Source organism: Talpa europaea (genome assembly GCF_964194135.1).
Source record: "Talpa europaea genome assembly, chromosome: 8".
In the NCBI taxonomy this organism is placed as follows: domain Eukaryota; kingdom Metazoa; phylum Chordata; class Mammalia; order Eulipotyphla; family Talpidae; genus Talpa; species Talpa europaea.
In genome coordinates this window covers 2,610,781-2,754,959 of record NC_140075.1, presented here as the reverse complement: position 1 = coordinate 2,754,959, position 144,179 = coordinate 2,610,781, and the positions used below count along the sequence as shown (strand labels likewise).

The window sequence follows — 144,179 nt, the reverse complement described above, 5'->3', positions numbered from 1 at the left end:
TATTTACAAGGGAAAAGGAAATAAGGAAAATGTACAACTCAGGAAGAAAATAGGGAAATAAAGTCTTTAATGCGTCCTACCCGATCTGCCGACCTGGAAACCCAAAGCCACTCTCAGAGCTGGCCGGACGCTGCGAGCTGGAGGAGAGCCAAAATGGGGGAACCCCCCCCCAAGCCCACGTGTCTGGTTTTATATCAACCTGGCTGCTTAACCCCACCCTCGGGTCCCAGCCACCTTCCCTTCTGTGGTGATGGGATTTGGAGTTCCCAATGTCTTTGGCTTTGGCCTGGGGTGGGGGTGTAGTCCACAAAGCCTGTATGGAATTAGCTTTAGGACATCCTTTTCCCCCTAACAACCCCAAGCACATGCTAAATACCACCACTGACCCACTCACACCTCTGCCTCAGAGTCTACAACCTGCCAGGTGCGAGCTCCCAAAGGAGAGCCCCGAGGCGACCCAGCAGGACAAGAGCCGGAATCGCTTCTGTTGGTCAATCTTTATTGGTTACGCTCACCCTTCACCCCAGTGATGCAGACCGTGGGGGACAGCAGGAAGCCACGTGTGAGGCAGCGCCAGACGGCGGGGAGTGCAGGGCTAGGCCCCAGCACAGAGTGCACCCCAGGGCCAGGGAGTCCCTCCCCCGACAGCAGTGTGGCCTTCACAACCCTGGGAACAGCTGCATGTACTGTCCTTTTTTTTTTTTTTTGCTTTAATAATAAAAGAGGAAAGGAAAATTGTGTATAATGTGTATGCTCTTCTTGTTATCTACATTATGTATAAAATATAGACTCTGTTTACTTTATAACACACATATTTCCCCTTGATAAATAACTTCAAAATATCTAGTATACATGCCTTGACCTTGTCTATATACGTTTGGTTTTCTACATACATACATATATATAAATACATACATATATTTACTCACGTCTGTAAAACACAATAAATACATCCTCAACAATGACAACTGAACAAATGCAATTTTGGTTTAAAAAAATGAAATATTTCTGTGAAAGTACCAGGCAGCAAACAGAAAGCCATAACTGCTAGAAACTTCTTCCTCCCCTGGGCTAGACACAGGGCAGAATTCTAAATATGTTTGGTTGCCTAAACAACAAAGAGGGGTCTAAGGAGTTTGTCGGGTCCCTGCTTTTGTTTCTTTTCCTGGGATTTGACTAGCGTTACAAGTAAGTCATTACATTCAGAAGGACACCAAGGTGTCCCGGTGATGCTTCAGGGACAGCAGAGACCCGCACAGGAAGGGAAACACAATGGCAACAGGCCACCGTGGGGCAGAGCCCGTCCTGCCTGACAGCCTAGCTAAGTGCAGAGCCATCACCTATAGCACAGTCTTGCTATTACTCTGCTTGCTGTGTAAACAGAAAGGGTGCAACAGATTCAAGAGTATTCAGTAGTGCAACACTTTAGTAGCCTGATTAAGAGCCAGATGCTCCAGTGGCCTGTCCAGGACTCCAGCACAGACAGACTGGAATGTGGGGAAGAGGAAGGTTCTGAGGCCGCTGCTTTGCACTGCTCACTGACTGGGGTCACTCAGTACAGTCCTGGCTTCATCTCAAGATCCAGTGAGACCACCGAGCCTATCGCCTGTTGCAGCTGCCCAGGAGGCTGTCACTGTTCTTGTAAGAAGTGCTGGAAGCCATTCAGGAGGGCCACTCCTGAAATTGGGAGCACTCCCTGTCTGTCCACTTTCCTGCCCAGGGGGAGGACGGCCCAATGGCTGCAAAGTCTGCAGCCACATTGTGAAGCAGCACACCTTTCTTTGTCTGCCCTCCACCCTGGCTTCAAAAGGGAACTGAAATGCAGGGTGAACTCTTGATCTTTTTTGTTTAATGAGCTCCCACTTCCACAGCCTCTGCAGTAGAAAAATGGAGGCAGTGGGTGGAGCAGAGTCCTCAGGCAGTGGAGCCCTAGGTCTGGATCTAGGATTGGGGTGGGGGCAACCTAAGGAGAGCTGGCCTCAGGAAATCCAAAAAGTAAACATCTGAATTGCTGTCCCTGCTCTCCCTACTATAAGACAAATCAGAGAGAACTGTTCACCTTACAATCACAATGGGAAAGTTTAAACAGCTAGTTTTTTTGGTAGAGTTGAGACATAATTGAGTTTCTAAAAACATTCAGTCAGCTACAATACAACAAAAACATTCTGTAGCTAAACATTCAGTTAGCTACACTACAGTCCTTAGCAGGTTTGAGTTCTAGCTGCAACTCATACACCAATCAGCCAGGACCTCAGCCAAGTCACTTCACCTCTGAGCCTCCCTCTTTCTATCAGAGAGCCCCCAAATCCTGGTATGAGCACAGTGTGACTTAAAATATGAGTGACTTGTGGTACCACTAAGAAGAAGTCCTGTAACCTTGACCATCATGTCACCTCCCTAGGATGTAAAATAAAGGAACTGAATATGCTGCCCGGAATCCAGGGCAAATGGATTCACTTTCTCCCCAGGATATCACTGGCCACAGCTGAAGCAACTCCTTCCCGGCCCAACCCACCAGAGTAAAGTCAATCACATCAGAAACCTAATTTATGGGCACAGACCACATTCAACAGCTTCTGCTATGAGACAAGATAGTTAAAAGCGGATAAAGGTATGAATTCAATATACAGCTAAAATCTAAGTCACAAATGAACTGTAAAAGCTCCACTCCCTGAGAAAAGGCATTTTCTCATGGGATACACCCAGACCACCGAGAACACATTTGACAGCCATTGGTAATAACCGGCCAAGGACATTTGAAAATCCTAAGTCTGAGGCTTGCTGCATCACCTACACTCAAAATCAACTAGGAAGTCAATTTTTAAAGGAGTTTAGTGATATTTCTGTTTCAGAAGGGAAAGAAAAATCAACTCCTACATGCAGCTCTCTAACTAAACTTCTGGAGGAATGTGAGTGTGGCTTCCTGCTCAATAGGTGGGTGTTGACAGAAGTGCTGAGAGCCCCATGCAGGTTGCAGAGAGCCCTTATCACAGCTGCTCCACAGGGCAGGAGGGCAGCCCCCTACAGAGTCCGCAGGGAGTGCTTTCCTGCCCCGGAGAAGTACAGAGTCACAAATCCTTCTACTAGGGAGGCAAACTGGTTTGATGGAGAGGAAAGGCTTTGGAGTCCATTTTGCTTAATAGCTGTGGACTTTGGGCAAGTTGTTCTTCCTTCAAGTCTCAATTTTCTCATGTATAAAATGGGACCAGCAATACCCACTACTGAGTGTGGTTTACAGATGAATGAAATCACAGATCTACAACACTGCACACAGTAGAAAAATCAAGAAATGTTGGTGCACAGGGGATTCCTCAATGGCTCTCTGCAGATAAAGTGTTTGGGGGAGTTCTCTTTATTTGCAGAGGGCCAAGGTTGCCCCTGAAGTGTCCAGATACACCTGACATAGGTAATGAAGGCCAGGCAGACTAAGGAATGTGGCTGGACTCTGCAACACCTCTCCCATCGTGGAGAGACTGACAGTGATTGCAGACTCTCCAGAAGAAAGCTTAGCGAATCCAAACTTTCCAAATAAGCCCAGTGCATTTCCAAACACAGGACACCAATGGATACCAGAATATCAGACTTACACCCTCTGTCAGGATTTGGAATTTGGGATCCCTGTGAAAGCAACCAGTGGCATCAGCCACATTTTCAGTACTAGAAGCAGACACACGTGGCAGAAAGTAAACCAGGGAACAGCAAAACTAGATGTGAAAACCAGAAAGTGCTGCCTCCATCCCACAGGTTCCTTGCTAAATCGTAAAGGCGAAAGGCGCCGGATTATCACCAGGACTTTGTCCCAGGTCAGTCAGTGGATTTGCCCAGACACCTAAGGGCACTACTATCCATCTGGGCTAAAACAAAGCCTTCCGCAGAGTGTCGTCGAGGGCTTAACATGACCATTTCCTATTGTGACTCCCAATCAAGGCTTTGCAAGTGGTAAGACTGGGACCAACGGAGCACTAACGTGCATCCCAGGCCCACTCACAGTGAGTTTTGTATTAAAAAGTCAACTATCTGGGGCTTTATTCCTCCCATTTCTTCATCTACCTACTACACGCGTTGCAGCAGATAAAACTGGAATAAACTTACTAAAATATTTTCATGCTTCTCTAAAAGTCTATTTTCTTTCTATCTACCCCAGCCTCAAATGAGAATTTTTGTTTTAGACATGGAGCTCAGAGGCCTCGTGGGAGAAACCTCCCAAGTATCATGGCTAAGTGGAGAAACCTAAAATGAAAATCCGAGGCATATCCCAACTTACATTATCAACAATTTAGAAAAATGAAATGCATAGAGTCACTGGTTTCCCTCCCTATTCAATCACAGCCTCGTAGGCCAGCTAGAAAAAAACTTGTTTCTACTCAGAAGGCAATTTAGGACAACCTGAACCAATTCAGTCCCTGGCATGGCCTCTGCTCAAATTACTGGGAGACTTTCATTCTATCAGATGTGGTTTTGAACTGATAGTTACCAAAGCAACTAGCCAACGGGGAGCCAAGAGGGGAGCTGCAGGTCATTGTGAACCCGCAGTCTGATTTTGGGGCCTCTCCTGGTGGTGCAGACTCCTTGAGGCTGTCCGCGGCCTCTGCAGTGCCAGTTCGATCCTGGCCAGCCTAGGAGGGTCTCACAAGGTGCGGCAGAACCCTCCTGTTGTGCCCGCTGCTCCCCTCAGCAGTGTATTTCGTCAGACTGCCAGTTCTATTCCCCGCTCTGGCTCTGGGGGATCCTCTCACCCTCCCACACAACTGGCCTGTACCCCAGTACTTGTATAAATAAATAATCTTTGAAAAAAAATAAAGTGAAGATTTGCACCCAGGAAGCCGCCTGAAAACTTTCTTCCAAAAAAAGTTTGAATTTACCCTAGTGGAAAAGAAGCGTGAGCACAGAGGGACTTTACCTCCTGCCCTTCGTGACCTAATCATGTGGAGGGTTTATCTCATTTTGTATTTATACATACCAGAACTGGGGTACAGGCCAGAGGTGTGGAGGGTGAGAGGATTCACCAGAGAGAGTGGGAGCAGCACAGGAGGATCTACCGAAACACTGCTGAGGGGAGCAGCGGGGAGAGAGGAGGGGTCTGCCGCGCCCTGTGCTCCCTGGCCGGGACCGAACTTGCGCAGCAGAGGCTGCGGACAGCCTCACAGAGCTGCGTCTGACCCTTGCTCCCCAAGGAGGCCCTGCGGCCTCCTTCCTGAAGGTCCTCACTGGAGGATAGAGGCTGGGCGCCCTGGGTTAGTTCCTCATCACCTGCCCCCAGAGCACAAGGTGGGGTGGAGAGACCTGCTCCCCACCGTTTGGGGCGGCCATTCAGACCCGGTTGGGGGCGGGGTGCTCTCCTGCCAGCCAGACCGGGGCGGGGAGGGGGCGACGGTCCTGTACTATGTCACCCCGTGGTCCCCAAACCCTGAGGCGCATCCCTGAGATGAACACGCGAGTGGGGAGCAGGACTGGCCCAGTGCACCCACCCCAGGTGTACCCACTCACCACGAGCGCCAGGAGACCCGTCCGCGGAGGCGGGTCACGGAGGGTCACACTCAGGAATGAGCCCCGACCCCCAGGGTCCTCCCGGCCCGGGAAGACCCCAGCCAAGCCTCCCGGTTCCCACCGTAGCTCCCATGCCGGGGCAGCAAGGCCCCTCTCCACGGGCAGCCGCACTGGGGTGTTCCCACGTCCCCCCCCACTCACCTGCTCCTCCCGCGACCGCAGAGGCCCCAGGCTCGAGGAGACGGGTTGCGCGGAAACTGGGGTCCCGCCGGCCCCGACTTCACTCCGGGGCTCAGGCGGGGCCCGCGGGCACGCAGGCGGCTGGGCGGAGTGCCCGTCTGGGAGCTCCGCCCGGAAGGGAGGAGATGGCCCGTGTCTGCTCCAAACACCGCCACGGACGTGTGGGGAGCCTTTGGAGCGGTGACAGGACAGCACTGGGCGGGGCGGCCTTTTCTCTGCCCTGCATCCTCCTCCGCCCACTCCACCTTCCACCTGCAGCTGCCCCACCGCAGTCCAGGGACACGGTCCACTGTCCTCTGTCCAACCGTCCTCACGGTTGGCACTTACATCATCTCCAGCAATTTGTTACTGCAAGACATGGCTGGTGAGTACTGTCACACTCGAAGATTTCATCTGCATTGGAAAGCATCTTCTCAGGTCATTCCCCCAAAAAAGACCGTATGAAGCAGTCTACATGTTCTAAATGCACAGCTCTCTGCAGTAGGATGGCACGATCTCATTCTTTGCTGAGGAGAGTGAGGGGCTGTATCGCACCGCACCGTGGCCAACATGTCCCTCCAGGTGTCCAGGGCTGGGGTACCCGGTCCACGAGAACCAAAGACACAATGAAGTGTCGTTATAGACAAAAAATATTTAACTACTTGAGACCCTCAACAATACGCAGCATTGGCTCCGCAGTACAAATAAGGGAAATACTTAAAACCCCGAGTTTTCGAGGGTAAACAGAGGACTCAGGGAAGGAAACGAGCAGAACGGCCAGATGCTCGCCAGCACACGATCTCTGCACGCCACAATGAGATCACATCACGGGTCTCCACCGCAGCAGTGCCTGCAGAAGCTGTAGCCGCCCGAGCAGGGGCAGGAGAGAGGTCCGCTAGTAAAACCTCCCCACCTCACCACAGTGTCCTTCCCCACCCCTCCTTTGGCTGCAGCCAGATGACTCCACAGACACGCAGGAGGATGGAATCAACACCTCAGGAGCCGAGGCTCCCAAATGATCACGTAGATGCCCCCAGCCAGACAGGTATCCCCATGAGAGAGGGAGGGAGTTTAGAGGCTGAAGCACCCGGTATTCCAGGTTCCACGTTATAGCACCTGGGGTCCTTTACTGTGAGCGATGCAAATGGTGTCTTGAATAATGGCGACATCCTGGACACCACATGAAATACCTTTTCCTTTATCCGTGTATCCCGTGCTGTCCTTCTAAGTATCATCTCCCAGGAACCGATCTGCCCAACATGTAAATGTTTCCCAAGCTGAGATGACTGCTCTCCACTGAGAAAACTGCCAATAATTACTGTCATCAGAAACTTCTGGAAGTTCAAATGAACCCGAAACTCCACTTGGCTCTAAACAACAACTCTGGTTTCACTGTTAGATTCATTCTCCTTAAACAAGGAGAAATGGAAGCTCCTTGACCTAAGACTCTGCCAACTGTCCAGTTTATGTTTCACAGCCTTCCTGAGGGGCCGACTGACCTGGACACATTCTGCGGTGCTGAGAGGCTTGAGGGGCTCTGCATGCAGGGCCTGGGGGCAGCAAAATGCTGTTGCTTCCGTGGCTGCAGCCTGGGCCATCAGAGGGGCAGCTGCCCTGGTCTCACTGTGCAGGGCTCAGCCGCTCCCCTCCTGCCCATGGGGCTCCAGCAACCATCCCTTCCTCAAGACGCTTGGCCAGATTGTTTTAAATTTATGCTTTAAAAAAAAAGATTTATTTATTCATTTATTTATGCAAGCACTGGGTACAGTCAGAAGCGCGGGAGGGTGAGAGAATTCACCAGAGCCAGAGCGGGGAGCAGAGCAGGCAGAAGGACTGAAATACACTGCTGAGGGGAGCAGTGGGCGGCAGGAGAGGTCTGCGTGCCATGTGGGACCCTCCTCCGGTGGCCGGGGAGCAGCCGGGGATCAAACCGGCGCTGCAGAGGCTGCGGGCAGCTTCGCAACCCAGCACTTCAGAAGTGTGACTCCTTCATTTCCCCCCACTTTTAATCAGGAAAGCTTTGGTTATTTGGGGTCTTTTGTGTTTCCATATGAACCTCAGAAATCTTTGTTCTATTCCTCTGAAGAATGTCATCGGGATATTTATTGGGGTTGCAGTGAATCTAGAAGGGGCTTTGGGTTGGATGGCCCTTTGGACAATGTTGATTCTTCCACCCCATGAGCTGGGTCTCTCTTTCCATTTCTCTACACTTTCTATTTCTTTTTCCCACAATGTTTGATAGTTTTCCTTGTAAAAGTCTTTCACCTCCTCTGTTAAGTTTATTCCGTTAATTTTTTGCGTGTGCAATTGTAGGTGGTGGCATGGCTTTGTTAATTTCCTCTTCTAGTTCATTATTTGTACTTAGGAAGGCATATGTTTTTCAATGCAGAGTTTGGTGGCATTACGAACACTCATTCTGTCGTGTAACTCTCATTTCTGAAACCAGGGTGTCCCCGAAGGCTTACATACATCCCCAAAATAGACCTGCGTTCTTTCTGCTCATTGCTTAACTGTTAACAAAGACAAACTACTCTTAGTCTTCTAGCCTGGCTACATTACCAAGACGAACATGTTCTTCCTGAGCAGTTCTGCTTCTCCACAGAAAGAGAACCTCGCAGCCCAAGACCGGCCATCCACCTCAGTATCTTATGGATACATTCCCTTTCATCCAGGGGATGAACTTAGGGGTGGGGGCGACCAAGGGAGATGGCACAAACCTGCAAGTAGCACAGACCTCTTGTCCCCATATCCGAAGGATAAGCACCCCATGCAAGAATGGACCCATAGCCTCCCTGCTCCGTAAGTCTCAGACCGTGAAGCTGAGCCACAGCCACTGCAGTAAGAACTCCATCCCCAGCCAGGGAGCTGACCCACAGGGCGCAGCACCTCTCCTGTCTCCCTGCGGCTCCCCTCAGCAGTGGATTTCAGTGGATCTGCCTGTTCTGCTCCCCACTCGTCTCTGGGGGGTGCTCCCCCGCCCCGGTCCACTCCCTGTCCCTGGAGCTCAGGGCTCCTGTAGTGTCCTCTCCGCTGGAGCATGGACAGTGTCTCTGGGCTGTGCTGATCCTGCGCGTCCTGACCCCGGGATGCGGCTGAGCTGGGCAAGGTCCCCACGGAGCACGGTGGAGGCCTCTCCTGGGCCTCCGCCAACACCATCACCACCCACCTGGGCCGCCCACCCATCCACAGAGGCCTCACCCGCCACACCCCTGGATGCCCCAACACACCTGCAGGGCAACGTGACATGACCCCCTGAACCCCTCACCTTCAGAGCAGAGAGTGACCCTTGCTGCAACAGCCCACATGGGTCACGTCACAGCAACAGACACTTCCAGGGAACGTGGCACTAGCAGAGGAGCGTTGTCTTAGCAAACGCTGCAGGCCTCTTTGGACCAGGTCTAAGGTGAAGGCTGAGGGGCCCAATGCCATCTTTAATGGGCGCTCGAGGACACCTAAGAGCCTGCAGCATCGTGGAAAGCAGCCTGCAGCCTGGGGGTGAAAACCTCAGCGACCTCCCATGGTGCGTTGAGGAATATGGCCCGTGGCCCCGACACTCCAGGTGGAGTTTGAAGGGACCAATGTACCTCCCCCTGAATCAGGGAATATGCTCTCAGGGGACAGACACCCCGTCAGTCACCGACCTGGAAACACAGGACGGGGGCTCTGGCCGTAGAGATGTTCCTGACTGAGGGAGATGCGTAGAGGGTGCGGGCAGGGAGGAGCAGGCACCCAAGTCCCAAATACATGATCAGAGAAACAATCCCTGATGGACGTGCCCTGAGCCCAGCCCTGCGTAGAGGACGCCGCGGAGCCAACAGAGGGCACGACTGCAAACCCACAGACCGAGGCTAGGTGTGGACACGCAGGCGAGTAACGGGGGCAAACTCAGCGGGCCTCGGAGCCTCGGGAGAGGCCTCAGTCCAAGCCCCTCAGCAAGAGACATGCGGCAGAGACCCCCACGACCAGCCCCCGCTCTCTGCCCGCCACAGCCGTGGGAGCCCCTGCTTCTCGGCCCCAGCAGCCACCACTCAGGACCGTTCTGCTCAAGGAGCTTTCTTGTCCTTACTCCTGTGAGTAAATCTCTGGCTCTTCCGGAACTCTGGGCTGCACTTGGAAGTATTTTCGCGCCAAAGAAAAGTAATGAGGAAGAGCACACCCGAGGCCTCAGATTCCGGGCCTGCTGCACAAACTCTCTGCTCGGCATCACCACGGCGCCAAAGAAACACACCAGAAGTTGCCCGGGGCCCCTGAGGGGGGGTGGTAGCGAGAGTTACATCAAGGACTTCCTCGGCCACCACCTTCCACACCGACCACTCACCCCAAGGTATGAACTGAATCAGACAAAGACCACATTCAGGACATGGCCAGCAATGGCGGAAGGGATTATGTTCTGAACAAAGAGTACAGGAAAAAGACCTGGATTACATCATCACCTCCAGGAGGAATATAGGGGAACGAAGAAAGGGTCAGGGGAAAAAGACAAAACTAGCAGGCAGATGACAGAGCTGAGACGCCAGCAGGGGACAGGGCAGAAGAGGGGCCAGGAGGGGAGGAGGAGCACCAGGGCCTGGGGTGACTGGTCACAGGGGCAGTGCAGACAGGACATTTGCAAGAATTATACAGAAGGGGAGCAATCCAATATTGCACAAAGATGAACAACAATTTAATAAAACATTTTTAACAAGCAAGAATCCTTTCCTTTAAAAAAAATTCAGGGGCCTCTGTTGGCACAGGGGTGAAGTCTCAGCACTATGAAGCTGTTCTCAGTACTGTCCGGGCCAGCTGGGCAGATCAACGGGATACCCGGGGGAGGAAGCAGGGGCTTGGTATGGGACAGGGGTATGCGAGGAGTGGAGACAAAGCCAGGATCATCGCCAGTCTCATTTATTCAGGAATGTGTACAATGTTATATAGGGTTCAGAGGAGGAGGTCTCTCGTTATCTCTAGCAAGGAGAGACCACCAATTCAAACAAGCCACAGTAGCAAGCAGGGGGAAAGTTTCAGTCGTCACAATAGGAAACTTGAAACCTTCACTGGAGCTAACATTCAGTACCTGCTTCAGGCAAGAACCCAGATGTTCAGGTCTGGGCCTCAGGTCTGGGCCCCGACACAGTACTGCAGACACGAGTTCTATCCCCGGCCAGGGAGGTGATCCACGGGCACAGTAGACCTCTCCTGTCTCCCCACTGGCCCCCTCAGCAGTGGATTCCAGTAGATCTGCCTGTTGTGCTCCCCACTCTCTCTGTGGAGAATCCTCTCACCCGCAGAATTAATCTTCCAACAAAATTCCCTAATTTTGTAGAACTGGGGTGTAGACCAGAGGTTCGGGGGTGAGAGGATTCACCAGATACTGAGTGTGGCGACAAACAGGCAGAACCACTGAAATACCTGGCTAACGGGAGCAGCGGGTGACACAGGAGAGGCCTGCTGTGGCCATATGTGGGGCGGCTCCCTACCTGGGGCTGAAACCCTGGCCAGAGCAGGCAATAGCACTGAGACTTAACACCGAGGCCACCAGGGAGGCCCTGAAAAACCTTCATCCTGAAAGGTAGGTAAAGAAAGCTGCAGACCTCAACCTATAGCCGATAGCACACAGTTCAACTTTTCCTTCTAGAGGAGGACATTTTGGAGGTGAGCAATTCCCATCTCCCTGCACACCCATCCCTGTGGGGCCTCCCCAGACCAGGTATGTGCTGGGAGCAGGGCCAGGCTCTCCATGGTGGGGAGGGCCTGGACATGGTCCCGTGTCCTCTGGGGCTGTGCCCTGGACAACCTCTGAGAGATTTGCTGGGTGGAGACGCTGGGGCCTGGGCAGGAGGGGGAGCAGCAAGACTGGGGAAATGGGGAGGTACAGTCAGTCAGGTTTGTTGAGAGGTTTGAGATTGTAATTCTTAAAGTTCTATAGGGTCAATTGAAATCTTCAAGCCTTCAACTATTTTCAGGACATGTTTGGACTGTGTGATAAAGTCACCTCATATGAGATGGGAATGAAAGGTTGAACACAGCAGCACATGCAGATGAGGGTACTAGATGCCGTGAGATCTAGAAGAAGTAATTACCTGGTAGATAGACTGAATCATTTTCCTATGCTCACAACCAACTTATGTTCAATATTAGAATATTTGACAATGTTTTCTTCCTCTTTATTTTATTAATGCAGATGATGGCCCCAGGGGTGGCCAATCTCACGGCCGTGAAAGAATTCATCCTCCTGGGTTTCCCCACCCAGGAGACCATGGGCTTCTTGCACCCACTGCTCTTCTCCCTGGTCTACCTGTGCGCCCTGCTGGGGAACGGGCTCATCGTCCTCATCACCACCCTGGACCGGAACCTCCACACCCCCATGTACTTCTTTCTGAGGAGTCTGTCCCTCATGGATATATGCCTCATCTCAGCCACAGTCCCCAAGTCCATTGCCAACTCTCTGAGGCACAGCAGCTCCATCTCCTTCCCAGGCTGTGTCCTCCAGGTCTTCATGGTGGTTATTTCAGGAGTTGCAGAGCTTCACCTACTCACCGTGATGAGCCTTGACCGCTATGCTGCCATCTGCCACCCGCTGAACTATGACGTCATCATGAGCAGGGACAGATGTGTGCAGCTGACAGCTGTGTCCTGGATGGGTGGGGGTCTCTATGCTGTGATGAACACAGCTGGAACCTTCTCCTTGTCCTACTGCGGGTCCAACGTGGTCCACCAGTTCTTCTGTGACATCCCCCAGTTATTGACTATTTCCCGTTCTGGAAACTTAATGAATAAACTTGTCCCCATGCTCATTACTTCTGTGTTGTGTATCTGCTGTTTTATTTTTGTCATCATTTCCTATGTCCACATCTTCTCTGCTGTCAGGAAGATCCCATCCTCAGAAGGTAAGGCCAAGGCCTACTCCACCTGCCTGCCCCACCTGCTGGTTGTGGTGCTGTTTGTCGCTACTGCATTTTTTGCTTATTTGAAACTGACTTTAGAAACTCCGTCCATGTCTGACCTGGTCATTTCTATGTTCTACACGGTGGTGCCCCCCACATTTAATCCCGTCATATACAGTCTGAGGAACCAAGCCATGAAGTCGGCTGTGGGGAGACTCTTGAATGGGAGACTCACCAAATTATAATATGGAAGATGAGTTCATTACTCTTTACAAGACAATTATTTTAAATTTTCACATTATACTATTCTATATTCTTATAGTTATAAAATACATATTAATAATATAATAAATAATAAAATAAATATTAAATAAAATAAATGATAAAATATATATTAAGATAACTTCATATACCCTTAGTTTTAGTTGTTGCTCTTTTTATCTCTTAGGTGCTGTGTGACATTCCATGTACACTGGGGCAACTGAACTTCCAGCCATTCTCTGCTGTTTTCCATTTCTGTAGCTCCCGGCCAAGAGAGGAGATGGTTGGATTTCTTCTCAGTTGTCAGCAGTTGTCAGCAGCAGTTTCATCTGTCGTCATCTCAGTAGTCCCTGGGGCAGCATCTCCAGTCTCTAAGGTGGCTTCCCCTCTAATGTCACTGACCCTTGCGGTCACGTGTGGGATCAGGGGTCACGATAGGACAGAGGCCCCTGTAATTAGTTTGTGAGGGGTCACGGTAGGACAGAGGCCCCTGTAATTAGTTTGTGAGGCCTTCACAGCATGAACAAGGCCATAGGGTCCAAGTTAGAATCTGAGCAGTCACGATCCACTGTAGAGAAGGACCCACACACCTGATGTGGCAGAGACCCTTCTGGAAGCTCTGGTGTGGGTGTTGCTGTACTTACCATAAACACAATCAATGCTTGGTGGACAGCAGAAATAGGAAAGTTAAGTTCCTATGCAGTAAAATTACTAAAAAAATACAAAAATTATTGGGTAGGAATTTTTGAGAAACAATCTGTTCAAAAAAAAATGATAGCTAGTAGCCTGCCTTGCATCTAATATTTCCAGAAATGTGTTAGGGATGCCATTCATGACCTCACCCCACACTTCACAGGAGTGTTGTCCCCATTTATTTCATCCCCTAGAGTGGGCGGGTGGAAATGGCAGGACAATGCCCTGGCCGGGCAGGTTATCAAGAGGAATCTCACACAGAGTGTCTGCATTTTTATGAACAGGTTGAATTGAAAAGTGTCATCGGATTTATGTGCAAAAAGGTAACACTATCATTTGGTGTGTTCATAGACGTGCAAAGGATTTGAAGAAGATCTCATTTGGGAAGTGAAGCACCCCGTGGGTGAGGCTGCTGTCTGGCCTCAGCTCCTCTCCGCTGACTCTATCGCCCTTTGCTTTCCCATCTGTGACGTTCCATATTTGAAAATTTCACACCAAATATTTCATGATGAAATGCAGTTCCAATTGGATGTCCGACATTCGGTCACTCTCAGGCACTCACCTGGGAGGGGCTGAGTCAGGCTGACCTTGCGTCCAGCCCGGGTGGGCTCCAGGTGGAACCAGGCAAATCCGGAGACCAGCCAGGGGCAGTAGAAGAGGTGGCAGAATCCTGACCTGTGAACTTCTGGGCTGACAACGGCCTACTGCTCTGTTAAGTGATTGACCTTTTTATTTTTAGTGTCGATAAGTGACTCTGTTAATATTAATTCACGGTACTGTTACACTGGCCAATAAACGTCATGGAATACAATGAGACTCCAGTATGTGCCTTGAACAAGAAACTGGATCTGACCATTCTAAACACATGTGCTTCACTGCCAACATTTTTGCCATCCTTGTACAACATAATTAGAATATATAAGTTAATAAAACATTAACTGTTCTATGTTGTATGAATTCAAACATTTAATCACAATTAAAACTGTTGATTTCTGATTTGTTTTTTCTTACTTGGCGTTACTAATTGATTTATATCACTGTTTCTTTTTACCATGGTAACCTGCTGCTAGCACAGTTGTGGGGATTCAATAACAACAGTTTTATAAATCCTCCATGTGCCAGAAGTCGTGCATTCCAACTGTTGATCCAGAAGGTCAAGAAATATATTACAAACTTAAATTCACCAGAAAGCCTCAAAGGCCAAAAGGGAAGGAAAATAATTATTGACCACGAGAATCTGGGACGCGGGAAGTAGAACTCCCTCCTGTGTCCGCGAGCAGGGCGCGGGTCACTGCGGAGACTGAGGCTGGAATCCACTGGACCGCCAGGCCACCCCCCACCAAGGCTCCATGGCCTGCAGCACCACCACCTGCCACCAGCTCCGCCCGTCGGTGTCCTGGGCTGACCCTGCCACACGCGGTTTAGGAAAGGCCCGCACCCCGCACCCTCTGCATGCCCCAATCGCGGGCCCAGGCCCCAGAGCTCCCAGCCCTGTGTCCGGCAGATGTGGCACCCCGGCCGGCGCGGACCAGCCATCCCTGGGCTTTGGGCCTGCCGCGCTCTCGGCCCCTCCAGGGCTCCCTGGACCCCCACCATGCCCTCTCGGAGCCCACGGCCGGGGCTCGGGTGCTGACACCCTGCCGTCTGGGGGCCGCGCGTGGGGGCCCGGGGCCACACTCGAGGTGGGGGAGGAGCCTCAGGCCACCGCGCCCGCCAGGCAGGGTCCCCCGTGAGAGTCAGGTCCGCATAGACACTGCCTCCCCAGGTCGGGGCCTGCGCTGGGTTGGGGGACAGCGACCCCTGTCCGCCAGTGAGGGGCGCGGTGGATGCCAGGGATTCCCGGGCCGGGAGGTGACTACGGTCTTGGGGGGACGGTGTGACAGCAGCCGGGGAGCTCGGCGCTGACCGAGAAGCGGGGGCCGAGTCTGGGCAGCTGCGGGTGCCCCAGGACTGTCCCCCAGGGGCCGCGGCTGGGCGCCCAGGGCTTGATCCCCGCCCGGCTCCCCGCTCCGGGTCAGGCTGCCTCACCTGTCCCCTGCGCGGGTGGGGGCCGGGGGCTGGGGGGTGCTGCCGCCCACCGGGCCCAGGTCCGGGCTGGGGACCCTGCGCCCTGCCAGAGCACCCAGGGGACCCAGGATAGCAGCTTGAGCGGGGAACGGCGCAGGTGGCCTTCCAGGCACGCCCGGAGCCATCCCGGTGCCTGTGGGCTCCCCTGGGGTACCCCCCATCCCAGGGCACAGACACCCCGGCCGCGTGGAGGGAGTACAGGGGAGGCACGCTGGGGACAGATGGGCGTGGAGCCCCCCCTTTCCAAACCGCCCCTGTGAGTCCTGGTGCTCATCAGGCTAACAGGGTGCCTCCTCAGCGCCCGCTGCACACCCCGGGTCTTCCTGGGCTCCTCTGGGCGCCTGGGAGCACCTGTGACGTAGGGGGGCCCTGGGGGCCTGAGACCCATCGTGGGGACACCCTCGACTGCAAAACTATGGCCGCGCCCTGCAGGGGAGCCCCAGAGCAGGGTGCGCTGTGGAGGAGGTGATGGGGCTGGTTGGGGTGCGTGCTCCTCGCTAATCCCGCGAGGGCGCCAGGGTGAGGAGCCACAGAGGAGGCGCTGGCGCACACTGTGGACACCACAGGGGCCCCTCGGCTCCCGGACAGCCTCTGTCTGTCCCCGTGGGGACGGTCCTGCTAGGAGCAAGGTGGGAGGTGAGGGGAACCAGCAAGCAGAAGGGGGTGTGTCGGGGGAGGACCCGACGTGGGGGGTGAACAGGACGCCCCTGAGACGCGAGTCCTCCGCCCACTGCTTCAGTTCCAGGCCCAGGCCCGTCTCCCAGGGGCACTGGGGCTCCCCGCACACCCCCTGCCCCCCGCGCGGGCCACGTGCTGGGAGGACTGGACACAGGCGGGGTGGGCGGCGCGGGGTCCCCTCCGCGCAGGGGGTGGGGGCTGCAGGGAAAACCAGCAGAAGCGGTGCCCAGGCGGGCTTTAAGGGACGCGCTAGAGTCCCCAAGTCTGGCTCCTTGGCGGGGAGCGCAGAGGGTGCGTGCATAGAGGCTGGGGTGGGCAGCGACCCCAGGGGCAGCCGGCGCTCAGGCCCCTCCGCCCCCAGCGGCGCCTCAGCCCATCTGCCTGCTCCGCCCCTCGCTGTCCTGGGGGGTCTCCCCCACCACCCCCACTCCACCCAGCGGGTCCACGCAGCCGCCTGCCCTGACCCCACACTCAGTCAAGCCCGGGACACACAGCCGGGCCCCAGCTTAGCTCAGGGGCTCGTCCTGTTCCCAGGGACCCCGGGGATTTCTGAGCCCCAGCACCACCCGACCCCCCGGGGGAGCCCGCCTCAGCCCGCAGCTCTCTCCTCAGCCCGCAGGGAGCCCCGCCTGCTCCGCACAGCCCGTGCTGGGGCAGGGGTGGGCACAGGCCACAGCGCCTGCCTGGCAGGCCACCGACCCCCGCTGGCATCACCCCTGGGTGAGGCGGGTCACCCCTCCCGCTGCCCCCCAGGGCCTGGCCCGGCCCTGCCCCACTCCAACCAGGCATCATCGGGGTAGCGGGGCCGAGCCATGGGCGCCCCAGCACCCTTTCTGCGCCCCTGCCTCCGGGCTGCGCTGGGTGGGAGACCAGCCTCCAGCCACGGGGTGGCGGCAGCCTAGCCGGCTGCCTGCAGGGGGCGGCGCTCGGACACGCGGGCGGGGGGGGGGGGGTGGGGGGGGTGGAGGGTGGGGGGGGTGGCGGGCGGGGGGGCGCGGGGGACAGGGGGGCACCACGGGCACAGCCAGCCTCCGACACGGGTCAGACTCGCCACCGAGGCAGCGACGCCTCCAGCCACCAGGGCCCACCGCGGGGACAGCACCCCGGGGAGGGGCGTCTGGGGGACGGCAGGGGCGGGGGTCCGCAGGGACAGCAGCCTCAAGGCGCCACTTGGCCAAGGCGGCTGGTCCTGACCCCCCCGCCCTCTCCCCCGCCCACGGACCCCCAGTCCTTCCCGGGGCGCTCTCCTCTGCCCTCGTCTGTCTGTCTCTCGCCCCTGCCCCTCCCCCGCCCGTCCCTCCCTCCCGCCGCGAAACTTTTCCTAAAATTTCATTCGAAAAAAGCCTGGATCTCCGTCTCTGCAGACCAGTCCGGCATTCGGAAGCCCCGGCCTGCCTGCTGCGGGGCTGGCCGGGAAGCACCTCCTCCCGCTGCTGCCGGACGACCCCGCGGGCTAAAGGCGGCTTCTGTCCACCGGCCGCACGGGCTGGGCCGGCCACGCGCAGGGACGGGCCACGCAGCAGGACCCCTCGAGGGCGGCCGGGCCAGCGGGGTGGGCAGAGGTGCAGCGGGCAGCCAGAGCGGGAGGGCGGGAAGCAGCCCCATCCGCGGGCAGCCGGGGCCGCACCCTGGGCCCACGTAATGGCTTCACCTGAGCAGGAAGCCGCCCCTCGCTCTGAGGCTGCAGACGCGGCCCCTCCTCGTCATCGCTTTCCTGACGGCCTCTTTGAAGTCTTTGTTCCTCAGGCTGTAGATGACGGGGTTCAGCAGTGGGGTCACCACGGTGTAGAAGACGGAAATGATCTTGTGGATCTCGGGGGACAGGTGGGCATTGGGGCGCACGTGCATGGAGATCATGGTCCCGTAGTAGATGGTGACCAAGCCAGGTGGGAGCCACACGTGGAGAAGGTCTTGGCAGGGCCGGAGGCGGAGGGCATCCTGAGGATGGCGGCCACGATGAAGACACAGGACACGAGGGTGAGGAGGAAGCACACGCACAGCACGGAGACAGACAGGGCGAAGATGACCATCCCAGTGACATAGACACTGGATCAGGAGAGCTGCATCAGGTGGGGGCAGGTCGCAGAAGAAATGGTCGATCCGGTTGGGGCCATGGAAGTCCAGCCTGGAGATCATCATGCAGGGAAAGGCCCCGGTGCCCACCCCAGCCACCCAGGAACGGCCACCAGCTTGGTGCAGGTCTCGGAGTGCATCAGGAGGGGGTAGTGCAGGGGGCTGCAGATGGCCAGGTAGCGGTCATAGGCCATCGTGGCCAGGAGGAAGCACTCGGTGGCCCCGAAGAACACAAAGAAGTAGAGCTGGGCCATGCAGGCGGGGAAGGAGATGGCACGGCCCTGGGCCAGCTGGCCAGCGAGCACGGGGGAACGACGGTGGAGGTGTACGAGACCTCCAGGAAGGACAGGTGCTTGAGGAACTTGTACATGGGTGTGTTCAGCCACCGGTATGTCTCACCGCGGCGATGATGACGACGTTCTCCGCCACCATGAGCACGTAGATGAGCAGAAAGATGGCAAACAGCAGGGACTGCCACTCGAGAAGGTTCTGGAACCCCAGCAGCTGAAACTCAGTGACAGCAGACACATTTGGGGGCTCCATTGCCTGCGGAGAGTAAGAGATCTTGGAAAGCACTGTGGACAAGGCGTGAAATCCCTCGGTGCTGTCTGGAACGTGAGAGACTGTCTTTGAGCACTCCCGTCTCCACGACAGCTTTCTGGAAGAACACGCACAGCTCCACCTGGCATTTAGACCACTGTGGTTTCAACCCACTAGGCGAAGGGGGCACAAGAGTTGGGGGAGGGCCTCAGCAAGTGCCACTCACCAGGCTCTCTGAGATCTAGAAGTTCCAGGTTCAACACCACAGGTAAGAAGGGGCTCACTGAACCGAACTCAAGAAATACAATTAATAGCTGGGCCTCCCTGGTGGTGCAAGGGTTAAGTCTCAGCACTGTGAAGCTGTCGCCAGCCACTAAGGCATGAGTTCAATTCCTGGCCAGGGAGTGACCCACTGGGAGAGGCAGACCTCTCCTGTCTCCCCTCTACTCCGCTCAGCAGTGTGTTTCAGTAGATCCGCCTGTTCTGCTCCCCACTCTCTCTGGTCTCTGGTAAATCCTCTCACCCACCCTCCAACCTTTGGCCTGTATCCCAGTTCTTGTATGCATAAATAAATAAACCTTTAAAAAATTAATCGCTATGTTTTCCTGGAAAGGGCCTGAGCCCAGGCCCTTTACTCCCACAGATGACCCTTGTCTGGAAACTGGTCACACCTGGCCTCAGTATTTATGGACACCTCCTCCGGGCACCTGAGCATCTGACTGTGTCTGTGTGTGTCTGTGTGGCCAGGGCTGAGCCAGCCTGCATCTCCACCGGTACCTTCTCACCCAGGAGGACACCAGATTAGTCATCGGACTTGGTGTCCAGTCAGCACGTCACCCCTCCTTTTTTTCAAGGTCTAGCCTAGTTATGGATGAAGCCAGCATCTGCCCGCCATCAGGGGCTTCCCTCATCAAGGACTGAGCATGACATCACCTCTGTAATGCCCAGGCCCAGGGCTCCAGCCACAGGCCCTTCTGCCTCCCTCCCTCCCCCCTAGTGACTATTTCAGGCGCTTCTCCAAAACCTTCCAAGACTTTTTGTGTAGGAAAGTGATGAAGCTGAAGTACCCAGAGGCCCTCCTTCACCAGCCACCGCCTCCACAGGAGCCCGATGGTCGGTGTATCACCCCGTCCACCCCCCTCTCCCGCAGAGGCTGCACCTGAGCCAGCTTTGGCTTTATTTGGTCTCTTGCCCAAATTAAACAACACCCCCCTGGAAATGCCGCATGCCCCCAAGGAGTGCCGCCCCTCCCACATGACTGCTCCAGTCTCCCTGCACCCCAGGCACACCCGTCCTTCCTCCTGGGAAAGTGGACAGAGCAGCTGCCACAGCAGAGTCCTCTGCTAGGCTGGAAACCAGGGCACAAAGCAGACGCCTAGGAGAGGGGCTTGGGCTTGAGGCTGCATGGAGCTGCCAGCTCAGGGCTCTGGAGCCACTGTCTCTGGAGCTCTGCAGTGAAAAAGGCCCCTGGCTCCACCTGCTGGCTGTGCCCAGGAGCTGGCCCTGCTGCGTGGTGTCTGCTCTCTGTGCCTAGGGCCGGCCTGCCCTGCTCCCTCCCAGCCGCTCCCCCTCCTCCTCAGAGGCACCAGACCTCTGGGTCTCTGTTCTGACCCCATCTCAGCTCCTGTGCACAGCACAGACCACAGTCTCTGGCCTTCTCTGCTCACCGCTGTTCCTGGGCCCTGCCCTGGGGCAGGCTGACCCCAGGCCAGTCCAGGAGCCCAGGCTGAGGGGAAGCGTGACCCCACAGGACAGCGAGTGATGCAATTCACTTTGGAACATGGTCCTTTCCTGCCATTGTTCCCACGTTCGCAACATGAGCAGACCGGAAAAAGGCAGAATTTAAATGCCGAGACAACCAGGGCCTGGTTGACTGGGTCAGCATGGGCAACGTGGTTGGGGTCACAGGGCATTTGGCCCCATTTCCGAGTCACCTAAAGTCCCCTACAAACACAGTCAAGGACACAAGGGAAAAAGGACCTGCTGGGCCTAGCCCTTCACAGCAGGACTGGGTGCCCGGGTGACAGGGTGGGGGGTTGGCAGGGGTGGGGGGTTGCAGGGTTGAGGGTGCGAGCAGGTGGCAGGGTGACGGGGGTGGGGGCAGACCTGCTCAGGGCTGATGTCAAGTCCTGGCTATTCCAGGGACCAGATCTCCTGATTTACAACGAGCTCAGTCAATAAGACCCGCCCCGAGGCAGAAACTCCCAGGTGCCAGCCGCACATCTGATTTCACAGCTTCCCTGGAGCCTTTATGGATATAAACATGCCCCAGTACCACAGCCCTCCCGGCTATCCAGGGCCACCAGGCACCTCTGGGCTAGGGCCTCCCAGCTGCTCTCCAGGCGCCACAGGGTGGGTGATCCCACCTGGACAGAGTGTCTGCAGGGCCTGCAGCCTCAGGCTCCCAGCCCCTCGCCCACAGGCATGGCCTCTGGCTCCAAACACACCTCTCCTGGTGGCCTTCTGAGCCCTGGGCCTACCTGTCCGCCTCCCTGGCACACGGCGCCCACGGTCCTCCCTGCTGCCGGCTCAGCCCTGCTGCCCTCCGCCCCGCACGCCGGACCTGGATCCCTCCTGCGAGCTGTGACTGGCCATCTTCTGCAGGCGATGTGGCTGGAACACACCCCAACTTTCAATAACCTGGGTCTCCTGGGGCCTGGCCTTCGGGGAATCCTCCATGAAGGTATTCTTCCACGATTTGCCAGCCGAGTTAATAAGCAACAAAAGCTAACTTTTGAGATTCCCTGCTGCCCAGGGGGCTCAGGCACGGGCGGCACCCTTGGGGCCCAAGCAGTTCTTTGGAAAACTTTTTTAAAATGTAGCTTAGGATGGCCCCGGAGATGCTGAGCTGGACTGACTCAAACATATGGGTGTTTCTCGAAAATATAGCGAGCAGGTACCCAGGGGCCCATCCTGAGGGCAGACGGGTGCCAGCAGCCTTTCGCTTCGCACTGCGGATTCAGGTGCGCCCATGAGAGCACATCCACGCACCCAGGCAGTGACACCCCCACCCATGCCGACTTCCAGCGACCAGAGCACCTGCACTGAGGGCGTCTCCCAACTCCACAAGGACAACGCAGCATCTGAGCCGGGAGAGGCCTGAGCGGAGCCCTCCACGTTTCCCCTCCCACCTCTTACCAGAATGACCAGAGGCCGCTGAATGGTGGGGCACTGTCCTGTGACGCACTTGTGCTTGACTTCATTAATAACTTATTTTACAAAAAAATGTGATCCGTGTGTATATTTTTCAGAAAACTTGCAGAAAGAACCGACATCGGCACCCATGGCCAGGTGTGGTGCATGCACGAGTGCCCACTGTGACCACGCTCAGGGGCACGGGCGGCTGCACATGCACAGGTGCATTTTGGGGCACTGGGTGAGGAGCCACTGCAAGCTCTAGCTGGCACCACTCGGTCCTGGGGTGCCCGCGGCACCAGGATTCCTGAGTTCATGGGGGCGAGGCTGCGGGGAAGAGCGTCCAGGTTCCCGGACGGGGTCCTGAGCAGGGTCTTGGACAGGGTGGGGTCCACTACGCTCCACCGAAGTTGGCCCTTTGATGGCCCACCCCACAGTTCTCCTGTTCCCCGCGGGCAGCGTGCTCCGAGCAGCTGAGGCCTTGGCTGGCCTTAGCCCTTCTCCATCACAGTCTTTCTCACTGCTATACATGGGGAAGAAAACAAGCCGCACCCCGGCCTGTAGGCAGGCTTCTTCCAGGCAGTCTGCACACTGGGCCCCCACTCTTCGCCTGGCACACTGCAGCCAAGGGAGGAGAGCAATGCAGGCACCCGGGGGCAGGCGGCAGTCAGGTGGATAGGCTCAAGCAGGTGCAAGGACAGGGCACAGCAGGGCCTGGGGACGCCCAGGCCACCCACCCCATCAGCACTACCACATGAGGGTGGCCAGCAAAAGGCGCTGGCACCCAAGCCCCACAAGGTCATCCCAGCACTCACGTGCCAGCAGGCGACCAGCCTGAGACTTGGCCTGAGGAGCCTGGGAGGGTGCCAAGGTCAGGTGTGCTGACATCCAAGGGGCCCCTCGCCCTGGCAGATGTGCGACAGAGGAGAGGCGGGAAAACATCACCTCCAAGAGGCAGCAGGGCCACGGCAGATGAGCGCCCAGCTGCGTCCTGAGCCAGCCGGCCAGAGCAGGCTTCCCCAGGCTTACAGGCCTGGCCCTGGGAGCACACGCAGGCCCAGGACTGGCTTCAAGACTTCTCTGCACCCCAGGCCGTCCTCCCCACTCCCCAGGCCCCAGCCTCCACTGCCTGACCAGCACCAGCCCCAGGCGCCCGTGCCATCCCCGCAGCACCACTCCGGCACGCGTCCTCACCCTGGCACGCGCCCTCATCCCCAGCACAACTGCCTGCTCTCACTCAGGTGGGCGCCCCTGGGTGCGGGTGCACCGTCGGCTATGAGTCGGCATCTGTGTATCCGTCTCCACCAAGACAAGCTCATAGATACTTTGAGATGTTCAATCCTCACCCAGAAGTACCTTCCCGAATCCCTCCTTCCCCTTCCCCACGCAGTTGCTGGGACACTCCCTCACGCCCACACGGGCAGCCCCTCCATCCCGCACAGGGGTCGGCAGGGGTGCTCGAAACTGCCATCGGTGGTCACCATCACGCTGACCAGATGTGCTGAAGTCACTTCAGTCCAGGCAAAGTGACCTGCCCCCTTGGCGCAGTGGTGCGTGGTCGCAGCCGGCCATTTCCTGGGGCGGCTGAGTTGGGGCTTTGCTCATCCCATGGCGGGCCCCAGAGCAACGTGGCCAGAGCCCAGGGATTGGGGCATGTGGGGTGCACCAGGCCCAGGGGTGGGAGGGCCGCCCAGGCACAGGCAGGTCTGTGAGGCAGGGAAGGGGAAGCAGGAGTCCAGGGGGAGCCCTGGTGAGCTGGGGGGGGCAGTCACCCCGCGGGCCCAGGCCAGGGTCTGGGGGCCGAGGCGTGCTGTGCTCGCTGGGGATGGGACAGTCAGCAGAGGAAGCCGGGCCAGGGGCTTTCTTGTGGGGGTACTCCAGGGACTCGGTAGTTACAGGAGGGGTGGAATCTCTACCCATAAGGGTAGAGGCGCCGCTCCAGATGGGCCTTCAGGAGGAGGTCTTCCGGGTCCATGGAAGGAAATTCTAAGACTCACATTTGAAGCCCTGCATGGAGCATCACTGGGTTCGGTATGAAAAAGGGAATGATTATAAAACTCCTGCGTTTCTTCAGAAGTTTCATAGATGACAGTTATTCATAAGAGCACAGTGTGGACAAAGACCGGATCCAGCTCCAGCAGTGCAAACCCCGTCTCTGAACAAGTGAGGGGGTGCCCTGATGGTCTGTCTAGACCTGCTCTCAGAACCACTCACAGACCCACAGGCCCTGGGCGTGGGCTCGGCGCCGGGGAGGGTCCAGCACCCCAGGCCTGCTGGTTACCTCAGATGTGGCTTCCCCAGAGCGCTGAGGGCCCTGGGGGTGGGCCTCAGGGGAGCCAGAGGCCTCTCTGCTCCCTCTCCCCAGGGGATTCTGCAGTTTGGGCCCTTCGAGGCCCAGTGAGAGAGACTTCTTTTATCATTCAAACCCCCTCTAAATCAAGCGAGTGAAGTGTGGGCATGACTTCCAAGGCCGCTGCACGGGGGTAGCCTCTTCAACAGCCCCCCACCAAGTTATTAAGAGGAGAACCTCCCTCCTCCCCAGGCTGGGTCCTCCCTCCTCCCCAGGCTGGGGCCTCCCTCCTCCCCAGGTGAGCACCCAGCGGGAGGAGCCAGCTCAGAACAATTAGTCCTGGCAGGCAAGTCCCAGGGTACCGCCTTCCTTCCTTCCTTCCTCTGGGCACAGTGTGTGTGGGCGGCACAGGTTTGTGTTTATTCAGTGCAGGTCAGATGCCAGACCCGGCCATACCACCCAGGCCAGCCCAAGGCCCAGGGCCCACCAGCTGCAGGCGGAGAGAGTGGAGGCTCCTTGGGCAGAGGGGGTACCAGGGCGCAGAGGGGGTACGCCAGGGCACAGAGGGGTGTGTGCCATGACACAGAGGGGGTGCCAGGGCACAGAGGGGTTGTTCCTGGGTGAAGAGGGCGTGCCAGGGCGTAGAGGGGGTGCTAGGGCACAGAGGGGGTGCCAGGGAGCAGAGAGAGCGCTAGACCAGGGTCAGAAGGGAGGTCTTGCCTCCAGGTCCTTTACCATCATGCAGGCTTTCAGGGAAACCACAGGACGATAGCAGGGTCCCGCTCACAGGGCCACCAAGGAATTGCGCACATAAAAGTCGCTGCACATGGGTAGGGCAGGTCGGAGCCTGTCAGCTGAGCTGCAGGCCTAGCAGCCTGCTCACGGGTGGGGTGAACCCTGTGCCGGCCCCACGTCCACCTAGGGGAGCTGCTTTCCATTCATCAGGGTCTCCCCAGGAAAAGCGTGAAGCTACCAGGACATTTGGTTCCCACGGCAGGGAAGCCGGGAACCCCACCCATCAGCCCAACAAGTCATGTCCCCAGCCCCCAGAGAAAGCCTGCGAGCCTGGGGCTGCCCAGGGACCGCCCATGGGCACCTCCCCACCCCAGAGCCCCTGGCAGTGGCCACAGGTCCTGGCCTCGTCTGGAAAGAAAGTCAGAGCAGTGTCGTGCGCCCCGCGACTGTAATGGTTAGGATTTCACCTTCAATTTCCAAAAAAGTATTTTTTGATTTTGCTTTTTAAGGGTCCAGCTTTAATCACATTACTTCTTACAAACTTTGAAAATGTGCTTATTTCTAAGCAAAATAACTGAAGATAAACTTGTACTTTTTTTTTTTTTAAAGAGGCATGTTTTTATTTATTTATTTGTTTGTTTGTTTGTTTGTTTTGTTTATACATGCACTGGGTACAGTCAGAAGCACGGGAGGGTGAGAGAATTCACCAGAGCCAGAGCGGGGAGCAGAGCAGGCAGAAGGACCGAAGTACACTGCTGAGGGGAGCAGCGGGCGGCAGGAGAGGTCTGCGCGCCATGTGGGACCCTCCTCCCGTGGCCGGGGAGCAGCCAGGGATCGAACCGGCGCCGCGGAGGCTGCGGGCAGCTTCGCAACCCAGCGCTCAACCGCTGCGCCACCGGGGAGGCCCTACTTTTTTTTTTTTAAGATTTATCTTTATTTATTTATACAAGCACTGGGTACAGTTAGAAGTGCGGGAGGTTGAGAGAATTCACCAGAGCCAGAGCGGGGAGCAGAACAGGCAGAAGGACCAAAGTACACTGCTGAGGGGAGCAGCGGGCGGCAGGAGAGGTCTGCGCACCATGTGGGACCCTCCTCCGGTGGCCGGGGAGCAGCCAGGGATTGAACCAGTGCTGCAGAGGCCGTGGGCAGCTTTGCAACCCAGCACTCAACCGCTGCGCCACCGGGGAGGCCCTAAACTTGTACACTTTTTCATTGCTTTGCCTCGTGCTGATTTGCCTCTTGGAAAACCCTCTTTTAGGTGGCCACCTCCACACCAGCTGGCCGGTCGCTCTCCCTTTATGTCCTGCAGTGGGGATGGCTTCTCTCTGCACTCCCATGCTCGCCTGCTGGGTTTAGGAGGACCTGGGTTTCCAATTCTTGGTGCTCACTGAGGTAAGCAGGGGCTGTGCCCCGACGGCCAGGCTGTGGTCCCCACAGGGAGAAGGCGGGGCACAGGGCAGGGCCTGCGGGCAGGCAGGGTTTGGTGTCTGGGCAGCGCTGGCTTGTATCCAATACCCAGGTGGGGCTGGCCCCACAGTCCGCGGGGACACACGCTGTCCCTCAGGACAAGGCCTGCAGTGCTGTCCCCTGAAGCCCTGCTGGCCCTGGCAGCACACCGGCCAGAGAGGCCTCTGAATAAAATGGGCACAGGTGACATTCTCGAATCATTGAATCACTTAAAAGAGCAAGGGAGCTGCTCTTGAGGTCAGACAGGTGTTGCCTCACTGCTGGGGTGAGGGACAGGCAACTGACAGCAGAGTGGGGGTGGCCAAAGGGGCGGGCGGGCAGTGCATGGCTCCAGGCGAGAGCCGTGCTCTGGGACACAGAGTGCACACCAGGCACCCGCTACAGAGTGAACACACCTGACAGGTGAACGTACCTGGGGCTCCTGGGTGCCCCTGGGGGCAGTAGGGAGGGGCGGGCTAAGGACCAGCTCAGGGTCTCCAGGGTTGGGGTCCACTCCCGACCCCCAGGAGCAGCTTGCTTCCCTCTGAATGCTGCGGAGGTTAGCAGGGAGGTGCCCTATGCATAGGGCCTATGCACTTGGACTACGCTGACTACACTCACCAGCCTTGACTGTGCTCCCAGTCCTTGTGCTACATCCGCTGACAGCTGACTCTCTTAAGATATTAACAAATGGAATATTAATCTAGTATTAATAGTACTCAAAAAGTATCCACTAACCTCACTAAATACTAACAATGCTAACTTAACTCTACCAACAATACTAACTTCACTCACCTTACTAGCAATACTAACTACACTACAAATAAATGAAACTACACAAACAAAAAATGACAAACGAGATTTAAATGCAAAATATGATAACAACAAACCAATTGCAAACTAACTACTAAATTTAAGAATAAAACAGCACAATAACAAAGACCAATAGAACAAACAACAGAACAAACAACAATTAGAAACTAAAACCTGAAAAAACAAACAAACAAATCAAAATAAAAAACCAGAGAAACGACAAAGGGGAAGAAAGAACAAACAATGACACAAGTAAAGAAGGGAAGATGGTGTAGATCTCTAGAAAAATAAAAATCAAAAAACTAAAAACTGTATTAAAAAAATAAAGAAAAGAATAAAGATAAAAATAAAAGCCAATAATAAAAAAATAAAGCAAAATAAAAAAAACAAATAAATAAAAGTAAACAGAAAAAGTTTGAAAAAACCATAAGCAAATACAAAAAAAAAAAAAAATCAAGGAAAATAAGGAAAAAAAAAACAAAGAAAGAAAAATAAAATAAATAAAATAAATAACCTATAGAAATAATTAAATAAATAAACCAATAAATAAATCAAAAGAAAACCAAATACCCCAAAACACACTCTCACTCTCTCTGTGGGCGTCCGGAGTGCACAGGTCACTGTCCAAAGCTTCCCGGCTCCTGAGGACACAGGCGCAGTCCGGGCGGGCCTGATGGAGAAGGTGCCTGTGGTGCCGTCACAATGGCTCTTTGTGGCGTCAGAGCCAGAGGCCACAGCCATTGGCGGAGGGAACCCCCAGCGGTTTCTCAGCCTTAATGAAAAAGCTGCCGCTTAACGGCAACCCTTGGAATGCCTGAGAGGCCCTTTCATTTGTCCCGAGCAATCCCGTCCTGGGTTTTGGCTTTTCAAGGCGACCCCATCCTGGCCCTGCCTTGTGCAGATGCTTTACTGTCGCCTCACACTGTGGAGAGAACAGCAAACAGGGGGCGCAGGCGGTTGGGCGCGCGCTGGGGAGCTGTCCACAGCCTCTGCCCTCCCGCGAGGGGCCACGTGGCGCGCAGACCCCTCCTGCCGCGCCCGCTGCTCCCCTCAGCAGTGGGTTTCAGTCAGTCTGCCTGTTCTGTTCCCGGCTGTCTCTGGGGAATCCTCTCACCCTCCCGCGATTCTGGCCTGCACCCCGGTGCTTGTATAAACAAAATAAATCTTTAAAAAAATTAAAAAAAAAAGAGGCACAGTTACTAGTGTTGGAGTGAACTAGTAAGGTTTAAATTCTAAAATTTTCAAGAGGTAATTTCAAGATTCTTTTTCAGCCTTTCTTTTTTGGGGCTATAATTGTGTCATGGAGTCTAGTTTAGTAGAAAAATAACATTAAATAATAATACCATATGCACAATAGTTCCTTTGAGAAGGAATATACTAACAAATCCAATAGGTCATAACAATACCAATGTGCTTAAAAACTAAACAAAAATGTTAGGAAATTCAGAATACTTCGTGTTTTAGGTTGCTTTTAACACTTTTGCCAAAATTGATTTAATAGTGATACATATCAGGAAGTATAAGTATCGTTTTAATTCTATAATTATTACATATATCAATATGTGCACTTACAAATACATTAATAAGTATCTGTGGAAGGAAATTTTGAAAAGAGAGGTTAATCATTTTTTCCAAGGTTACCTATATATGATATTCACTTGTTGCAGGAGGCCTTGATGCCCCAGCCAGATAAGACACTGGAAGGTAAAGGGCCTCAAACCGTGGGGCTGAAGATTCCTTGTGCCTCACACCGTTGGGCTGAAGATCTAACATTCCTTCATTTTTTGTTCTTGGTCATAAAAAGTGAAAAAATTATCAGAAAAGTACATTAGGCAATAAATTATATGTATCAATAGACTGCAAGCAATTGGCATGGACAATTACCTGTTTAGATATTAGTTATTAAACAATTTGGCCCACTTGACAATGGGAGATGATTTATTGTACATATCTGACAAGCAAACCAGCACAACTATTATAGTAAGTCCTTCTTTTGCTTTTTTAGAAGTTCCTTTTATTTAGAAGTTTCTTAGAAAAGTTTTTAAACAAAGTTGACTGTATTAAGAAGTTTGTAGGTAGAAAAAGTTCTGATAGCTGTGCAGCAGCTGGTCTCGGCTGAAGGCCATGTGAATAAAATAGTCTTTTGATGCTTAGGCTTTAGCTGATAGGGATGTACTGGTGGCTCTCCACTGTCTTAGATAATTGTCTAGGTGAAAAAATAAGTTTTAGTGTTAGGTCTGGTTTTTCATCTATTAACCTTGAAGGCTACCGTCTAGCTGGGACCCTTAGGAGCCAGTAGTCCATGGGAATAAAATACACTAATTGTTTCTGCTTTACACATGACAATGTAATTTTTTTTTCTGCTTACTAAAAATGAATAAATAAAGACCTGCTGAGTCTCTTGGCAGGAGATACTAGCACCTCACCAAGTGTCATTGTCTCCTCATTCTACCTCATCCCCTTCCCCTCAGTCCTTTCGTTTTTGCCGACACCGTCTCATCCTTTCAGGAACCCCTGTCACGACATTTTGCCGGAGGCTGGTCCCCGGCACTTGAGCATTATTGAAGTCTTACATGGAAAGAGGATTTGGGGACGCAGATGGAGCTTCCCCTTCTACTTCTATTGAAAATCATAATTTTGGAAATGAACAGCAGCCACATCGAGTCATTCAAGAATGGTGTTTGTTGATTCATAAGCCCTACCACCCGGCCTAGTGAAGAGGGTTCAGATGAGGAAGGAAGGAAGGATGATGTAATTACAGATTCAGCATCCCTATGAATTCTTCCCCAAGCTGAAATGATGAAAAGCAAAGACATAATTACCATTCATTTACATGAAAACATTTTTGAGTGTTCCAAGAGGCCAAAAATAACCTACCAAATTAACCCAAATAACACTGAGCATAGAACCACACTCGAGGTCGTCAAAGCAGGATGCTGTGCTGGGTACCCAGCCTGTTTTCGGGCGTTCTGGGGGACCCATCACAACAGCATATAATGTCCATTCTCCCTGCTGTTGTCCTGCTGACAGGTATATGGGCAGGTCAGCGTGGACGGCTGTATAGCACTGCTCCCTGGGTGACACTCAGCCCTCTTTTTATGAGTGGAAAGTTTTCTGCTTTTACTTCCATCCCATAAACTCCACCAAGCCAAATTCTCACTTGTTCCAGTACACACGAGCTTTCCTTGCTGCCCACTGGGTGACACACGACACCTCTGTACTTGCAGCAAAGTGTACCCCAAGTCTTAGGGTGCTCACAAACACCTTCTGGGTCTGTGCGGCATTGCTCAAAGAGCTTCTATTCCTGGGGCGGCCAAAACTCAATGCACAAAATCTGCAGCTACATTTGGGGCAACACAGGATGTGTGCCTTAGGAAACCACTGAGAATCAGAAACATATAGGCCATCAGGTGTTGTTTTTACAAACTTACAGGTGACTTTCCCAGCTCTTTTCACACGCCATGGCTTCCTTTCTCATTTTTATCAAAATGAATATAAAAGTTCTTAAGAACTATAATTTCTAAAGTCTTCAAATTACTATTTCTTTTGCTACCTGCATGGGTCTCCCAATGCAGGTGTGATCCTCATTACTGGGTGGCTCTGCCTTCTTTTTCCTCTTTCACATAGCTCATCAGAGCTATAAAGCTTGACTGCCTTGGGGCACTAATCAGACAGAAGGGTTGGGTTCAATAACAGATGATTCAGTTTACATTTGATAAATCCTTTTGTTCTTAGCCTAGGACATTTTGTTTATTCTCATTAAATGAAAAGGGAAGAAATCAGAAGAAACACAAGAGACAGAGCAGGGACAAAACTACTCTTCAGAGAACTTTTTAGTTTAACCCATGAGCCATGAAATTGGTGATTTGCTAAATAGGCTGGAACTTTTACAACCAAAAGAGCGTCATTCTTTGGTGGGCTGCTCCCTTTGCCTGCGCACAAAGAAATACATAAACGGTGATGCAAATTGCAACTCAGGTTGCTTTGCTGTCAGAGTTCTAATATCAGGGCTGGCAAACTGAGGCCTGCGGGCCAAACATAGTGGCCACCCAACACCGTGTAAGCCAGGAGTTAAGAAAGGTTTTTATGTTTTTGAAAAGAAAACAATGAAGTAATACTATTTGATGATATGCATAAATTACGTGAAACTGAAATTTCATGGTCTATAAATGAAGCTTTATTAGAAGACCACCTCACCCGCTGGTTCCTCTATCGTCATACCCACTTAAACTGCACAATGGCAGAGACCAGAGGGCCCACAGAGTTGAAAATATCTTCTATGTGGCCACAGCTTTTTAGAGAAAAAGGGTGAAGCATGTGGGAAAAATGTTAATCACACAAATGGATAAAAGTAAGCCCTCTGACAGCAGCAGGGAAGGCGCAGAACCCACATTCCATTCCTGATTCAATGGCAAAAACTCAAGACTTTTAAGTTGAGCTTGCTCAACTGTGAAATAGAAAACAGAAGATTTAACCTACCTCTTTGAAAATAAACTATGTGATTGACATATAAATATTACAAATGCATATATTGGATGCACAAACAACAAAGGATCACCTCAGTGAACATTCACAAAGGGAATTCAGATTTTTGCTTCTCCCACTAATGCAGTGACAAGAGGACAGGACTCGCCTCCTACCCCCTCAAGTAAGCTTTCCTATCTGTTGCATTTAACAAGTTTGTCTTCTTGCAGTCTAAGGAAAAGGAAGGACATTCCTAAGAAGATAACAAGGAAGTTAAAAAGCAGGTGTCAACAAAAGAAGCTGGTGCCCACCCGAAATGAAATTTCCAGATACCTGCTTCAAAAGGGTATGTCAGCCCCTCCTATCCCCTCCTTTTTTTTTCTCCTTTGTATAAGCACCCCTGCCCTCTGCCAAAGAGCAGGACAGTGGCCTTTCAGACATGAGTCTGCTTCCCTCCTCAGTTTATCAACAAATTAAACTACTTTCCTTCTCCTCAAACTGTTTCCTTTTATTGGCTGAAAGAAACTGAGGCCAGTATTTGGTAGCACCACAAATATCAAGACACAGGCTATTATTAGGAGGCATGAATTCCCCACCAGGCCCCCTTGTGATTATAATGTTCTTCCTCACCAAAAGAAACCACAAGTCCAATTTCTGACATTATTCATTCATTTCAATTCTTTCTAACTTTTATTTAAGATAAATTCAACGGTATGTATTCGCTGGTGTCCACCTTTTCCACACAACATAAATTTGTAAGTCTTACTCATTTACTGTACATAGAAATCATTCATCTTCATTGCTAAATTGCATTTCATTGAAGAAAGTGCCAGAATTTATTTAGTCATTGTGCTGTTGATAAGAATCAGGTTGTTCATATTATCTATTCATTTTGTGAGGGGGCGGGTCACTGCAAATAATGCTCCTAGGAACATTATTATGTGTATTCTTTGGTGCACAGATGCATGCTTTTCTGAGTGGAATATGCATAACTTTTATTTATTTACTTACATTCTAAAAGGCACTTGAAGACAAACTGAGTTTTATAAATTCCACAGTCAGGGTGGAAATAATACTAATAGTGCCTGTGATCACTCGGGAAAGAATGGCCTTGGTAGGAGTAGAAGGTAAGACTCTAGAAGGCCGTCAGAGAGACAATGAGACAAGGAAACTACATTTTTTTTAAATGAAGAAAGATATGGGCAGGTCTCCCCAGCGGTGCAGAGGGCTGAGTGCAGCACTGTGAAGCTGTCCGCAGCCTCTGAAGCACGGGTTGAATTCCCGGCTGGCCAAGGAGATACCCACATGGCTCGGCAGACCTCTCGTGTCTCGCCTGCTGCTCCCCTCAGCAGTGTATTTCGGTCCATCTGCCTGTTGTGTTCCCTGCTCTGTCTCTGGTGAATGCTCTCATCCTCCTGCACCTCTGAGCTGTACCCCAGTTCTTGTATAAAAATAAATAAATTGTTTAAAAAATAAATAATACATCCAACCACACAAAAACCTACATTAAAAAAAGAAGATATGGGCAAAAAGAGTAAGAAAGAGAGAAGAGCTGATGGAGAGAAAGAAATAAAACAACAAGGCAGAAAGCTGTACAGCCTGCAGGAAGATTAGGCCTAGGAAGAAAAGGGATTGTAAACATTCACTGTGAAGTAGCAGGCATCGCATCCTGAAAACCATTTCTTTTATTCACACCTGAAAACCAGCTGCCCCAGAAAGGCTTTTGTTAATAAGTCGGTCACCTTGTTTTTTCATGAACTTCAGAGTTGTTACACATCTGAAGTAATGCAGTGCAGAATATAGTACAGTAATACAATATAATGACCTAGTTCAGGCTCTACTGCAGTAATACAGTGCGGTGCTCTAGTACAGAATAAACCATAGTAATACAGGATAGTATAGTGACAGAATACAGGCTATACCACAGTAATACAGTACGGTGATCTGGCACAGAATATACCACAGTAATACAGTACAGGGTAGTGATATAGTACAGTAATAATGTATACTATAGTGATACAGTGCACAACATAGCATAGTAATATAGTATAGTGACAAAGTACAGGCTATACTACAGTAATATAGCAGAGTGTAGTATAGTATAGGATAGGATATATGCTGCAGTAATAAAGTGCAGGATAGTAATAGGACACAGATATAGAAGAGTAATATGGAACAGTATGGTACTGTAGGATAGTAATATAGTACAGTATAGTGATAAGGTATATAAGAGGGCTCAGAGATAAGAAACCAGCAAGTATGTGTTGAGTGTCTAAAATGATGCATGTGTTCCATTTGTTATGGCCTATACGGAAGCAAACAAAGATGAATGAGAAAGCAGTACCTTGAAGTCCTATATAATTGATAATCTATAAAAAAATATTTTTTCCTAAAAGTATATGGCCTTATACAAACAAAATTAAAAATGTCTTCTATCACCAGCAAATCATTGACTGAAAAGTTATGAAGCAATCAATGGCTATATTACAACAGAATACTACTCAGCTATAAAAAAGATGCATTCTTGCCATTTGCTGTAACATGGATGGATCTTGAGGGTATTAAATAAAGTGAAATAAGTCACGGAGAAAAACAAATATGATTTCACTCATCTGTGGAATATTGTAGGGTAAAGAAAATGTGAGGCTTTTCTGCCCTTCCGCCATCAGGGTAGATGATGGATCCTTGTCCTGAATGCATGCCTGATGGCGGGCACCTGGAAAAGGGTGTGGGCATAGGTAGATGGGATACACCTGCGCTAAGACTGTGCTTTTTAAGGCCGGCGTCACGGGGATGCCAGCAGAAGCCGAAGCAGAGAAATCAGCAGTAGAAGCTTCGGAAATTTAATCTTAGGTTGTGCTGCCCGGCTCCCGAAGCAGCTGGGTGCGGGCCGAAGCCGGTGGGATGGCGCAGGAGGGGGCCGTGGCTGTGTGGGTGTGCGGGTGCGGCCGCTCAACAGCAGGTAGGGGAGGGCTCGGCCTCGGGCCTGTGGGGTTCCCCAGCCGGGGGCTGGAAGATGTACCCTTAGCTCCCGGGAACTCGGCTGCAGGGGCACCCCTGAGCTCAAGGCCTGGCTTCCCACCTGGGCCTCCCCCACCTGCGCCCCCTCGACCCCTCACCCCTCGTGCCTCCGCTCCCCGGGAGTCTGCTGGGAACAAGCCTTACCTGCACTGCGCAGGTAGTCGTTTTACACGCTTGAGTGCCTGTCCCTATTACTGAGTACTTCTCAGGGCAGGGCCCCTCTGTCTTGCTACAGTGCACGTTTTGAGCACGGAAGAACTGCTTATAGGGAGGCGGTCCGTGTGTATACATACATGTGTGTACACATACGTACATGTGTGCTGGGGTCTACCATCTTGGTTTGTGCCTTTGCACTCTGCTCTAGGAAGCACTTACTTCACATTTCTCAGAGGATGTCCATCTCCACCTTAGAGCAGAGCATGATTGTATTCAGTTGGCACTCAAATCTTCCTTCAGTCAAGGACTAAATTGACATTCAGAATGTTGACTCAATATTGATTGTTGTTTATTTTAACACAGTGTATTGTTTTTACTAAACAGACACTACATTGTTGCTTTGTAGATCTTTCTAGTGGGGGAGTTTAGGGGCAGGAATGGTCACTGAGCAGGTTTTCTATGATCCCATGCAGACCGGGTACAGGAGGAGTCAGAGTCCTCAGTAGTTTTGCAGGTTTTATATTGGGGTTCACCAGGCATATGGCAGGCTGGGGTGCTGGCTGGGGAGCTGGGAGGCTGGCAGGCCTCCCAGCCCCCCAGCAAGTCTTCACTCTATCTGGGCTCTCTAGCGTTCGTTCTGCTGCTTCTTGGCTTCTCTTTCAGCTTCTGCTTCGGCTTCTACTGCTGCTGCTGGCGTCCCCGTGATGCCGCCCTTAAAAGCACAGTCTTAGCTCAGCTGAATCCCATCTACCTATGCCCACACCCTATTCCAGGTGCCCGCCATCAGGCATGCATTCAGGACAAGGATCCATCATCTATCCTGATGGCGGGAGGGCAGAAAAGCCTGACATTTTCTTTACCCTACAGGGAGACAGAAAACAAAACATACAAGATATTAGGTGGTGACACTGGAGTCACGGGTGCTACAGAGAAAAAGCAGGAAGGGGAGATGAAGTCCATTTGCTTCTTTAGTGTCTGGCCCTGGTTCCAGAAAGCTAACACAGTTTGTGTTTTGAAAGGTCCATGCAGGGGGCCAGAACGCAGGAGCCAACCAGGAAGCCCACCTGGGGGGCAGGAATGCAGATACCTGCCTGGAGGATTCAGGCAGTGAGCCTCCCCCCTCCCCCTATGAGTCTCTTCTCAGACAAAGAACCTCTACCTGCCCCTCGAACCTTTTCCTGCCCTACAAACTTTTACCACCGAACGAGCCCAACTACCGACCTGACCTCCCCTCACCCTATAAAACCCTGCTTCCCCCTAACAACGTGCGCGACTCCACTGACCCCCGCCTTGGGTCTGTGAGGTCCGCCCGGGAGCAATAAACTTTCCCTTCCCCCAAGGAAGCTTGGCCTGGCTGTTCTTTACCTCACCATACTTTTCATGTTTGAGAAATGTTAAATATTACTGGGTGTTAACAAACTAGAATATTAAGGTGAGGGATTTCCTGTTTTCCAGGCTCTCATTGTGTTAGAAGACAGAAGCCCTTCTGACCAAGGTTGCTGTTGTTTGCTAGAGAGGTCATTAGCCCTCCCCTGCACAGTGTGAGGGAGGAAACCAGTGACACTTTTCATGAATGAAAAGTAAGTGAGTGGAAATCAGTATTGGAGAATTTCAGGCACAAGGTGGTTGACTGGTATTTTCAGGAGTCCTCAGGTATTTACTCGAGGGTGTATGTAAGAACTAGAGAAAGAGGAAGTTGAAGAGAGAAAAAAATGATCCAGATCTTATCTGCCATATTAAGGATTTCAGGCAGTTTTTAATCAGAGTTGGGTAATGAACCTACTGGAGTTCGGTTCTGAATCTGTCTCTTCTGCTGTCAGTACTGGGTTAAGGATTGAACAGAACTTCACAAGGAAGTCTAGAAGAGGCAGGAGGTAACTGAAGCCCCATTGAAAAGTGTTGCTCTCTCAAAGATGGATTTTCCATATTTTGCTTATATATGGAATGTTATTACCATCTTTTAAAATACTCTTTAGAAGATGAAATATTTTATTTTTGAATTACTGTGACTTCTAAGATCATCTTTACTAAAGTGCACTATTTTACTCTTTCAGAGAAGAAGCCCTTGGAGAAGAGACCCAAGTTTACTGGAAAACTGACAATAATGCTATTTATCAAGTTGATGGGAATAAATCCTTCAATTTTGGTAAGATTATAATAGCATGAAAAGTAAATATGTTATCTTTTTCCTGTTGAAAGTACAAAGATTAGTTTCCTTTAAAAAAAAATCAGGGCCTCCCTGGTGGCGCAGCGGTTGAGCGCTGGGCTGTGAAGCTGCCCGCAACCTCTGCAGCACCAGTTCAACCCCAGGCCACCAGGCGAGGGTCCCACATGGCACGCAGACCTCTCCTGCCGCCCGCTGCTCCCCTCAGCAGTGTATTTCATCAGTCTGTCTGTTCTGTTCCCCGCTCTGGCTCTGGTGAATTCTCTCACCCTCCCGCACTTCTGACTGTACCCAGTGCTTGTATAAATAAATAAATGAATCTTAAAAAAAAAAAATAATAAAAAAAAAAATAAAAAAAAATCAGACTATGCTTTCTCTAAACTTCTTCAGGGGAAGTTTTTAAAAAATGTTCATCATGAATAAGTTAATACATTGACATTTAAAACAGTCTTTTAATCATAGTGCCTTTTGACTAAAACTAACTTTGTACCCTCTTATGCATACGTGTATTTGTGGCCTGAAATCCCCTAGCCCCAGCACTTGTGGCTAATGTCAGGTCATCTTTAAGCTCATTGGGTTCAGCATGTTCTTTGCACAGTGAATTGCTAGAAGCTCTTTGAGGCTCAAGTGGTGAAGATCTTCCTTCTTTGTGTGCTGGAACACTGTGGGGATGCACCCTGCTTCTGTGGAGTTGATTGTACAGTGGGAAGAAAGGCTTTCCACACATAGTCACATTTCGTGCCCTAAGTGCTATGGGAATTTATTGTGGGGACCTAGCCTGTCTAGGTAGATGCAAAGGATGAGAGACAACTGGCCAGGACTAAGGAACCTGGAGTTGCTAAGGAGTGACCGGCTGCTCTGGATATTGGTCTAGCATGGGTAGTGCTGCCATGTTCCAGGCATGTCCTGTGTGCCCAGTACATGTTGGCTTGTGCAGTCTGTACCTGGTCTGTGCATCTGCACTGCACGCTGAGCTTCCCGTTTCCATGAGAGGCCGAACAGGCCATGCTCCTGGCTGCAGCAAGTGGGGGAATTGCACTCCAGATCTCCGTCCAGCTCCTGGCTGTGCTGCCTCTCCGGCCCCTCGGCAAAGCACCTAAGGTCCTCACAACAGCCAGGAGTCAGGCTGCAGTTGCCATCTTAGTATTGAACTGCAAGGCCAACATAACAGATTTAGGATAAAGATGAACAGAAGACAGAATGACTTTTGGAAAAGGGCTGTTTGATGGTATGGGTGTCATTTTCAAAACTTAACACAGTACGTGTGAGATCATAAAAGCAAGATTGGGAGGTGCGCCAGCTGTCACGTTCAGGTGCTGCAGGTTCTCTGCAGCCAAATGTGCCTGTGGAGGATTGCCGTCTCCCCCTGTCTGAGACAGGGAAAACTATGCAGCTGGCACTCCTTGCTCTGCAGCATGACTCTTCATGGTTCCATGGAGTCTTGCTGACCATGCAGATGTGAGTTCACAGAGCAAGCTGTGTGATCACAGTTTCTCACTGAGGGTCAGTACACTTCCCTTCTAAATTGCAAATCCATTTTTTAGGAGCTTTGTACTGTGAGACCACTAAAGGAGTGGTTCTTTTTAGTCTGCTCACAAAAGCAGAGAATTGTATCCTATCCTAGTGATTCATTGGTGCAAACACTGCCCCAGCCCAGTCTTCTGCAGCCAGCCGGCTGGTCGTCCTGTGACACTGCAGCTTTGTCCAGTGCTGATCTCCCAGATGTCTGCATGTCTTGCTTTAGTGAGAGCCGGAGCTTGCTGGATAGATTCTGAACATTTAAATTTCTCAAAGACTAGTAATTCACATTTGCTAAGAAGTATTGGTATGTTCACTGTCATTCTGTGAGGAAGATAATATGTATTCGCTTTACAGGTTAGGAACCGAGACACATCGACCACCTTGACCAAAGTCACACCACTTAAAACTGGCAGGACCAGGATTTCTGTCCAGCCTGATCCAGACCACCATATGTAGCCACTTTGCCCTGCTGTCTTGAAAGCACATAGGATAGCTAACTTGCACTTTTTCTTGTGAGGAACAGTACCTCTTATAGAAAAGAATATTTGGGGGGCCTCCCCTGGTGGTGCAGGCAGTTGAATGCAGAGCTGTGGAGCTGTCTGCAGCCTATGCAATGCAGGTTCAATCCTGGCCAGCTGGCAAGAATCCAACATGGCGCGGCAAACCTCTCCTGTCTCTCCCGCTGCTCCCCTCAGTGGTGTATTTCATCAGTCTGCCTGTTCTGTTCCCGGCTCTGTCTCTGGTGAATCCTCTCACCCTCCCACACATCTGGCCTGTACCCCATTCTTGTATGCATGAATAAATAATTTTTTTTTAAAAGTATATTTTTGGAGAAATGATAAGAATAAAACATTATGTCTTAAATATTTTGTCATATTACCACCTGACAGTTTTCTTTGGGTAACTACTGCTTCAGAATGAAAACACATTTTTTTAATATTATTTTTTTTTACATCATTGTTCATTCTTAAACAATATTTCCCCCACTGAAAACACATTTGATTTGTTTGGTTTGATTTCTGTGTTTTGTTTTGTTTTGTTTTTAGATTGTGTCTTTCATAGTAATGAAACTACTAAAAACGTGTATGAAGAAATAGCAGTACCGATCATAGACTCTGCTATCCAAGGCTACAATGGTTTGTACTCACTGAAGACACATTTTAGTCTTAGGTGTCTGTTTAACAGGTATTGATAGTTTCACAACTATTCATTTTCAATCTTTGTTGTTTTTGCAGGTACTATCTTTGCCTATGGGCAGACTGCTTCAGGAAAAACTTACACTATGATGGGGTCAAAAGAATATTTGGGTGTAATACCCAGGGCGATTCATGACACTTTCCAAAAAATTAAGAAGGTAAATGCCTAAATTTCTAGTTCATATGAGTAGAAGTGATAATAATAGGACCACAACCATAGTTCTCCCTTACAGTGATGAAAGGAAGCAGATTTGCAGCTCTCTTGGGTATTCCTGGGGGGAAAAGAAAGACAAAGCATGGAGTCACACTTTCCCTGCTTTACAGAGCTTATACAATAGTTCTTTCATTCTCTGGGATCCTTAAGGAGTAATCCTCCTTCCAAAACGGAGCATTGAGGAACAGGAAAATCTTACCGGAATGGTTAGCTCCTCTGCCTTTGCTTAGCTACCATTGGTCGTCAGGGAGCAGTAAAAAGTAGATGTAGGTAAGAGAAGGGAGGCAAAAGGGCTGAGCAGCAACTTGATTCATTACCAGTCGGTAGTTGTTTCTTATTTGGACACCTATTGATAGAGTTTTCTTTGAGCTTAAGAGAGAGTTGAGCTGGGTGCTTTTCTCATTCCATGGTATTACACTTTCATTATTTGTGACACGATGCTTTCATAGTATGCCATTATTACTGTCAATGTAAAATCATAGGGTTCTGTATGTGTGTTTTATGAATTTTTTTGCTAGCACATGTTTCTTCAGTATTTAGTTTTCATAATTGGATGATCTGTTTCTACTGTTTTTTTTTTTTCCTTATAGTTTCCTGATAGGGAATTTCTCTTACGTGTTTCTTACATAGAGATCTACAATGAGACCATCACAGACTTACTCTCTGACACGCAACAAATGAAGCCTTTAATAATTCGGGAAGACTTCAATGTAAGAGTTTAGGGGCTCCCAAAATAGACACACATACTGGCATTATTGCTCTTCAACATTAACCTGGAATTTCTATATTTTTTAAAATGTCTTCTCTTTCTATTTGTTTTTTGTTTTCTTAAGTATTTATAAAGGTCATCTTTCAAACAATATATATATATATATATATATAGTTTTTAAGTGTCGATGGCTAAAATATTTCATGTAAGTGCACAAAAATAGCAAAGTGAAAGTCTCAGGTTAGAATCTATGTGCTTTGATACAGGAAGTAATTGTGAGCTTCATGGGTTTACTTGTTATTTTCATATAGAATAATACTCCCCGTTTTCCACTCTTAATTTCTATGAATGAATTCTGTGATAGTTTGCGCCTTCTTTTTGAGATGCCCACTTTCAAATGACTTCTGTTTCTTTTTATCTTCCCATAATCGAACTGTTTCAGAGGAATTTATATGTGTCAGATCTCACAGAAGAAGTGGTTACACATCAGAAATGGCTTCGAAGTGGATAACAAAGGGAGAAAGTAAGAGCTTATGCCTGGATTTCTTCAAAAGTCTTATATAAACTTTTGAATGGAATGTGTTTGGGATTCCAGTCGCACTTTGTATTTTTAAACTTAAAAAAAGTTAGTGATTTTCTCAGGACTTTAACATACACGGTGAAAATATGACTCACTTTTTGGAGAAAACAGACATTATGGAATTACAAAAATATATCAAAGAAGTAGTTGTTCCCATACCATTTTCAGGATGGTAGGTAACTCCCTATTTGGTCTTTCCAATGAAGAATACATTCATTTTTCTACAAGTTGCCTTTTCTGTCTGGATTTTGGAAAGCAGAGAGAAAGGCGAACCTTCTAACTGTGACGGCTCCGTCAAGGTTTCCCACTTGGTGAGCATATGGTGGCTCCTCAGGGCCAGAGCCAGTGTCCCTCGGCTGCTGGACGTTTGTTTTCCCATCTGTTAACTGAATAAGCAAAGACATGTAGGAACTGGTAGTTGTGCTTTTGAAGATGCTGCAGTGTAGCCAGAGACACCGGGGGCTGGCTCTGCACAGTGAGGGCTGTAGGAACAAGTCTTGTCCCTAAAGGCCTGAGGACTCTGGTGTTGGGAGGAAGGATAAGGTTGGCAGAGCCACAGTGAAGAAGCAGCCCTTACTTCATACTGAATAACAAGCAGAGCAGACTGGAGCACAGAACCACCTAAGGGGCGGCCCCAGACAGCTCAGGGGTGTGTGAGTTGCGGGGCTTGCGGGGTGGCAGTGCTGCGACTACACTCGTGGGTGGGGCTGAGTTGTAGAGACTCAGGGTTCCTGGGCATTGTGTGAACTTCCCAGGGGGCCTCTACCAGCCGTGTCCTGGGCTGGTAGGACACGGCCTTTAAGGATAAAAAGAGTATAGAGGGTCTCCTTCGGGGCAGGACCTGAACCCAGGGCAAGGGGTGGTCAGGCAGCCTGTGTGCTAAAAATGCTGTCAGTAGTTTGGGTTTTATTATTTCAATCCAACCCTCCTAATTGTTCCTTTTGCCCCATATTACAGAACTTGGTTGATCTTGCAGGCAGTGAAAGAGCTGCCCAGACGGGGGCAGAAGGTAAGGAACAAGCATGAGGTTTGCTTAGCTGAGTATCCTGCTGTTATTTCACAGGGTAAAAGAAAAGTGCTGCTGTATGGTTTAGAAAATAATAAATTTTCCGACAGAAGGCAGCGTCTATATTGACTAGTTCTGTTTCAGACTGAAATAGTGTCTATTAGAAAACTGAAGCTATGCGGACCTCAGGATTGTGTCTCTGGGCAGCCCAGAAGGGTAGCTGGTACCAGACCCTGGTAATCACCGAGGCAATTCAGAGAGGCGGTCAGCAGAGCGCCAATGCTCACCCGCCTGTTAGAATAGTCACTGCACAGCAAAGCCTCCTTTTACTTAGAACAATATAAGAAAACTCTAAAACAGACCTGAATAACTCACCCAAACCCTTCAACAAATGGAACGCATACTATTCATGGGAGGCTCAGCCTCACCAAGGCACCTCCATGTGAGTGTCCTGCAGCCTCTGGGGACACGCAGTTGTGGCCTGTAGCAGCAAACCAGTCACCTTCAGAGTGTGAGCTAGAGATCGATGCAGGTTTTTGAAGCAACTGTGTTACTATAGTAGCCCAGTACTACATTCATGCTATAGCATCTGCTGAAAATTCCATGTTGCAAATTATTTTGTTTCAGTAGTAGATTGATAGCCTGCATAGTCCTCCCACAGGATGCTGGGTCAATACAGCCAGATGACGCCCACAGTGGACCTCTGTGCTATAAAGAGAATGAGGAAGGCCAACATTTAGTAATAGGGCATGTTGCCAAGAGAAAAGGCACAAAGCACTAAGTAGTATGTGCGGTGCCCACAGCCTGTGCATAGAAGAAGGCAGAGAGGTGGATACATGTGTACTTGTAGTGCTAAGAATTGCTAGGAGAATAAGCTGGTGAGGTTTCCTTCTGGTGAGGAAAGAAACTGGTAGAAGGGAGCCGAAAGTGGGAGAGAGCTTTTTTTCAGTATACGCTTCCTTTTTGCTGTTTTAGCCATCTGAGCATACTAACATTTACAAAGGAGCCTTTTTGGTTCTATGTCGTTTGTTGCTTCTGACAGTTTGGAAGAACTTGGTTTGAAGGTAGGCTCTTTGGGGTTTGCACCACCCTCCCTCTTTTCTTGGTCATCTGTTTCGTTGTGCTGTTTCTCAGTTGTCACCTGTCCAGTTCATTTGGCAGGCGGGTGGATGGGGGGCCCCCTCCCTTCACCAGTTAGAGGTGGGCTCGTGGGAACCCGAGCACAGATGTCACACCGGGCCCCGCCATGCCTGACTTCTCCCGTAACTGGTGATTGTCCCTTATCCACGGAAGGGTCAGTTCTGCTTTCCTGTTTGTTTGATTCATTCAGGTGTGCGGCTCAAGGAAGGCTGCAACATAAATCAAAGCCTGTTAATTTTGGGGCAAGTCATCAAGAGGCTGAGTGACGGGCAAGTGGGGTGAGTCTCCCGCGGTCCCTGGCCACTGCGCACGTATCCTTTGGTTGGGAGCTAGCATTTCAGTGACTCTAAAGTGACTCTGGATTTCCCCATATATTCAAAAGCTTTTGTAGTTCTGTGGTGCATGACCTTTTATACATATGACTGAGAGCGAAAATTGTTTCCTATTTTATATGCTTTCTGGTTGTTTTCATCTGCCTCTTGTAACTTGTAAAGAACTGAGTCTAACGCTGTGCCTAATTTAAGGTCTTTAAACCAACCGCATTGTGGTATAAAAATTCTTGATCTTTTTCTTTCCAAAATCATTTCTCGCTTAGTGGTTTCATAAATTATCGAGATAGCAAATTAACACGAATTCTCCAGAATTCCTTGGGAGGAAATGCAAAAACACGTATCATCTGTACAATTACTCCAGTGTCTTATGATGAAACCCTCACTACTCTGCAGGTGAGCTTCACTTTTATCTCCATTAAATATTGGGGCGGGGGATCGCCTTTAAGAAAAAATTGCTTACTAAAATTAGACGTATGCTTTTTAATTGACTTTATATATGTGTTACAACAAAATTGATGTGTTGGACTAAGGAGAGGGGCGGAGCAACATGGCGGCGAGGAGACGCTGAGAGTAAGATCTCCCATTAAAAAAAGTTAATAGGGAGGAAAAGCGGCAGGTCCCAGTGAGAACTGGGACACGGAAGATAAACGGACGACTCCAGCAAACTACCCGAAGAAGAAAGTTGCCATAAAAGAGGACCAGAAGGGAGGAAAGCGCAGAACCCTGCTCCCCTCCCCCACCCACAGATTCAGCACTCTCCGACCAGCAGAGAGGAGGAAAAAAAACAAACTAAAACGACCAACAAGAACAAACTACGCAGCAAGCGGGACTGTGAGTGGAAAGGAACTATTGCAGCCACCACACCCCGAGAAGGGGAGCTGTGGAGAACCCTGCAGGATTCGCCACAGAGGTGAGCTCCGGGCGCCATTAAACAGAGACCACCCCCCCCCAGGAGGAGACCAGCACCAGCACACAGCCCTGGGCCACCCAGTAAGCTTGCGCAGAAAAGCGGCGCGCTGGAAAAGCAAATGCGGATCGGGATCGGGATCGCGTGGAAAAGCAGTGCGGTGAAAAGCAAACGCGGATCGGGATCGCGGCTGCCCAGGTCCCCGAGCCTGCAACATAGGCATGCGGGGATATGCGCGCGAAGACCCTCACTGAGGTGAAAGTCCCTCACTGAGTAAACAGGAAACAGGCACCCAGGCACGGGAGCGGGGTGCAAAAGACTCCGTTCTGTGGACACTGAACTAGGCTACAGCCCACGTCCTGGACCTGAGGGCTTTGGAACTGAGACCGTGGCACGAAATTCTGGGCGTGGGTTCTTCACGACGGTGGGGCACAAGGCAGACACAGCACCCCAAAGCCGTTGAGGTTTACCCTACCATTCCCGCTCTGTTCCCTGTCCCACGGGGTGGAAAATCAGCTCCCCAAGGGCTCTAGGAGAGATCTCTGGCACCACCTAGTGACTTGAAACCAGCAGAGGCTCCTGGAGGAGCCAGTGGCCAGCTGGGGAGTTAGCCCACGCCGGGCCCCTTCCGACCAGTAGTCTGAGCCCACAGGGGGAGCGAGCACCCACAGCCGGGGCAGACCAGATGCGCAGAAGAGTGTGCCTGAGGCCGGACGTGCAGGGAATGTGTCCCACATCACCATTTTAGAACAGGGACATTTCTTCAGTAAAGACTACCTGCAGAAGCCTTCCTCAGGAGCCAGAGGTGAGCGGGGGAAGTTCACCCACGCCAGACCCCCTCTGGCCTGCAGTCCAAGCCCAGAGGGGGAGCAGGAACCCACCGCCGGGGCAGACCAGGCACACAGTGGAGTGTGTCCCCACATCGGCATTTTAGAACAAGGACCTTTCTCCAGTAAAGACTGCATGAAACTGACAGATGGCTCCTGGAGGAACCAGAGGGGAGCAGAGAAGCTCACTCAAGATGCCGGCCAGTCCCAGCAACACAGTGTCCCAACGCATACGGCAAATTAGAAAACAGACAGTAGGGAGTAGAAGAACCACAAGCAACCTAGCAACTCCCCAGGGAAAAAGCACACCACAAAAAGAAAACCAGCCCCCAGATTGCAATGACAGTAACTTGGAAGAACTTCTGAGCCTTCCAGAAAGAGAATTTAAAATTGCCATGATTAAAAAACTGACAGAAGTCATAAAAGAAAACAATGATAAGGGAAAAATAATCAACGATCAGAAGAATGAAATTGAGTCCCTAAAGAGGGAAGTAAAAGAAATGCAGGAGATCAAAGAATTAATGGAAGAACTAAAGAATTCTGGGAAAAGCAATGAAAGCAGAATAGATGAAATGGAAGAATGAATAAGTTCTCTTGAATACACAGAAATAAAAAGAACCAAAACAGAAAAGGAAAGAGAAGTACGAAGGAAAAAGAACGAGGAAAGACTTCGGGAACTATCTGACTCCATGAGGAAATGAAATATAAGAGTTATAGGAATCCCAGAAGGAGAGGAGAGAGATGTAGGAACAGAGAAATTATTCAAAGAGATAATTGAAGAGAACTTCCCAAATGAGAGAAGGAGCTGAAAATTGATATACAAGAAGCAAGAAGAACACCAAACTTCCACGACAAAAGGAAAAATACAGCAAGACACATAATCCTGCAAAGCTCTCCTTCCTCTATGAAGAAAGAATAAGGACCTTCCCAGACAAACAGAAACTCCGGAATTTCATTACAACTAAACCCCCACTCCAAAAAAATACTACAAGGAGTCCTAAAGCCAGAACCTCAAAGGGACAAATAACAATGAAAGAAGGCCAAAAAAAAAGGTATTAAAAGAATAAATAAATAAAATCAAAGGAAAGACAAACACAATGGCAAATACAGATTCTAACATATCAATATTAACTCTAAATGTAAATGGAATAAACTCTTCAATAAAAAGACACAGAACTGCAGCCTGGATTAAGAAACTAAACCCAACGTTTTGCTGTCACCAGGAAACACATTTAGCTACAAAAAATAAAAATAGGCTCAAAGTTAAAGGATGGAAAACAATCCTACAAGCATATGGACCAAAAAAGAAAGCAGGAACAGCTATACTTATATCAGATAAAACAGATTTCAAACTCAAAAAGATAAAAAGAGACCCCAATGGTCACTACATTATGATCAAGGGGACACTTCTTCAAGAAGAAATAACACTCATTAACATATACTCACCAAAGGAAGGAGCACAAAATATATCAGACAACTGTTGTCCTCTCTGAAAACAGACATCAGAGAAAACACATACGTAGTGGGAGACTTCAACACACCACTATCAACAATGGATAGATCAACAAGACAAAAAATAAGTAAATAAACCAAAGCTCTAAATAAGGACCTAGAGCATTTGGGCTTAACAGACATCTATAGAACACTAAACCCCAAATAAACGGAGTACACATTTTTCTCAAGTGCACAGGGATCATTCTCCAGGATCGATCACATACTGGGGCACAAGACAGACATCAACAGATACACCAAGATTGAAATCATATCAACCATCTTTTCTGACCATGAAGGCATCAAACTAGAAATAAACCATAAAAAGAAGGCAAGGAACTTTCCTACCTCATGAAGATTAAAAACCACACTACTGGAAGACCACTGGACTAATGAGGAGATCAAAGAAGAAATTAAAAAATTCTTTGAATTGAACGACAAGGAGGACACCAATATCCTAAATGTATGGGATGCAGCAAAAGCAGTAATAAGAGGAAAATATATAGCAATAGAAGCTCACATCAAGAAACAAGAAAGAACTCAAAGAAAAAACCTAATCTCGAAGCTCAAAGATCTAGAAAAAGAACAACAAAAAAACCCCAAAACCAGTAGAAGAAAAGAAATAATAAAAACCAAAGCAGAAATAAATGAAATTGAAACTAAAAAAACAATCCAAAAGATCAATGAAACCAAAAGCTGGTTCTTTGAAAAAATCAATAACATAGACAAACCCCTAGCCAGGTTCACAATGGAAAAAAGGGAGAAAGCACAAATAAACAGGATCACAAAAGAGAGAGGAGAAATCACAACGGACACAGCAGAAATCAAAAGAATAATCAGTAACTACTATGAACAGTTATATGGAAACAAGTTTAACAATCTAGAGGAGATGGACAAATTCCTACAACTCTACAATCACCCAAAGCTAGATAAAGAAGAAATAGAATACCTAAACAGACCAATTACAAGCAGCAAAATTGAAATGGTAATCAAAAACCGCCCCCCAAAAAAAAGCCCAGGACCTGATGTATTTACAAATGAATTCTACCAAACATTCAGAGACGAATTAGTACCTATCCTTCACAAACTCTTCCAAAAAATTGAGAAGGAAGGGACGATACCAAACATGTTCTATGAAGCCAACATTACACTAATACCAAAACCGAACAAGGACAACACAAAAAAGGAAAACTATAGGCCAATCTCCCTAATGAACACTGATGCAAAAATCCTCAATAAAATTTAGCTATCAGAATCCAACAATGTATCCATAAGATAATTCACCACAACCAAGTAGGATTCATTCCAGGGACACAAGGATGGTTTAACATATGAAAATCAATCAACGTTATCCAACACATCAACAAACAGAAATATAAAAACCATATGATAATATCAATAGATGCTGAGAAAGCTTTCGACAAAGTGCAACACCCATTCATGATAAAAGCCCTTGAAATTCTTGGGATACAAGGAACATACCTCAACATCATAAAGGCCATCTATGACAAGCCAACAGCCAGTATCATTCTCAATGGTGAAAAGCTGAAAGCAATTCCATTAAGATCTGGAACAAGACAAGGATGTCCACTCTCACCACTGCTTTTCAATATAATACTGGAAGTCCCAAACAGAGCAATAAGACAAGAGAAAGACATCCAAGGAATCCAAATAGGAAAAGAAGAAGTCAAACTATCACTATTTGCAGATGATATGATAATATAAATAGAGATCTCCAACAACTCCACAGAAAAACTAATTCAACTCATCAATCAGTTCAGTAAAGTGGCAGGATACAAAATCAACACGCAAGTCAGTAGCCTTCCTATACACAAACAATAAATCTGAAGAAGAAGAAATCAAAAAAAAATCCCTTTTATTATTGAAACAAAAAAAATCAAATATTTGGGAATAAATCTAACAAAAGAGGTAAAGGACCTATACAAAGAAAACTATAAAACACTGTTGAAAGAAATAGAAGAAGACACAAAGAAATGGAAAGACATCCCCTGCTCATGGATTGGAAGAATAAACATTATTAAAATGGCCATCCTAACAAAAGCAATATACAGATTCAATGCTATTCCAATAAAAATTTCAATGTCATTCTTCAAAGAAATAGAAAAATTATTGATGAAACTCATGGAATCACAAAAAACCCCAAATAGCCAAAGCTCTCCTGAAAAAAAAAAAAAAAAAGAAGAAGGGAATGGAGGCATCACACTCCCAGACTTCAAACTATACTACAAAGCCATAATCATCAAAACTGCATCGTATTGGAACAAGAACAGACATACAGACCAATGGAATCGAATAGAAAATCCAGAAATAAACCCACAGATTTATGGCCACATAATCGTTGACAAAGGAGCAAAGACTATGCATTGGAGCAAAGAAAGTTTGTTCAATAAATGGTGCTGGGAAAACTGGGTCGCTACATGCAAAAGAATGAAGCTTGACCACTACCTCACACCATACACAAAAATTAACACAAAATGGATTAAAGAACTACACATAAGATCTGAAACCATAAAATATATAGAAGGAAACATAGGTGAAACACTACGTGATTTGCACATCAAAGACATCTTTACAGACACATCACCCAAAGCAGTGATAGTGAAGGCAAAGATCAACAGCTGGGACTACATCAAATTAAAGAGCTTCTGCACAGCAAAAGAGACAATAACAAAAACAAAGAGAAACCCCACCAACTGGGAGAACATTTTTGCACCCAACACTAATGATAAAGGACTGATCACAAAAATTTGCAAAGAGCTGATGAGACTCAACAACAACAAAGAAAATAATCCAGTCAAAAAATGGGCAGAAGAGCTGAAAAGAAACTTCTCTGAAGAGGAAATGCAAATGGCCAACAGGCATATGAAAAAATGTTCAAAATCACTTGTCATCAGGGAAATGCAAATCAAAACTACCATGCGATACCATCTTACACCAGTGAGAATGGCACACATTAAAAAAATTAACAACAACAAATGTTGGCGAGGGTGTGGAGAAAAAGGAACGGTCCTGCACTGTTGGTGGGAGTGCAAACTGGTCCAACCACTATGGAGAGCTGTGTGGAGATTTCTGGACCTACTAAACATAGAGCTTCCATATGATCCAGCAATTCCACTCCTAGGTATTTACCCAAAGGACACTGAAACATCCATTCCAAAGAACACCTGCACCCCTATGTTTATAGCAGCACTGTTTACAATAGCTAAGCTTTGGAAACAACCCAAATGCTCAAAAATAGATGACTGGATCAAGAAGATGTGGTACATATATACCATGGAATATTACTCAGCATTCAAAAAAGATAAACACATGCAATTTGCAGCAACATGGATGGCGCTGGAAGGGATCATGCTCAGTGAAATAAGCCAAAAAGAAAAAGAAAAATACTGGATGGTCTCACTCATAGCAGGAATCTAGAAAACTTAAATAAGGGACCAGGAAAATGAATAACTATAAGAAAGTGAAAATCAAAATCAACAAAAAACTATGAACCAGAGACACTTTTTTGGGGGTGGGGGGCAGGAGGGGAGGGATTGAGATCAGAATGGGGGGGTTGCAATTGTATGGGGAATATAAAAATAAAATTTATTATTTAAAAAAAAATTGATGTGTTTTCCATGAAGTAGCATTCCTTACTTTCCCCAAACTTGAATTATTTATATCCTCTCTTTCCATTTTTTGCCACATCCAACACTATTTTACTGAAATTGTCTTGATAGTTTTCTTTAGCTCATTTTTTATTTTTAGTATAAAAGAGAACTGTATTAGTACTATAAATGAAAGTCAAGTGTCACTTTCAAAATTAGAAGGTGTGTGCATATTTCTAACAAAACAATTCTGAAATTCCTGCTGGCTGATTGGTGCCTGCATTAGCCTTGACCCAAGACCTGAATTTTATGCTTAAAAGTGAGAAGGAGCAACAGAACAGCTGTCTCACTGATGGGTGGACCCTGCTGAGTGCCACCTTTCACATACCCTCCTATAGTGACTTGTGATAGTCATCCTCTAGAAACTTGCTGCAAATGGCTGTTGGCCCCTCATTCAAGGTCATGTCAGAGATTCAAAGACAGAAAATAGACTTCCTGGCTTCACAGGATGTATAGTCTTACGGGGAACAGAGACCTGTTTTCCAGCATGGCTGTCATGGGTTGATAGTTAGTGGCTAATAAGTGGGACAGAATTCACAGGAAGGAGAGATGACTAGAGGCGAAGCTCCAGGGCAAAGGGAGCATCTGCGGGGCATTGAGGGGGCAGATGGGGTGCAGCACGCAAGTTGGAGGGGCCCTACTGATGTCCATCTGCAGAGCGATGCTTTCCTTTGGAAACCAGCAGGGGACTTACAGTGTTTCAGGGACAGCTGCTGCGCTCTGCTCAGAAGTATTAAGGCAGCAACAATGAGTATTAGTTATATAAAAAAAAAAAAACTAAGTATTATTAATTTTTTATATTTTTGAACACTTAACACTTGTATTTTTCCCCAGTTTGCCAGCACTGCTAAATATATGAAAAATACTCCCTATGTTAACGAGGTGTCAAGTGATGAAGCTCTCCCGAAGAGATACAGGAAGGAAATCATGGACCTTATAAAGCAGTCAGAGGAGGTAGGTATGAGCCATGCGTTTCTGGAAAGAATAGGGGCAGAGTGAGAGCTGGGTTTTCAATGCCCAGGACAGCACCTGAGTCCTGCAGCCTAAACATAAAAGTTTGCAGGAAGAAATCAACTCAAAGTTTACTAATTTACTACAAGCCAAAAGAAAGAGTTTCTTGAAATAATTCTGGGAATTATTTCAAGGGAAAATTATTTCAAAGGGAAAATTTTGAGATATTCAAATGGGCCATGTGGAGATACTTCCTAGAAACTGTCACAAACTAGGACTTAGGTTAGAAAGAGGCCACCTCTTGCCATCTTGGGTTCTTCAGCCCTGAGTCAGAAATCTGACAGATGGTGTAATCACTAGCCACTGGAATTTTTGTGATCATCATGGCCCCATAATATAAGTTTGAGAAGTTATTGATTATGGTCATTGCATGCTAGTGTTCTGTGGATGAGATATATTTTATTTCAATAAAATTAAAATTCTCATTGCTGACATAATTTATATTCTTCAAATCTAGCTACATTATCAACATAATGCAATGTTATATTCTATAGGTTTCTTTAGAGACTTGGGCCCAGGCAATAGAAAAAGACCAATTGGCTCAACTTCTGGAAGAAAAGGATTTGCTTCAAAAAGTACAGATTGAGAAAATTCAAAACTTAACATGGATGCTGGTGACTTCTTCCCTCACCTCACAGCAGGAATTAAAGGTAAAATTTCAAAGTTGACGGCTTAAACTTTGTCCATAGAGAATATAATTCATGTTCTGATGTGTTTATTACAGTCAGAAGTGCGGGAGGGTGAGAGAATTCACCAGAGCCAGAGTGGGGAACAGAACAGGCAGACTGACAAAGAAATGCACTGCTGAGGGGAGCAGCGGACATGGCAGGAAAAGTCTGCACGCCATGTGGGACCCTTGCCAGTGGCCAGGGATTGAACTGGCACCGCAGAGGCTGCAGGCAGCCTTGCAGCCCAGTGTTCAACTGCTGCACCGCTGGGGAGGCCCTACATAGTCATTTCTTATCCTGTGAGACAGTGTATACAGGAAGCCAAGAAGGCCTGGTGTGCCTGCCTGTTCACCAGCAGCACCATGGAAGGCAGTTACGAATACTGATCTGCTCCCATGCACACAGACCTTAATTCGGGAACCCTAGATTGCAGTCAAGGGGTCCATTTGTAACTGCTTCTTAAGAGATTAGGCCATTGGGAACCACAGGTCTCCAGGGCCGATGGGGATATTTTCTGTTTAAATAAACTGAAGTAATAGTCTCAGGGAAATTGAGAATATAAATCAATATAGTGTTAAAAAATTCTGGCTTCCAGCTTGTGTGATTTTGGTTTACTCCAGTGGGGGCTTATTTCTGTGATGAAGGTGATGTGGATAAGGAGATGCTGTGGAGCTGACTGCCTGAAGGTGATCCTGTTCTGTCGACTCCAAATGTTGACACCAGGCGATTCTTAAGTGTGCTTTGCTGCACTTCCCTTACCTGTGAGCTGACTGGTGTGAGAATGATGTGAAGTAATACAGAAGTGTGCTTGTCCCACACTCTCCACACAGCACATCTCCAGCAAGTGTCTGCTGCGAGGGTTGTTATTGATAGATACTGCTAGGCATTCAGAACACACCTAGCAGGTAGGAAACAGCCCAGGGGAAGATGTAGGGAAGAGGGTTTCAGGAAGCTTTCAACATGCACAAAAGCCTAGAGTTGTGATAAACAATCTGTTCCTCAGATTTACATTGTCCTGTGGCAGGGGCATTTTAAACCACATGAAAGGATTTGAACATTGTATTGCTGTGAACAAAGAAATCCAGGGACATGACATGATCGGAACTGCAGCTTAGAAAGGCATGACTTTGGAGAGGGAAAAATTGGGCAAACTTAGCAAGACCCTGTGAGGGTTGAAGTGCAAGAAGCAGGGAAGGCAAGAGGAGTCACAGTATCAAGATGACACACAGGCTGGGATGGGCTGATGAAGGAGCAGGAGTCCCTGGTTCATTTCAGCTAAATCCCAGGGAACTTACAAGGAACCCTTCAAATAAAAATGAAATGTGACTTAGTTACATGCAATTTATTATGGAGTTATCACTGATTTGAAAAGTGGGATTATGTTTTCTCATCTGAGGATGTCCTTACACTTGCATTAAAGTAGTTAAGAAAATTCTGCCAAGTTAGTGGCTTTGAAAATGGAAACTAGTTCCCTCTGTTCTGTTGTTTGAGCCTAGGTCCAGGTGAGATTATTTTGATTTCTTTCTATTTAGGCTAAAAGAAAGCGAAGAGTCACTTGGTGTCTTGGAAAAATTAACAAAATGAAAGACTCAAACTATGTCGATGAATTTAATGTGCCGGCAAATGTAACAACAAAATCACAAAGAGCTACTCAAACTGTCCTGGGAGAAATCGATGAATGTGAGTTTCTTTTCAGTTTCTTTTGATTATGAAGCATCCCTTTAAAGAGAAAATTAATTTACAGCTCAGTACAGTTAAAACATTTTTTAAATAGTATGTTAACTGTGATAGAATGGAGGTAATTATAAAAACAAGTAACTCTAAGACAAAGCCGCTCTTTCCAGACCCCCAAGAATACTGATTGAAACACATGAGGCAGGTATTTTTAATGGTTTTGACCCTCATCATTGTCCGGTTAAATTAGTACCCCTGTAATGTCCACCTTAAACCTTGCTAATCTTGAAATGATGACATTTACACTGGAGTCTGTTCCAAAATAAGGTCTCCAACATTATAAATATTTTTTAAGCAAATTTTTAAAATCTTCTCACAGTGATCAAATCCCATTCAGAATAGATTTGTCCATTTTACCTGTATCAAGGAGCTCTACTTCATTATTAAGCCAACAAGCAACCTTTTTTTTTTAGCATAAAAGAGCTGGGGTGCAGGCCAGAGGTATGGGGGTGAGAGGATTCACCAGATACAGACTGGGGACCAGAACAGGGAGATCTACTGAAACACTGCTGAGGGGATCAGGGGGCGAAACAGGAGAGGTCTGCTATGCCATGTGAGTAGCTCCCTGGCTAGGGATCGAGCTGAGGCCATAGTAGTAATAATGTTGAGATTTAATCCGTAGGCCACGAGGGAAGCCCCCAAGTGATCTTAATTCAAACAGCAGCACATGTGACTGTGTCTGTTGTGACTGCATCCTTGGCATTCAGAGTGTGAATGCGAGGGATAATTTGAACTAATCATTACCTCTAATCAGAATTTCTCAATGATCTCAATATGACATTTAGGAAACTTTGTAAAGGATAAATTTCTTTTTCTCCTCCTAGCTCTCTGTTCAGAGTCTGATGTTTTCAGTAACACGCTTGATACATTAACTGAGGTAGAGTGGAATCCAGCAACAAAGCTACTAAGTCAGGTAAGTTAAAAGTACTTCACAGAACGTGCTTTTACTTTTTGAAATCCAACTGCTTATCAGTGTTTGCTGCTGTTAAAGCACATTTTGAGCTCTGACTTCATTTGAGTGATAATTCTGCATCTAATTAAGGTTTCCCGAGCTCTAACTCTGGCTGAGGCACATGTATCTGAATATAGGTAAGCCTTTGCTTCCAGGTCTCTACCAGCAAATCTTAGTGTCAGGTTTTTTTTTTTTTAACGTTCTGTTTTGGCTTGGGCAAAGCCATGAGGGTAAAAAGAACTGATTTTAAAAGTGTGAAACTTCTCAGGTATGTATCAACAATAAAGGAATGATATATCACGGACAAAAGTGTTACCAGATAACACTGAAAAGTAAAAATAACTGTTGTATGGCATATCAGAACTTTTAAGAATAAGAAATACTGTGATAGATGTTGTAGTACATTTAGAGAGTTTGGATACTTCCTGGCCTGCTAAGGTTCAAAGAAATTTCTATAGTTGTAGAAATACAGTTGTTAAAGAAATTTGCAGTTTCATTTTGTAATAAAATTTCATTTTATTTTGGAATAAAATTACAGTGCTTCTTGGAAATTACTATCATTAGTTAACCATTATATTTGGTTACTATTGTTAATTAGGCAAAGTGCTTTTTTTGTGTCTGAAACATACTCTTGAAGTTTGTTGTTATTTAAAAAACCCCTGGTGTTTGTTTTGCTTTTTTTTTTTTAAACTCCGAGCTTATTTTTTTCTTATATAGAAAGTTCTTTTAAAACTGATTCTTCCAGCTTTAAATACAGCACTGCCCTCTCCCTCATTGTGTCAGTCAAAACCCCAAGAGCCATCCTTCTTCCCGCTCACTCCCTAGCCTTGTGGTGTGAAGAGGGGTGTGGGGTGTGTGTGTGTGTGTGTGTGAGAGAGAGAGAGAGTGAGCGAGAAATCCACCCACTTTTCTCTCCAGTTGTCAACAGCCCCATCACTGCTTTCCCTGACTTTCTGCAAATAGCGTCCTACCTGGTCTTCCCCCATTCTGTCTTAATCTTCTTAGATTCTCTAACCCAATCCCATGCAATATTTTCTTCATAAACCCTGGAATAGCTTCTCTTTGCCCTTGGAATAAAGACCAGACTCCCCACGTGGCCTGTGTGCCCTTGGGCTCAGGCATTCTGGCTTCTGGACTTGTTTCCCCCCATCTTCCTTCTCCTCGTGACTCCACAACTCTGGTCTCTGGCTTTCCCTCACCCTGAAGATGTCCTGCTCTCGCTGCCTGCACTGTTTCTTGAGACCCCTTCACCTGGTTAGTGGTGTCAGCCTTCAGACCTCGACTAGTATGCCCCAGCCCCCAGGAGGTCCTCCCTGAGATTGCTGTGAGACCCTGGAGTGCCCCACCTGGGTCTGGTGGGATTTGGCACAGTATCTCTCCTACCCCAAGGGGGAAATCTCACCATTTGCTGTCCAGCCTCTGGTAGGACGCTGTATGCCCTCAGTGACTGCTAGCCAGCTGAGTTTTGGAAGAGCAGGAAGGCTGCTCTATGAATGAGCAGATCCCAGCTGTATTGTTGTAGGAAATATCCTTATTTCTTCTCCCCTTGAATAAAATACAGACTCTGGATAGCAACTGTCTTATTTTATGATTTTCTTAAGGCCCAAGAATCTCAAGAAAATCAAGACCTGTCCTTCAGCATGGAAGAAAAAGGCAGTGAGACTGAGACAACAACGAGTGAGGAGGGGGCATCAGAGGCACCATTCAGAGTCAAGGATGCAACTCTCCCGGAGTTGGGGGCAGGAAGGCTCAGCTTGTCACAGGGGCTGCAGGAAGCCCTTCAGGCTGAAAGTGACCAACTCAGAGAGAACTTGGGAGAGGTCACAGCTAAAGTAGGTTTTTAAAAACGTTTTATAAGCATTTTTATAAAAGCTAAACCTTTGAAAAAACAAGTTAGTCATATTGTGATGTTTGTAATGTTTCTGCATATTTCTTGCAATTTTCTCTAATAATGAAGCCCCAAGAAACGGAAAAGGAACTGAGAATTGCTCATCATCACCTGAAAGAACATGAGGAAACCATTCATCAGCTGAAAGTGGCTCTTTGCGAGAGGGAAACCGAACTGTCAAGCATGCAGAAGGAACTAGAAACAGCCCACAATGAATTAAAGAAAAAGGTAAATTGTGGGTAAAGGAACAGCGGGAGGAACCTGAGTGGGCAACTGACTGGAAGACACAGTTGTCTTGGAAACATACTGTATATTTTTTTTTCCCATAAACAATATGCACACACATGTAAACCTATCTGTGTATATTTGTATGTGTGTGTCTGTGTTTGGGGCTAACATGTTAATATTTTAAGGTCCAAGAGCTTCATGAGAAACAAGAACAACTTACTACCATCAAAGAAAGCAGTGAGACTCAGGAGAAAATGAGCCACGTGGAGCAGTTAGAGGAGCTTCTTAAGGCCCGAGACGCATCACTACAACGTGTGGAAGGCGAGAGGCTCGAGCTGATGGAGAGGCTTCAGGAAAGTCAAGAAGAAATAAAAATTATAACTAAGGAAAGAAATGAACTGAAGGGCGTGCAGGAGGCCCTGCAAAAGGAGAGAGACCTGCTCAAGGAAAATATTGAAGAAATCGAAGCTAAAGTACGTTTCCCTCTTTCATTGTTTTTTTTTTTAAACAGAAATAATGTCAAGGTGATAATGATGATGCCCACTAAATATTAATAATTTTCCTCAAATTACAAAGGGACAGACAATCAAAGAGGAGCTAAAAACTCGTGTTCTTCTGATGGAGTCCCAAGAAAATATTGATGCAGAGACCCTGTCAGAGGAGACGGACCAAGAGGCGGGGTCTCCAGGAGACCTGGATGCTGGATTACAGGGCAGAGTAAGTCTTGTTTTCTCACGTGAGAAGTGCCCCAACTCTGGTGTCTGCCTTCTTACCTGGGTGAGCAGCCTAGACTAAATGCAGAGGTGTTTGCTTGAATCTAGAAACGATCCTATTTCCCCAAATCTCTGGCTCTGCCCAGCTCACTTGGTTTCTGATGTCCTCAGACCCAGGAGCGTCAGCCTGGGGAGGGTGCAGCTGTCAGCGAGGCTCAGGCTGCAGAGTGTGAAGTGGAGTGGCTGACGCAGCAACGCGAGACCCAGACATCTACTCTGGAGGACACAGAGAAGGAGAAGCTGCACGAACACTTAGAAGAAATGAAGTCTGTTTGCAAAGAAAGAGATGACCTCCGGAGTCTGCAGGAGATCCTCAGAGCAGAGAGGGACCAGCTCCAGGAGAGCCTTCGGGAAGCTGTGTGCAGGGTGGGTCTCCCCAACCCTGAAGGGGAGACAGCCCAGCTGGGGAAGCCGGGGGAGGGTCTCACTAGGACCTTCCAAGCGTTGTGCATGGACCCGGAAAGTGCCATTGCAGCTGTGTGTCCAGCAGCGTCAGCACCACTGTGCAGGGCTGTGTGGAAGGATCTCGGCCACAGTGAGGTGCAGTGACCAGTAAAGCAAACCTGGACACGGGGACATGCTCAGTGTCTGTGGTAGGGCTGCTTAGATTGGGGCCACAGGTTGAAGCCATGGTTAACAGGCCATGGGTGAGGGGGCTCGGGCACTAGGTGGTCCTGTCAGGGAAGAAAGGGCGAGTGCGGGGCTATTGACCTCTCCAGGTCACTCAGAGGAGGGGCTCAGGTAGGACAGCTCCTTCTTACACAGCTTGAATTGTGTTTATCTTTCCCAATAACCATCAAGGACCTGGAAATACAAGAGGAACTAGAAACTGCTCGCATGAGTCTGAAAGAACAGCAAGAAACCATTGATAAACTCCGAGGGATGGTTTCAGAGAAGACAGATGAAATATCAAGTATACAAATGGATTTAGAAAACACAAATTCTTTCTTAAAATCACAGGTATATTTTCCTCTTTTTAAATTGTTACCTGAGTAAAACAATTTGAATTGGGTCTTTGTAATGAGACAGGACATGAATTAACCTAAAATTGAAGACAAGTAAAGCTCTCCCTACCCTGTTTAGAAACTGTTTTTTAGCTGTTTATTTGCCTCTTTCTGTAGCCAAACTAACTGTATGATTATCTCAAGGTCCAAGAACTCCAGGAAAAAGAACATCAACTTCTTGAGGCAAAACATTGTCTCACAGAAAATATATACCAAACAGAGCAACTGAGGAAGGAAATGGAGGCCCAGAACTCTACCCTGGGAGGTCTGGAAGCAGAGAAGTTACGGTTGACACAGAAACTTCATGAAAACCTCAAAGAAATAGAAGTTATCACCATGGAAAGAGATGGCCTGAGAAGAGCAGAGGGGGCGCTCCAGACAGAGCAGGAACAGCTCAGGGAGAGCCTCCGGGCAGCCAAGACCAAAGTGAGTTCTTCTTATCGTTTTACTAGGGAGGAGGAAAATAATTTCTCGTGGATGTATTGATCGAACAAAGTGAGGAAAGACGTGAAGGATGGTGCAATCCACCTGTTCTGCTCCCTACTCTGTTCTCTGGTGAATCCTCTCACCCCTCCCATACCTCTGGCCTGCACCCCAGCTCTTGCATGCATAATAAAATCAATAAAAAGCAAAGGACTGTATTTGTGTACATGTGGTTCTGATGACTTGCAGTAATTGTGAAGCATATGTGTGTAACTCCCTAAAGAAAGAAGTAACGGTGAAAGACTAGGTAAGAAAGAAATTATGTGTGTTTGTGAGAACAAGTAAGGAAAAAAGAAACTGATTGTGTGTTCATGTGATGCAAGGTAGCAAACATAGTACCCACATATGCGTGTGACCCTTTGGGGAATGAAACACTTGTGTAAGTGTGTGTATGTTTATGTGAATACACAGAGAAAGTAGGTGGCTGTGTGAGACCAGGGGAAAAATGGAGTCGCTGGTATGTTTGCATGTTACTAAGTGAGGAATGAAGGAACTGTGTGTCTCTGTGTGAGGAATGAACAAACATACTGGATGGGTGCATGTGGTAAGTGAAACATCCTGCGGCTAGGCAAAAAATCAAGAAATTGATTGTGTGACTAGGTGAGGAGTGATTCTGAATGTGTGTTTGTGGTGAGATGAGGTAACAAATGAGGTTACTGTGTGTTATTGTGCTTAACTTCAAAGGTAAGGGATGAAGTGATTTTGCGTGTGCATGTGCCTGTGACTGTGTGTGATTGTTGGGTGAGAAATAGTGATTATGTTTATGTGTGTAAAAACAGGTGAGAAAAAAGTGACCATGTGTATGTGTGAGAGACAAGGTGAGCAATGAGAAACTGTCTATATGTGTGAGTAGGTAAGGAATGAAGTAATGGATGGGGTATGTGTTCACAGATGAGGAACATAACTGTGTGTGTGGAAGGTGACACAGAATGAGGTGACTGAGTGCATGTGGGTGGACCAAGAACAGGAGTGAGGGACGATACATCTGTGTGTGTCCAGGTGAGAAATCAAGTAATGGCAAGTGTGTGTGAACGAGTTGGTGAGAAAAAGTCAGGATATATTGACACGTGTGGGCATGACAAGGTGAGAAATAAATACTTGTGTGTCAGCGTGTGAGAAGTTATGTGTGTGTGAATGTGTATCTGATGAGACCAGGTGAGATGGGAACAAAACAACTGTGTGTGGGAGCGAGGTCACTGATGAAGACTGACTGTGCGTGTGTCACTAGGTTCACTTTTCCTTCCCCTCTTCCTCCTCTTTACCTCTGTACTTACCTCCCCTCACCTTTCCTCACTGCTCCTTACCTTTTTTTCCACAGGGTCCAATGTAGTCTCAACACCGAAGTATTGACTGCGCCTTACCTCTTTTCATGGAGTCCAGTGCAGTCCCAACACCAAAGTGCTGCGGTGCCTCTGCTGAGGCCTCAGGAAACCAGCTCCTCTGTGTGGGCAGAGCCAGGGCCCCTGGCAGACGACCATGCACGGCAGGGATCAAAGTGGCTCCGGGTGCTCCGTGGGGGGTGGGTACAGTAGTATGCACAGCATTCACAGTCCCCACCCCAGAATTTCTACTTCAATGTCATGAAAGGATGGAAATTCAAACAAAAAGGGAAGCAACTTGATACATACAATAATAATGATGGAGTGACAAATTGTGAAACAGTGGGAATGAAATGAATGTGAACACAACTTACACCAAATATCACCAAAATTATACATAAGCAAATAAAAATGGTCAACCATAATTATTAATCATAGCAGAAAACAGAATAAATGAATAGTGTGGACTTCAGAATATCAAATATTTTCTGTGAATATTTTTTTGTGAAAGGACATGTTCATAGAACCACAAGCCAAGAAAAAAAGTGAAGGAAATTTGCAAACCACAAATCTGAACAGACATCTCACCAAAAATATACAGATAATAAATGGGCGCACAAAATATATTCATTGTCATGTATAACTAGGGGGTTGTTAATTGGAACAAGGAAACATTACTACAAAGAACTGTTAAGCTCCCAACATCACTTTACCAGTTGACACACTGCTGGAGGGTGAGAACAGCAGGAAGACCCCTTCATTGCCGGTGGAATGCATGGGCAGATGCTTTGGAGGGCAGTTGGGCAGTGTTTACCAAAGACAAAAAAAAAAAAAATCGCACCTTCAGATTCAACAATCAGGCCTCCAGTATTTAGACAACCACCTTGAAAAACTATGTTCAAACAAAATCTAGCATGTTATTATGTGCAGATGCTCTATTCATAATGGCTAAAATCCTTTCTAAAATCAAGATGTCCTTCAATGAAGAGTGCAAAAGCAAACTGTCATTCCTTCAGGGAAAGGGAGCAGAACATGACCCCACAGAAGCCTCTTTGGCATAAGATCACTTGACAACCATAATATGAATGCAGAGCCTGTCTCATTGGTGTCAGGATTATTTGGGGTCTATTTTTAAAAACAGCAGATTGGGAGAATCTCTCAAAAACAAGAAGTTGCCCCTCTGTGAGAGTTGCACACTCATAAGGGAAATTGCCAGTCCTGAGGTTGTCTGCTCTCTACCAGGAACAGAAGAATAACAAATTCAAACCAAGCCACCAACCTCATCCATGGCAAGCTCTGGGCATTCATCTAAAGAACAATGACTCCCTGGCTGATTTTTCTTTGCATGATCACCTTCCATGACTTTCCCCCTCTCCTGACATTTTCCTGTTTTGTTTTAACCTGAGGATGGCACAGAGGCTGATCGCTTGGGCCCTTCTATGGAGTTATTAGGTTTCCCCTGCTATCCCTCATGTATATAAGAAATATAAATGTTATGAAAGTTCAGTTTGCTTTTCTCCTATAATCTCTCTTGTATGATAGAGGATCTCATCTAAGATCTTAGAATAGTACAGGCAAAATTATTTGGTCATTCAAACATGCATGAATAAAATTCAGCAACAGGAACGAATGAACCATCAACCACTGTTGGAGGGAGGATGGGAAATTTCTCTCTAACCCTCCAGCTGAAAAGCCATCCGATGAACAGCAGATGGATTAGTTGGAAAAACAACAAATTCAAGGACACAACCACACACTCATTCATGCTCACCTCATACCAGGCCCCAAATCCATGCTCGCAAAACAATGCAAATCAGAAACAGAACATATGCTCTCACCATAACCCTAGATCATGACTATCATCTTAGTTATCATAAAGCCTAAGCATCATGCACAACAACCCTCACCCTTACTCAAATTATTACCTGAATTCCTAACCAAAGAAATTGACCCTATTTTTCTAAACCAGTAACACCCAACTATAATCAGTCGAATCAAAAAAAAAAAATTTCTTTGCTGTTGTTGAGTCTCATCAGCTCTTTGCAGATTTTTGTGATCAGTCCTTTATCATTAGTGTTGGGTGCAAAAATGTTCTCCCAGTTGGTGGGGTTTCTCTTTGTTTTTGTTATTGTCTCTTTTGCTGTGCAGAAGCTCTTTAATTTGATGTAGTTATAGCAGCACTGTTTACAATAGCTAAGCTTTGGAAACAACCCAAATGCCCAAAAATAGATGACTGGATCAAGAAGATGTGGTACATATATACCATGGAATATTACTCAGCATTCAAAAAAGATAAACACATGCAATTTGCAGCAACATGGATGGCGCTGGAAGGGATCATACTCAGCGAAATAAGCCAAAAAGAAAAAGAAAAATACCGGATGGTCTCACTCATAGCAGGAATCTAGAAAACTTAAATAAGGGACCAGGAAAATGAATAACTATAAGAAATTGAAAATCAAAACCAACAAAAAACTATGAACCAGAGACACTTTTAGGGGGGCAGGGGCGGGAGGGGAGGGATTGGGGTCAGAATGGGGGGGCTGCAATTGTATGGGGAATATAACAATAAAATTTATTATCTAAAAAAATAAAATAAAAAAAATAAAAGTATTTACTGGATATCCAAAAAAAAAAAAAAAATCATCACAAGAACAGAAAACTAAAGACCTGGACCTTTCAGGCCTAGGAATCCTCCACAAAATAACAACAGGAAACCAACAGCCCATCAAAAGGTGGATACACTACAAATGAGTGTCTATCCCAGAAAGTCCAGTTGTTAACATACTAAAACCAAGACATGCAACGAACCCATGGATTGTAAGAGGAACAAACATGGATCATGTCAAGTGATTCAGAAAACTCTTTCTGAAAAAATCCAGTACCCTTCCATGATACAATCACTCAAAAAGCAGGAATAAAGGAAAATTTTTCAATAGAATATAGAGTATTATAAAAAAAAATATATATGAGCATCATGTTCAGTTTTGAAACCTGGGCGCTTTACTCCAGGTGTAAAGAATGAGGCCAAGATACTGATTCTCACCACTGTCATTCCAAATTTTACAGGAAATTCTTTCCAGAGCAATGGAGAAAGAAATAAAAGGCATCCAGTGTATGAAAGGAGAACATAAAACTCTGTCTATTCACAAACAGCAGCTGACATCATCTTATATATAATGAAAAATATTAAAACTGTAAACTAATTTTCTAAATATATCCCACCATTTACTTTATGTATATACAATACTAGTAAAAAAGGGAAGAGAATTTTTGAAAACATTACATACATTTGACACAATGTCTACATTAATAAAATATGTAAGAAGTCATTTATGCCTCAAGTGGAGTACTTGTACACTGAAAATTAGAAAACATTGATGAAAGAAACCCTAAATAAAAGGGAAAAACACCCACAGTTGTGAACTGAAATAATCGATACTGTTTAGATGACAATCATCATGGCACGCGCAGATTGAATGGGATTCCTATGAAAATGCACAAAGGGCTTTGAAGAGAACATGTGCAAGATGATCCTAACTTTAATATATGGATTTTCAAGGGCCCACAAACAGCCAAGAAAATAGTTAAAAAAAAAAAAAAATGTCAGCGGCTCATACTTCCCAATGTCAAATGTCACTTCAAAGCAAAGTGGCAGTGCACAAACCCTTCAGTACATAAACAATGTCATGCCCCTTCACATACATCCCATTGCCAATAATTGTAAAATAACAGATATTGTTTTGTTTTGTTTTTTGTGGGACCCTCGCCAGCGGCCGGGGAACGAACCAGCGCTGCAGAAGCTGCGGGCAGCCTCGCAGCCCAGCGCTCAACCGCTGTGCCACCAGGAGAGGCCCCCAGATATTGTTATTTTATATATGCTTGAGGAAATCAAATATGTTTTAGGAAATCGAAAGCTTGGCAATATATACATGACATAGCTGGACATTTTCCACTAAAGACAGAGTAACTGTATGGTTGAACATTTCCACTCCTAGATATATACACCAAATAACTGGAAGTGGGTGTTAAAGCCAAAGCCTGTACAGGAATGTTCGTAGCACCACTGTTCACAACAGCCAAAATGTAGACGGAGAGTAAACCCACAACTTACTTTAATTCTGTAAGATCAAATCACTCCATTTGACAAGAAGTCCTTCCTATTAAAACACCAGTCCTTTCGGAGGACTTGATATTCACATTACAATTGCAGCCCAGTAGACACTGTGGGTGGGGCATTGGTAGATGGGGCATTTCAGCAACCCTGAGCATGAGCCAATCACTGCATACTGATTGGCTTGGCGATCTTTTGTTCCTCAGGCCAGGAGTTGTGGGGTGTGTGTGTGTGTGTGTGTGTGTGTGTGTATGTATGCATGTATGTGTATATATATATGTATGTATATATATATATATATAAGAAATGTTTGCTTTTTGATATTTGTGTAACCTTTCGTAAAATTGTTTTTTGTTGAACTGCATAAAAATATTTTGTTCTAAACAAAAATCACATCAGTCATAAAAAGCATGTCAAAAGAAAATGTCAGTTAAACAAGAAACTATATAAAAACATGCTTATGGTATAAACATCAATAAATTTGTACGAGAGAATTAGATTTTTCCCAACTGCACCATTAGTGAACTCAAAGTGATCTTGAATGAAAACTTTTAAATTTGTTACTTTGCTAGCTTTTAGTTTCACCTTTGGAATATAAATAGTCTCTCACTTTCTTTGTTGCTGCATTGTAAAAAATCACCATTTTCTATAAGCTTAGTTGTGTACCCAGTTTTTCAAAGTATGCCGTGTTGTCCATGACCCACATACGATTGGACTTCCGTAACACTATTATCACCAAACGATGGCATCTGTATAAGGATTTAGTATTGTCAAGTGGGAAAATACTGTTAATGTCCATCGAATGGTGAATAAGCAAAAGCTCTATTAACTTCAGTTTGATTCTGTCATTTGAGGAACGATATGACATGGCACAGCTGCCATGGGAAAGCACTCTGGCTGATTCTTTGAAAATGAAGCATGAACTGAATGGATGACAGAGCAATTCCACTTTAGGGAAAATCAAAAGAATTCAAAACAGCGACTCAAACAGACATCTGTATGCCCACAGTCATATCAGCATTACTCACAACCTGTCAAAATCTAGAAAGAACTCTAGTGTTGATGGAGGAATAAATGAAAAAAAAAACAAAATGTGGCATATAAGCGATGGACTATTATTCAGCCTTAAAAATGAAGAAAATTCTGAGACTGCACATTCAGGAAAGTGCATCTCTGACTCACCATTTTAGAACAGGGATCTTCCTTCAATAAAGACTGCTTGAAACCAGCAGAAGGCTCACTGCAGAGCGAGGGGTGAGCTGGGAAGCACCCCAACACCTGGCCCCTTCTGGTCAGCAGTCTGAGTCCAGAGGGGGAGCGGGCATCCAACCCCGGGGGCAGACCACATATGCAGGAAAATGCATCTCAGACTCGCCATTTTAGAATAGGGACCTTTCTTCAATAAAGACTACTTGAAACAGGGAGAAGGATCCCTGAGCAGCCAGAGGAGAGCTGAAGGCCCTCACAAGCTTGGTCCCGCCTGGCAGGAAGTTGGAGCCCAGAGGGGGATCCAGTGAGTTGGAGCCCAGAGTGCAATCCAGCCACCCCACCTCCAGGGCAGTCTGTGGGACTTCAAGACACATCTTTGGAATTAAACGCAGAAGGAGGCGATATTCTGTGACAGCTACCATTAACATACTCAAAATACCACTGCCTCACTGGACTTCTGGCATAACAGTATTTGACTCATTTGGACCACCAGTTTCTGAAATCCCAGAAAGAGCACACCAAAAATATGCTGGCCAGTACCAGTGAAACAGTGTCCCAACACATAGGGCAAATTAGAAAACAGGCAGCAGGCAGAAGAAAACTACATGCAACCTAGCCACTCCTCAGGAAAAAGACACCACAAAAAGAAAACCACCCACCAGATTGCAACAACAGTGACTTGGAAGAACTTCTGAGCCTTCCAGAAAGAGGTTTTGAAATTGCCATGATAAAAAAAAAAAAAAAAAAAAAAACCTGACAGAACTCATTAAGGAAAACAACACTCAGAAGAATGAAATTGAGTCCCTAAACAGGGAAGTGAAGGAAATGCAGGCGATCAAAGGATTAACAGAGGAGCTACAGAACTCTGGGAAAAGCAGTGATAACAGAGTAGATGAAAGGAAAGAATGAATAAGCACTGTGAAAGACAAAGGAATAAAAAGAACCAAAACAGAAAAGGAAAGAGAAGTACGAAAGAAAAAGAATGAAGAGAGACTTTGGGAACTATCTGACTCCATGAGGAAAGGAAATAGAAGAGTTACAGGAATCCCAGAAAGAGAGGAGAGAGACCTAGGATCAGAGAAAATATTCTAGGAAATAATTGAAAGAACTTTCCAAATGTGAAGAAGGAGCTGAAAATAGGCATACAAGAAGCAAGAAGAACACCAAACTTCCATGATGAAAGGAAAAATACAGCAAGACACATAATAGTAAAGCTCCCTAGAATCTAAGACGAGGAAAAAATAATGAATCTGACAAGAGGGAAGACACAGATAACATACAAAGTAAAACCAATCAGACTGACATCAGACTTCTCTGAAGAAACACCACAGGCAAGGAGAGAGTGGAAGGACATAGTCAACGGTCTCCAAGACAACAAATGCCAACCAAGAATACTCTATCCTGCAAAGCTTTCCTTCCTCTATGAAGAAAGAATAAGGACCTTCCCAGACAAACAGAAACTCTGGAATTTCATTATGACTAAACCCTACTCCAAAAAATACTACAAGGAGCCCTAAAGCCAGAACCAACATAGGGATTAATAACAATGAAAGAAGTAAAAAAAAAAAAAAGGTATTAAAAGAATAAATAAATAAAATCAGAGGAAAGACAAACACAATGGCAAATACAGATGCTAACATATCCATAGTAACTCTAAATGCAAATGGACTAAACTCTCCGATAAAAAGACACAGAGTCGCAGGCTGGATTAAGAAACAAAACCCAACCTTTTGCTGTCTCCAGGAAACACACTCTACAAAAGATAAAAATAGACTCAAAGTTAAAGGATGGAAAGCAATTGTAGAAGCAAATACACCAAAAAAGAAGGCACGAACAGCTATACTTATGTCATATAAAACAGATTTCAAACATAAAAAGGTAAAGAGACCCCAACGGTCACTACATTATGATCAAGGGGACAATACTTCAAGAAGAACTAACACTCATTAACATATACTGACCAAATTAAGGAACACCAAAATACATCAGACAACTATTATCATCTCTGAAACCAGACATCAGAGAAAACACATATGTAGTAGGAGACTTCAACACACCAATATCAACAATGGCTAGATCAACGAGACAAAAAATAAGTAAGGACACTAAAGCTCTAAATAAGGATCTAGAGCTCACAGGCTTAACAGACAACTACAGAACACTAAACCCAAAAAAATCTGAGTACACATTTTTCTCAAGCGCACAGAGATCATTCACCAGCATCAACCACATACTGGGACACAAGACAAACATCGACAGATACACCAAGATTGAAAATCATATCAACCATCTTCTCTGACTGTGAAGGCACTAAACTAGAAATAAACCATAAAAAGAAGGCAAGGAACTCTCCTACCTCATGGAGATTGAAATCCATATTACTGGAAGACCACTGGACTAAAGAGGACATCAATGAAAATAATTAAAAAATGCTAGGAGTTGAATGACAAAAAGGACAAAAATTTCCTAAATGTATGGGACGCAGCAAAAGCAGAAATAAGAGGAAAATAAATAGAAATAGAGGCAAGAAACAAGAAAGAACTCAAAGAAACAATGTAATCTCAAAGATCAAAGAACTAGAAAAAAAAGTCAGTAGAAGAAAAGAAATAATAAAAAGCAAAGCAGAAATAAAAGAAATTGAAACTAAAAAAAAAAAATCCAAAAGACCAATGAAACCAAAGGCTGGTTATTTGAAAAAATAAATAAAATAGACAAACCCCTAGCCAGGCTCACAAAGGAAAAATGGGAGAAAGCACAAATAAATAGGACCACAAAAGAGAGAGGAGAAATCACAGCAGACACAGCAGAAATCAAAAGAATAATCAGAAACTACTATGAACAGTTATATGCAAACAAGTTCAACAATCTAGAAGAGATGGACAAATTCCTACAACTCTACAATCACCCAAAGCTAGATAAAGAAGAAACAGAACACCTAAACAGACCAATTACAAGCAACAAAATTGAAAGGGTCATCAAAAACCTCCCCAAAAACAAATGCCCAGGACCTGATGGATTTACAAATGAATTCTACCAAACATTCAGAGACAAATTAGTGCCTATCCTTCACAAACTCTCTCAAAACATTGAGAAGGAAGGGATAATACCAAACACGTTCTATGAAGCCAACATTACACTAATACCAAAACCGAACAAGGACAACACACAAAAAAGAAAACTATAGGTGAATCGCTCTAATGAACACGGATGCAAAAATCCTCAATAAAATTTTAGCTATCAGAATCCAACAATGTATCCATAAGATAATTCACCATGACCAAGTAAGATTTATTCCAGGGACACAAGGATGGTTCAACATCCGAAAATCAATCAACATTACCCAACACATCAACAAAAAGAAATACAAAAACCGTATGATAATATCAATAGATGCCAAGAAAGCTTTTGACAAAGTACAACACCCATTCATGATAAAAGCCCTAGAAATTCTTGGGATACAAGGAACATACCTCAACATCATAAAGGCCATATATGACAAGCCCAGAGTATCATACTCAATGGCGAAAAGCTGAAAGCATTTCCATTAAGATCTGGAACAAGACAAGGATGTCCACTCTCACCACAACTTTTCAATATAATACTAGGAGTCCCAGCCAGAGCAATAAGACAAGAGAAAGACATACAAGGAGTCCAAATAGGAAAATAAGTTAAACTATCACTATTCACAGATGATGTGATAATATACATAGAGAACCCCAAAAACTCCACAGGAAAAGTAATTCAACTAATCAATCAGTTTAGTAAAGTGGCAGGATACAAAATCAACATGCAAAAATCAGTAGCCTTCCTATACACAAACAATAAATCTGAAGAAGAAATAAAAATAAAATCCCTTCTATTACTGAAACAAAAAAAAAATCAAAACTTGGGAGTAAATCTAACAAAAGAGGTAAAGGATCTATACAAAGAAAACTATAAAACACTGTTAAAAGAAATAGAAGAAGACACAAAGAAATGGAAAGACATCCCCTGCTAATGGATTGGAAGAATTAACATTACTAAAATCGCCATCCTACCAAAAGCAATCTACAGATTCAATGCTAGTCCAATAAAAATTTCAATGGCATTCTTCAAAGTAATAGAACAATTATTGATGAAACTCATATGGAATCACTAAAAACCCCAAATAGCCAAAGCTCTCCTAAAAAAAAAAAAAAAAAAAAAAAGAAGAGAATGGAGGCATCACACTCCCGGTCCTCAAACTACACTACAAAGCCATAATCACCAAAACTGCATGGTATTGGAACAAGCAGAGACACACGGACCAATGGAATTGAATAGAAAATCCAGAAATAAATCCACAGATTTAAGGTCAACTAATCTTTGACAAAGGAACAAAGAATATGCACTGGAGCAAAGAAAGTTTGTTCAATAAATGGTGCTGGGAAAACTGGGTCACTACATGCAAAAGAATGAAGCTTGATTATTACCTCACACCATGCACAAAAACCAACTCAAAATGGATTAAAGAACAAGACATAAGACCTGAAACCATAAAATACATAGAAGTAAATACAGGTGAAACACTATGTGGCATGCACTTCAAAAACATCTTTACAGACACATCACCCAAAGCAGTGACAGTGAAGGTAAAGATCAACAGCTGGGACTGCATCAAATTAAAGAGCTTCTGCACAACGAAAGAGACAATAACCAAAACAAAGAGACACCCACCAACTGGGAGAACATTTTTGCACACAACACTAATGATAAATGACTGATCACAAAAATCCACAAAGAGTTGATGAGGCTCAATAAAAACAAACAAAAAAAACAATCCAGTCAAAAAATGGGCAGAAGAGCTAAAAAGAAACTTCTCTGAAGAGGAAATATAAATGGCCAACAGGCATATGAAAAATGTTCAGCATCACTTGTAATCAGGGAAATGCAAATCTCATTTGCATTTGGTACAAAAACTACCATGAGATACCATCTTACACCAGTGAGAACGGCACATAAAAAAACTAGCAACAACAACTGTTTATGAGCTTGTGGAGAAAAGGAACTCTCCTGCATTGTTGGTGGGAGTGCAAACTGGTCCAACCACTATGGAGAGCTGTGTGGAGATTCCTCAACCTACTAAAGTCAGAGCTTCCATAGGACCCAGCAATTTCACTCCTAGGCATTTACCCAAATGACACAGAAACATTACTTCCAAAGGGCACAGGCATCCCTATGTTTATAGCAGCACTATTTACAATAGCTAAGCTATGGAAACAACCCAAATGCCCAAAAATAGATGACTGGATCAAGAGGATGTGGTACATATACACAATGGAATATTACTTAGCACTCAAAAAGATAACCACATGCAGTTTGCAGCAACATGGATGGAGCTAGAAGGAATCATCCTCAGTGAAATAAGTCAGAAAGAAAAAGAAAAATACCGGATGGTCTCACTCATAGCAGGACTTTAGAAAACCTAAATAAGGGACCAGGAAAAAGACTAATTAACACAAAGTTAAAATCAACATCAACAAGCATCTATAAACCAGAGACATACTACAGGGGCGGGGGGGGGGAGAGGAAGGACTAGGGTCAAAATAAGGGGGGTGAAATTGTATGGGGAATATAACCAAAATTAAAATGCATACATTGTGTAAAAATGAAAAAATGATGTAGGAATTCTATAAAATAAAATAGTTTTTTAAAAAATGAAGAAAATTCTGATACATGCTACAACTGTAGGAACCTTAAAGTCAGTATGTTAAGTAAGACACAAATGGACTAACAGGGTATAATTCCATTTCTATTAGGGGTCCAGAGCAGTCAAATTCAGAGAGAGCAGTAGAATGTGGTTGCAAGGGGATGAGGTGAAGAGGAATGGGGAGCTTTGTTTAACAGGGGGAATGAAACATCCTAGACCAGGATGGTGGGATATTTGTGCAACGATGTCAATGTAGTTGATATCATAACATGCCTGGCTTAAAAATATATTTAGTGGTAAATATTATGTAGAATTTATAACAATGAAAAAAACTGCACATGGATCTGACACATTGACTACACACATCGATATGAGAAAGGAATCTGGAAGGCACAGGGAATGCCAGGCAACCTCCTCCACACATTTACAGCCAGATTATCACTAAAAAACGGTAACAACCAGGGCTTCCTGGTGACCTACGGGCTATCAGGGCTATCATGACTAAGGCCGGAGTTTCATCCCCGGCCAGGGAGCTGACCCACATGGCGCAGCAGACCCACCCTGTCTCCCCGCTGCTCCCCTCAGCAGTGGACTGCAGTTAGATCCACCTGCCCTGCTCCCCACTGCATCTCTGGTGAATCCTCTCACACACACCCCTGCACCTCTGGCCTGTGCCACAGTTACATGCAAAGAAAAAAAACAAAACCCTGAGTGCTCACTGACAGAGGATTGGAACAAGATGTGGTCGATCCACACTACAGACTACAAGTCGGCCGTAAAACCATGAAAGGTTACCATTTACAACAAAATGGACGGAGTCTGAGGCAATCGTGTGCGGTAAAGCCATATAGAATGACCGACAGAAACACTGGAAGCTTCCATAGCAAACAAATCCATAAAGCTAATTACTAATAAAAGCCGCACCTGCCAATAAACAGTGAGGTTGAGCTTCAGAGGGCAGGGAAGGGCAATGAGGTAAAAGGGATGAGGTGGGGGAATCGTCTCAGGTAGAGACAGGTGTCACGAATAAAAGGCTGGAACTGTGGTCAATGTAGGGGGGGGTGCATTACAGACAGTACCTGGGAGGGGTCCCCTGAGAATATTCTTTCACAGGAAGGACGGAACCTCAGGTGCGAATGCCCCGGGGGGGGGCACATAACGATAAGGCTGTCCCCACAGGGGCGTCTGCTGGCCCCAGGCCCGAGCCCCTCCCTGGAGGCGCTGACGGGGTGTAGCCTCCACCTCCGAGAAGCACCGAGGGGCCCAGACCTCGGGTTAAGCCTCCTCGGGGGCCTCAAGGGCCCGGGGTCGAGGAGCCGCCTCCCTGCAGGCGAGGCCTGGGCGCCTGGTCGGGCTGCTCAGACTGGGGGTCAGGCCGGGGCTTCCCTCCTGCCTGCTAGGCCCGGGGCGGGTAGGGGGTGTCACCCCAGAAAACCTCAGTCTGCCCCAAGGACACCATCACCCACAGTAGCAGCCACGCGGTAGGGGCAGAGCAGCACCCAGAACCCCCAGGCACGGCCTCGAGCTACGAGGAGCCGCGAGCAAACTCGGGGGACCCACGGCCGTCAGGGGGTCCCCTCAGGCATGAAACTGACCCCCTAGGGGACTCCGTGCTCAAAACTGAACGCCAAAGACCCCCCAGTTCTCCTCACCAGCCCCCCCATCCTCTGACCGGGCCCCTCCCGTCAGCCGCCCAGGGAGACGCGCTCGCCTCCCGCCCTCCCGCCCCGCCCATCACCTCGTCCTCCCGCGACGCGCCGGGGCCCGCGGGGTCCTGAGGGGCGCGACCCGCAGCCCCGACCTCCTCGCCGCCCAGGACGCCAGGGACGCCAGAGGGATCTGCGCACAGGTGGGCGGCAGGTGGGCGCGCATTCGGGGCGGGCAGGTGGGTAGGTGGGCGGGCAGGTAGGCGTCAGGTGGGCGGGCAAGTGTGCGCACAGTCCGGGCAGGCAGCTGGTCGGGCAGCTGGGCATCAGGTGGGCGCGCAGGTGGGCAGGTGGGCGGGCAGGTAGACGGTGCAGGGGGGGCGGCCCGGAAACACCTGGGCGCTCGCGTGGCCACGCCCGCCAGGCCGGCATTTCAGGGTTCAGTGACCAGGGGCCAGCGGCCGCGTCTTCCCCAAAATAATGTCCCCAGAGTCGCAGGCGCCCCTGAAAGGCGAGACCAGTCTATCTGGAGTGAAAGACTCGTGCCTGCACCTCCCTCACGCCCTCCAGGGCGCCGCCCCCACTGCTCCCCGCGCCCCGCTCCGCCCCGTGCCCTCCTTCGCCCCCGGCTCCTTCCTGCGGGCCTGGCCGCCGCGTCCCCCCAGCACCTCGGCCTTGGCGCCGCCTGTTCCCCGGCTTCGCTGCTCACCGGCCCCCCCCGCACCCCGCCCCGCGCTCACCACCAGCCGCCCCAGCCCGCCCCGGCCCTGCCCCGGCCCTGCCCCGGCCCTGCCCCGGCCCCGCCCGCTCCCCATCCCCGCGCCACGCCCGTCCCGGCCCCACCCCGCCCCGCCCCGCCCCGCCCCACCCCGCCCCACCAGCTCCTCCTCCCCGCGCCACACGCCATCCCCGCCCAGACGCCGCCATCACACTCTCCATGGCGCCGCTTCACGGCCTCCCCGCCAGGGGTCGCCTCCGCCATGTCTCTGCCTTTGTCCCCCCAGGAACCCCAGCGTTCCTCTGCCCCCCAGTCCGGGTCCCCCCTCGAACTGCTGCCCGTCATCCTATGGACATACAATGATTATTCACCCGTTCCCGAGGCTTTTCATGCAGATGTTTCCAGACACTTGTTGCTATAGAGCAGGTGTTGGTCAGCAGTTTTATACGTAGATTCTATCAGTGTTTCCAGCATTTCCTTAGGTCGTTTCCTAAAAATAGACAATTACTAGCACCGGCAGCAGAAATGGTCTAAGCTCACAGTTCTCTGCAGAAGGGTGGAGCAGGTGTCCTCTCCTCAGGGATGAATTACAGCACATAGTTCACCTCACCCCCACCAACACTTCATTCCATCTCTCCATCCGTCTGCTTCAAGATGTTGATGCCACCTTCGCACTAGAACCAAGTGTTACAGGGCATCAACACAAAACATAGGAGACTTTAAAGGGAAGGAACTTTAATAAATCTAGGAAACAACACAGGTAAGGCAAAGAGTCTAGTTTCTAAATGAAGCACCCAAAGTGACCCGTCCCCTCGTGGGTAAAACTCCATCCAAATGGGATCGGCCCAGAACAAGGCCCCAAAGCCTGCTACAAGTCTAAAGCATCTTCCAGTGGGGACCCACAGAAAAGGGTCAGAAACAACCAGACAAGCCCGGAAGGAAAAGAGCAAAATCAACATCAAGATAAAAGCTGCCATGGTCCCCTCCCCACGGGTCTCACCCACATCTGTGTCACCCAGTCCACGACCAAAAGACAAGCGCAGTTTCTTCACGTGTCTCTAGGCTCCATGTGCCTCCTCCAGGTCTCCTGGCTCCATCCTGCTCCTTCCTTCCTCAGTCTCTTCTGCAGCTTCTCCTCTCCCTGCTCAGCTCCACCCTCCCTTGGGTGGGGCAGGGAACCTCCCCCTTTCCTGGGGACCACCCTGTTACACAAGGACACAAAAAGTTCCATTATGTATAAGCAATAAATACTTTAGACTCTCAAAAAGGAACATTAGCTCAGTATACTAGCAAATGAAAATGAAATTAAACTATCTTAAAGTTTAGGAAGGAAAATAAAAGGGTAAAGAAATAAAAAGAGGTTTTTTCCCTAATCATCAAATTTTAATACCACAGGTAATTATCTGCGGATGTACTATATGTATACATACCCCCACACACACACTCATAAAACTTTTCCTGCGTCTCCAACAATCAGTTTGTTCCCTATTCCAGTCGCTACTGACACCACTGAGAATGTCTTGATGATAGAATATGTTGGATTGGAGGAAGGTACTTCTGTATCCTTGTAGCATCCCAAGCAAGTGAGGAAGGAGAAGACACACGGGGCCTAATTTCTGGAGACCCGCTCCTGCTGAATGTCGTGACAGGAGTCCCTGAAAGGAGAGAATGGCATCGGCGAAAACTTGGGGGGCTGAGGGGAAGTGGAGTGAGGTAGACACAGACTCTCTCTGGTGCAAGTATCTCCTGCTGAGGGTCTCAGCGGGTCTTTATTTATACAGTCAGGCAAGCGGTGAGATTACATCAACATAAGCATCAAAGCAGAACAAAGACAATCATTACATATTTTCTCATGAACACACAGAGACTCCCTTGGTCTCATACCAAAAGGGCATTTCTTTGGTTGCCTTAAAAAACATCAGGGACATTTCCTTTCCTTAGTCCAGCTCATTTTCTAACATGATCAATTATTTCAGACAGCACAACATTTGGTGACAATCATTCTACTAAACTTCCCTAGTTCTGGAGTGAGCGTGAAAGCCCTACTCTATATTCTATTACTGAAATCAACCTATCTCCTTAGCACTCGATTAACTTTGCTAATTTATCAATTACTTCAAAGTGGCCTAAAGCAACTCATCAAATCTGTGTTAGTTCTACGGAAGTCTAACTCTCAACTATAAATACCTAACCTCCACAAGGCTTGCGAACTACTGACCCTTTGCATACACCAGGAAATGTACTGCTGCCACAAACACATACTCCCTGAGTTAGGCTACGGTTTCCAAGCACAGTTGGTTCAGGGCAGCTTGTTCTCCATAATTCTCAGTGCCAAAACATTTCTTTCCTGACTATACCTTTAGCATTTTTTTACTTTCTTTAGTAATGATTCAAGCGTAAGAACAATAAACCAGTTATCGCCGAGGTCCGAATTAGGTTTTTACAAGTCAATTTATAACTAACTTACTTCTGCATGAACCAAGAACAGACAGGAGAGCATGAGCAGGCGTTGCCATGGAGACTCCCTAGTTCAGGTCTTCTGGGAAGTGCAGGAACTCCCCTCTTCTCGGGAGTCTCCCCCAATGCCCAGACCTTCTCAAGAGACAGCACGGGTAGCACAGCCTGCCGCACCTAATGAGAGTAAAAACTCGTGTTTAGTCAGCATAATCTGGAGACAGCCTGAGAAAAAGGCAGGAAGAGCAACTGGCAGGACTAGGAAGTGGAGAAGCGTCAGCAGTGCCCGCCTCAGGGGAGAGGCATCAGCAGTGCCCACCTGATCTATTGAGAAGCTGGAAGAATCAAGGTACACACTCACCTTCCTATCATGGCAAAGAGTTTCTGCATGGTAGGCAAGTACAATTCAAAAAGATTTCATTGAGAGAGTAAAGAATATGATTATCAGATGTAATTCTGATAGGAAAAGGACTAGGCAGCTCCAGCTCCAAAGCTGCCTCATGCTTACAGCTCTGTGATTCCCAGGTGTAAGAGGAACACAGCTGAAGGGCTGCTCCTTGGCAACCTGACCTGGTCTGCTGCTCACCAAGCATCAACTCAGACACTCACCTCAGTTTTCTTTGGGGTTCTGAGTTCTCCACAGGAAGGCATATAAGACAAGACACCGGCTTCTCAGTGCCCTTTTGTTCATGAGCGCATTGGCTGTAGCAGTTTTGGCGGCCTGGGGTGGAAGCCACAAACTTCCTCATCCCTGATTAGTGATACAAAACCGCAAGGTTTCATTCATAGACATTTCAGTGAACCGTACACGATGGCCACTCGTTTTAACCCTTGATTATCTCCCTGCAATATTAACTAAGGTACCTTCTACATATTCATTAATTATCTGTGGTTCCCATAAGATCACATAAGATGTATTCATTTCAGCAGAAACACCCAGATACCCTGCTAACAGAAAAGACTGTCTTCCCGGAACATGAGCACAGCATTGGTATGTTAGGGATACTCAGACCTCAGCCTGCTTCGTTCACATAAAAATTCCCGATACAAAAACTATGATCTTTAAATTGAAAAGATTCTTATTTTTTTAAAAAAGATTGATTTAGGGGCCTCCCCTGGTGGCACAGGCAACTGCCTGAGTGCCACGCTGGGAAGTTGTCTGCAGCAACTGCAGTGCCGGTTCAATCCCGGCCAGTCGGTGAGGGTCCCACATGGCGTGGCAGACCTCTCCTGTCGCACTCGCTGCTCCCCTCAGCAGTGTATTTCATCAGTCTGCCTGTTCTGTTCCCCACTCTGGCTCTACTGAATCCTCTCACCCTCCCGCATATCTGGCCTGTACCCTGGATCTTAAATAAATAAATAAATAAATAAATAAATAAATAAATAAATCTTTTTAAAAAAGAATTATTTGGGGCCTCCCCTGGTAGCTCTGTGGATAAGTGCTGGGCTGTGAGGATGCCCACAGCCTCTGCAGCGCTGGTTCTTTCCCAGGCAGCTGGGGAGGGTCCCACAAAAAACAAAGATTTATTTATACAAGAACTGGGGTAGAGTCAGAGGCATGGGAGGGTGAGAGAATTCACCAGGGACAGAGCAGTGAGCAGAAGAGGCAGACGGATCAAAGACACTGCTGAGCAGAGCAGCAGGCAAGGCAGGAGAGGTCGGCTTCACCCTGTGGGTTGCTCCCTGGCTGGCCGGGGATCGAACCCACCCTGCAGAAGCTTCAGACAGCTTCACAGCGCAGCACTCAAGCCACTGCGCCACTGGGGAGGCCCCTGTAAAGGTTCTTCTTGTTCTCTTCCAGTTCTTAAGGAAAACAGGCACCTGTCACTGCAAATGTCACAATCTTTCCAATGTACACTAAGGATAAAGAAGCACCCTACAAGTTGTTCTATAATATTAATTACCTGCGGTCTCAAGTGAAAGGCCACTTTTGGTGTTGTTACATGTATGACCTTAGCTTATTTTCCACAGTGTGGAAACAATGAAAACTCAACACCAAATATTGGGAACAAACAGTAGAGGAGGTTCACTAAACCCATCAGAACAAAATGGCCACTGAGGATGTCCAAGCAATAGCACAAACTTTGAGGACCTCCCTGGTAGTCTCAGCACTATCACCACAATGGCCCACAATACGGCCAAAGTTAGACCCCCGGCCAGGGAGCTAACCCACATAGGGCACCGCAGACCACTCCGGTATTACCCACTGCTCCCCTGAGCAGTGTATTTCACTAGATCCCTCTGCTCTGCTCCCCATTCTGTCTCTGGTAAATCCTCTCATCACCCGACACCTCTGACTGCACCCCAGGTCTTCTACACAAAAATAAATAAAATCTTTAAAGAAAAAGAAAAACAAACTTTGAATTAGAAATCAGTAGAGTTATTGTATGCATAAATAAATACAAATGCATAAATAAAATAAAAATAAATCTTTAAAAACACCAATGATTGAAAGCAATAAAGCATGGCGATGTTACCATGATCCCAAATGTGGACAGTAATGTCTAGTTTGGGGAGCAAAAGGTTCAGAGTGTGGTGGCAGGGAGTACTGGCTACTTCAATGCAGACCATGGATTTACAGCCTGGGGAAGAATTTATCCAGAAGCCAAGTCATATGTGTTGCCTCTGCAGCTGTCCAATAGCATAATAAAAACTAAACTCCCTATTTTCTACTTACAACTGAGATTCAACCAACAATAGCTATAAGTTTTTGACATTTTTAAAGGACCACAATAAATTTTAAAGAGGCTGTGTATATAGTGCAGTCCCTGGCAGACTGCAGGCAATTAGCTAATCCTTGTGTACTACCTTGAGTGTTCATAGTACTTTCTATCATGGAAAAGAGTATACACCCTCCCGGGCCTCCCTGGTGGCACAATGGGTTGAGGCGCAGACTGTGAGGCTCTCTGCAGCCACTGCATCATGGGTTCTATTCCCCCTGCCTGCCAGGGAGTGGCCCACATGGCGTGGCAAACTCTCCTGGTTAGCCCGCTGCTCCCCTCAGCAGTGTGTTTCAGTCGGTCTGCCTATTCTGTTCTTCGCTCTGTTTCTGGTGGGTCCTCTCACCCCCCCCAACACATCAGTACTGTGTCCCAGTTCTTGTATGCATAAACAAATGAATCTTAATAAAATACACACCCTCCCATGCTGACATATCTGCTGAAAGAATAGTTATGTACAGACATCATCATTAAATTGAAGTCCACTTATCCAGATGTGTATACTTTATTAAAACCCAAAGGATCATTCCCAGAAGTGTCTATAAAGGCACACCCCATCGTGCTTGCTTTGCTTTATCAGATACTGCTTTTCACAGATTGAAGGTGTGTGACAACCTGGACTGGAGCAAGTCCAGCAGCGCTATTTTCCCAAAAGTATATGCTCACCTCATGTCTCGGTGATCTCTAATAAGGGTATTTTCTCATTAGACAAAATACTATTGCACACTTAATAGACTACACTATAGAGCTAACAATTTTTATTCACACCAGGAAACCAACAAAAAAGTAGAGACTTGATTTATGCAATGTTAGGTTTGTTGTGGTATTCTGGATTTGAACCAACAATATCTTCAAGGTGTGCCTGTACCACCTTTTATTTGGTGCAGTGTAAGTACACCTATTAAAGCAAAGAAATTTATTTTGCTAAGGTGGGTGTTTGGAGCTGGCACTATGCCCACTATGGCAAACCTAATAAAGATGGGAGGCGATCACAGCCTGTGCTTTGATGGAGAAACGCTTGTCACAAAATGCTTAAGAACATGTATCACGATAAAATAGACCTATTTTCAACTCCAGAGAATGTTTTTGTACTTTGTGACAATTTAAAAGTGAAGGTAAGTAAAGGACAGTGCACAGACACCAGCGGGCAGAAAGAGCTGCCAACGCAAAAGGTTTGTGAAAAGAAACACCTGCACAGTCACAGGCAGGGAGGAGAGCTGCCTCGATCTCCAGGGCATTTATTTTTAAAGTAGGACATATACATCTTTACACTCAACTTTACATTTGGTCTACTATAATGACAAAAATAATCAAGAACATTTCAGAGAATGGATGTGTGCTCTCCAATACTGAAAGATAATTACTGAGAGCGATACACAAAAATCTAAACTTTGGAACTATGTAAATAACCTTTTTTAAATCTAATCACAAAATGACACAAGTTCACTGATAAACTTGTCAACAGAAAAAACATGAATAACAAAACAATCACCATGAATACCAACATACTGAGGACACTAGTCACTGCTTCTAGTATGTTTCCCACTTGTATAGATGTGACAGATTTAAACATTAACAATGAAAGGGGGGGGTCTTATCCTCAATATCCTGCAGGCACTGCTGAGGCATCGCTTCTTATCAGTTGTTCTAGATGTGCAGGATTTCCCTCTGGTAGGTACAGCAGCTAAGCCTGCTGTATGGGAATAATTACAGAAAAGTCTTTTTTGAAATGCGGTGTGTTACAAGTAGCAATCACCTTTGGGATTAGAGCTACTTCTAAAACTATTAGGTAAATCATGTGCAACATTAAAGACAGCATCTGCATGTAACACAATGATACATTAAACATTTGTTTTAACCTGAGGCTCCTTCCTTATGAAGGAGGAAGCCCAACACCCATGGAGCTGTTCTGAGGGTGGACAGGGTCACCCACACGCCTCCCTCCCCCTGGAGTTGAGGGGGTTTACCGTATAGCCTCATTTGTCAATCTCTGACTCGGACAAAAATATGGAGGCCAAAATCCCTGATCCTTGTCCATATTTGTATGATCTTAACACAGGTTCCTTGTCTCTTTTGGACCTTAGGATTTTCAACTATGGAGTAGGAATAATATCTCTATAGTGCCATCAATGAGATCACATAACTTAAGTAATGAACTTGTTGCACAGGGTCAGGTCATGTCCGGCAGGTGCTCAACAAACATTGATTTCTTTCTCCTACCCTGAAGAGTTCAAACCAAGCATAAAAGGTTTTACAACGGAGGAGGTAATATCAGTTTAACAGATTCTAAATATTAAAAAGTAAGTAGATTATCCACAAAATGTCCACTTCCCAGGTGAATGAGTGATTGTGGCTTATTAACTCTCTAAAATGGGAGGGATCCTCTTAGTGCCAGGCATCAGTAGAGAAAATATCTCAAGAGCTTAGAAAAGGGCCCTTCAGTGTCTCAGATGACTCCCCATGTAGAAACTTTCCGTCCCCATTGGGGATAGCAGCCTGCTGACCCTGCTGTGGGAATCTCGGGTGTGTCCTTTAGTCACACAGTGATGGTCACAGGTTTCAGTAGAGTGAATCGGTGACTACAAACCCATTTTTGAAAACCAAACATTGTAGCCAGAGTGTGGCAGCCGTGTGGCTCTTGGTCATTCAAGGCTCAGGAAAGTCTGGATTCTATTCAAAGAGAGTCTAATGTTGCCTCCTGAGGCAGTTTCCAGGTGTCAAAGTTCCCTCTTCCAGGCTCTACATGACCACATCAGCTGCACAACAGTAAGTGACACCTCAGCCCTCAGATGTGGGCCCAGAACCAGCATGGGCAGCCTCTCAGACCCCATGAGATATGCAGAGCCCCAGGCACCATGCAACCCACTGGTTCAGAACCTGCCCCTCCGGGAGATTGGGTCACAGCTCTGCCCTCTTGCCTGCTAGATCTGGGGAAGGTGATGTCATCCCCAGAAAAGTTTACAATACATTCCCCAAATTATAAGTCTACAGAAATAAAACACAAAGATCAATGGAACAGAGTGGAGAACCCAGAAAACCCACCCTGGGGGGATCCTCCTAGTGTAGCAGGGCGGAACCAGGAGCAAAGACGGGGGACACACTTTCATTCAGGGGCGCTGGGCACCCACAGGCTCACACTCAGGAATGACCTGACCCCCATGTTCCTGCAGGACACAAAATGACCCGTGCAGAGCTCTCCACAGCCAGCCCGCCCAGCCCTGGGTCCCCTGACTCACCGCTCTGCAGTCAGCCACCTGCAGGGACTTGTCCTCACCTTCCCCTCGCTTTGGGGTGGTTCCTGAAGAAACCAGGTTCCCCTAGGCAAGAACTTCACCCTGAGTCCTGGGAAGCAAGTGCCAAGGCGTGCCCAGCAGCTGAACAGGCAGGAGCCACGCATAGGCGAGGGGCCGCAGGGCGGGGAGCAGGGCTGCAGGTGCAGGGCCTGGAGCGGCAGCAGGCGCGTGGGGTGGGGCTGCAGGTGGTTGCAGCAGGGCTGCAGGGGCGGGGAGCAGGGCTGTGGGTGCGGGGGTACAGGGTGGGGATGTGGGGGCAGAGGCCAGCAGAAAAGCCCCGGGTGCTCACGGGCCCGCGGCCGCCGGTCCTGCTGCCGCTGAAGTTTAGAAAATCAAACTGAAATGCAGGTGAATCTCCCACATCCCTGAAAATACTAACCCAAAATTTCCATGAGTCATTACAACAGCAAATCGTGTCCATGTGCTTTAAAGACCCGCAACCACAGAGGGCCCCCAAAACCCGCTGCTCACCCTCAGTGAGAGAAGGGGCGTCCTGCTCCACCTGCACGGCCTTTCTGGACCCGGGCGGTGGGGGGGAGGGGGCGGTGTGGGGTGGGGGGGTACTGGGAAGAGCCGCCGCCAAGGGGCGGGTCGGCCGGGCGAGGGGGAGATGCAGCTGCGGAGAGTCGGGGGGAAAGGCCCTTGCAGAGGGGGAGCAGGAAGCAGGCGTGTGTGCCGGTGTGACGTCAGAGCCTTGAAGATGGGGAGACAGAATGACGTGGAGGTAAGAACCCGCTGAAATCGGGATTCTCGCTCTTCCGGAGAAGAGAACCAACTGGTATCACCCTTCTGCTGGGGAAATTTGAATTTAGATGTCAGAATCTGGACTATTATCTATATCTGTATGTATTAAAAGAAATAGTCATTCAATAGTAATTCCCAATAGTAATTGGGAAATGACCTAAGGGAATGATTTTGTCAGGGCAAAGGATGTCCTGAGCTAATTCCATGCAGGCTTTGTGGACTCCACCCCCACTCCAGACCAAAGCCATCAGGACATTGGGAAAGACGAATCCCGTCACCACCAAAAGGAAGGTGGCTGGGACCTGAGGGTGGGGTTAAGCAGCCAGGTTGGGTATAAAAACCAAACACATGGGCCTTGGGGTGCTCGCTCCCTCTCCTGCTGGCTTCATGTCTCCTGGCTTGCAGCCAGCACTCAGAGTGCCATTTGGGATTGCAGATCCATGCATCGGGAGGGACACATTTAAAACTTTGTCTCCCACTTTTCTCCCTGAGTTGTACATTTCCTCATTTCCTCATTTGCCCTTCCCTTGTAAATAAACCTTTGATTAACCTTCCGTGTGTGCCTGCAGTAGCATATTGATAAATCCTTTTAAGCGTGTGGTTGAGGACCCACAGTCAGGCACCCTGTTTTGTATCGGGGCTTCCCTGTAACAGTTTGAACACAAATAAAAATCTTTATTTGTAAAATGCTAACCAGCATTTTCTTATACTAACATATCCTTGGGAACACTCTAAATCAAAACGGCAGGAATCACTAAAATATATTACACTATATACATAAAGCAAATGTAGAAATTAGGTACAATCATTCTGAATAGTTTTCAATGACTTGAAATATATGTATGTTATAATGTTAAATAAAGGAAGAAAGATATAAAATTGTAGGCATAGTGTTATTCCAGATATAAAATAAACATAATGCGATTTATTCAAATCTTAAATACCAGACAAAATTATAATTGTGTCTTAAGTATGCATTTATTGATACACACTTAGGTGATGAATTGTCATGACGGGCAAGGAAAATAATTATAATGACAGACACACATTTGTGAGGAAGATTAGTGAGGAAGATGATGATATAGTGTGGTTGTACGTTTCCTCACTCAGCTAATGCGAGTTCATTTTGTAATTCTACAATTTCACGTTTATAGTTTCTGCCCATACACATGGGTCTTATAGTTCACAGTTCAAAATACGGAAAATTATGAGGAAAAAAGTAAGCTAACACGCAAAATTATCTCTTTTAAAAATATTTATTTATTTATTTATGCATACAAATACTGGGGTGTAGGCCAAAGGTACAGCATGTAAGAGGACTCGCCAGACACAGAGTGGGGAGTACACCAGGTAGATCCACTGAAATCCACTGCTGAGGGGAGCAGCAGGGAGACAGAAGAGGTCTGCTCTGCCTTGGGAGTCAACTCCCTGGCCAGGGATCAAACTCAGGTCACAGTGGTTGGCAATAGATTGACAGTGCTGAGACTTTAACTCCTGTACTGCCAGGCAAGCACTGAAAGTATTTCTCTTTTGATGAAAAAATCACAGTTCACTGTTCCTCATTGTGTTTTATTCTAATGTTCATATTTTCCACAATGTACACAACTCCTTTTCAGTTTCAGAACCAGCCAACCAAAGCTAATAAAAAATTAGTGCAATCAGTGGTTCAATTAGCCCCCTGTTCCTTGGCAGGTGAAATGTAACCATAGAATATTTTTTAAAACCAGTCTAAGAATTCTGTTGTGGGCCTCCCTGGTGGTGCAAGGGGTTAGCATGCAGCCTGTGGAGCTGTCCGCAGCCACTCAGCATGAGTTCTATCCCCAGCCAGGGAGCTACCCATGGGGCACAACAGATCTCTCCTGGTTCCCCACTGCTCCCCGAAGCAGTGTATTTCAGTCAATCTGCCTGTTCTGTTCCCCAATCTGTCTCTGGTGAATCCTCTCACCGCCCCCCCCACACACACTACTGGCCTTTAACCCAGATCTTGTATGCATAAATAAATAAAGCTTTAAAAAAGCATTCTGTTGTGGTTATGTAGCAGGGTGGTGCCCAGGAAAAGGGGGAGTTACAGGTCTTGCCTCACCCAAGGGAGGGTGGAGCTGAGCAGGGAGGACAGAAGCTGGACAGGAGACTGGAGAAGGAAGGAAGCAGTGTGGAGAGCAAGATGGAGACCTGGGGAGACACATGGAGCAAGGAGACATGTGAAGAAACTGTGCTTGCCTTTTGGTCATGGACTGGGTGAAACAGATGTGGGTGAGAGACCCGTGGGGAGGTGACAATGGTGGTTTTTGTCTTGATTTTGATTTTGTTCTTTTACTCCCAGACTTGTCTGGCTATTTCTGACCCTTTCCTATGGGTCCCCCTGGAAGGTGCTTTGTGGCAGCTTTTGGGCCTTGCTCTGGGCCAATCCCATTTAGCTGGACTTTTGCCCAGAGGGGATGGGTAACTTTGGGTGATTAATTTAGAAATGATATTCTTTGTCTTTTCTGTATTGTTTACTAATTGTATTAAAGTTCCTTTCCATTAAAGGTGTTATGTTTTGTCTTGATGTGGCAGATGGCAGAACGTATTTAGAGCAGGCAGATTTGGGGGTTCTGGGGTGCCCCTCTCCCTGCCCTGTAACAGTTATAAAAAATTAAGGGTGAAAATATGGCCTTCCTGATAGTAAAGCAGGGGTGGACAGAGCAGCTGCATGTCAGTTAATGTCAAGCTCACCTCGTTTTTGTTTGTGTTTTGTTTCCTGTTTATTACTGAGGGGTGATGGATTATTGGAATAGAAAAATTTAGAAAGGAAGATACTGTAAGGACAATTTATAAATCTTTATTAACCCAACTATGGAAGGTTCCAGCAATCTAAGGTGGGGTCAGAAAAGATGATCAGCCAGAGGTGGAAGCAGAGCGGATTATCAAACTTAGAAGACCAATCCATTCTGACCCCAAGGCAATAATTTCCACAATAATTCCATCAAGGGACCTTATGAAAGAATGCCCCGTACCCTGGTAAAATGCGGCTTTTTTTTTCTTTCAGAAGCCTGTGTCTATGCAGACGTCTCTCTTTGCTGTTCTCTTTTCCTCAAAAAACTTGATGCGTGCTAATGAAAAGGAACATTACTCAATTATTTGTCAGAGGGATCCAAGAAGCCCCCCTATACTGAGCCCTATGACCTGAATTCCATCAAGGGGTTTTCAATTTTTAGTTTGAACTGAGGCCCCTACTCATGTGTTGGTCCAAATGAACACATTTTACCCTTTTTCAATTTTTAAAATATTTATTGTGCTTAGTCAACAAGCTTCATATAGTTATAGGTAAAAATAAAAAAAAAATGGTGAAAATAATAAGGCACTAATTCAAAGTTCAGACCCTTCCAGCTTTCAATACAAGATGTCTGGAGCCTCTCTCATGGCGCAAGGGGGTAAGTCTCAGCACTATCAAGCTACAGGTAGCCACTGTGGCATGAGTTCCATGCCCAGCCTGGGAGCTGGCCCACATTGTGTAGTAGACCTCTGCAGTCTTGCCCACTGCTAACCTCAGCAGAGTATCTCTGCATCTATGGCCTACAACCCCATCTTGTATGCATAAATAAATAAAACAAATTATAAAATAAACAAGCACAAGAGGCCTGAAAATTGTACAAAATTATGGGAAGAAAAAGACAAAATTTTGAATGGAGCAATGACATTTCATGATACAAATTTTGAAATAACTAATAAAACCTTCCTGTGACTAGTTCATTGCCTTTAGAAAAAGAAATATAGAACATAATAGAATGAAATTCCTGTGTTCCAAGTCAACTTGTCACAGATCAATATAAATCTAGTGTCCTAATGTAACAGGGCGGTCCCCAGGAATGGGGGGTTTTCCAGGTTTCCTGTCCACCCAAAGGAGGGTGGAGCTGAGCAGGGAGGAAAGAAGCTGCACAGGAGACTGATGAAAGAAGGAAGCAGGATGGAGCCAGAAGACCTGGAGGAGGCACAGGGAGCTGAGAGACACATGAAGAAACTGTGTTTGCCTTTTGTTCGTGGACTGATTGACATACATGTGGGTGAGACCCATGGGGTGGTGACAATGGAAGGAAAGGTTTGTGTGCATATATATTGAATGTATTAGTAAAATGTCTGGTGTTTCCTATGTACTTTTTTTGCAGCTTTCTGATACTGTGAGTTTAAACTTTGTTAATTCCTTTGTCATTGAAACACTGGGAGATGAATGTGTGGGCTTAGAATGTTGTGGACTTGAAGCACTGTAAGCCCATCAATTTAAAGTGCTGCATTCAGTAAAATCACTTTGGTTTCCACCTGCTGAACATTTAAAGTCTATCTGTGACATGTTAATAGCTTCAGTCCCCTTAACTTGTTGAAATTCCTTAAATTTTTAAAACCTTGGTTTTTAAGTTTTGTTATATATTTTGCAAGTAAATTTTTGAAGTTAATGCTTCACTCACTTGTTTTCTATTTTTAGTTGAGTAAAGTTGTAGAGCTAAGAATTGACAATAAAGTCAAAATATGTGGTCATCAGTAAAGTTTATCAGGAGAGTGAATGGATTTCCATCATTTTAATGTTTTTCTCTAAAAAACTAGAAAGGAGCTGACCAAACTAAAGAAATACAAACCCTAGAAATATGACTGAAGAACTGAGGCTACTACAGTGGGAGAAAAGATGGGTGTGGAGGCAGAATGGGATGGGGCAATGATCAAGGTAGGGGGTCTTAGATGGCATGGGTGGGGTTTTAATTTTAACCTATTCCCCCAAATCCCCTGCAGTGCTATAATTCAATGTTACCCAATAAAAAAATAAACAAGTGATTAAGATAATAAAGTATCTTCATAATCTCTAATTGTTTTTTTAATTTCCTCACAAAACTCCAGCTTTAGAGAAATCCATTCTTTAAGGTTCTTTAAATTTATTTTAGAACTTTTTTAAAATTGAAAGTTGTTTAAGAAGATCATTTTTCTTTGGTCCAAGTATTGGATATTTTTTGTCCTTCACACTGCTGTTATGTTTACTAGAGGGATTGTTTCCATTCACCCAATAATGATGCAAATGCATGCTTGTATTAATAAAAAAATTATTTCTCCCAGTAAATTCTTTTGTGTTTATATGTAATTGGCTTGAGTCATCACGGACACTTCTTTTAGGAAGAAACACAATGATATTCATCTTTACATTGCATTAAGTTATTTTAATATTTCTGTTACTTCAATATTTCTTAATAGTTTAAGTAATAAAAGTAATACTATAATTACTTTTAATATTTATGTTATTATAATATTTCTATCAATACCATTAATATTATTGTAACTTATGTTTCCTTTGCTACAAATGATATCCAGATTTTATATTTATAGCTATTGCTATTTACTTATATTTGCAAACATATATAAATATTTGAGAAGGATTTAATGTTCAGTAATTTGCATTTTTGGATCATCTCTATCTTGTATATGCAATGTATCATTCATATATTTACAGATATTTTGTGGCTTTTTATGAGCTATTCTTTCACCTTGCTTTTAGTTATGTCTATTTCTATGATGAGTCAATGTGTCCTGTTTGTTGATGTTTGCAAAGATGATCAACAAATTCCAAATTTTGTTCTTAACACTTACATTTAGGCAATGCTTAATTAAGACAATGCTGTTCTGTTTATAATGTTGCATAGAAAACATTTATATAAAGTTATTGCATATGTGTAACATGATCAATGGCAATATAAGTTTCTGCATTTCTGCTATAATTTCCCTGTTATATTATTTTTTTTCATTTATTTTTTTTTATTTTTATATTCCCCATACAAATGCAACCCCCTGATTTTGACCCCAACCCTCCTTTCCCTGCACCCCCCAAAGTGTGTCTCTCATTCATAGTTGTTTGTTGATTTTGATTTTTTCCATTCTTATATTTATTCTTTTTCCTGGTCCCTTATTTAGGTTTTCTAGATTCCTGTTATGAGTGAGACCATCTGGTATTTTTCTTTTTCTTTCTGGCTTATTTTGCTGAGCATGATCCCTTCCAGTGCCATCCATGTTGCTGCAAATTGCATGTGTTTTTCTTTTTTGAATGCTGAGTAATAATCCATTGTGTATATATACCACATCTTCTTGATCCAGTCATCTATTTTTGGGCATTTGAGTTGTTTCCAAAGCTTAGCTATTGTAAGTAGTGCTGCTATAAACATAGGTGTGTAGGTGCTCTTAGGAATTAATATTTCTGTGTCCTTTGGGTAAATACCTAGGAGTGGAATTGCTGGATCATATGGAAGCTCTATCTTGAGTAGGTTGAGGAATCTCCACACAGGTTTCCATAGTGGTTGGACCAGTTTGCACTCCCACCAACAGTGCAGGAGAGTTCCTTTCTTTCGACATCCTCACCAACATTTGTTGTTGTTAGTTTTTTTTTTTTAATATGTGCCATTCTCACTAGTGTAAGATGGTATCTCATTGTAGTTTTGATTTGCATTTCCCTGATTGCAAGTGATATTGAACATTTTTTCTGTTATATTAATATTTATCATACTTTGTGTGAGATGTGATTTGTTATAATTTAAAACATAGTATTCTAGTTTTCAGTACCATGTCAAACTGATATTAATTATAATGTAATAATGAATAATATGAACAGCTGTGTTTTTAAATTGATATATAAGATCAGTAATGATATATTTTGCTGAGCTCTTATGATGTCCCACGATACTCTAAGGACCTAATAAGTACTTTAACATACTTTATCTTCATTAGGAGACTCAGATAGCTAGTATCAATACAAATGTTAATCGCACTAATGGACAAACTTTTTTTTTTTTTTGCTCAGCATTATTATTATTATGGGGGTAGACAGGGAATCAGCATTGTAGAATTCTGAAGGAAATGGGGTGCAGGGGGTTGCTAAGGCGACAGACACATATTTTTTGAAGGAAAGGCCCCATGTTCTTTCCCTTCCAATTTCCATGGATGTTTCATCTGATGAACTGTAATGCTCATGTCATCTGAGATGTGGCTTACCTGATTTTATGGCTTATCACAAGACCATCCATCTCAACCATCCAGTGCCTTCACTGGACACCTGAGTGACCTGGGCCACATGGACATTCATGAGACATTGGTGATGTCTATGCACCTGAGAACCATGCTTTCTTCCCATAGGACCACAATGATTACCTGGCCCGCAGGCCCTGCTGCCAATGGTAAGTTCTGAGAGATGTTTCTACTTCATTGAGTAACTTCCTTCATTTTTCTGCACCATCTACATGCTCATTGACTGACTGCTGTCCCCATCTCTTTTCTGTGTATTTGATGGAATCATATGTCCTCAGATGTTTCATAAATTAATATGACTACTACATTTCTTCCATTAACTACTTTAATTTCCAATAAAACTTAAGAATATAACCAATATTTGGATGAGAAAATGTTATTATAAGCTTATTTTTAGACTTTTTAAGTCATGGTCTCTGCTTTGTCATTTAGTTCTACATTGAATTCATCTCCTTTACAAAACCTACAAATATTTTCAGCTTTGGGAGCTATTGTCACTAATGATGTTGTTTTTTTTAATACTCATGAAACATGGACTTCCTAATAAATTTTGTATATTTAAAGCTATTTTTATTTTTAAAAGTATTTTAATCATATGTTCTTGCTTACAGCTCATAGCATTTTTATCTTTATTTAACTCAAAAGAAAATTAAATTGAAAAATTGAAACTCCTAAATATTATATTGAGTGTGATTTTGTTATTCTATTCTTTCTTTAGAAGCTGAAAATATTAAAAACAATGTTTTATTTACATTTTTGCTATCTATCTCTATTGCTTTTAATTTTTAATTTCCCCATGTTTTTATTTCACTTGAATATTTAATGTTACCATATTACCCCCCCAAAAAAACATATTAATCAGTTTTGCTCTATTCAATGGCTTCTGAGCAATTTATTAAAATAAGTGAAGGCAAGAAATAAAAGGAAGATTTGAATGTATGTCTTTAGGTTGTGTTTTGATCAATATTTTCATCAGTTATTAGTCAAATAGAGAATGTCAAAGAGGTAATGCCTCAATCATCAGGTTTATGGGAAAAAGATTAAATTTTCCATTGATGTGATACTATATATCTGTAGAAGAGAAATATACAATGATGTTTGTTGTGAATATGTAGCTTCAGTGGAATGTATAGCTTTATTGAAACAGTTTTGAATCAGCTTAATTGAAATATGTATAATACATGCCAAATACAAGATGTGGCATGAGAAAGCAGAATTTGTCACTAAAGTTAGATACAATTTATGACTTTGGCTTAGAAATTGGTATGTACTCTCTTTAATTTCATTTTATTATAATCCTATTGTGAAATATTTTAATATTCACATACTATCCCTACATCTAAGAAGAGTCATTGGAACATTTCAACCACGTAACATGAACTATGTCAAAAACTCTTGAGTTTCTAAACTGGGGTCCAAATCCTCAGCTTCCAGAAATTATATGACCATTTAAACCATATGTTGTCAAACAAACTCAATAAAATACTAGTTATTAGCTAAGTTTGTAAGTGTGTACCAGATTCATCAATGTACCAGTAAGAGAAACAAAAACGTGAAGAAAGAGACTCTGGGAAAGAATAATGTTTTATTTAGCTGGAAATCAATAAATGACAATAAAAACATGAAATAAACTCCTCATTTACAAATTGTGTAATTTTTATAACCAAGTCATGGGTTACAGAAAAGAATTATATATCAAACTCATATGAAATACTAAGTTCATTGAGAATTAATCAAAAGGAACAAGCAACTATTTAGAGCAAATGACAGTTATATTGATGCTGACTGTAATGACTTTGTTTTATTTCCCACTAGAGATGATCAATGGGCTCATAAAATAGTCCAACAGAGATCCAAAGTAGAGTGAAAAAAGATGCAAGTCCTGATTTTATTTTATTTTAAAGATTTTTTTATTAATGCATACAAGAACTGGCATACAGGCCAGAGGTATGGGGGGTGAGAGGATTCACCAGAGACAGAGTGGGGAATAGAACAGGCAGACAGACTGAAATACACTGCTGAGGGGAGCAGCTGGCAAGACAGGAAATGTCTGCTTTCACCATGTGGATTTCTCTGGGGCTGGCCAGGGATCAAACTCTGTTGCAGAGGCTGTGGATTGCCTCATAGTGCAGTGCTTAATCCCTTGTGCCAGCAGGGAGGCCCCAAGTCCTAATTTTAAATGGGACATTGGCAATGGTACTTTCCCAAAATATAAACAAAATTGTAAAATGCACTTGTTTGGAAGTACAAAGAAAGTGAATTGCCTGTTAACGTGGTATGTACGACCAGGTCAGGTTCCCAAAGCTGCCAACTTCCCTCTCCTCCAGGACTGGTGAGCATGTTCTGCTTTTACTGGTAGTGTTCCAGGGCAGGGAGAGGGGCACCCCAGAATCCTGACACCTGCCCACTCTAAATAGGTTCTGCCATCTGACACATTAAGACAAAACATACACTTGTGTGTGCACACGGCCTTCAGTGGAAAGGAACTTAAATACAATTAGGGTGCAATATAGAAAGGGGAGGAATGAGAAAGAATATAGTTTCCAAATCTAGTATCCAAAGTCACCCATCCCCTGGTGGGAAATGTCCAGCCAAACAGGGTTGGCCCACAGTCTAAAACACCTTGTGGCGGGAACCCGTAGAGAAGGGTCAGAAACAGCCAGACAAGTCTGAAAAGAAAAACAAAATCAAAATCAAGATTAACGCTGCCATTGTTAACCTCCCATGGGTCTCTCACCTACATCTGTTTCAACCAGTCCAGGACTAAAAGGCAAGTGCAGTTTATTAACATGTCTCTCTGCTCCACATGCCTCCTCCAGGTCTCCTTCTTGCTCTCCATCCTTCTTCCTTCCTTCCCCAGTTTCCCCTCCAGTTTTTTTTTCTTCTCCTGCTCAGCTCCACCCTCCCTTTGGTGGGGGAGGGAACCTGGACCCTCCCCTTTTCCTGGACTCTGTTACATGGACCACCCTGTGACACAAGGACATTTCTTCAGTTGCTGGGTGCTAAATCTGTGCCTGCCCATCACTAATGCCTCACATGGGAGACTTTTTTTTTTTTTTTAGGTGGCAAGTGCTCTAAGAAATTTTAAATGCTTGATGCAATGATAACATAATTTCATGTCTAGTTCCTAACCAGGAATGGACCCTGGGCTGAGGGGGCTGAGCTGAGTACCAGCCACTAGACCACCATGGGGTGGTGTCAATCGAAGCCGCAGCAGGTACTCTGCTGACTCTCAGGCAAGCAAGCTAAGAGGCAAGTTTGTTTAGAGAAATAGTTTATTAAGGAAAAAAGAAAGTGGGACTTCCAGGCCTGTGGAACCAGGCCAGGGAGGGACAAGGAGGCCTAAATGGAGTTGTGCCTCAGGAAATACATATTGTCTTTTTCTAATTATTCTAAAGCCCCATCAGTCTCTTTGTGATTGGTTAGTTCTAGGTGGTCTCACTCACTCTGTCTTAAAGTCTTTGTGCCCAGAATTACATCTTGCATTTTATTGAGTCCTTGCATTATCTTAGAGTCTTTTTTTTTTTCTTTATTGTCCGTGTTTCTGAATATCCGGTTGCTTCATGTCCTGGGGGTGTTTGATTAGTTCCCTTTGGAATTTGTTAGTTACCCTTATCTCTGGAGCCTTCCTTATTCCTCCCAGGTTTTTCCCATTCTACTCTAACCTTAGAAGATATAGTTTGCCCTGTGACTCATCAGGTCCACCAAGTTTGCAGCTCTTGGTTTCCAAAATGCCAATCACTGTATAGTCAGTGCATGTTTCTTATAAAATAAAAGACAGAGCCTAAAGATGTGTATGAAAATATATTAGGAATGAAATCTTAGTAATCGCCATTTAGGGAACCACTTGCAAAGGCCATTGCCTGTCTGAGTAACATGCCAGTTTGAGCTGAAAACTTACTCCTTTAACCTGAGTACTAGTCTGGAGTTCCATCACCCGAAACCAAGGACCATCAGTCCTAGATCCAGAAAGGACCCACACCCTGTAGGCCTTGGGTTAGGGGTGCTGGATGGCTCAGAGGTACCTACTGATAGAACTTCTCTTCTCTCCAGCTCTTCCTGTGGCCTTGGGCAGTCCTTTTGTGCTACTAGACTGATAACTGAAAATAAAGTCTCCACTACAGTTAGACAAAAAGTTTACTGGAAAATCAAAGTGAGGATTTGAACCCTGGAGCAGTCCAACAGATTTACCTGGTAAGAACTATTATTTTCTTTTAAAAAATATTTATTTATTTATGCATGTAAGAGCTGGGATATACAGGCCAGAGGTGCGGGGAGGAGGGGTGAGAGGATTCACCAGAGACAGTGTGGGGAGCAGAACAGCCAGATTGACTGACATACCCCGCTGACGGGAGCAGCGGGCACGACAGGAGAGATATGCTGCTCCATGTGAGATTCTCACTGGCTGGCCAGGATTGAACCCTCGCTGCAGAGGATGCAGACAGCTCTCAGAGCAGTGCTCAACAACCTGTGCCACCAGGGAGGCCCAGTCTTTTCTAGGTTAGTTCACAAAAACATTACAATTAGTTTAATTTTGTTTGGAAATGTTTTGATTTAAAGACAAAGTTTGTAGAGTGTTTATATTTAATATATTGAGTCGTCCTTATAAAACACGTTATCTCTGTTTATATATAGAGTTTATTTTAAAATCTTTCAGCAATGTGTTATATATTTCTCCACAAAAGTTTTGAGTAGCTATTATTAGATCTATTTTCCTTAGGATATGCTATCTTTTTCATGTTTGCTATCTTTTTCATAAATTACATTCAAAATATCTTCTGCAATGATGAGAAAATATAATTAATTTTCAAATCAAATATTGGTCCTATATTTATTTGCCCAGATAAAGTCTGTTTTTTAAATAATAAATTTTATTTTTATATTCCCCATACAATTGCAAACCCCCCATGCTGACACCAATCCCTCCCCTCCCGCCACCCACCCCCCAAAAAGTGTCTCTGGTTCATAGTTTTTTGTTGATTTTGATTTTCACTTTCTTATAGTTATTCATTTTCCTGGTCTCTTATTTAATTTTTCTAGATTCCTGCTATGAGTGAGACCATCCGGTATTTTTCTTTTTCTTTTTGGCTTATTTCACTGAGCATGATCCCTTCCAGCGCCATCCATGTTGCTGCAAATTGCATGTGTTTATCTTTTTTGAATGCTGAGTAATATTCCATGGTATATATGGACCACATCTTCTTGATCCAGTCATCTATTTTTGGGCATTTGGGCTATTTCCAAAGCTTCAGTATTGTAAATAGTGCTGCTATAAATATAGGGGTGCAGGTGCTCTTTGGAATTGATGTTTCTGTGTCCTTTGGGTAAATACCTAGGAGTGGAATTGCTGGATCCTGTGGAAGCTCTATGTTTAGTATGTCCAGAAATCTCCACACAGCTCTCCATAGTGGTTTGACCAGTCTGCACTCCCACCAACAGTGCAGAAGAGTTCCTTTTTCTCCACATCCTCGCCAACATTTGTTGTTGCTAGTTTTTTTAATATGTGCCATTCTCACTGGTGTAAGATGGTATCTCATGGTAGTTTTGATTTGCATTTCCCTGATTGCAAGTGATGGTGAACATTTTTTTCATATGCCTGTTGGCCATTCGCATTTCCTCTTCAGGGAAGTTTCTTTTTAGCTCTTCTGCCCATTTTTTGACTGGATTATTTTCTTTGTTGTTGTTGAGTCTCATTAGCTCTTTGCAGATTTTTGTGATTAGTCCTTTATCATTAGTGTTGGGTGCAAAAATGTTCTCCCAGTTGGTGGGGTTTCTCTTTGTTTTTGTTATTGTCTCTTTTGCTGTGCAGAAGCTCTTTAATTTGACGTAGTCACAGCTGTTGATCTTTGCCTTTACTATCACTGCTTTGGGTGATGTGTCTGTAAAGATGTCTTTGATGTGCAAATCACGTAGTGTTTCACCTATATTTCTTCCATATATTTTATGGTTTCAGGTCTTATGTCTAGTTCTTTAATCCATTTTGAGTTGATTTTTGTGTATGGTGTGAGGTAGTTGTCAACCTTCATTCTTTTGCATGTAGCGACCCAGTTTTCCCAACACCATTTATTGAACAAACTTTCTTTGCTCCAATGCATAGTCTTTGCTCCTTTTTCAAAGATTAGTTGACCATAAATCTGTGGGTTTATTTCTGGATTTTCTATTTGATTCCATTGGTCTGTGTGTCTGTTCTTGTTCTAATACCATGCAGTTTTGATGCTTATGGCTTTGTAGTATAGTTTGAAATCTGGGAGTGTGATGCCTCCATTCCCTTCTTTTTTTTTTTTTTTCAGGAGAGCTTTGGCTATTCGGGGTTTTTGGTGATTCCATATGAATTTCATCAATAATTGTTCTATTTCTTTGAAGAATAACATTGAAATTTTTATTGGAATAGCATTGAATCGGTATATTGCTTTTGGTAGGATGGCCATTTTAATAATGTTTATTCTTCCAATCCATGAGCAGGGGATGTCTTTCCATTTCTTTGTATCTTTTTCTATTTCTTTTAACAGTGTTTTATAGTTTTCTTTGTAAAGGTCCTTTACCTCTTTTGTTACATTTATTCCCAAGTATTTGATTTTTTTTGTTTCGATAATAAAGGGTTTTTTTTTTATTTCTTTTTCTTCAGATTTATTGTTAGTGTATAGGAAGGCTTCTGACTTTGCATGTTGATTTTGTATCCTGCCACTTTGCTGAACTGATTGATGAGTTGAATTTGTTTTTCTATGGAGCTTTTGGGGTTCCCTATGTAGATTATCATATCATCTGCAAATAGTGATAGTTTGACTTCTTCTTTTCCTATTTGGATTCCTTGTATGTCTTTCACTTGTCTTATTGCTCTGTCTAGGACTTCCAGTATTATATTGAAAAGCAGTGGTGAGAGTGGACACATCCTTGTCTTGTTCCAGATCTTAATGGAAATGCTTTCAGCTTTTCACCATTGAGAATGATACTGGCTGTTGGCTTGTCGTATATGGCCTTTATGATGTTGAGGTATGTTCCTTGTATCCCAAGAATTTCAAGGGCTTTTATAATGAATGGGTGTTGCACTTTGTCAAAAGCTTTCTCAGCATCTATTGATATTATCATATGGTTTTTATATTTCTTTTTGTTGATGTGTTGGATAACGTTGATTGATTTTCGGATGTTGAACCATCCTTGTGTCCCTGGAATGAATCCTACTTGGTCGTGGTGAATTATCTTATGGATACACTGTTGGATTCTGATAGCTAAAATTTTATTGAGGATTTTTGCATCAGTGTTCCTTAGGGAGATTGGCCTGTAGTTTTCCTTTTTTGTGTTGTCCTTATTCGGTTTTGGTATTAGTGTAATGTTGGCTTCATAGAACTTGTTAGGTATTATACCTTCATTCTCAATTTTTTGGAAGAGTTTGTGAAGGATAGGCTCCAATTCGTCTCTGAATGGTTGGTAGAATTCATTTGTAAATCCATCAGGTACTGGGATTTTGTTTTTGGGGAGATTTTTGATTACCATTTCAATTTCGCTGCTTGTAATTGGTCTTTTTAGGTGTTCTATTTCTTCTTTATCAAGCTTTGGGTGATTGTAGAGTTGTAGGAATTTGCCCATCTCCTCTAGATTGTTGAACTTGTTTCCATATAACTGTTCACAGTAGTTATTAATTATTTTTTTGATTTCTGCTGTGTCTGTTGTGATTTCTCCTCTTTCATTTATTATCCTGTTTATTTGTGCTTTCTCCCTTTTTTTCCCTTGTAAGCCTGGCCAGGGGTTTATCTATTTTATTTATATTTTCGAAGAACCAGCCCTTGGTTTCAATGATTTTTGGATTTTTTTTTTTTAGTTTCAATTTCATTTATTTCTGCTTTGGTATTTATTATTTCTTTTCTTCTACTGGTTTTGGTTTTTTTTAGTTGTTCTTTTTCTAGATCTTTGAGCTTCGTGATTAGGTTGTTTCTTTGAGTTCTTTCTTGTTTCTTGATGTGAGCATCTATTGCTATATATTTTCCTCTTATTACTGCTTTTGCTGCATCCCATACATTTAGGAAATTGGTGTCCTCCTTGTCATTCAATTCAAAGAATTATTTAATTTCTTCTTTTATCTCCTCGTTAGTCCAGTGGACTTCCAGTAGTGTGGGTTTCAATCTCCATGAGGTAGGAGAGTACCTTGCCTTCTTTTTATGGTTTATTTCTAGTTTGATGCCTTCATGGTCAGAAAAGATGGTTGGTATGATTTCAATCTTAGTGTATCTGTTGATGTTTGTCTTGTGCCCCAGTATGTGATCGATCCTGGAGAATGATCCGTGCACACTTGAGAAAAATTTATACTCAGATTTTTTTGGGTTTAGTGTTCTATAGATATCTGTTAAGCCCAAGCACTCTAGATCCTTACTTACAGCTTTAGTGTCTTTACTTATTTTTTTTCTTGTTGATCTATTCATTGTTGATAGTAGTGTGTTGAAGTCTCCCATTACGTATGTGTTTTCTCTGATGTCTGTTTTCAGAGATGCCAATAGTTGTCTGATATATTTTGGTGATCCTTCGTTTGGTGAATATCTGTTAATGAGTGTTATTTCTTCTTGAAGTATTGTCCCCTTGATCATAATGTAATGACCACTGGGGTCTCTTTTTATCTTTTTGAGTTTGAAATCTGTTTTATCTGATATGAGTGTAGCTGTACCTGCCTTCTTTTTTGGTCCATTTGCTTGTAGGATTGTTTTCCATCCTTTAACTTTGTGTCTATTTTTATCTTTTGCAGCTAAATGTGTTTCCTGGAGACAGAAAAAAGTTGGGTTTTGTTTCTTAATCCAGCCTGCGACACTGTGTCTTTTTATTGAAGAGTTTAGTCCATTTACATTTGCGGTTAGTATTGATATGTTAGCACCTGTATTTGCCATTGTGTTTATCTTTACTTTGATTTTATTTATTCTTTTAATAACTTTTTTTGGCCTTCTTTTGTTGTTATTCGTCCCTCTGAGGTTCTGGCTTTAGGACTCCTTGTAGTATTTTTTGGAGTGGGGGTTTAGTCGTAATGAAATTCCAGAGTTTCTGTTTGTCTAGGAAAGCCCTTATTCTTTCTTCATCGAGGAAGGAGAGCTTTGCAGGATAGAGTATTCTTGGTTGGCATCTGTTTTCTTGGAGTCTGTTGACTATGTCCCTCCACTCTCTCCTTGCCCGTAGTGTTTCTTCGGAGATGTCTGATGTCAGTGTAATTAGTTTCCCTTTGAATGTTATCCGTTTCTTCCCTCTTGTCAGTTTCATTATTTTTTTCCTTGTCTTGGATTCTTGGGAGCTTTACTATTATGTGTCTTGCTGTATTTTTCCTTTCGTCATGGGAGTTTGGTGTTCTTCTTGCTTCTGTTATATCAATTTTCAGCTCCTTCTTCGTGCTTGGGAAGTTCTCTTCAATTATATCCTTGAATAGTTTCTCTGTTCCTACATCTCTCTTGTCTCCTTCTGGGATTCCTATAATCTTATATTTCCTTTCCTCATGGAGTCAGATAGTTCCCGAAGTCTTTCTTCGGTCTTTTTCCTTTGTACTTCTGCTTCCTTTTCTGTTTTAGTTTTTTTTTTTTTTAATTTCTGTTTCTTCAACTGTACTTATTCATTCTTCCATTTCATATATTCTGATTTCATTGCTTTTCCCAGAGTTCTTTAGTGCCTCCATTAATTCTTTGATCTCCTGCATGTCTTTTACTTCCCTCTTTAGGGACTCAATTTCATTCTTCTGGTCATTAATTATTTTTCCTTTATCATTGTTTTCCTTTATGACTTCTGTCAGTTTTTAATCACAGCAATTTTAAATTCTCTATCTGGAAGCCTCAGAAGTTCTTCCAAGTTACTGTTGTTGCAATCTGGTAGATGGTTTTCTTTTTGCGGCGTGCTTTTTTGCTGAGGAGTTGCTGAGTTGCATGTGGTTTTTCTACTCCCTACTGCCTGTTTTGTAATTTGCCGTATTCCTTGTGACACTGTGTTGCTGGTACTGGCCGGCATCATGGGCGGCCTTCAGAGCTCACCTCTGGCTCCTCTGGGGAACTTCTGCTGGTTTCACACAGTGTGCAACAAAGAAAGGTCCCTGCTCCAAATGCCGGTGCTGGGGACGCACTCCCCTGCACGACCGGTCTGCCCCAGGGGTGGGTGCCGCTCCCCTCTGGGCTGGGACTGCAGGCTAGAAGGTGCCTGGCATGGGCAAGCCTCCCAGCTTACCTCTGGCTCCTCGGGGAGCCTTCTGCTTGTTTCATACAGTCTCCACCAAAGAAAGGTCCCTGCTGCAAAATGGCGATGCGGGAACGTGCTCTCCTGCACGCCTGGTCTGCCCTGCGGTAGGTGCCGCTCCCCTCTGGGCTGGGACTGCAGGCTAGAAGGCGCCCGGCATGGGCAAGCCTCCCAGCTTACCTCTGGCTCCTCGGGGAGCCTTCTGCTTGTTTCACACAGTCTCCACAAAAGAAAGGTCCCTGGTGCAAAATGCCGGTGCCGGGGACGTGCTCCCCTGCACGCCCGGTCTTGTCAAATAATTTTAAAAAGTAAGTTTTTTAAATCTTAAATTTTTAATTTACTGACATTTCATTTAACCCATACATCAAAGTGTTGGCGTTTCAACATGAAATATTTATGCTATTGTGTGTGTTTCCAATGGTGACTTTGTTTCTTTATTGAGGTAACACTGTTTTACAACACAGTATCACTTCAAAATGCATATTGTATTTCAGGAGAACAGTAGCTAGAATATTCATCTTATTAATGAAAACTAATAAATTATAAAGGTGGATATAGTTCAGATTCAGAATGCCATGTTGTTTTGGGATAATCTTAATTTAAGGTTTTCCACAGATTATTATCTTTCATGCATTTATTATTTTATAATATTCTGACCTAGGGTATATAGGGCAATTATTGTTTCATAACTAATTTTTTAACTATTTGCTCTCTGAGTTGAAAGTATATAATGTTACATGAAATTACATTTAATGGAAGTAATTAGAGGGCAGTAGGGAAAACCTGAAAGGAAATTTAAAATACTGCTAATTGTTTAAAAAGGGAAGGTACATTGTTTAAAAAGGGAAGTTACACATCCTCATTCCTAAAATTTTATGACAATGAAGGGAGTCAGACAGAAAGTCATGACTTTTTCTTGTTATTTTTTTTAATTTTTTTTTATTTTACACTAAATTTTTACAATACATGTATTTTTTTTTATTTTTAAACAATATTTGCTTTCCCCCACCACCTCAGGTTGAGTCCCCATAGAATTTCCTTTCCCAAGGTACCGTGCACCATCACCTCATTCCCCTTTGCTCCTCCCTCCCTCCCTATTATCCCTCCCCCTCCTCTTCCCCTGCAGGATGTCTGATTTATAATTGTCTGGTTTTGCTTTGTTGTGTTTTTTTTTAAAGAATTATTTATTTATTTATACAAACACTGGGTACAGTCAGCAGCGCAGAAGGGTGAGAGAATTCACCAGAGCCAGAGCGGGGAGCAGAGCAGGCAGAAGGACCGAGGTACACTGCTGAAGGGAGCAGCAGGTGGCAGTAGAGGTCTGTGTGCCATGTGGGACCCACCGGATCGAACCAGTGCTGCAGAGGCTGGGGGCAGCTTCCCAGTCCAGCGCTCAACAGCTGCACCACCGGGGGAGGCCCACTTTTTTGTGTTTTGTACGGTTATTATTTTTTACACTGATGTCTTACTGTGTTGGATTACACTTATTTTCATACGTTGAACCATCCTTGTGTCCCTGGACTGAATCCCACTTGATCGTGGTGTACTATCCCTTTGATGCATTGCTGGATTCTGTTGGCATGATTTTGTTGAGGAATTTTACATCAGTGTTCATTAGGGAGATTGTCCTGTAATATTCTTTTTTTGTGCTGTCTTTGTTTGGTTTTGGTATTAGTACAATGTTGGCTTCGTAGAACATTTTTGGTAGTATTCCTTCTTTTTCAATTTTTTGAAATAGTTTGTGTAGGATAGGCACTAATTTACTGCTGAACATTTGGTAGAATTCATTTGTGAAGCTGTCTGGGCCTGGGCTTTTGTCTTTGGGGAGTGCTTTTATTACTGCCTCGGAGACCCATACTTGCTGACCTGTGCTTTTTCCCAGTGGTTCTCTGAGAAATGGAGGAGGGGCCAAGGGGAGCACCTCAACACAGGGACTCTTATTCAAGCTGGGTGTTCTGTCTGCCCCATATTCACCGGGTGCTGTGCCCACAACTATATGGATCCCATGCCCTGAATTCTGTGTTGTAGATCTCCGCTCCAGGGCTATCAGATCCAAAACGCTGGCTGTCACTCTGCAGTACCTGCTGCTATGGTGCGTCCCGCATCCTGGATCCTGCACCTAGCTCTCAGTTCCAGAATGGGGGTCTTGCTCCACGCCTTATTTCCCTTCTTAGCCCCATTTGCATGACCCATCCTTTCTCAGAGCCTGAGTGTGATTTTGGGATCCCTGGTTTCCAACTATCAGGATGTTGTTGATTTTGCTCTGGTCACTAAGCATCACCAGAGATCTTTCCCAGTGTCCTTGGATCTGGGGAAGAGTGGTGGTGTCGTGGAGCACCTCAGCAGCGTGTGGGTGCCGTGTCTTCCCTGTGCCCCACCCTTGTAGGGATCCCACACACTGAATTTCGTGTCCCAGTTCTCAGTTTTGAAGCCCTCAGATACAGGCCAGGGGCGGTAGCCCAGTTCAGTGTCCGTAGAAATGGTGCCTTTTGTACCCCACTCCTGTGTCTGGGCGCCTGGTTTCTGATTACTCAGTGAGGGTCATTCACCTCAGTGACAGATCCATTGCATCTCCCCACAAACCTAGGTTTTGGGCACAGGGACTTGGGCAATGTGATACACATATGCTTTTTTTTTAATATTTATTTATTTATACAAGAACCGGGGTACAGGCCAGATGCATGGGAGGGTGAGAGGATTCACCAGAGACAGAGTAGGGAACAGAACAGGCAGACTGACGAAATACACTGCTGAGGGGAGCAGTGGGCACAGCAGGAGAGGTCTGCTGCACCATGTTGTACCCTTGCCTGACTGCCGGGAAGGAACCCAAGCTGCAGAGGCTGCGTTCACCTCCACAGTGCTGCACTCAACCTCCTGTGCCATCAGGGGAGGCCCAATTCACGTGTGTTTTTCCAGCGTGCGTCGTTTTTCTGCACAATCTTAACAGCTGGCCTTGGGCTATTTGCAGGTCTCTCCGCGGAGTCCTTGTCTTCCTCTCATGGTTCCTGGAGCTGTTCACTCACTTCCTGGCAACTCGTGCATGGTTCTCCACAGTTCCCATTCATGGGGTGAGGTGCCTGAAATAGTTCTTTTCTACGCAGTGTCCCACTTGATCTGTAGTTTGTTCCTGTTTTCTTTTCTTTCTTTCTTTTTTCCTACTTTCTGTTGGTCAGAGAGTGCCGACTTTGTGGGTGGGGAGGGTAGCAGAGTTCTCTGATCTATCATGTTGATATTGCTAGTTCCTTCACACTAAAGTAGAGACACCTGTGGAAATCTATCATGGATGTGATACTGTTTTTATTTTAATTCCACACAACAACAGAGCTATGTAAAATCTAATTTTGTCAATATAAATGTATTTTAAACCACTGAAAAAGCTTTTTCCCTAGGCTACAACATTTTTTGAGTTGATTTTTTTCTTGTTTTCATTAAATTTGCTGGAATTGTTTCTCTCATATCTTACAGTAATTATATACTACTACATTCTCCTAAAAATCTTACAGTCACCAGAACCTGCCCCTCTGTCACCCCCACAGAGGGAGGAGAGGATAAGATTGGGGAGGAGGAGGAGAGAAGGCAGGGCTGCCCCGTGTCCAGAAGTCCCCACTCACACACGGTCCTGAACAACCTGCACACAAGGTGGAGCAGTGGGGCTGGGTCCATAGGGAGGGGCTGTCGGACGACTATGAGATTCAACCAGAGCAAAATCCTAAGATCAGCTGAAATGTCCCTCACTTCCCGATCCCAGATCCTGTGTGATAAAGGTGTGTTTCTGGAGCTGAACACAAAAGGCTCAACAGAGAGTGAGAGACACGGAGCTGATTGACACCACACCATGAGAGTGACCTCTGGGGCACACCTGTGACTGTCCTTGCAGGTGTCATGTTTTATTTTGCTCAATATTTTTATGCAGATGATGGCTCCAGGGGTGACCAATCTCACAGCTGTGACAGAATTCATCCTCCTGGGTTTCTCCACCCAGGGGACCTGCTGCTCTTGCACCCGCTGCTCTACTCCCTGGTCTACCTGTGTGCCATGCTGGGCAATGGGCTCAACGTCCTCATCACCACCCTGGACCGGAACCTCCACACCCCCATGTACTTCTTCCTGAGGGGTCTGTCCCTCACAGACCTCTGCCTCATCTCAGCCACGGTCCCCAAGTCCATTGTCAACTCTCTGAGGCCAGCAGCTCCATCTCCTTCCCAGGCTGTGTCCTCCAGGTCTTCATGCTCATTCTTTCAGGGGCTACAGAGTTTCACATCCTTGTGGTGATGAGCCTTGACCTGCCATCTGCCACCCCCTGCACTATGACATCATCATGAGCAGGGACAGGTGTGTATAGCTGACAGCTGTGTCCTGGCTGGGTGGGGGTGTCATCTCTTTGATAAACACAGCTGGAACCTTCTCCTTGTCCTACTGCGGGTCCACTGTGGTCCACCAGTTCCTCTGTGATGTCCCCCAGTTATTGGCTATTTCCTGCTCAGAAAATCTAATGAGCGAACTTGTCCCCATTCTCTTTAGTGTGAGATTGGATTTGGGTTGTTTTATTTTCATCATCTTTTCCTATGTTGACATCTTCTCTGCTGTCAGGAAGATCCTATCCACAGAAGGGAAGGCCAAAGTCTACTCATCCTGCCTTCCCCACCTGCTGGTTGTGGTGCTGTTTCTCTCCACTGGAAGCTTTGCTCATCTAAAGCTGACCTCAGATACCCCGTCCATGTCTGTCCTCGGTCATGTCTATGTTCCACACGACAGTGCCCCCCCACCTTTAATCCCATCATATACAGTCTGAGGAACCAAGCCATGAAGTCGGCTGTGGGGAGACTGCTAAAGGGCCAATACTGTAAGATGTGAGATATCACAGTCTAAAATTACAGCCCCTCATTTATTCAGTTTTTCCCTTTAACTCCACATGCTATCATTTATAAAGTACAGATTTCTTGCATAATTTTTTTTCCTTTTCCAGAAATTTATATTCTCATATTCTTCCATAAGCTGTGGTTTCATAATTACTGCTATCATTTGCCAAATCTCCAATTATGTGATGTTCATAAACTGAATTCCCACTTATGTTTGAAAACATAGAAAGAATGGCATAGAGAGGTTGCTCTAGATCTCACACATCCTGTGGAGGGGAGGGGAGACAGCTGAGTGGGGTCCCCCACCCCTTACAATTATAATGGGGCCTCTTCTTCTAAGAGACATTCATGTTTCTGTTCAAAAGACAAATGGAAACCACAGTTGACTATGCCAGAAATGGAAGGATGGGAGCTTCCTTGGGGAGTTGGAGTCTATGCTAAAACCTACAACTGATGTGAAGATTAATTTCTATGATGCCTGATTTCATTGTAACAGGACTTCAGTGTTTAAGTACTATAATAAAAGTAAAAAGTGTGTGATATTTATTGAGGAACTACATTTTTACTTTTCAAATCTGTGTTTTTCTATACAGATCATTTTTTATACACATCAAATAAAGGGTTTATTTTTGGGTTCCATGTTTTTTTTTGAAATTGTATTTTGAGTCTTACACCAGGACTTCTTGTTGACTCTGGTAGATGACATTCACTTCCCTTTTCTTCTACTTTGGAAATAACTATTTATTATACTATGTAAAAAACATTATGTAAAGGTCAGCATGACACTATTTGTAAATATTTATTCTTGTACATCATTTGTACCCTAAATACTCAGCTTCTCATTATTGTCTTTCTTCCACTGAGACCATGAGCTGGGTTGATGTTCTTCCCTCAAGAGTATTTTCACGGAGCAGCTCACTGTGTCTTCACACTCTCCTGACTGATCATTACATACTCAGTCCAGAAAATATTTCTTTTAAAAATATATATGGGAACCACCAGACCAAGTACATTCAGATTTCAGATTTCTAGCACTAACATGTGGTAGAAAATCACTCAAATAAGCATTCATTTCAATGAAAGTATTTGAGCAAAAATCTATCCCCTTGGGATCCTTATTTCAGTCTCTTCTGTTTTTTAAAATATTTTCAATTCTTCACTTGGACAAAACTTCTGTCTTTTGAGATGGGGATTTGAGTTCATGAGTGACATAATATGAAGTCATGTGAAGTTATAACTTGCCACCATCAAATAAATGCCTTATTCATGGGTTTTGGTAGCTTTCATTTGGGGGTTAGTTTCCCACTCTGTAATCACAGGGCCCCTGAACTCCACAAAACACCCATTACTACCTCATCTACTTCCATGCCCACCCTCTACCCCGTTACCTCTGGTAACTACATGTTTTCCCTAGTCCAAGATTTGCTTTTGCCACATTGTGTACTATACGATTTCTGTATTTTCTATTCCCAGATGAGTGAGACCATCCACTATCTGTCTCTTGCTGTGTGTTATTTAACTTTATAAAATCACCACAAGGTCCATCTGCGTTGACCCATATACATGGTTTCTTGTTTTTAATAGCTGTATAGTATTCCATTGAGTGTGGACCCGCATTATTTATCCCTTCCTCTGTGCACGGCACTTGGGTTGGGGCCATGAACAGCAATGGTGGATGGCGTGCCTGTGAACATAGGTGCATGTGGTCTGCCTTGTTGTCTGGGCATCTGGGACAAATACCTAGCAGAGGTTGCTCCATCCTATGATTGTTCCGTTTTTGTAGTCTAAAGAAATCTCCAAGCCATTTTCCCAAAAGAGTTGAGAGGCTCTTTCTCTCCCTCCCTCACCTCCTATTGTGTCCAGTCTCTTGATTGGTCCCTGCTTGCAGGGGAGAGTGACAAGTCACTGTAGTTTAACTTGTGTTCTCTTATCCTTAGTGCTGTTGAATAATATTGTGTGGATTAAAATCACGATAGGACCCAAAACCATAAAATAGCAGAAATAAAACATGGGGTGATGTCCTAGTGGACACAGACCCCAGAATGTTTACAGGGACACAAGTCCAAGGGGAAGGGAACAAGAGCACGTAGGAACAAGTGCCCCCCCCCACACTAGAGCACTCCTGGGCCTCAGAAACAGCTGTGAGCACAGGCCATGCGCATGGAGAAGCCACGGGCACCCCACACTCCTGCCAAGGGCAAGTGTCCATCCACACACGTGTGTCCCCACCACAACAGGGAGCAGCACCCCAGTACAGACAATGGTCAGGCCTAGGCGGATACTCTCTAAGGAGAATGCCCAATGCCTGCAGAGTCCCGGGCAGGTGGATTCAGGTCCAGACCCTGCTTAGCTCACTGGTGCGTCCTGACCCCCGCACGGTTGTGTTTGTTCCCGTCCCAGGATGGGCTCATCCTGCGGGGCCAGTGGAGTCCAGGGCGTGATCTTGTCATTATTCAGCATTAACTCTAATAAGCTGGGTGAACGCTGTCCTGCTGCTTCCTGGGATCTCTGAGAGCTGCCGGTGTGGATGCTTCCGCTCCTCACACTCAGCTCACACTTCCCACCATGTCCCCTTCCCTCAGGGGGTGCTGGACACCCAAATCCATGTGGTCCTAGTCTGTTTTCTGAGAGACTTAAATGTGGGGAATGTGCTCCTGGATGCTGAAAAGCTTTTCTCAGCCAAGATTAGCAGGAAGGACTAACTATACTTTTTCTCAAGTCATGAACAGAACATTCAGATGACAAGGATTACCCGATGATACCCGGGGACAGGAGCCCCTGTTGCCCCTCCCCGAGGTACCCCACAACCTTCTCCCTGAACCCTTATACACACATCAGCCCAGCGTTATCTCCTGGCCCTGTACTCATAGTCATATCCTCTGCTGAGTAGGATCAAAGTGGGTGTCCTCTCCCCGGAGGGTACCCACCTGACGGAGTGTGCAGGGGAACACCTCCCTGCAGGCAGGAGCCTCCCAGGGCAACTGGGAGAGCCAGGCCCAGCCCCAGGTAGGGGGCTGGGAGACAACCTCTTGTGGACAGGGGGGAATTGCAGGCCTGGAAGGAGGGCCTCTCCTCAGCGACCACATGCTAGAAGCTGAGGTCAAAGCCATGTCCCCTCGAGTATGGGGAGGTCAGGATGTGTCATGGACCCCATGAACCCTGAGCTGGGACCACCCTCCATGTGGACCCACACTGTCTTTAATAATGGGGCCAACACTTGGTCCCCACGGCATGTCAGTGGAGGCTGATGGAGTCTGAGGAAGAGGAACCACAGTTCAGTCCCTACAGGATTCAACACTAACAGAACTGCCTCTGTCACCCTCAGTGCACTAATTATCACTGGGATGTGCTGCAGGATGATGCCAATTAAAACAGTCAAAAACAACAAAAAATGCATTTGTCCCTCGGGAGGAAGGCCCCTGAGGGCTGGAATCTGGACCATGTCCAACCCACAAACACCAGCTCCAGAGCTCAAATAGCCCAGCCCTGAGGCCCTGCTCTGTCCATGAGGTGGCGCAGGATGGGGTGCAACATGCTGTGAGTTCTCAGAGGCTACCCACGAGCCCCGACCATGGAGTGAGAGGCCGGGACACCCTCTGTCCAAGCCACGGGGACAAACTCAGGAGAGAAACTCGACACGGCAGCGGAATCTCCCCCCCCCCAGACTGCAGGTATTTAGCTCTTAAACAGTTTCCAAGGAGAATCCATTCCGATTGAAAGATTTCAGATTTCAAGCTTCATTTCACATCTCAGAAAGCACCGTAGTTAAACTATTCATTCAGAAAAGAACTACACATTCTCAAGGTTCCCAAATAGTACCGTTTCACACCACAATATTTTTTGTGGGATTAGTTTCAATGGGAGAAATTAAATTTTCATTGACTCTTCCAAAGTCTGTGACATTTAATACATTTATCATAGAGAATATTTTGAATTGTGGCCGATGACAATATTCTTTAATAACTGATTTTAGCATTCAGCACAGTGAGTGAATATCAAGTATTAAATAAAATCACAAGAACTAATGGAATTACAATGATAAAGATAAATAAGATGAAAAAATAGAAATATAAGACAAAATTTAAAAAAAAAATATTGTTAAAATTCAGAGCATTATGCCTTTTTTTCCCAAAATTTACAACACATAGGTGTCAAGCAGAAATTCAAAAACATTTTAAGCAACAACTTTTGATGGTTTCAAGGCTCTGACACTAATGTGAGCCTTGGAGGGATGTCTATTTATGGACATGAACTTGGAATTTTTCCAAAACTCTGTCACTCACAGATTGTTAGTGATATTGCAAAATGAAGAAGTGACAGTATTTTAACAGAATTATACCTCAAAATTTATCTTATTATCATAAATATTTAAATCAATGAAAAGATTTGACATCTAGACTACTTTGTGCCCTTATTGATAATATTATTTTATTAAAGTACTTTTAAATGTCCAAACTAATGTATACCTACAAGTTTATTTCCCACATTCTCCTTAAAAATCCTGCCTCTCCAGGGCCTGCCCCTCCGTCACCCCACAGAGGGGGGAGAGGGTGAGATTGGGGAGGGGAAAAGCGGGCAGGGCTGCCCCGTGTCTAGATGTCTCCACTGAACCATGGGCCTGGGGTGAGGAACAAACCCGCACCAGGGGGAACCCGGGACCCTGGGACTGGGAGGGACAGCCACACGCACAGGCCGTCGGCTCAGCCCTAGAGCAGCCTCCTCCCTGCACAGATGTGTATGAGTCTGAGGGGGACAGAGGGGCCGGGAGGGACCCAGGGTGGACGAGCCCATCCTGCAGGAGGGATGTGTTGGGGTGACCCAGGAGGAGAGTCTGCAGGAAACGTGGTCTCTGGGTCCTCAGATGTGGGGAGTCAGGCTCAGGGAGATGAGGAGACGAGGGGACGGACCAGGAGGCAACAGTGAGGCCACAGGGGCAGGAATCTGACAGAGGATGCGTCAGGACATGCCACACGGGGACGCTGAGCCCAGATCATTTAGTTCCAGGGCAGTGTCGGGTCCTGGGGAGCAGGAAAATGGGGAACCACACACCCCATCTCCCTGCACGCCCGTCCCTTTGGGACCTCCCCAGACCAGGGCTGTGCTGGAGGAGCAGGGACAGGCTCTCCAGGGTGGGGAGGGGCTGGGCATGGTCACGTGTCCTCTGGGGCTGTGCCCTGGACAACCTCTGGGAAGTGTGCTGCCCAGAGACGCTGGGGCCTGCCAGGAGTGGGAGCCACAGGCCTGGGGCAGTGGGGAGGGGTATTCACAAGGGATTATTGACACATGTGAGATTCTAATTTGTTCAAGTTTGTAGAGGAGAGTTGAAATTTTCTGGTCTTTACCAAATTTCAGAAACAATTTGGCCAACATAATAATGACACATGAGATGGAAATAAAAGGTTGAATTAGCAGGACACGCAGAGGAGGATATGATACTCCATAGCACCTGGAAGGAGTAATTACCTGGTAAACAGATTAAAACATTATCCTATACTTATAACTCACCTTATGCTCAATACCTGAAGATTTGACAATTGTTGTTGTTCTCTTTCATACAGATAATGGCTCCAGGGGTGACCAATCTCACAGCCGTGAGTTTCCTGGGGTTTCCCTCCCAGGTGGCCATGGACTTCTTGCACCCGCTCCTCTTCTCCCTGGTCTACCTGTGCGTCCTGCTGGGGAACAGGCTCATCATCCTCATCACCACCCTGGACTGGCAACTTCACACCCCCATGTACTTCTTCCTGAGGGGTCTTTCCTTCTCGGACCTCTGCCTCATCTCAGCCATGGTCCCCAAGTCCATTGCCAACACTCTGAGGCACAGCAGCTCCATCTCTTTCCCGGGCTGTGTCCTCCAGATCTTCATGATGATTTTTACAACAACCACAGAGCTTTACATACTCACAGCAATGATCCTTGACCGCTATGCTGCCATCTGTCAGCCCCTGCACTATGACGTCATCATGAGCCGGGACAGGTGTGTGCAGCTGACAGCTGTGTCCTGGCTGGGTGGGGGTCTCTATGCTGTGATGCACACAGCTGGAACCTTCTCCTTGTCCTACTGTGGGTCCAACGTGGTCCACCAGTTCTTCTGTGACATTCCCCAGTTAATGGCTATTTCCTACTCAGGAAATTTGATGAACAACATTGTCCCATTCTCATCAGTGTGGTCTGGGGTATCTGCTGTTTTATTTTCTTCATCATTTCCTATGTCCACATCTTCTCTGCTGTCAGGAAGATCCCATCCACAGAAGGGAAGGCCAAAGTCTACTCCACCTGCCTTCTCCACCTGCTGGATGTGGTGCTGTTTCTCTCCACTGCATGGTTTGCTTATCTGAAGCCGACCTCAGGGACCCCATCCATGTCTGACCTGGTCATTTCTATGTTCTACACGGTGGTGCCCCCCACTTTTAATCCTGTCATATACAGTCTGAGGAACCAAGCCTTGAAGATGGCTGTGGGGAGACTGATAAATAGTAAATACTAAGATGTGATATTTCATAATGTAAAATTATAACTCCTCATAAAGTCAGCTTTTCCCCTCTAACTCTTACGTGTCATCATTTATAAAGCATAGGCTTCTTGCATTAAAATTTTTCCTTTTCCAGAAATTTATATTCTCATATTCTTCCATAAACTCCTGTTTCCTAAAACATTACAATCCTTTCCCCAACCTCTCCCTACATGGTGTGCATAGACTGAAACCAGCTCATGGTTAAAAACATGTATTTGGTGTAGGGAGAATGTTCTAGAACTCAGGCATCACCAACTTTACAAAAATGAAGCAGTGGTAATAGGGGTAGTCCTTGAGAGCACATGGTCACGAGATCCCAGTCCTGGGCAATCGGTTCCCACAGCCAATGTGTGTCTCCACTGAGAGGCCCATCTTTGTGGAGTGGAGGGGAGACAGAGAGTGGGGCCCCCATCCATCACAATTTCTTTTTTTTTTAAATGCTGATGAATTTGGCCTCTCAAGTTTGTTTGTTTGTTTCATTAAGATTTATTTATTTATTTGTTTGTTTGTTTGTTTGTTTGTCTGTTTGTTTTACAATTATTGGGTACAGTCAGAAGCGCAGGAGGGTAAGAGGGTTCTCCAGAGCCAGAGCGGGTAACAGAACAGGCAGACCGACCAAGGACACTGCTGAGGGGAGCAGAGGGCGGCAGGAGAGGTCTGCGCGCCATGTGGGCCCCTCGCCAGTGGCAGGGGATCGAACCAGCGTTGCAAAGGCTGCAGGTAGCTTCGGGGCCCATCGCTCAACCACTGTGACACCAGGGGAAACCCCCCTCACAATTTCTAACAGAGCATTTTCCTCTAGGACAAGTTCATGATTCTGCTCCAAGTTCATGTTTCTGCTCTCTCTGACTCTGCCAGAGATGGAAGGATGGAGGTTCCTTGGTTAGTCGGAATCTATGAAAGAATTCTGGAATTGATGGAAACATTAATTTGTATGAGCCCTGTTTTGATACTAATGTAACTAACACTCCCTTGATGTGGAATTTTCAAAAGTAAAGTAATTGGAATTATTTTTGAAGAACTACATTTCTACTTAAAAATTTATAATTTTAGGGCTTCCCCGGTGGCGCAGCTGTTGAGCGCTGGGTTGCGAAGCTGCCTGTGGCCTCTGTGGCGCCGGTTCGATCCCCGGATGCTCCCCGGCCACCGGAGGAGGGTCCCACATGGCGCACAGACCTCTCCTGCCGCCCGCTGCTCCCCTTAGCAGTGTACTTCACTCCTTCTGCCTGCTCTGCTCCCTGCTCTGGCTCTGGTGAATTCTCTCACCCTCCTGCGCTTCTGACTGTACCCATTGCATGTATAAACAAACAGACAAACAAATACATAAATAAAACATGCCTCTATTAAAAAAAATTAAAAAAGTATTTTAAAAAATTATAATTTTAATTGTTGTATTTATTTTTAGGTTCCTTATTTTTGCAGATTGTGTCTTGATCCTATACCAGGTCTTCTTCTCGACCTTCTTGTAGATTACACTTCAGCCCAGTTTTCTTCTACATGGGAACTATGTTTTTTTTTAATTATTATGTAAAACATCATGCAAAATACAGCAGGGCAATATTTGTTAATTCTACACATCTGCACTCAGTGTTATTGTTTCCCTAACCCTGAGAATGTGAGCTGGGCTTGTTGTTCTTGCTCTCAAGTACTTTCTCTGGAACAGGTCACTGTGTCTCCAAACTCTTCTGATTGATTATCACATATTTGTCCATAAAGATATTTCTTATAATAATATGTGTAGTTAACCACAAAACCTGACTAGTCCATTCAAATTTCAGAATTAAACATGAGTTTGAAAAATCACTCAAATTAGGGGCCTTCCTGGTGGTGCAAAGGGTTAAGAAGCAACCTATGAAGCTATCTGCATCCACTGAAGCACCAGTTCAATCCCAGGCCAGGGAGCTACCCACATGGTGCAGCAGACCTCTCCTGGCTCTCCTGCTGTTCCGCTTAGCAGTATATTTCAGTACATCTGCTTGTTCTGCTCCCCACTCTGTCTCTGGTGAATCTTCTCAACTCTGCACACGTTGGCCTGTACCCCAGTTATTGTATGCATAATACATCTTTAAAAAAATGAATCTGAGGGGAAAACAAAAGAAAATCACTCAAAGTAATATTCATTTCAGTGATAGTATGAGATCACAGTCACCATCCCTTGGGATATGATGTCATTCCCTGGTCAGATTCCTGTTAATGTATTTTCTATTTTTCTTTGAACAAATCCAGTGTCTGTTGAGAAGGGATCTTTACCATGATTGTTTCATCGAAATGTCACGTTAACTTGTTATTTGTTCTTATCAAGGATGACATTTACACTCTGTACTTTTTTCACCGTGGGTCACTTTTCACTCCCCCACATGCACAAGTGTCCACTCAGAATCTACTAAATTCCCTGCAGTGCCCGGCCCCTCCGTCCACACTCCCATCTCCTCCCTGGTTCCCTCTGGTAATGAGCAAAATTTTGCACTCAGTCCAACATTTCTGTGTGCTGTTTGCCACTATACTTTTCCAGTTATTGAATTTTTATATTATCTTCCACAGATGGGTGAGACCACCAATGTCTTTCACTTTGTGACATATCTCACTAGCATACGCAGCTCAATGTCCTCCTTTGGTCCGAAGGGCATGGGCTCATCATTTTAATAGCTGTGCAGTATTCCACTGAGTGTGGACCCACATTGTTTGTTCACTCTTCTGTGCACCGCACTTGGGTTGGGCCAGCATCAGTGGTCAGTGCAGCTGTGAACACAGGTGTACATGGTCTGCACTGTAGAGTCTGCGCATCTGGGCTAACACCCGGCAGAGGTTGGTCCAGTCTGTGGGAGCTCTGTTTTCATCGTCTGACGGCATCATCTGAGGCCCTTTATTTCCTTCTCTTCTCACAGGTAACAACTCATTACAGTTTGGATTTCTATTTTCCTTATTAGTGCACTTGAACAATTTGGAATGGATTAAAAATCTGCATTAGATGGAGCCTTAAGATAACAGAAAGCACACCTGGGTGCTGTCCACTGCACATCTACAACACAGATGATCTTGGGGACAAACGCCAAGGACCATGGAACAAGGGCACGTAGGAACAATTGGCTGTCCCACACCAGAGAGCTTCTGTGCCTCAGAAGAAGCCATCCCCAAAATGGGCCCCTGCACTGGGAGAAGATTGTGCACATCACACGCCTAACAAGGCGAGCGTCCAAAATATGCAAAACCTACAAACCCAGCACAGAAAGATACACCCCAACCACACATGGCCCGGGCCTCTCCAGCCAACTCTGCAGCCCTGCCCGTCCATCTGGGGGCCCCCCAGGGCCCTGCCAGGCCGTGCCCTGCCCCTCCCGCGTGCTCCCGGCTGACCTGGAGCTGTTTGGGGACGCCATCGCGGACCGTGTCCTCTCTGCATTCTGCCCGCGGCTGCCCCTCTCGGACCCACCGTCTGCAGCCACGAAACCAGGTCACCAGGCAGAAGCGCAGAAGCTGAGCACGGGCAGCGCCTGACCGCGGAGGACGCCTGCTCGTCCCGCACCCAGAAGCCCAAGCAGAGTGGGGTAGGTCGCACTCTGGGCATATCTCAGAGCCCAGGCTGCTGTCAGCGTGCTAGCCCCGCTCATGCTGTGAGGTGCCCATGGGCCTGCGGGTGACTGGAGGGGCCCCCCGGGGCACCGGCCCTCCCGCAGGGCCGCTGCCCACCCCCACCCCCCCCTCCTACCCCCTACCCGCCTCGGAGGTTGTTGCTGCTGCTGCTGCGGTTTCGCTTCCCTCGCTCTGCCGGGCACGGTGCCTTCCGCGCCCCCAACCCAGGACAAGGAAGGAGCGGCTGCGAAAGCTGTTCACTGCGCTTACAGCAGGATGACGAAAACATTGCGAAAACGTATTAGGTGGAATGTTGGGGGACACATAAGAGGATGTAAGTTTGTAATTATAACAGCAAAAGCAGAAACACCAGCCTCCTCGTAGTCTAGTGTTTCCAGACATCGCCAAGGATGGCACCGCAGTCTCCCCCGAACCTGCACGTGTTTGTCCCCATCTTCTCATTTTCCTCCGCTGCGGAGACCAGGACAGTGTCCCGAGGGCACCTCGCCGTGGGACCCTCACCCAGAGGGTCGAGTTTCCCAGTACTGGTAGAATTGACAAAATTACGGGATTTGCGTGCATTAATATAACACCATCATTTAGTGTAGACAGAAAGACATGCAAAGGATATTGAGAAGGGCCTACCTGGTGGCACAGCGGTTGAGCGCTGGGTTGTGAAGCCGCCCACAGCCTCTGCAGCGCAGGTTTGATCCCGGCCCTGGTGAGGGTCCCACATGGCGCGCAGACCTCTCCTGCCGCCCGCTGCTCCCCTCATCAGTGTACTTTGTCGTCTGCCTGTTCTGTTCCCCACTCTGGCTCTGGGGAATCCTCTCACCCTCCTGTGCTTCTGACTGTACCCAGTACTTGTTGTATAAATAATGAAATAAGTCCTAAAAGAATATTAAGAAGATTTAAATTTGGGAAGATAAAATGCCTGGTGTTTGTCGCTGGCTGTCTGGCTACAGATCCTCTTTGTTGACTCCATTGATCTTTCCCATCTGTGATGTCCAATATTTCAAAATTTCACACCAAAAATTCCATGATAAAATGTAGTTCCAATTGGATATCAGACATTTAATTCATTCTCAGACATTCACCCTGTGAGAAGCAAGTCAGGCTGATCTTGCCTTTGGCCCAGGTGAGTTCCAGGTGGGCACAAGATAAATTTGGAGGCAGCCAGGAATGGCTAGAAGAAATGGCAAAATCTTGATGTTTGCACTTCTGGGTTGACAACTTGTAAATGACTGGCATTATTAACTTTATTTTTTTTTTTTGCCCATAGATAATTTTGTGAATATTAATCCTTGATTCTGTTATAGTTTATTAGTCAATAAAAGTTACAGGGTGCAATCAGAATTTGATATGCACACTGAATTATGAAACTGAATTAAACCATTATAACCTTATACTGAGAATATTCATTGCCAACATTTTTGCCAAGTTTGTATGACATAATTAAAATTTTTAAATTAATCAAACATTAACTGTCTCAACGTTGTAGGGATTCAAATTCATACCCATTTACTCACAATTAAAACTATTGTGGATAGCATGATAATATACTCTAAGATCTCTCAATATATCTGGTTTCATTCTTTTGAATGTTACCGACCAGTTCTCCCAATCCCACTTATTGAAGGCTCTTCACTTGCTCCAGTGAAAATTCCTGGCTCCTTTATCAAGATTAATTGTGTCAAACTAGAACAGTATATCATATTTCTGTGCAAAAACTAATTAAAACAATAAACCATTTCAGTTAAGTTGGAAGGTTACAAAATCAACACTTGAAAATCAGTTACCTTCCCATACACACAAAAAAAAATGAGGCAGAAGAGGAAAGAATTAAGAAAGCAATCCTATTGCAATCACAAAATTAAGCACCTAGCAGCAGGGCCTCCCCTGGTGGCACAGGCAGTTGAGTGCCGTGCTGCGAAGCTGTCCACAGCCTCTGCAGCACTAGTTCGATCCCGGCCGACTGGTGAGGGTCCCACATGGCGAGGCAGACCTCTCCTGTCTCCCCACTGCTCCCCTCAGCAGTGTGTTTCATCAGTCTGCCTGTTCTGTTTCCCACTCTGTCTCTGGTGACTCCTCTCACCCTCCCACACATCTGGCCTATACCCCAGTTCTTGTATAAATAAATACATAAATAAATAAAAGAACCTAGGAGCAAACCTAGCAAAAGAGGTGAAGGCTCTACACAAAGAAGATTGTAAGATATAGTTAAAGATCTGGACAATGCAAATAAATGGAAATATATTCCCTTTTCAATGATTGCAAGAATCGGCATTGTCAAAAGGCCATCCCACCCAAAGCAATGTACAGATTCAAGGTAACCCCAGTGAGAACTTCAATAACCTCTTCAAAGATATGGAACAAAATTACTGAAATGCATATGGAACCACAAAAGACCCCAAACAGACAAAACAATCCTGACAAAAATGAGGAAAATGGAGGAATCACACCACCAGACATCTATCTATACAATAAAGCTATAATAGTTAAAACAGCATAGTAGTGGGACAAAACCAGACACACAGACCTCTGGAATATAATGAGAGCCCAGGAATACACCCACATCAGATGGACAGTTACTCTACAAGAGAGGAGCCAAGAGTATGACTGCAACAAGGAGAGTGTGGAGATGGGGTTGGGAAAACTGGGCAGCCACATGCAAAAGAATGAAACCACATCACTATCTCCCAGCAGACACCCCCAAAAAACCTCAAAATGGATTAAATGACTTTTTCCAAATATGTGAAATCACCATAATGACAGTGAAACTCAGCGAAAATGACCGCATGTACAGAAGCCCCAATAATCACTCCTATATGTTAGGGATAAATGAATAATTATTCAAACATATAATAATTATTATAATTTAAATGCAGAGTCGCAAGTGCAGTAAACACAGCAGAATTACATGAATAAACAGGTTTTAAGCAACAAGCCCCAACCATGGAGTGAGAGGCCGGGATGCCCTCTGTCCTGCCATGGGGACAACCTCAGGAGAGACAGGCCATGGCAGCGGGAACTTCCCCCCAGACTGCGGGTACCTGCCACCGGCCGTTTGCAGGGAATCTTTTCAGACTTGAAAGTTTAAAAACTGCAAGCTTCATTTTAGACTTGAGAAAGTATAGCAGATAAATATTCATTTTGCAAATAATGAAAACTAATGGATTCTAAATGAGCACAAGTTGCTCAATGTCCCATAACTGCATCATCCTGGGGTGAGTCTCAGTGAGAGAAAATAATTTATTCTTAATTTAAGGAGCTCATACAATACTGACTTTTTAGTACATTTATCATATGAGAGGATTTTCATTTATGGTGCATCACATGGCATAGGATGCTTATTGCTTTGGAATTGTGATGTGAGCATGGAGCGCAGAGAGTGTGTATAGAAAGGAAAGAGCCACGGCAGTCAGGGACGCACAGCCACGGGGAGACTCATGGGAGAGTCCAGGGATGCTGCTGGTGGGGACTGGGCCGCAAAGAGCCCAGCCTGACTCCGGGCCGCAGCGGGTCCCGTGCTCAGAGGAGCTAGTTCCCTCCAGACCCAAATGTCATCTCCTGCCCGGAGGGACGGGAGGGCAGGACATGTATTGAAGGTTTCTAGGTGGAGGGAGGAGGTTCAGTGAGTTTCCTCCTCAGATGTGGCTTCAGCTCTGGACAGGCCTGACCCGGGATCCTGAGGAGCTGAGGGTGTGGGAGCAACAGGAATAACAGCAATGCTGGGCAGGTTATTGAGAGATGTGGGAGGACAGTCTGGCAGTTTCTGAGGGGAAGAGGAAGCGTCCAATCTCAGTGTTTCTAACATGAGCTGTTTGGACAACAACACAAATCTCTTTCAGAAGAACTAGAAATATAGTAGTTTGTCAGGACACAGTACTCAGAGAATGACTAGAGATGGAGACATGGGAGCACCAGGGTTGTGGGTGGTGAGTCGCTAGTGTGATTGTTGTAAGAGAACAGATGACGGTGCCAGGGGTGATCAATCTCACCGTCATGACAGAATTCGTCCTCCTGGGGTTCCCCACCCAGGGGAACATGGGCTTGTTGCACCTGCTGCTCTTCTCCCTTGTCTACCTGTGCGCACTGCTGGGGAACGGGCTCATCGTCCTCATCACCACCCTGGACCAGCACCTGCACACCCCCATGTACTTCTTCCTGAGGAGTCTGTCCTTCACGGATCTCTGCCTCATCACAACAACAGGACCAAGTCCATTGCCAACTCTGAGGCACAGCAGCTCCATCTCCTTCCTGGGCTGTGTCCTCCAGGTCTTTATGGTGGTTATGTCAGCAGTTGCAGAGATGCACCTGCTCACGGTGATGAGCCTTGACCGCTATGCTGCCATCTGCACTGCATCCCACCCAGATGCAGAATACACATTTTTCTAAAATGCATATGGAACATTCTACAGGATTGACCACACATGGGATCACTAGACAAGTATCAAAAAATTAACGAAGAACAGATATGTCATCAACATGGCAGTGAGGAAATGCTGCCAGTAAGACCTCCCATAAAAAAAAAAAAGTTAATAGGGAGGAAAAGTGGCAGGTCCCTGAGAGAACTGGGACACAGAAGATAAACGGGCGACTCTGGCAAACTGCCAGAAGAAGAAAGTTGCCATGAATGAGGACTAGAAGAGAAGAAAGCTCAGAACCATTCTACCCTCCCCCCACCACAAAGTCGGCACTCTGCAGCCAACAGAAAGGAGGAAAAAAAAAACTAACTAAAACAACCAACAAGAACAAATTACTCATCAAGCGGGATTGTGAGTGGAAAGGAAATATTTCAGTCACCACACCCTGTGAACTGGAACTGTGGAGAACCATGCAGGATTCTCACCATGGAGGTGAGCAAAAGGCTCTGGGTGCCATTGGAGAAAAATAAAGACTCCCAGGAGACCTACAAATAGCCCAAGGCCAGCCAGTAAGCTTGTGCGGAAAAGCCGCTCGCTTGAAAAGTATACACAGATCAGGGCTGCCCAGGTCCTCTCGCCTGTGACCTAGGCTTGCGGGGAGACACACAGGGGCCCTCATTGAGGTGAATGCCCCTCACTGGTAATCAGAAACCAGGCACCCGGACATGGGTGCAGGGTGCAAAAGGCACCATTTCTGCGGACACTGAACTGGGCTACAGCCCGCGTCCTGGACCTGAGGGCTTTGGGAACTGAGACGCAGGGCACAAAATTCGGGGTGTTTGATCCCTATGATGGTGGGTACAAGGCGGATACAGCACCCCCACGCTGTTGAGGCTCTCCACGCCACTCCCACTCTGTTCCCCAGTACCCATGGTATTAAAAACAGTTCCCAAAGAACACTAGGAAAGATCTCTAGTGCCACCTAGCAACCAGAAAAAAAAAATCACCAACACCCTATAGTTGGAAACCAGGGATCACAAAAACACTCTCAGATGCTGAGAGAGGGTGGGCCTCGAAAATGGGGGTAAGGAGGGAAATAAAACGTGGAGCAAGACCCCATCCTGGAACTGAGAGCTAGGCACAGGATCTGGGGCTTGGGACACGCCTAACAGCGGGCACTGCACAGGGTGACAGCCAGCATTTTGGATCTGATAGCCCTGGAACTGAGACCTAGAGTGCAGATTTCAGGGCATGGGATCCACACAGCTGCAGACACAACACCCGGTGAACACAGGACAGACACAGCACTTGACTGGAATAAGAGTCCCTGTGTTGAGATGCTTCTCTCCGCCCCCCCCCCTGCTACTCAGAGGACCACTGGGAAAAAGCACAGGTCAGCAAGTACAGGTCTCTGGCGCCACCTCGTGACCAGAAATAAACCACCAACTAGCTGATACCCTGTTGGAACTGAGTAAATACAGAGGGAGGGAACTGTATGAGGCAGAGCCCAGCAAGAGAGCATCAACACTCTGGTAGAGTTTTGGCCTACAAGTGCTGGTCTCAGTCTGGTAAACAGTTTCCAACGCCCAGTGAGACAATGTCCCAACACATAGAACTAATTAGAAAGCAAACAACAGGGAGAAGACAAAATATAAATAACCAAGCAAGCTAGCAGGAGGACACACCACAAAAAGAAGCACAGTCACTGGAGCTCAACGATGACATGGAAGAACTTCTTGGCCTATCAGATAGAGAATTAATAATCATCCTGATTAAAAAGCAGAAAGAAAATGAAAAGGTAAAACATTATTTGAGACAAATAATCACTGAACTGAAGAATGAAATTGAGACCTTAAGAAAGGAAGAACATAAATGCAGGAGATAAGATCACTAGAGGAGATAAAGAACTCTGGGAAACCGATGAAAACAGGATCGATGAAATGGAAGAATGGATCAGTACTATAGAAGATGTGGAAATAAAAAGAGCCAAAAGAGAAAAGGAGAGAGAATTGCAAATGAAGCAATATGAGGAGACTCTTAGACAATTATCAGACTCCATGAAGAGAGGAAATGTAAGAGTTATAGGCATTCCAGAAGGTGAGGAGAGAGAAAAATGAACTGAGAAATTATTCAAGGACGTAACTGAAGAAAACTTCCCAAGCATGATAAAAGAGATGAATATAGACATACAGAAAGCAAGAAGAGGGCCTCCCCGGTGGCACAGCGGTTGAGCGCTGGGTTGCGAAGCTGCCTGCGGCCTCTGCAGCGCCAGTTCGATCCCCGCTGCTCCCCGGCCACCGGAGGAGGGTCCCACATGGCGCACAGACCTCTCCTGCCGCCCGCTGCTCCCCTCAGCAGTGTACTTCGGTCCTTCTGCCTGCTCTGCTCCCCGCTCTGGCTCTGGTGAATCCTCTCACCCTCCCGCACTTCTGACTGTACCCAGTGCATGTATAAATGAAACAAACAAACAAACAAATAAATAAATAAATAACATGCCTCTATTTTAAAAAAAAAAAAAGAAAGCAAGAAGAACTCCCAATTACCATAATGAAAAGAAAACTATGGCAAGACACCTAATAGTAAAGCTTGCAAGAGTCCAAGACAAGGAAAAATTAATGAAACTTGCAAGGGGGAAGAAACAGATAACTTATAAGAGAAAACCAATAAGGTTAATTTCTGACTTCTCCAAAGAAACATTATGGGCAAGAAGAGAATGGAGTAAAATATTCAGCAAACTTCAAGACAGCAAATGCCAACCAAGAATGCTTTACCCTCAAAGCTTTCCTTCCTTTACCAGGAAAAATATGGACCTACTCAGAAAACTGAAACTCCAGAAATCCATTATAACTAATCCCCCACTCCAAAAAAATTCTACAAGTCCTAAAGCCAAAACCAACAGAGGAATGAACAGGAAGAACAGAATAAATCATGGAATAAAATCACAAAAAAGACAAACAAAATGGAAACACAGATGCCAACATATCAATATTAACTCTAAATGTAAATGGATTAAACTAATCAGTAAAAAGACACAGATTAGCAGGCTGGATTAAAAAACAAAACCCAACCTTCTGCTGTCTCCAGGAAACATATTTAACCACAAAATATAAACACAGACTGAAAGTAAAAGGGTGGAAAACAATCCTACAAGAAAATGGACCAAAAAAGAAAAACAAAAAGGGAGGAACAGCCATACTTTATATCAGATGAAGTAGACTTCAAGTTAAAAAAAAGTAAAACGAGACATAGATGGACAGTACAATATGATCAAGGGGATGATACATCAGGTAGATATAACGCTCATCAACATATACTCACCAATTGAAGGGGCACCAAAATATATTAGAAAATTACTATCAGCTCTGAAAACAGATATTAAAGAAAATACATATTAGCAGACTTCAACACCCCACTCTCACCAATGGACAGCTCAACTAGACAATAAAAGAAGACACTAGAGCCCTAAATAAAGACAGAATTCATGGACTTCACAGACATCTGTAGGACACTGAGCCCAAAAAAAATCTGAGTTCACATTTTTCTCAAATGTGCATGGATCATTCTCCAGAATCGATCCCAAACTGGGCCACAAGACAAACATCAACAGATACATGAAACTCAGGTTAATTCCAACTATCTTCTCCAATCATAAAGGCATCAAGCTAGAAATACGTCATGAAAAGAAAACAAGGAAACTTCCCACTTCATGGAGATTGAAATCCACACTACTGGAAGACCACTGCACTAATGAGGAGATCAAAGAAGAAATAAAAAAAAATACTTTGAGTTGAATGACAAGGATGACACCACTTTCCAGAATGTATGGAATGCTGCAAAAGCAGTAATAATAGGAAAATATATAGCAATACAGGCTCACATCAACAAGCAAGAAAGAACTCAAACAACCTAACCTCACATCTCAAAGAACTAGAAAAAGAACAACCAAAAAACCTTAAAGTCAGTAGAAGAAAACAAATAATAAAAATCAAAGCAGAAATAAAAGAATTAGAAATTAAAAAAAGCAATCCAAAAGATCAATGAAAACAAAAGTTGGTTATTTGAAAAAATAAACAAAATAGACAAACCTCTAGCAAGGCTGACAATGAAAAAATGGGAGAAAATATGTATAAATAGGACTATAAATGAAAGAGAATAAATCATAACAGTCTCAGTAGAAATCAAAAGAATAATAAGAGATTACTATGAACACTTATACACTAACAAATTTAGCAAACTAGCAGAGATGGACAAATTCCTAGAACAATATAATCATCCAAAGCTGGACAAAGAAAAACTAGAACAACTAAACAGACCAATTACAAGCAGCAAAATTGAATCAGTAATCAAAGCACTCCCCAAAAACGAAAGCCCAGGCCCAGACAGCTTCACAAATGAATTCTACCAAATGATCAGCTGTGAATCAGTGCCTATCCTACACAAACTCTTTCAAAAAATTGAAAATGAAGGAATACTACCAAATATGTTCTATAAAGACAACATTACACTAGTACCAAAACCCAACAAAGACAGCACAAAAAAAGAAAATTACAGGCCAATCTCCCTAATGAACACTGATGCAAAAATCCTTAGCAAAATCCTTGCCAACAGAATCCAACAATGCATCCATAAGATAATTCACCATGACCAAGTAGGATTTATTTCAGGGATAAAGAATGGTTCAACATCTGAAAATCAATCAATGTAATCCAACACATCAACAAAAAGAAATATAAAAGCCATATGATAATATCCATAGATACTGAGAAAGCATTCGACAAAATACAACACCCATTTGTGATAAAGGCCCTTGAAATTCTCAGGATAGAAGGAACATAACTAAACAGCATAAAGGCCATCTGTGACAAGCCCACAGTCAGTATCATTCTCAATGGTGAAAAGCTGAAAGAATTCCCATTAAGATATGGAACAACACAAGGATGTCTACTCTCACCAATGCTTTCAACATGATATGGAAGTCCTAGCCAGAGCAATATGACAAGAGTAAGATATACAAGGAATCCAAATAAGCAAGGAAGAAGTCAAACTATCACTATTTGTGGAAGATATGATAATATACATAGAGAACCCCAAAAACTCCACAGAAAAACTAATTCAACTCATCAATCAGTTTCATAAAGTGGCAGGATACAAAATCAGTGCACAAAAATCAGTAGCCTTCCTATACACAAACAATAAATCTGAAGTAGAAGAATAAAAAAATCCCTTTTATTATTGAAACAAAAGCAAATAATTGGGAATAAACCTAGCAAGAGAAGTAAAGGACCTATACAAAGAAAACTATAAAACACTGTTAAAAGAAATAAAAGAAGACACAAATAAATGGAAAGACACCCCCTGCTCATGGATCAGAAGAATTAACATTATCAAAATGGCCATCCTACCAAAAGCAATTTATAGATTCAGTGCTCTTCCAATTAAAATTTAAATGTCATTCTTCAAAGAAATAGAAAAACTATTGATGAAATTCCTATGGAGCCACCAAAAAAAACCCGAATATCTAAAACTCTCTTGAAAAAAAAAAAGAAGGGAATGGAGGAATCACTCGCCCAGATTTCAAACTATAATACAAAGCCATAATAATCAAAACTGCATGGTACTGGAACAAGTACAGACACACAGACCAGTGGAACCAAACAGAAAATCCAGAAATAAACCCACAAATTTATTGTCAAGTAATCTTTGACAAAGGAGCACAGAATATGCATTGGAGCAAAGAATGTTTGTTCAATATATGGTGCTGGGAAAACTGGGTAATTACATGCAAAAGAATGAAGCTTGAGTACTACCTCACACCATGCACAAAAACCAACTCAAAATGGATTAAAGAACTAGACATAAGACCTGAAACCATAAAATACATAGAAGTAAATATAGGCGAAACACTACATGACATGAACCTCAAAGACATCTTTACAGATGCATCGTCCAAAGCAGTGATAGTGAAGGCAAAGATAAACAGCTGGGACTACATAAAATTAAAGAGCTTCTGCTCAGTAAAAGGGACAATAACCAAAACAAAGAGAAACCACACTGAGTGGGAGAAAATTTTTGCACCCAACACTAATGATAAAGGACTGATCACAAAAATTTTCAAAGAGCTGATGAGACTCAACAAAATCAAGGAAAATAATCCAGTCAAAAAAATGGGCAGAAGAGCTCAAACGAAACTTCTCCAAAGAGGAAATGCAAATGGCCAACAGGCACATGAAAAAATGTTCAACATCACTTGCAATCAGGGAAATGCAAATCAAAACTACCATGAGATACCATTTCACACCAGTGAGAATGGCACATATTTAAAAAAAACTAGCAACAACAAATGTTGGCGAGGGTGTGGAGAAAAAGGAGCTCTCCTGCACTGTTGGTGGGAGTGCAAACTGGTCCAACCACTATGGAGAGCTGTGTGGAGATTCCTCAACCTACTAAATAAGATCTTCCATAGGATCCAGCAATTCCACTCCTAGTTATTTACCCAAAGGACATAGAAACATCTATTCCAAAGAGCACCTGCACCCCTATGTTTATAGCAGCACTGTTTACAACTGTTAAGCTATGGAAACAACCCAAATGCCCAAAAATAGATGACTGGATCAAGAAGATGTGGTATATATATATATATATATATATATATATATATATATATATACCACATATATATATGCATATATATATATATATATATATATATATATACACCATGGAATATTACTCAGCATTCAAAAAAAGATAAATGCATGTCATTTGCAGCAACATGGATGGATCTGGAAGGGATCATGCTCAGCGAAACAAGCCAGAAAGAAAAAGAAAAATACTGGATGGTCTCAATCATAGCAGGAATCTAGAAAACCTAAATAAGGGACCAGGAAAAAGAATACGTTGGGGAGGCACCCAAGAGTGAGGGGGGTGCCCCCGAGCTGCAGGTGGGGTAACTGCAGGGAGGCGCCCGAGACGGAGGTGGGGCACCCCAGAACTGCAGGTCGGGTGACTGCGGGGAGGCATCCGAGAGGGAGGTGTGGCGCCCCAGAGCTTCCCGTGTCTCCTGGCCCGATCCCTGAACCAGAAGGCTTGGGCTTCTTCACCTCCTAGGAGTCTGAGTTTCAGCTGGAGTTTTCCCACCGCCTGGAGTCTGCCTTCTCCCCTTCCTTGTCTCACCCCATTATTCTTTCATTCTTCATATCAGCCGGGGTCTCTGACCCAAAACCAGATCCCCTCTTTACCTTTTCATTTACTTTGAAACACTTGTCTCATTTGGTGATCAGACACTAATTTCTCTTGCGTATTTGTGAGTATCCTACTGAAGTCTCTCTCACCCACTACAAGCTTCATAAGAACATGAACAACACAGGGATCTGCTTATTGTGATTACCCAGTGCCTGAAATAGGAGTTGTCCTATTTCTTGAATAAAAGACTGACAGCCCAAGCACCATAACAGAAAGCACACATGCTTCAGAGCTGAACAGATCTGAGTCTAATGTATCACTTTGTCACATCTCACCTGTAAGATCATAGCAAATTACGTAATATTTTAAAGTCTGTTGACTCCTCTATGAAGTGGGGACAATGACTTTGAAAAACAAGAGTTCCTATCAGAATTGACATTTTAGACAATTGAAACAGGGAGAGTAGGGTCACCTGCCAGAACAGAAATCCAGGAGAAAATGTATTACATGTACTTGCTAATACCTAACTCTTTAAGATCTCATTCTACAAAATCAACAAAACAATCCTACCCATAAAAACAAATGGATACAATAGGTCTTATGTCACAGCTAATTTCCAACCGTTCCCCCTAAAAGCACGACAGCAGTTCAAATGTAATGAGAGTTACAGGCGCTGAGAATAAATGGCATTTTTAAATAAAATAATTCTGAGAGACACTAACAAATTCCCGTGTCAGAAGATCCAGGCACTTCCCCTTCTTGCTCCTGGGGAATTTCATTCTGGTTTTCCTCACTCCCTCCCCTCCCACCTCCACAAGGCCCTTCCCCATGTGCCAGGCCCAGGAGGGCACAAAGGAATGGCGGTGACTTTCCAGCTCCCTGTGGACGGGGCTCATCCGTGGCTCTGACAGATGGGGCCAACCCAGAACCCTGCGGGGTCAGGGAGGTGATGGGGCTAAGGGGGGACCAGGTCCTGCTTGCGGAGCCTCCTGGGCCCCCTGATGCACCCTGACTCAGGAGGCTCATTACCAGGGCACCGCCAAGAAGCCCCCGGGGACAGGACACCTAGGGCCGGCGAGGTCCTTGAGGAGGGGTGTGGACTCCTCAGGGCCCGGGGGCCGTGGGAGACAGAGACAGCAAGCCCTGTGGCCCATATGAGGAGTCAGTGAGCCGGAGGCCTGGACACTGGACGTCAGAGGCCAGCACAGCAGAGGGCAGTGGGTGACCCGGCCATTGAGAGGGCGAGAGTTTTGTGGGAAGCAACTTCTGGGCCTGTGGGTGCCTCAAGCCAGACTGGACGTGTTGGTCAAATAAGGTGGAGAAGTTCCCCTTATAATTAAATGTTTTATATTCACTTTTTATCTATATATGTTTCATTTAACTGCATTTCAAAGGGTCAGCATTTCAATATGAACAACTGACGTTATTTTTTGTCCTCCCAATGGTAACTTTATTTTTTTCTCTTTTGAGGTAACATGTTTTACATTCCAGTATCATTTCACAATGCATTCTGTATTTCAGAATAACAGTAGTTAAAATATTCATCTTATAAATTACAATTAATACATTCTAAAGGTGTACAAATAGTTCCGTTCCAGAGTGCCATATTGTTCTGGGATAGTTTCTAAGAGAAAAAATACATTTTTTATTTTCAGGTGGTATATTTGAGAATTCTTGTATCAAAACTATGATATTTCAGCATTTAGAACTCTGAGTTGAAAGTGTTTTAAGTGTTTAATAAAATAACATGTAATGGGGGCCTCCCAGATGGTGCAAGGGGTTAAGTCTCAGCACTGTGAAACTATCCGCAGCCACTGCAACAAGAATTTGATGCCCGGCCAGGGAGAGACCTCTCCTGTCTCCCCACTGCTCCCCTCAGCAGTGGGTTTCAGTACATCTGCTTGTTCTGCTCCCCACTCTGTCTCTGGTGAATTCTCTCACCCCCCATACCTCTGGCCAACACCCCAGCTCTTGTATGCAAAAATAAATTGATTTTAAAAAAATCACATTTAATGGAATTATTTAAGAAGTAGTAAAGAAGAGACTTAAGAGGAAATTTAAAATAATACTAATTATTTAAAAAGGGAAAACTACACACATTCATCCCTAAACTATTATGAAAAGTAGGTGAGTCAGACAGAAATTCATGACCTTTTCCCATGGTCTATGTTGATCTTTCTATTTCCTTCACGATATAATGATAGAACATCTGGAAATCTGTCTATTAAAAATGTGATATTGTTTTTATTTTTAACTCCACACAGCAACAGAAAAATAGAAAATCCATTTTATACAATATAAATATAAATACATATTATAAATCACTGAATAAGTTTTTAATAGGGTACAACAGGTTCAAAATATATTTTTTCATGTTTTCATTAAAATAGCTAGAATTGTTTCTCTAATCTCTTACATTTATATCAACACATTCTCCTAAAAATCCTACAATAACTGGAAAAAATATTTCATCATTACAAATATTCCAAACCACTCAAGATGTGTCTCCATCTATGACCACTTGGTATTTTCATTTATCTTCTACTTTCTATTAAATTATTTAATTTTTGTCCACCATTGTATTTCCATGAGTGTAGTCCCCACATTCCCCTTAAAAGTCCTGCCTCCCCAGGGCCTGCCCCTCCGTCACCCCACAGAGCGGGGAGAGGGTGAGATTGGGGAGGAGGAGAAAGGGCAGGGCTGCCCTGTGTCCAGGCATCCCCACTCACGCACGGGCCTGGGGTGTGAACAAACCTGCACCTGGGGGACCCGGGACCCTGGGACCGGCAGGGACAGCCACACACACAGACCTTCCGGCTCAGCCGGGGAGCAGCCTCCTCCCTGCACAGATGTGCATGAGTCTGAGGGGGACATAGGGTCCGGGAGGGACCCGGAGTGGACCAGCTCATCCTGCAGGAGGGATGTGTGGGTCTAACCCAGGAGGAGACTCCGCAGGAAACTTGGCCTTTGGGTCCTCAGATGTGGGGAGTCAGGGGCAGGGACATGAGGAGATGAGGAGACGGACCAGGAGGCAGCAGTGAGGCCACAGGGGCAGGAATCCAACAGAGGAGGCATCAGGACACATGGCACGGGGAACCCGAGCCCATATCACTCAGTTCCAGGACAGTGTCGGGACCTGGGAGCAGGAAAACAGTGACCCGCACACCCCATCTCCCTGCACACCCGTCCCTCTGGGGCCTCCCCAGACCAGAGATGTGTTGGAGGAGCAGGGGCAGTCTCTCCAGGGTGGGGAGGGGCTGGGCATGGTCACGTGTCCTCTGGGGCTGTGCCCTGGACAATCTCTGGGGGGTGTGCTGGGCGGAGACTCTGGGGCCTGGGCAGGAGCGGGGAGCAGAGGAACTGGGGAGGGGAGGTGGCAGCTTTGTAAGTTAGGTTTGTTGAAAGAGAGAGAAGATTCTAATTTGTTCATGTTTTGTAGTGGTGAGTTTAAATTTTATTCTTCACCTATTGTTGGGCATGTTTGGACAGTGTATTAATGGCACATTCACATCACATGGAAATAAATGGGCAGGATGAAACAGGATACACAGATGATTGTGTTAGACTCCACAGTACCTCAAAGGAATAATTGTGTAGAAAAGAGATAGAATTATTATCTTATATTTATAACGCATTATATTTTCAACATTGGAAGAATTAAGGCTTTATTTTTCCTCATTTTTATACATATGATGTCTCCAGGGGTGACCAATCTCACGGCCATGACAGAATTTGTCCTCCTGGTTTTCCCCACCCAGGGGACCATGGCTTCTTGCACCCGCTGCTCTTCTCCCTGGTCTACCTGTGCACCTTGCTGGGAAATGGGCTCATCTTCGTCATCACGGCCCTGGATGGGCACCTCCGCACCCCCATGTACTTCTTTCTGAGGGGTCTGTCCCTCACAGACCTCTGCCTCATCTCAGGCACTGTCCACAAGTCCATTGCCAACTCTCTGAGGCACAGCAGCTCCATCTCCTTCCCGGGCTGTGTCCTCCAGGTCTTCATGCTGGTTGTTTCAGGAGCTACAGAGCTTCACCTGCTCACAGTGATGAGCCTTGACCGCTATGCTGCCATCTGCCACCCCCTACACTATGGCGTCATCATGAGCAGGGACAGGTGTGTGCAGCTGACAGCTGTGTCCTGGCTGGGTGGGGGTCTCCATGCTGTGATGCACACAGTTGGAACCTTCTCCTTGTCCTACTGCGGGTCCAACATGCTCCACCAGTTCTTCTGTGAGATCCCCCAGTTACTGGTTATTTCCTTCTCTGAAAATCTGATGAGTGAAATTGTCCCCATTCTCATTAGTGTGACATTGGATGTGGGTTGTTTGACTTTCGTCATTTCCTATGTCCACATCTTTTCTGCTGTCAGCAAGATCCCATCCACAGAAGGGTAGGCCAAGGCCTACTCCACCTGCCTTCCCCACCTGCTGGTTTTGGTGATGTTTCTGTCCACTGGGCTCTTTGCTTATCTGAAGCCGACCTCAGAGACTCCCTCCGTATCTGACCTGGTCATTTCTATGTTCTACACGGTGGTGCCCCCCACATTTATCCCTGTCATATACAGTCTGAGGAACCAAGCCATTAAGTCGGCTATGGGGAGACTGATAAATTGCCAATATTCCAAGATGTGAGTTATCACAATCTATAATTATAACCCATGATAGTTTTTCCCTCTGACTCTAGATGTCATTATTTATAAAGTTCAGATTTCTTGCATTAAAATTTTTCCTTTTCCAGAAATTTATATTCTCATGTTCTTCCATAAGTTTAGTTTCCTAAATTCTGCTTTCATTTGACAAACCTCAAACTGTGTGATGTTCATAAACTGAACACCGACTCATCATTTAAAACAATGTATGTGGCTTAGAAAGAATGTTCTAGAACTAGAACTCACACATCACCAACTTAACACAAAGTAAAGCAGTGGTAAATGTGGACTGTCTTCATGATCAGATGTTGGAAGGGACCCAGGCCTGGGCACTCAATACCCCCAGCCATGTGTATCTCCACTGAGGGTTCCGCCTGTGGGGATGGGATGGGAGACAGAGAGTGAAGCCTCCCATCCCTCATGATTCTTAATGTGGTGTCTTCCTTTAGGAGAAGTTCATGTTTCTGCTCAAAGGACAATGGAAATCACACTTGACTCTACCAAAGATGGAAGGATGGAAGGTTACTTAGTAGGAATCCATGAGTGAATCCTGGAATTGACGGAATGTTAATTTTTATGATGCCATTTTGATGCCAATGTGACTACATTCTTTTGATGTGCTGTTTTCAAAAGCAAAGTTATATGAATTATCTTTGAAGAACTACATTTCTACTTAAAAATTTATAATTTTTGATTTAATGTGTTTATTTTTAGGTTCCTTAATTTTCCAGATTGTATCTTGATACTCTACCAGGTCTTCCTCTCAACCTTCTTGTAGATTAAACTAAAGTTCATTTTTCTTCTACTTTAGGAACTATGTTTGATTATGTACAACATCATGGAAAATAAAGCACGGCAATATTTGTTAATTCTACACATGTGCACTGCATGTGCGGATGTTCTCATATTGTTTTCCTAACACTGAGATCATGAGCTGGGCATGATGTTCTTGCTCTCAAGCACTTTCTCTGGGAGCAGGTCACTGTGTCTCAAACTCTCCTGACTGATTATCACATATTTGTCCATGAAAATATTTCTTATGATAATATATGTACTTAACCACAAGACCTGACTGTCCATTCAAATTTGAGAATAAAACATCAGTTAGAAAATCACTCACAGAAGCTCCATCTCGTTACCGGGCTGTGTCATCCAGGTTTTTGTGATTGTTATGTCAGCAGGTACAGAGATGCACCTCCTCATGGTTATGAGCCTTGACCACTTTGCTGCCATCTGACACCCCTGCACTATGACATCATCATGAGCAGGGACAGGTGTGTGCAGCTGACAGCTGTGTCCTGGCTGGGTGGTGGGTCTATTGGCTGTGATACACACAGCCAGAACATTCTCCTTTTCCTACTGCAGTTCCAATGTTGTCCACCACTTCTTCTGTGACATGCCCCAGTTAATGGCTATTTCCTGCTCAGAAAATTTGATGAGTGAACTTTTCCCCATTCTTATCAGTGTGGTCTTGAGTATCTGCTATTTTGTTTTTAATTGTCATTTCCTATGTCCACATCTTCTCTGCTGTCAGGAAGATCTCATCCACAGAAAGTCAGTCCAAAGTCTACTCCACCTGCCTGCCCCACCTGCTGGTTGTGGTGCTGTTTCTGTCCACTGGGCTCTTTGCTTATCTGAAGCCGACCTCAGAGACTCCCTCCATATCTGACCTGGTCATTTCTATGTTCTACATGATGGTGTCCCCCACCTTTAATCCACTCATATACATTCTGAGGAACCAAGCAATGAATTCGGCTGTGGGGAGACTGATGAAGGGCCATTTCACTAGCAAGTAAAGCTCGGCCTTCTTTTCCTCAGCCACAGTGATTGTCTGCAAGTGCACGCCCGTGTCCTCCAGCCAGACGCATGTGGTTGTTTCACAGGGACACCAGTTCCTCTTTGTACCCCATGTCCTTCCCTCTCTTCTCAGAGTCTTCAGGAGGTTGTTCCCCAAGACTATTAACAGTGTTTCCCTGCTCAAATGCCTGTTCTCTGCCCCCCCCACCAAGTGTGCTGTCCATGTAAGACCTGCTTTGTTGCGTGTAATTCTCAAACCCCCTCCTTTCACAGGACTCTGACGTCGCCCTGTCCATGCCTGTGGACAGGATGTGCCACCATCCTGTGCCACCATGTGCCACCATGTGGATATGCCACCATCTGGTCCTTGTCCCATGGGCCAAGTGGGACTGCTGTGGATGATGCTGCCTTGATGATCGCAGAGCAGAGCCGTGGGAGAGTCCTGCTCTGCCCGCGCCCGCGTGTGACCTGCTGCTGGAATCCGTCCTGCATTTTTTTTAAGGAAATGTGGGGTGCTCTGTGTAAAGTGTCACTGTCCCTGTCCACTTGCAGTACAATGGGGCTCTTTCTCCACACCCTCTACTGCCTCTGGGCCTCTATGGCGTGGCTGTTGTCTGGGGTTTTGGGTGTCTCCTTGCCTCAATCCGCCTGTCTCCTGTGTGTAGTGGGGCAGCTTATTTCTCCATAAAATCGGGGCTCTACAGGGGGAGCTGCCACCTCCCACAGGCAGCCCAGTCCAGACAGGGTGGAGGGCTGGTGTCCTGCCTGAGTCAAGCACTAATTATCCTTTGCCTAAATCCCAGGGGGTCATCATCAGACCTGGATCAGTGACCGTGGCCCGGGCTCTGGCTTCCTCCATGGCTGAGCAGCCCAGCCCATTGCCCCACGGGAGCTGTGACCCGGGTACTCTGGCACAGCTGGTTGGGGTTTTAGGGAACAAGAGAGAAAGGCTCAGGGAGGTCTGGGACACGAGTTAGGCAGGTCCACTCTCAGCCTCGCATACACAGCAGTGCAGCCCATTCACTGCAATGGGCACAGGGCTGGGGTAGACACTGCATCCTGGGTTGGTCGGATCAGGGCCCAGGCCAACCCCAGGGCCCCAATGGCTGTGGGTACATGGCCAGTTGGGAAACCGATGTTGGTGTGTTGCCTCAGCACAGGCGGGCCCAGAAGAGGGTGGTGAGGCTGTCAGAGGGTCCAGGGGCAGGGGCTGTGGCAGGGCCTAGGGAGCAGCACCCCCAAGCACCCTCAAGCTGGGATGACCCCCCAACCATGCCCACCCCGGGGCTCTGGCTCTGCTTCCCTCATGGGGGAGCCATATTGCTGGGCAGTTGGCATGGCCTGGCAGATGCTGCAGAGACTGGCATGACCATAGGTGGGCCCTGGGACTGTACTGCGTCTCCTTCAGCAGTACCCCCTGTTGTCTGTGAGCGCGCATGGGGAGCTGGAAAGACTGTGAGCATGGGGAGAGCCACACCCAGGCGAGGGAACCCCAACTCTGCTGTGTCAGAGCCAAGACACAGACCACCCCGTGGACATGCCGACTGCGCCGTCTCAGGACTGACCCACATTGGGAGATAAACACAAACCTCTGTCACAAACACAACAGTTCAAATGTAGTGACAGATTTATAGCTGCTGAAAATAAATGGCATTTTTAAATAAACAAATTCTGAGAGACACAAACAAATTTTCGTGTCAGAAGATTCAGGTGCTTCCCCTTTTGGCTCTTGGGGAATTTCTTCCTGGTTTTCCTCCCTCGCTCCCTCTCCTGCCTCCACCACGGCCCCATCACCCTCTCCCACCTCCCACCTCCCCCATGAAGGGCACACAGTGGGTGATGGTGACTTTCCAGCTCCCTGTGTACGTGGCTCATCCATGGCTCTGACCACCAAGTCCCCACAGCGGTCAGGAGAGGGGATGAGGCCTGTGGGGGAACCAGGTCCAGTCCTCCCTGTGTAAAAACTAAGGAATCGCCTCTGGCACACTCAGTGCTCTAATTGTTCAGTGGCGGTTATTTGAGGTTGAGGCCAATTAAGCAGATGAGCGGGAGAGAGCATGGCCCTCCTCCCCGGGGATGACCTGGGTGGGGCTCTCGGACAGAGAGCACCTGGGGGAACAGCAGGAAGATCAAAGCTCCTCAGTCCCCTGCCCTGGAGTCAGACTCGTGACTGCCCCGAGTTTTCTAAGGCCTCATAGCCGGCGTCACGGCCGCACAACTGGAATCTGTCATCTCCTCTGTGCACACCACTTGCTGGCTTCACAGGAAGCAAAATTTAAAAGACAACTTGCCTCGCAGGCTGCGGGGGCTGTGCTGGGGTGTGTCCTGGAGAGTCACTTGGGTTAAGAGGATGGTGCTAAGTCACAGAAGCCAGAGTTGGAAGAGACCCAGAGGCCCTCCGGGGCAGCCCGGAGCCAAACGTAGAGCTGACTCAATAACAGACGTGCCGGGCAGGAACACAGGCACTGGGGACGGGAAAGCAGATAAGGCCAGGTGAGGTTTGTGGTGCTGGGGTGATGGGTGTGGACACGCCGCACCTGGTGGGCTGACACCCAGGCCATGTTCACCTTGTCGAGCGATGTTACCTCAGTGATGAAAACATTATAATTTTTAAAAATCCATAGGTTTTAGGGCCTCCCTGGTGGTGAAGCGGCTGAGCACAGTGCTGCGAAGCTGCCAACAGCCTCTGCAGTGCTGGTTTGATCCCCGGCCCTGGCGAGGGTCGCACATGGCACACAGACCTCTCTTGCCGTGCCTGCTGCTGCCCTTAGTAGTTTCCTCTGTGAGTCTGCCTGTTGTGTTTCCCGCTCTGGCTCTGGTGAATTCTCTCACCCTCCCATGCTTCTGACTGTACCCAGTGCTTGTATAAATAAATAAATAAATAAATAAATAAATAAATAAATAAATACCCATAGGTTTTAAAAATTCTAGATTTGAGAACAAAATAGAAATTGTTCATTTTGCAATAAAAGTAGTAATATCTAAAGGGGTATTTTTATTGCCTGTTGTAGAAGTTGTGCAGTTTTTTTTTTTTAGATTTATCTATGCACACAAGAACAGGGGTACAAGCCAGAGGTGGGGGCGTGAGAGGATCAACCAGAGACAGAGAGGGGAACAGAACAGGCAGACTGACTGAAATCCACTGCTGAGGGGAGCAGCGGGGAAACAGGAGAGGTCTGCTGTGCCATGGGGTTAGCTCCCTGGCTGGGGATCAAACTCGTACTGCAGTGGCTGTGGACAGCTTCACAGTGCTGTGCTTAACCCCTTGCACCACTAGGGAGGCCCAGAAATTGTGCAGTTTTCAATGCCAACTGTTGGGAGCAGTTTCAGTGAAGAAAATAGTTTTTTCTCTCTTTAAATGAAGTTGTAGCTCTGATTGTGATTTTAATAGTTTTGCACCATTACTGAGTACATATAACAATCATCTGGTTCTATAGCTGCACGGGTATATTAATGACATAACTGAGTCAGATGGAAATTCAAGAGTATTGAGACAATATCTGATGACTTGAGACCTTTCATGTTGTGGTAAATATTGATTGATTCTGTAATGAGACGAGAACAGCCAGGTCAGTGTCTTCTTAATCTCCAAGTAAAATCTCAGAGCTTTGAGCCCCTCTTCATGGGGTTTTGCAGACAGCAGGCAGGGATGTGTCGTGTGGGGCGGGTAGAGCAGCTTCGGGCACAGGGCGCTGCTCACCGGGGCTTGCTAATATTGGATTCCTGGATGGCGGGCCATGGGCGGGCTTGGCACAGCCCGGAAGGGAGGGACAGACACAGGCAGGCCCAGTCCTCTAGTTGTTCGATTTATTGAAAAATATGGGAGGTTATTTCTAGGTCTTGTTACCACTGTAAGTTGAAATTTCAAATATTTGGTGTGTTTCATATGAAAAGCTTGGGCGATGTAACAGAACATTCAGATTGAAAATGCAATTTTTTTAAAGATTTATTTATTTACACAAGAACCGGGGTAAAGACCAGATGTGCAGGAGGGCGAGAGGATTCACCAGAGACAGAGTGGGGAACAGAACAGGCTGAGTGATGAAACACATTGCTGAGGGGAGCAGCAGGCAGGACAGGAGAGGTCTGCTGCACCATGTGGGACTCTCGCCAGCTGGCTGGGATCGAACAGATGCTGCAGAGGCTGCTGGCAGCTTCACAGTGCGGTGCTCACCTGCACCACAATGGGGAGGCCCAGAAATGCATTTTTTGACAGGACGAAGCTACTCAGAGAATGACTGGGAATGAGACTCAGGAGGACCAGGAGTATGGATCGTGAGCAGCTGCTGTGATTATCGTGAGGCACTCAGTTATGCTCTGTCTGGAGAGAGTGGATGGGACTGATTTCATCCTCATTTTCATGCAGATGATGTCTCCAGTGGTTCCGAATCTCACAGCTGTGACAGAATTTGTGCTCATGGGGTTCCCTACCCATGGGACCATAGGCTTCTTGCACCCGCTGCTCTTCTCCCTGGTCTACCTGTGTGCCCTGCTGGGGAAAGGGCTCATCGTCCTCATCATTATCCTTGACCGGCACCTCCACACCCCCATGTACTTCTTCCTGAGGAGTCTGTCCTTCACGGATCTCTGCCTCATCTCTGCCCCGGTCCCCAAGTCCATTGCCAACTCTCTGAGGCACAGCAGCTCCATCTCCTTACCAGGCTGTGTCGTCCAGGTTTTCACAATGCTTAAGTCAGCAGTAACAGAGCTTCACCTGCTCGTGGTGATGAGCCTTGACCGTTATGCTGCCATCTGCCACCCCCTGCACTATGACCTCATTATGAGCAGGGACAGGTGTGTGCAGCTGACAGCTGTGTCCTGGCTGGGTGGGGGTCTCTATGCTGTGATGCACACAGCTGGAACCTTCTCCTTGTCCTACTGTGGGTACAACATTTTCCACCAGTTCTTCTGTGATGTCCCCCAGTTAATGGCTATTTCCTGCTCAGAAAATCTGATGAATGAACTTGTCCCCATTCTTATTAGTGAAGTGTTGGTTATCTGCTATTTCATAGCCATCATCATTTCCTATGTCTACATCTTCTCTGCTGTCAGGAAGATCCCATCCACAGAAGGGAAGGCCAAGGCCTACTCCACATGCCTTCCCCACCTGCTGGTTGTGGTGTCATTTGTCTTCACTGGTGCTTTGCTTACTGAAGCCGACCTCAGAGACCCCATCCATGTCTGACCTTGTCATTTCCATGTTCTATACGATGGTGCCCCCCACCTTTAATCCCATCATATACAGCCTGAGGAACCAAGCCCTGAAGTCAGCTGTGGGGAGACTGATTAATGGGAGACTCACTAAGGAGTAATGCCTCTACCTACTGCTCTTTCAGTATTAGATTCCACTTGTAATTACTCATTAATATTTCAGAATATTTACCTCAAATGATATTTTCAGACTTTAGTTTCTAGATCATTTTAAAATTTATGATTTGGCAGGAGGGTACAGAGAGTTTCCCTCAAGCCTTTAAACCTGCCAATGGCTGCCCTCACCCACTGCAGGTAACCTCAAGGTGCTCCTTCTCTCTCCAACACAGGCGCAGAGACCTGCCGGCCTCATCCACGCCCCTCGCCTGCATCGGGGCTTCTCGCCTCGGTTTGTACCTTCTGTGCTGGTGACAATCCTGCAGTGACACATTCATTATGGTGACATCACTCAGCACCAACCATTCGCCCACCCCTCTGGCACTGCTGTTTGTGCCCTGCTACCTCTGCGGCCAACACTGGCCCTCCGTGTGTGTCCAGTGGCATTTCCCAAATGTTGCAGCAATGACATCACACAATACACACAGTCCCATCTCTCCGTTTACTTAGCAGTAATTAGTGGTTTAATTTCTCCTGTGTCTAGTCATGGCTGTGTCAGGTTGGAGGAGCTGCTGACCACCTTGTGAGAGCTGGTGCTTCCCGTGCCGCCACCCCCGGCTGAGAGTGAGCTTGTCGCTCTGGCTGGTGGACACTCACCCGAGGGGAGAAGGGCGGGGCTGTGGACACTGCCCCGAGGAGAAGAGGGCGGGGCCGTGGACACTCCCCCGAGGAGAGGAGGGCAGGGCCATGGACACTCCCCCAGGGAGAGGGGCGGGGCCGTGGACACTCCCCCGAGCAGAGAGGGGCGGGGCCGTGGACACTCCCCCGAGGAGAGAGGGGCGGGGCCGTGGACACTCCCCCGAGGAGAGAGGGGGCGGGGCCGTGGACACTCCCCCGAGGAGAGAGGGGGCGGGGCCGTGGACACTCCCCCGAGCAGAGAGGGGCGGGGCCGTGGACACTTCCCCGAGGAGAGAGGGGCGGGGCCGTGGACACTCCCCCGAGGAGGGGGGCGGGGCCGTGGACACTCCCCGAGGAGAGAGGGGGCGGGGCTGTGGACACTTCCCTGAGGAGAGGGGGGCGGGGCCGGTGTCTCTGGGCATCGGAACTGGCTGAGGCAGGTCCAGGCTCTGAGCTGGGCCAGGGTGCGGGCGGGTCGGGCCGGACCTGGGTGTTAGGGGGACGTCCGGCACCCGAACCCACCCTCCCGGAGCCGCCCAGGTGGAGGGGAGGCTCGGCCTCTCCTGGCTCCCCAGGCAGCTGCTCCTGCCCTGGCGCCTCAGGGCCCTTTTATGGAGAGCCGCACTTCCGGGTCGGGAGTGGACCAATCAGGCGCTGGGGCAGACGGGCCCGGCCCAATCAGACGCAGGGATGCCACATGTTCCTATGGAGCTGGGGGCGGGGCAGCCCGAGAGCTGCTGCCCAAGGCTGAGGGGGGCCACTCAGGAGGGCAGGGGCCTGAGGAGGGAGCTGCGCATGCGCCCGCGAGGGAGGGAGACGACGCCCCGGGCCAGGAGGGACCTCGCACGAGCGCCCCTGACCCGGGCGCCCGGTCCGCGGTGACCGGGGGTGACCACGACCGCTGGCCGGAGCTGCCCGCGCGCCCGGGGCAGCGCCCGCTTCTGAGCTCCATCGGGCGGGACGCTGGCGCCCGCACGGCAGCCGCTGGCCAGCGGGGCGGTTGGACCTGGGGCCGGGGCAGGCGCCGAAGCCCGAGCGGCCTGTGGACGGGCCAGGCTGACCCGCCGGGCACACGGGGCGGAGTGTGGCCTCGTGTCTGGAACCGGGTGTCTCCAGCGGCCCCGGGGCGGGCGGGTCCTCCACGGGCTTGGAGACTTTGGGGGTCAGGAGCCGGCGGCAGCGGGGCCTGGAGCGGCGCCTCTGAGCACAGCACAGCCCGGGCTGTGTCTCCCTCCGCCCCACCCCAGGGTGTCCAGCTCAACCCCCCTCTATGGCGGGCACCATCTTGCTGAAGCAGCCGTAGGCTGGGCCTGGCGGACACCGGGCACAGGGCAGGACTGCACATGTGGCCCAGGACCGCCCCGTCTCCCCCCCAGATAGCCCCTTGTCCGTGCACCCTGCCCTGGTGAGTGTGAGCACGTTGGGGACACCCCTGGGAGAGGGTCCCCCCACTGATGTCTCAGAGACCAAGACACAGACCAGGAAGTGGACAATCCAAAGACAGCAGATCCTCGGGACTTGCCCGAATTGTAACAGAAACACAGATTTAGTAAAACACGAGGATTCAGGTTGTATCACATTTATACTTGCAGAGAATAAAGTGGCATTTAAATAAAAATATTTAGTAACATGAACAAATTCACATATTTCTTGGTTTTCCTCCACCCCTCCCCTCCTGACTCCATATTTCTCCATCCCCCTCACACCCATCTCCCAGGTCTCCCCACGGAGGGCACACAGTGGGTGACAGTGACTTTCCAGCGCCCTTTGGACGTGGCTCATCATGAGGCCCACACCTGGGTCTCCCAGGAACGGTCAGTGGAGGGTGATGGAGCCTGGAGGAGGAGGAGCTGCGTCCTGTCCACACAGGTGTGAACAACTAAGGAAATTGCCTCTGGCACCCTCAGTGCAGGAATTGCTCACTGGGATGTGGTACAGGATGATGCCCATTAACACAGTCAACTCAAAGAGGGTGCTTGTCCCCCAGGAGGAAGGTCCCTGAGGGCTGGAATCTGGACAGTGTCCAACACGTGGACACCAGCTCCAGAGCTCAAATAGCCCAGCCCTGAGGCCCTGGTCTGTCCATGAGGCGGCACAAGACGGGGTGCAACATCCTGTGAGTGCTCAGAGACTCCCCACGAGCCCCGACCATGGAGTGAGAGGTCGGGATGCCCTCTGTCCTGCCATGGGGACAACCTCAGGACAGAGACTCGACTTGGCAGCGGGAACATTCCCCCCAGAATGCAGGTATCTGCCCCCAGCCGTTTGCAGGTGAGAATCCACTCAAACTTCAGAGTTTTCAGATGTCAAGGCTCATGTTAGACTTGAGAGAACATAAACTTAATGTACTCATTTTGTAGATTATAAAAACTAATAAATTCTAAAGATGCACAAGTTACTGAATTCCACAATTCCATATTCTCCTGGGATGAACTGCAATGGGAGAAATAACTTTTTTTTTTTTTAAATTTTACTGTTCCAAATACTATGGCTTTTAATAGCATCATCATATTAGTAGATTTTGACTTATTATATAAGACAATTAATGCTTCATAATTGTGATTTAGGCACTCAGCACAAAGTGCCAGTGTGTATTAAGTAACAAAAAACAATAATTGATACAATTAAATTGTGATGAAAACTAAACTCAAGATGAAATTAAAATTTTATCTAAAACCAGAATGTTATGACTTTGTGACTCCAAATATTATGGTGTCTCTGAGAGTTAAGAACAAATTCAATAACTTTTTATAGCAACATTGGGGAGATTTTCATGGCTCTGACACTGAATTGAGGGTGCCATGCACATCAGAATATGGACATGAACTTGGGATTTTTCCCCAACTCCATCACTAAGAGAATCTAAGTGATATTGTGAGAGAAGAAGTAAGTTTTTTAAAAAGCCAGTAAGGGATTTAATGAAAATATACTTTGTCATTATATTTACTGTAATCAAAAGATTTCTACATCTAGAACACTTTGGCAATTACTTTATTATTTAGTTTATTATTTTTATTAAACTTTTTAATTGTTTGTACAAATGTATATCCACAGGTTTAATCCCCACATTTTTCTTAAATTCCTGCCTCCCCAGAGCCTTCCCCTCAGTCACCACACAGAGGGGGTGAGGTTGAGATTGGGGAGGAAGAGAGAGGGCAGGGCTGCCCCGTGTCCAGACATCCCCACTCACGCCTGGGGTGAGGAACAAACCTGCACCCAGGGGACCCGGGGCCCTGGGACCAGCAGGGACAGCCACACCCACAGACCGTCTGGCTCAGCCCCGGAGCTGCCTCCTCCCTGCACAGACGTGCATGAGTCTGAGGGGGACAGAGGGGCCAGAGGGACCAGGGGTGGACGAGCCCATCCTGCAGGAGGGATGTGTGGGTGTGACCCAGGAGGAGACTCTGCAGGAAACGTGGTCCCTGGGTCCTCAGATGTGGGGAGTCAGTGGTAGGGAGATGAGGAGACGAGGGGACGGACAAGGAGGCAGCAGGGAGGCCACAGGGACAGGAATCTGACAGACGAGGCTTCAGGAAACGCCACATGGGGACGCTGAGCCCAGATCATTCAGTTCCAGGACAGTGTTGGGTCTTGGGAGCAGGAAAACAGGGACCAGCACACCCCATCTCCATGCACACCCATCCCTATGGGGCCTCCCCGACAAGGGCTGTGCTGGAGGAGCGGGGACAAGCTCTCCATGGTGAGGAGGGGCTGGGCATGGTCACGTGTCCTCTGGGGCTGTGCCTCTGTGAGGTGTGCTGGGCAGAGACACTGGGGCCTGGGCAGGAGGCAGGAGTAGCAGGACTGTGCCTGTGGGGAGGGGTTGTGAGTGGGTTTGTTGACACATATGAGATTCCAAGTGTACACTTTTTGTAGAGGACATTTGAAATGTCAGTATTTCACCCATTTCAGGAACGAATTCAGAGAATGTAATAACGACACATTCACATGAGGTGGAAATAAATGGGTTGAATAATGAAGTATATGTAGATGCTGATATTTGACTCAATATGAGCAAGAAGGTGTAATTCTGTGGAAAACAGATTGAATTACTACCCTCTTATAATGATCTATGCTCAATGTTGGAAGATTTGTCAGTTTCTTTGCATTTTCTCTTTTACACAGATGACGGCCCCAGTGGTGACCAATCTCACGACCGTGACAGATTCGTCCTCCTGGGGCTTACCAACCAGGGGACCATGGGCTTCTTGCACCCTCTGCTCTTCTCCCTGGTCTACCTGTGCATCCTGCTGGGGAACGGGCACTTCATCCTCATCACCACCCTGGACCAGCACCTCCACACTCCCATGTACTTCTTCCTGAGGAGTCTGTCCCTCACGGACCTCTGTCTCATCTCAGCCACGGTCCCCAAGTCCATTGCCAACTCTCTGAGGCACAGCAGCTCCATCTCCTTCCCGGGCTGTGTTGTCCAGGTCTTCATGATGGTTATGTCAGCAGGTGCAGAGATGCACCTGCTCACAGTGATGAGCCTTGACCGCTCTGCTGCTATCTGCCACCCCCTGCACTATGAGGTCATCATGAGCAGGGATAGGTGTGTGCAGCTGACAGCTGTGTCCTGGCTGGGTGGTGGTCTCTATGCTGTGATGAACACAGCTGGAACCTTCTCCTTGTCCGACTGTGGGTCCAACCTGGTGGTCCACCAGTTCTTCTGTGACATCCCCCAGTTATTGGCTATTTCCTGCTCAGGAAATT

The 144,179-nt window shown here is 46.2% G+C and overlaps 1 protein-coding gene and 2 pseudogenes across 3 annotated transcripts; 2 read left to right on the top strand and 1 right to left on the bottom strand.

The window, feature by feature from the left end:
- Nucleotides 1-17,915: 17,915 nt before the first annotated feature.
- On the bottom strand, nucleotides 17,916-18,884 carry LOC311176151 (olfactory receptor 11L1-like; annotated as a pseudogene). Its single transcript has one exon. The product of its transcript is annotated as an olfactory receptor 11L1-like (transcript).
- A 15,784-nt stretch (nucleotides 18,885-34,668) lies between these two features.
- On the top strand, nucleotides 34,669-115,410 carry LOC311176150 (uncharacterized protein; the record flags this gene model as incomplete). Its single annotated transcript, XM_084241463.1, is given in 24 exon segments — nucleotides 34,669-34,698; nucleotides 34,701-34,726; nucleotides 36,996-37,087; nucleotides 39,673-39,762; nucleotides 39,862-39,980; nucleotides 40,627-40,746; nucleotides 41,188-41,224; nucleotides 41,227-41,268; nucleotides 41,430-41,501; nucleotides 41,554-41,636; nucleotides 42,283-42,334; nucleotides 43,662-43,749; nucleotides 44,067-44,196; nucleotides 51,531-51,650; nucleotides 52,202-52,357; nucleotides 53,908-54,055; nucleotides 54,934-55,022; nucleotides 57,019-57,177; nucleotides 57,363-57,650; nucleotides 57,754-57,894; nucleotides 58,062-58,316; nucleotides 58,752-58,910; nucleotides 59,099-59,380; nucleotides 115,234-115,410. Coding segments are annotated over 24 exon segments (2,955 nt in total).
- Nucleotides 115,411-138,165: 22,755 nt separating this feature from the next.
- On the top strand, nucleotides 138,166-138,793 carry LOC311176149 (olfactory receptor 14A16-like; annotated as a pseudogene). Its single transcript has one exon. The product of its transcript is annotated as an olfactory receptor 14A16-like (transcript).
- The last annotated feature ends 5,386 nt before the right edge of the window (nucleotides 138,794-144,179 follow it).